Source organism: Rissa tridactyla, chromosome 2 (assembly GCF_028500815.1).
Source record: "Rissa tridactyla isolate bRisTri1 chromosome 2, bRisTri1.patW.cur.20221130, whole genome shotgun sequence".
Classification (NCBI taxonomy): Eukaryota; Metazoa; Chordata; class Aves; order Charadriiformes; family Laridae; genus Rissa; species Rissa tridactyla.
Window position 1 is genome coordinate 44000899 of NC_071467.1, and position 144179 is coordinate 44145077.

Consider the following 144179-nt stretch of genomic DNA (forward strand, 5'->3'; position numbering starts at 1 on the left):
AAGAGTCCTGGCTATAAAGGTTTGAAACGAAACAGAGCCTCTGCAGTCCTTGCTGAACAAGGTGTTCACTTTTTAATAACTAAAAAAAAAGTATCTTCATTAATTTTTTGTGTTCTTTTTCCTTTTGGAGAAACTCACAAGGCCTCAAATATGTCTTAATGATGGGATTTGGTAGGGAGACGCTATGAATAAGCGTAAGTTGTAAATGCACACTCTTATGAAATGTGTACCTACCCATCAAAAATGGAATAATGACTTTTGTTCATCCTTCCAGTTGCCACTGCTGTATTTAAAGTCCATTTTAAAAGTGTAGAGTTTTTTTGGCACAAGCAACAGCACAGTCTGTGACTGTTCTTTGAGCTTTCCAAGTGTGGGATGGGTGTTGAATCATTCATCAAGACTATCATAAATACAGCTTTCACTGAGCATTGTAAAACTTGCCCATGCAAAAGCTGTCCAAAGCTCACAGCAGATCTCTTAAAAAGTCATGGCACCATCAACATGTGTAGTAATCAGATTTTACAAGTAATAGTAATTAATAGTAATAGTAATAGTAATTTTAGGTGGAAAGCAGCATGAAGGATTCTCTCACAACACGTGGTATGACCTAAATTTGCATATATGCATGAGGAAAGAGGGAGAGGCAGTAAATACAGGAATTTCATTTTAAGGCAAAAAAGAAATTGAAACCTCAGAGCAGTTTCAGGCTCTAACAATAAGATCCTTTACAGGACAGGACAGCAGCAGGTTAAGCTGCAAAAGATGAAGAGCCTGCTTTACAAATGAATGGGATGATAGAGATGCTATGCAAATTCCTTCCAGTTAAGTGGAATCTTAATAGTGTTGGGAATTTCTTTGCAATTTTATTGCACTATTGCAAGCCTGTGTTTTCAAAAACACTCAGTTTTATCTTTCAAAAAGTCTCTAGGGATAAAATTGATCCCAGTTTCTCTAACATAGCAAGCCATTTTATTCCTACCAATATTAAAATCACTAAAACCATGCCATGGGGAAATCTCTTGCAGTCAGGGGCATTACAGGAAAAGTTCTCAAGGGTACCCAAACGTACAGTTGTGCCTTCAACTGTTTTCTCAGGTACATTTGAGAGTCCTGGGTAAAGCTCCTGCTTGAAATGTAGTTATGATGCTGGCAACTGTATTGAACCTGTGCTACAGTTGGACTCTAGTGTTTCTAATATATTAAAAAATGCCTTACGCTTAACCTTCCTGGGCATAATTTTTTTGTATTCCTCTTTGTAGCTGTCAACTTTATTCGCATTTCATTATTGTCAATTTGAATTTCTTGCATATATTTCTCATTTGCTATGTATTGGAGGGATGGAGAGTTTTGTTTTCTCACAGTTTTCACTTCAGCTTATCAAGAACAGAATTTAAATTAGAAGAGCTTTCTTTCTTTAGCACATTTTTGAATATTTAAAAATAATTTGCCTTTATCATTCACATTTATATACTCGTATTTTCCTCCTCTTCAGTTTTGTGTATGTCCACTTCCATGGTAAAGGTTTTTTTCCTTTTTTAAATTGTATTCACCTCGAGTTGAGTCTTATCTTTCTAAATTTAAAATTAATCATCTTCTTTGTTTTTTACTGACCATATTGGAAGCCAGTTTTCAGCCTCCAGATTCAGCAGCAATATGTCAACATTTGGGCACTGGAGTAATTATCTAACAACAAGTGGTTATTAATTTTGTCATGAATATATGCAGGAAAATGCAATATAAATAATTTGTTAGAAATGCAAAATATATTGAAGAAGGAGAACTAAAGGTTCAACCCACCTGTCTACAAATGTTAATAAAATTGCTAATCTGCTGCTTGCTCAGAAAACAAAAATCAGAGCTGATTGCAGTCATTTTCATCCCCACAGTTTTCAGTGACAGAAAAAAATTACAGGGAAGCAAAGCCTACAACAATCCAAATTTGGCTTAGTACATATAATTAAATACTCAGTTGTTGAGTACACTCAATTAAACAGTATGGTATGAGGCTCATCTAATTCCCTTGTTCCAACACACCGACACCCACCATTGAAGTTAATGGGTTTTATTTTATTTTACAGAGCTATTCCAGCTAAGCTAAATTAGCAGGAACATTTTAATCAAAGCTTGCAGAGGGTAGTCCCTTGCCAGTCTCGGGGGGATTACAGCTTGGTGCACACAGAGGGTGTGTTTGGTTAAAGACATCTATGCACTGATATATGGTCATCTCATCCCGTGAAGACAGACAGATTGGCTAAGCTGTATTATTTGATCATAGCTCTAACAAGCTAAAATTAATGTCAACATCACCTTTCTTGCTTTTGTGCAGTCTGCAAAATGAAATTACAACCTGAGTATTTAGAAAACCATGTGGGTTATTGACCTTTGGAAAATTATGGAGTGAGCACTGGTAAAACAAAGCTTGAAATCGTGGCAGCTTCTTGCCTTGCTGTAGTTCCTCCAGTGGAGAAGTGTAAGTTAGTTCTCAATGAGTTGGACTTGTTGTATATTATGAAACATTTGATGTTTACTTTATGGTAATCTTTAGGAACAAGTTACCTTGATAAAACATCTAATTGTAATGTTCACTTGTTCAGTAGGAGTGTTCTTGTGTGACCTATTATATTTTTCAGTATCACTTCTCATCGAAGATAAACTAGAAAAGATACAAGAGCATTTCTTACTGAAAATAAAATTGACTTAAGTGAGCTTAAGCTGAGGTCCTAAGTCATTAACCAACTAGCACTATATACCTAACAGTATGTAAGTCTGGTTTGCTCCTCCAAATTAGAATTAGTTTGCTATGTATTCCTAGTCTTCTTCAAAAATAGCACAGCCGTTTGGAAATGTGATTGCATTAACCATATTAAATGGATGTATTTTTACACTAACAACAGACAGAAAACAATTTTTTACTTTCATGCATAATACCTGAGATATGATATCAAGAAGACAGAGCCTGGGTCTTCATAATGGAGCAGTAGGAGTACAAGAGACCACGGGCACAACTGGAAACAAGAGAGGTGCTGACTGGATATGGGGAAATAATTTTTCCCCATGATGACACTGTCAGTCTCTTATGTGGATCTGGTAACGCATATCCTGTTCAGCTCTACCACGTGGAATAAGAACGCATACTCATCACCTTACATATGTTTATACACATATAATCAGGATAGATAAAAATTGCTGTAGTCCTTTGGAGAGTCTCAGGTCTTCCTCAAGAACTCTTTGAGAATAAGAATCAAGAGTTAGTCTGATTTTTTTTAATCTTGTAGAATGTTTTAATTATTTGTCCTTAAATTTGTTTTCCCCATAAATATTATTTTTCTTGTGTTTTAAAAGACTTCTGATAATGGATATTTTCAGTAATTGAAACATTTTTTTAAGTAAAATGAAATCCTGTGTTCTATACTGCACGCCTACAGTAAAATGAATTGTGTTACAGTTGAAGAATAATTCTCCGGATGAAAACAAGCCACTAACATAAAAATGCCTTTATTTTGAACTATTGTCTGAAAAAAATTATTTCATGCTGTTGATCACATTTCACATTCACTGCTATCTTTGTTCACTGTAAAAAGGTATGCTTGGTGTATTTTCAGTAACATCTTCTTTGTAAGAAAGCATTTCTTTTGGGTGAGATTAGGTGCTCTGAGAAAATAGGCAGCAAAATGTATTCTGCCCAGGGAATATTAACAGTGTCTTCCTCTTTCCTTGACCTGTCTCTTGATTCCTGCATAAACTGAAAGCATCGAGGGCCAGAAGCCGTCAGTTTGTTCCTTGTGTGGCTCTGGGTGCTCAGCCTGGACTCGATCCATGACAGACACTACTTGTTCCTACAGGTGGCAAATAATCCTTAAAAAGAAAAAAGCTGCTTTAGCAGATGGTTCTGATGCCACATGAGCAGAAGTCTTTCCTGACCTTGCAGCAGGCCGGTATGCTGCAGAGCTAATAACAGCAAATTGCACTGTGCAGGTGGAGTGTCACTGTCAAAGAGGAGTTGTCAAAGGCTGTCATCCTTACACACACCCCCTTACACACACACTGAAAAGTGCTCGTACTGGCTCTGGCTGGGATGAAGTTGACTTTGTTCATAGCAGCCCATAAGGTGCTGTGTTGTGGATTTGTGGCTAGAAAAGTGTTGAAAACGCACTAATATTTTGGCTGTTGCTGAGCAGTGCTTGCACAGCATCAAGGCACTCTCTTTTTCCTGCTCTGACGCCCAGTGAGCAAGGTTGGGGGCGAGCAAAAAGCTGGGAGGGGACACTGCCAGGACAGCTGACCCCAGCTGGCCAAAGGGATAGTCTGTAGCATATATAGTGATGCTCAGCAACAAAAATTGAGGCAGAGGAAAGAGGGGGTGGGGATTTGGGACTGTTGCTCAGATACTCGCTGGGCCTCTGTCTGCTTGAGGGAGTGAGTACCTTCGCATGAGTTGTTTTTTTCTTTTTCCTTCACTAATTAAGCTGTCTTCATCTGAACCCAGGAGTTTTCTTGCTTTTTCTCTTCCTATTCTCTCCCCTGTCCTGCTGGGGGAGACAGGGTGTGAGCAAGAATCTGTGGGGTGCTTGGCTGCTGGCTGGGGTCAACCCACGACGTCTTTTTAAGTACTTTTTAATACTGTCAGAAGATATTGCCAGACTCCAGAATAGATCTCTAAAGCAGGGTTTTAGGTGAAAAAGGAGTTAGCATTTAAATGTTAAGAAAATTGCTTAGCTTAGCAAAGTTCAGGAATTTTGAATGTATGACTTCTGACTTTTCATTAACTAATCAGATAAGAAAGCAACAATTACTAACCATGGCAGAGTTAGGTTATAATTGGATTAACTTTTAAGAAACAGATTCTGAAAGAAAATTACTTAGCGCTAGTTACCATCATGGATCTAACCACCCATTTTTCAATGACAAGATGGGTTTCTTTGACTTTGCCTTCTCTAATATAATGAATAGTATCGTACGTGTTTTCTTTCTTTCTATAGTGCAAAGCAGAACAAAATATTTTGCCCTACAAAACAAGACATGCTTCATGTCTGATACAGTGCCCGAGGACAGGATGAGGCAACAATCAATAAACCGTACATCCTAGCCACGGTGTGATTTTGAGGCAGCCCCCTTAAGTATCGTAAGGTGTTCTCTGTGAGATACACATTTTTCTCTGCCTTTGTACTGCTTTAGAACTTGCACTCAGGTCTGTAGGGCAAAAGGGATATTGAAAATTGGATAATCTGTGGGCTAATGCATGGGGGGAAAGTGTGAGTAATACCTTCAGTCCTTTCCTTTACCACTGTACTCTTCTGTAAGAGGAACTGAACCTTAACTCGATGCTTACCAGAAATGTTAAGAGAACTTATGCAAAACAAAATATTTGGTGCAGGTGTCTGCCATGTGATATCACACAGTTTCTACTACCATAGATAGCTATGAAGAAAACTAATGTATGCTGATTAATTTTTCATTTTCTAACATCATTCTCCAAACACCAGTTTTGGCACCTCAAGCAAGTAGTAACAGCCATTAGCCTGTCTGGGAGCACATTTGGCTTTGACAGGACTGTTGGATGCCAAAGTAGAGAATATGTTTTGTCCCCTGTGATATCTGGGTCTTTGCTTTGCTCTTTGCCAGACGCTAAAAGGGAAAATGCTTAAAATGTTGGATGATTTTTGGATTGAATGCAACACGATGTTTCTTTCTTCTATAATTTATAAGCGCAGTAGTTTAAAAACAAAAACACCCTAGTGATGCTTTAGATAGCTAAAGCAGATGGAAGAGACTATGTGTGAACATTTTATTTATGCATTTTGAAAGGCATTAAAAAAACCCTAATGTGTTGCTCTATACTAATCTTCTAACAAGAGGAGAGAGAATTTCACTTCTCGATTATAAGATCTCTGCTAATTTCTTCTCTTAATAGTCTCTTCTCTTCCTTAATAATAGCGATAAAGTTTCATTTGAAAAAAAAATTAATGGGAAAAGAAGTAGTTCAATGGAATTTCTCTGAAGAAATTACATGAATGTTGCATTGTATTGACTCAAAATGTGCTTTGAATTTATATTTTATCAATAATAATCAATACGTCCAGGTCAACTGCTGTTGTATTTCATGAAAACTGTTCATTCAAACTTTTGGTCTTCCAAGAAAGGAACTTATATCAGCTTGCCAAGTACCTAACGCAGCTCCTCAGTGTACCATGGTGTTTCCTTCTGGTTGAGCTAGGGGAGGCTTTGATATGGAATGAAAGTAAAGGTAATTAATTTTGGATATTTATATGGAATGGGATTTCTTTTTTTCAGGCACCTACAAACCCAGTCACTGTCTCTCCTCTGCATTTCTCCCTGGTCACATTGTGAGAGGGTAAATAATTTGATCAAGTTGCACAGATGGATCCCAAGTGATGAAAAATACTGGTGGATAAAATTAGCAGACTGGAAACATTGTAACTAGATTCCCAAGTACAAGAATTGGAGCTGTGTTTGAATCCAGGAATTCCCATGCCTTGCACATTCCAGATGCCAAATTGTGCTCTAAGCTCCAAGTACAGTTACCAGCATGTTTCTTTCAACAAAAGGCTAAGCTGCTTCCAGCCCTGGTCCTTGCTCCTGTCCTACTGTCTCATTTATATAATGTGATCGACTGGAAGGGGAAGTTCATGGCTGAAAATTAAACCAGCACTGAAAGAAGTCTATTTTTAACTCCGCTGTTTCTTGTCTATCACACAGCTCCACAAACAATTGTAGTGGTGCAACTCAAGCAATGACATGGAACAGTATCCGCTGTAACTGTTCAAAGAAACCTAAGTATAAACAAATGATTTTCCTTTGCTGTGTTGAGCTGGGTACAAGTGCTTGGAAGTCTGCTTTCCCTTTCAGAAATAATCCTTATGAGAGCTGTGAACTGTCAATTAATTTTAATGAAACACCAACTCTGAAATCTTAATATGTTAAAGTTCATACTGCACATTGCTTCATCACTTTTCATCCTAGCAGAAGCTGTCAGCTAACACGATCCTCTCACGATCCTTCATTTCCACTCCAAGCATTTTGAAACCAAATGCGCATAAAAAGTTCAACAAAATTACCAAGGAATTCTCAGGCCCCTGTTCCCTCACTCTACTTCTTCCCATGTATGTAACTGTTTGAACAAACTAAAATACAAAAAATGCCTTATATAGTATAATGGGTAAAATGGATGCTAATGTTGGCTCAATGCTGGCTTCTCTCCCAAGCATATTTTTGTGCAAATGTTATGGTTGAGTAGATATTGTCCCATCTTGCCTTTCCAGAAATATGTACTAAACTTATGAGTAATTCTGAATAGTATGGGGTTTGCCTTGCTTAAAAGCATAGTTTTCCTTTGGTTTAGTTTCCTCAGCTTTTCTGCAAGTTCCATTGTTCTTGCTGTTTGATATCATTATTGAATTGTCTTGAAGACTACCTATTTCAAAATAGCAGCAAGCTCCTGGCACCAAGTGAAAGATCAATGAAGCAGCTAAGATGGTTTCTTTCTGCTCACGCTAACTTGCAGCTCTAAGGTCTTCTCAAGCCTGCATAAAACACCCACCGGACATATTCACCAGACACTGACAAAATGTGAATGCCTCACTAATATCACATAGTATAACTTATTGTTATGAATACATGTTTCTTATTTAAAAATGTAAAAGCTGCTACTCGTAGAAACCCTTAAGTACTTCCACTTTGAAAATTAGTTCCAATTGGAAATGGAGAAGGTTCTCTTTCCAGTAGTCTTTTGTAACTCAAAAAATTCATTCAACTGACTTTCTGCTCTAAAATTTAAATTTAGGTAAATAGTCGGTTTTAGAACTATTAAATCAAATGTATATAGGAGTAGGACCAGAGACTTTTAATTAGTTTTGATTGAGGAATTCATTTTGCTGGAAAGAGGTCTGGTTTGCTCATACAGAACAGAAGTAACCACAAATCTCTTCAGTGATGATTTGCAAAAGTACTGCATATTCATGCTCTAGCCATAGACGTATAGACTAACTCTCCTCTGCTTATTCCACACTTGTTCCTCCTTCTATCTGTGCTCCTTTCTGCAAGCTGTATGTATGTTACTACAGTATATTCTCCTTATTTCTCAAAAATTCTCCCCCATTCAAAGTGTTTCTTTAAAAAACAGAACAGGTTTGAAAATGCTTTTCCAGCACATTTCTTTAATGCTGGAATTTGGAGGAGTTTTCAGTTTTGTTTAGTATTAATATCTTTAAACAAATACATTTAGGAGGTTAAAACAAGAAGCTATCAAAATTATTTTAAATATTATTTAGTTAAAAACAATGGAGAAAGGTTTTTTTAAAAATAATTTTCCCCTTTAATAGTTTTTCTTTGTCTGCTTAAACTATTTCCCAAAACTATATACATGGGAAGACAAAATCTTTTTAGACATCTATTTCTCAGCTGTTCCCTACTTTGACATTTCTAAACCAATTTGAGCATGACTTTCCATACCAACAAGTTATTTTCCACTGAGGTGGCTTCATACACCTTTATAGTGGTAGGGTGAATTTCTGGAGGGGAGGAAAAACATGCTTCTAAATGGATTTGGTACTCCGGGATGAAAAATGAAGATAGCCAGTTGTCACATTTACAGTTCAACTTTTTCATTTCTCATGATATGGCTGGTTTTGAACTTGCTGGCTGGCTTTAAGTGCTTCCATGCAGGCAGCAATTTGGGAACAGTTAGCTATGGGATTTAGGGGGCCTATTTGCCTGATACCACTTTCATAGGAGGGATTCCATGCACCAGTTGCTTTAGCACCAAAACTAATGCTGTCTCTTCCCCATAACTTTAGGTCTTTCAGTAATTCAAGCAATTTTTTCAACTTTTACACATTTTTCCCTATAGCTTGCCAAGTCAAGACTTTGGCTCTAATCAGTGAATGTGTCATTTCTTCACACACCACGTTACGTGTTTTGGTTTTCCATTACTGTGCTTTCATCTCCTGCAGGAAAGCAGCTTGCTTTTTTTTTTTTTTTTGCTGGCACTGTTCCAAGGTGCTGCTGTTTGAATGAAACGTTATTCAGGTTAACAACCGCTCACCGTTGCTATACCAACCCAGCTGAAGGTGTAGCCTCATTGCTGAGCAGCTGGCTTGGTACAAGTAGAGGTTTTACAAGACAAGCTACAGCTCTTGAAGTCTGCATTAACACATTTGCTGAACTATGAAGCAAGCGGTTAGAAATGTGTTCAGCTCTGACTCTAAAACTGTAATTTCTCATTTTAATAGCACAATTTCTAGCCTCATGAAAAATAAGCTGTAATCTAGCAAACAAAATGCAAGCGTTCTGTAACCAAGCTCCTTACTTTCATTGATTTTCATGACCTGTCAAGACATAGAGATTAAAATTAGAGTATTTTTATACATAATTTAGAGAAAAGTCTGATTTGCTCTTGCAAAATTCTCTGCTCTTCCATCACCCAGGAAATTATTTGATAAACTGTCAGTACAAGAATGAGATACTATTTCCGAATCTCAATTATAACTGATTTTTTTAAATGCAATATTTTTTTATTATCTTAGTTCTTAATCAAATATTGGACTCTATTACTTGTATGTAATAAAGGATGTGGACTTCCCAATAAAAGTGTTATTCTTTGACGCAATTCATGTCATATGTGCTTAGACATTTTTGTAATTTAGTTTTTTAGATCATTCAGAGTAGTAGCTCTCAAAACTCTTGTCATCACAGACACAAACGTAACAATTAAAGCCTTCCTCTGAGAACACGCAAAGGCTGGAGATCAAGTCTTTTTCTTAATTTGTCCACTTGTTACCAATCATACATTTTTGAGCAGGTCTGCCTAGAAGCCATTTCCCAGCATATACTGAGCAAGCAGAAGATCAGAAGTAGCCAGTAGGGCTTTACCAAGTCAGTTGGCCAACCTTCTTCCCTTCATGATGAAGTGATGGATTCTGTGAACAAGGGACAAAACGTTCAACTTTGTTTACCTTGACTTTAGCCAGGCCTTCAACACCATCTGCCACAGCATCTTTACAGACAAACTGGAGGAAGAGGGTTTGGATAGGTGTACGTCAAGGCCAGTAGAAAATTGATGGGACTTACAGGCTCAAAGTGGAGTCCACAGTTTGCAGCCTGACTGTGGCTAGTGCCAAGCACTGTTCCCAGGAGTTGATTCTGGAGCAGATATTGTTAAATTTCTCCATTTATGTCCTGAATGATGGGATACATACAGTGCACCCTCAGGAAGCTTGCAGGTGGCACCGAATTGGAAAAAGTAGTCAATATGCTGGCAGAAATGGCTGCCTGTCAGAGGGGCTTTGACAGGCATGAAGAACAGGTTTCACAGAAGAAATCTCAGGAATTTTAGCAAAGATAAAGGGGAAGTCCCAGGTAACAGCAGAAACTGGGCTCTGGCTGACTGGGGAGCAGCTCTACAGAAAATAGCCTGGGATGCTGGTAGACAACAAGTTAGGTGCTGCACTAGCAAGAGTGTATCAAGAAGTCAAGGAAAGTGATTATTCCTTTCTAGTCAGCATTTCTGAGAGTTAAGTCTGACCTACAAAAAAGAAACTGAGAAACTGGAGGAAGTCCAGCAGAAAGGCTCTAAGATATTTAAGCTATGCTGTAGCATAGCACATGAGGAGAGGCTAAAGAAGGTGGCTTACTTCAACCTGGAGAAGAGAAGACTAAAGGTGAGGGAGCATAACTATAGTCTTCAGCTAACTAAGCGCAGGCTATAGAAGATTGACTCCAGCTTCTCTATGAAGTGTATAGCATGACAGGCAACAAGCACAAGCTGCATCAGGGGAAATTCTAACAGCTATAAGGAAAACAAAAAGTAAAATGAGAGTGGTTAAGCACTGGAACATGTTGCTCAAAGATGATGTAAAATCTCCGTCCTTGCGGATATCCAAAAGTTAACTGGGCAAGGCCCTGAGCAACCTTAACTAACATGGAAGTTGGCCCTGCAAGTTAGGCAGAAATTTAATGGGAAATAAATCATAAGAGAAAACTGGATTAAGTGATTTTAGATTTTCCTATTTACCAAGAATATTCAGTTCAGTTGTGATACTAGTTCAGTATTCTTATACTATTGAAACCCTTATTGTTTTCTTTCCAAGGATATGCTAAATACATACATTCAACTGCCATGACATCATCTGTGGGAAAAGGAAAATATTGTGATTACTTAGGAACTCATCAATACCTTTCCTTTAACAGTCCTGAGAACCGAAGCAGGTAATGCGGTCTCAGATAGCTCCAGCGTTCTTATAAATGCACAGATCCTTTTCAGACCCAGGTGGAGGGTTACGTTGGGAATGCCTCGTCTCGATTTTGAGATTATCAGTGTTCAAGGACTCCACAAAACTGTTTTCCTTTCATAATTTTTTTTAACGTACATGCTTTTAAGTATTTTTTTCAAATTTAAGTTGGCTTTGATAGACAGAGTACATAGGCCCAGGATACACGACCCAGTAGGCATGCGGTAGGCATCAAGGTGCCGGCTTTGGGCTGGTATTGATAAGAGCTGTGGTCTGAAAACAACACTGATGAATTCTTTAGACCATGAATAATAAATATTGTCATGGTTATTAATTCACGCATAGAAAATAAACATAGATGCCCTTAATCATACTGACTGGAATTATCTCAAGATCAAGACGTTTATTTTAGATAGGCTTTGGTCATTTAGTGTGTTTGTTTTGACTGAATGTTAAATTAGAACTAATAATTCCTCATTGTTAACTGTGAGTCATGACGATTTCTGGAGTGTTTGCAGATAAGAGTTTACCGTTACAGATTATAAGAAGTGATTCAATTTAAAAATACATACCACACAACCCACTGCTAGATATACTTGCAGGAATGCAGAGAAAATTGTTTCTGAAACTACCACTGTGTTTTATAATTACATTGAAATGTTCAGTGTTCTCTTTCCAATGCAACATTTTCATCTAGATGTTCACCTCAGACTGTTTCTTCCATTGCAATCAGAACTAACTTCAATAAAATACCATAGTATCAACACGCTCATAATGCATAGTCTTTCTTCTTCCAATAAAAACCACTAATTTTATGGTAAGCTTTTATTCTTTGAGGTCTGTATTAGTTCGTAGGAGAAAAAAAAAGTCCATCCTGCCATCAAAAGTACACATATATATATATCTTCATGGCTTGCAAAATGTGCTATAATTATCTTGTTTCTGTTAAGATCAATGGAATGTTTTAGACTTCTGAAAAAGGCTGCTAACATTTTCTTCAGTAACTGGATGAAAAAAATAGGCAATATGGGTTATTTGATTTAGACTGTACATTCAGATGGGCAAAGACTGGTAAAACAAGAGAAGCAAAACAGAAAGCTGTTTCTGCTTAATCTAAATATCTACAACATTATCATTGATGAGTTATCAAAGTTTGAATTATATGTCATATTGGGTAAATTAGCAAGAAAAAACCAACAGTTTAGGCCAATTTCTTCAAAATAGTTCTCAGTTTCAGTTCTCAGCTGTAACAATTGTGGAACATCACAAATGTCTAATAGAAAAACATATGCAGCTAATAAAAATAATATGAATAGACGAAACCAAGAACAAATATTTTGACTTTGCACAAAATTTGCTTTTTTTGGATTCCATATGCATTAAAAACTTTCAGTTCCCTTTTCATGGAAATGGTGGAGGGAGAAGAGTCTGGAGAGAAACACCCACAATGATTTCCAACACTCAAAATGAATGAACAAATGCTCCTTTCCCCAGTCATTTCTTCAATAGTAATGGCTGTAGCAGTTTTATAAATTAGACTGAAAATCTCTCTGAAAATGCATGTTTGAGAAAATAAAGCCATTGGAGACAGTGTCACTTTGCCATTCATCAGAGGTCAGAAAGCTCTTGCTATTTAACCACAAAACTGTAGAAGTGAAAGGCTGTATGTCCGTGCAATAGCAAGTTTTCTGTTCTGTCATCAGGAGATTACTAATGCTTTAAAAAGTTTGGATAAAAACCAGTTTTGAGCTAAGCATTATTTTATACATTATCTAGAAAACATTTCTTGCTCTGTATCTAACTTGCTCCTACACCTACAACAGCATTATGTCAGGAATGTCTTCACTTTAATCTTTACTAAAGGACGACACAAACCAGCTGGACTGTATTTTCATTTCCCAGGGAATTTTTTGTGGCCCAAAGCTTGACTCTTAAACAGTTTCAGGTTTTTCTCTTTAAGTCTACAACATAAAACTGATGTTGAAAAGCAACATTTTGAGCAAAAGGCAATTAATCCCAAGCAAAAACCCCTGACAACTTATTTGCTATCCAGCCAGTGATTGTAGCTGTACGTAGCCCTGGAACAACAGCCTTTCAGCCTCAGCTACCCTTGCTGCCATGAGAGCAGGCTTAGATGCTTCACCGTTACATGCACCAGTAACAGGTTCATTCTCCAGGCTGAGACCTTTCATTTAAAACTGAGTGCTACACTGAGAAGAGTTGTTTTCTTCTAGGCTCATAGGAAGGCAATTGGGGAATGAGGATTGACAAACTGCTTCAAGAAAATATTTGTTTACTATGGATATGCAATATCAGTTCTTTTCCTAAAGCAGTGTGGAGGAAATGCACTTTTTGTTACAGCCCATATTTTGGGACTGATTTTTTCTCAAACTACCTTCCCGTTGCTTGTAGGTGCTGAGGTCCAGCTGACAGTGACACAGGGATGAACCTTCTCCTAAACAGGTGCAAATCCTCTGTGTAATCTCCACTCCCTTCCATGGCTTGCTGCAAGGTTACCTCTGAATACAGCCAGACCTCTGACACTCCCTGGGACGGCTTCTGTAAGGACTCCTCACAGACTCGTAAAATAGCTTGTGGCTTGGAAAGGTATCCCTGTATTCATTAAGTTTCACTTCCTTTTCAGAGACAGAAATGTGGGGGAACGCTCATTTGGTTTAACAGATTTCGTTCTACCCTAAAGCTTCTTTGACTGAAAATAATCAGCCCTCTCTTCAGTTTTTCTTCTAGCTGCATTTATAAATCAGCATTTTTATCAGAGTTTACTATTACGTACCTGAGTGTGACAGTAATGAAGCAATTCATCCATCACTTTGGGATTATTTGTTGTGCTACAGCAGGAACTTCTTGTCAGACATGAAGAGCTCTTTGTACTATCACGACAACTCATACTGCTCTTTTGTACTCAATATACTACTCCACTATCCTGAAATCAATTAAATCATGTGGTATGTCAAAAAAAGGCATGCTTTCTTTTGTATGTTCTTGAGTTGGAATTATTGAAGAAATCTAAGGTAATTCTGCTGTTTGTCATTGGCTCTAGACCATGTTTCATAAAAATCTCAGTATTGTTGGAGTATATCTTCGGTGTAAACCTATCACTTTTTAATAAGACAGGAAACAGTATTTCCAGCTTCCCCTTCACAAACTAAATCCATCACCTGCCTCTCAGAGAAAGTGTTCTGGTATGGGACCTGGAAAAGCTTTTTTGATCAAACCTCTGGAGTAGGTTCTTTTTCAGTGTCAACTATATGTTTGTAACAAAGATTGTTAACTAAGACTGTGCTTTCCAAACTTATCGTCTCCAGTCACCAGAAGGCATAATGATTTTTAAATTAAAATTCTGGCAGGCTGTCTCATCTATCTAAAATACAGTGTCCTGGGACCCATTCCTATAGATCTATATAGTTTCTCAATTTTTATTGTGAACACCATATTTCTTTTATAACTGCCCTATAATTTTTTTCCTTTGAAACACAAATATGTTGCTAGTTTGTTGGCTCTGCTGTACTTTTAACTACCGACAATCTCTATTTTGCTCCTTCAAGAGATGCTCATTAAAAAGAGCACTTCTACTCATTTATTATTACACTCGATTTATTGTTGATTGCATGAACAGCAATGGCTTAAGGCAAGAATAATTCAGACAAATGCTTTTTCAGACTTCAGAGCTTTGCTGAATGTGAATTCATAGATAAAATACCTGTTTTAATCTAGTTTTCAAAGCCCTTAATGAGGAGACTGCCAGTGATGCAAAATTTTGTTTTCTTTCTTACATACACAATGGAACAGGTTTTTTAGACCTGAAGATCTAGAGATAAAGAATTCAAAAGCAGATCTTTTACCAGAGTATATTTTACATTTATCCAGCTCTGTTAGGTCTGGCTGTGAGCTGAAGGCAGGAAAAGAGAAATTGGAAATGACTGGAGAGTAACTTTAAAGGGAACTAATATAGACTTTCAACATTGAAGATTCCAGACACTGGATCATTTCACAGAGATGGACATCTAGTTTTAAAATAACCATGAGGCAAAGCACAGTCTCACTTTACTCAGAAGCTGTGATTTTCAGAAATACCCATAAGCAAAAATCTCTGGTCTTATAAAGACATGGTAATGAGGAATAAAAATAATGATTCTTTAATATGCATATAGATAGTTGTTTCTGTTATCAACCTCTTCTCTCAAGTCTAATATGAAATGGGAGTATGGGTCCCGTCATTCTAGTGCAATGAACCCATTATCATTCTGTTGTGCGTGTTTTGCTTTTAGCTGTGTCAGAAACCCAGAAATCCCATCAATCTTTGAATTAAACACCACATAACTTTCTGAGAAAAGAAAGAAAATTGGGGCATCAACATTCTAAATATTAAAACTAGAAGAAAATGAAGCCATACTGACAAAATCAACAATATTCCCTTGCACATGCAAAATATCTAACTCTAGGAATAATGTTAGTAGTGTATCAATGATCATTATGTAACCTTAATGGAATCTGTGTTTCCAGTTATGCTCTACTTCAAAATCCTGTTTGCAATTACTATCTTCCACTGTCATCTAGTGTCCAAAAAACTTCCTGCAAGTGTTTGGTGATTACACAGAGGAATTAAATACTGTTTTTTCCCAACTTCATTTAAAAACTTTTAATCAGAAACTAATTCCTGAAGTTTGAATATTCAAGGTTTCTTCTGTCTATGTAGTTACTCAGCCTCAAAAAAGTCTGTGCAGCTGAACATGCATGTTCAGAAAGGAATTATGAAATGGAGAGGAAATACAAATCTTTAAAAAACAGTACAATTAAAGAAGATGGTGGCAGGAACAATTGTGGGTCCAGTTGCGTCAGGGCTTTAAGGGAGTTGTGGGCTAGAAGAAAGCACAGTCAAAATATCTCCGTACAACTAAACGGAAGAAGTAAGTAAATAGATCTAGTGAAGAAAAACATTAGGACATATTGCTAAAAAAACCCTCAAATATACAAAACCAAATAAAACTCTAAATTGACAAAACAAGAACATGCATTACATATATTTCATACCTTCCTAAGAATTGTCCCTCTTTTGTACATAAAGTAACAAGAAAGCGAACAAGACAGGTTTGAGTCATGCTCTCTAGGACACTTGGAAGGTATTTCAGTGGACACACTGTTTCAGCTTGCATAGTGAAGAACAGAGCCATATTCATAGCTTTAAGCCTTATTCTTCATAAACACCCATGCTTATAATATTGATTAGCAATATTGCACTGAGAATATCTGATCACCTTTTCAAGGAACTATTTGTTAAGTTTTCAAAGTGAAACTGTTGCTTCCAACTTGCCACAGCCACATGATCAAATTCAGTTTTCATTTGACAACATTCAAATACTGCACAAGATATTCTGAGAAAAGAGTGGACTATGATTACATATGCAAAAGGAAATAGGATTAAAAAGAAATGTCAATAACCAGGGATGATGTATTTAGCCCTGCTGAAATTAGCCTTAAGGAACCAACCACGGCACTGGACTCAAAATGACAAACTTAACACAGGGCATTAATATCTCTTCTTCAATGTAGGGTTGGTGCCAAATGTATATTATCCGTTTACTTCGTAAAATGTTATTCCGAGGGTAAAAGGTGGTATAGTGATGCTAAATAAGCCCAAATGACATAAGGGCAATTTATTAACATAAAACATATTAATAAAAGGGTGATTTGAAAAAAAAAGCAAACATGTAAAAAGTTGCCTTCGCAAAAAAACCCCAAACAACAAAAACCATACTGTTTGTTTAGGTTGATAGGTAATTCAAATATAGAAACAATCTTATTTCCACCCTCTGATGACCTGTGAAAGATATGAAGGTTTTACAAGAAAATTTCAGTCTTTACAAATCAGATTCATGCCACCTTAGACTGCAAAAAAATTGATCAGAATATTACAATTATTCTTTGAATAATAATAATAATTAAAAAAAGGTAAATCTTGCACTGATTTAGAGGTTTAAAAAGAACAGACCCATATTCATCTGCTATCCTTGCAACATGGTGGCAATATTCTTACAAGATCAGGTTAAATAATCTTGGTGTCCATACAATTTACAAGAAAAAAAAAAAAACCCTCATGAGAACTTTGTTTTAAAATATTTATTTGGCAGTTATTGCAAGAGTAAAATAAACTTGGTATTCTTATTTAAGGTAGATACTGAATTTAAAAGGGTAGAGGGAATAAAAGTTTGAAGCTGTTTAACAGGACTTTTCTTGACTTTTATGTTTTCTTCCTGTATTTACTACATATATAAATAACCAATCACGTTTAACAGTTTTTAGTGACCAAAAACATAAATCCATGGACATCCATAAATCCATGGGCCCTGACAAGATGCACCCGCAAGTGCTGAGAGAGCTGGCAGATGTTATTGCTTGGCCACTCTCCATCATCTTTGAAAGGTCATGGAGAACAGGAGAGGTGCCTGAGAACTGGAGAAAGGCCAATATCACTCCAGTCTTCAAAAAGGGCAAGAAGGAGGACCCAGGGAACTAAAGACCAGTTAGTCTCACCTCCGTCCCCGGGAAGGTAATGGAGCAACTCGTTCTGGATGTCATATCCAAGCACGTTCAGGAGGAGGAAGTTATTGGAAGTGGTCAACATGGATTTACCAAGGGTAAATCATGCTTGACCAATCTCATAGCCTTCTATGATGTTATAACTGGTTGGCTGGATGAGGGCAGAGCAGCAGATGTCATCTACCTTGACTTCAGCAAGGCTTTTGACACTCTCTCTCATAACATCCTCCTTAGGAAACTGAGGAAGTGTGGACTAGACGAGGGGACAGTGAGGTGGATTGAGAGCTGGCTGTGTGACAGGACTCAAAGGGTTGTGATTAACAGAGCAGGGTTGAGTTGGAGGCCCGTAACTAGTAGTGTCCCCCAGGGGTCAACACTTGGACCAGTATTGTTTAACATATTCATCAATGACCTGGATGAGGGGACAGAGTGTATCCTCAGCAAGTTTGCTGATGATACCAAACTGGGTGGGGTGGCTGACACCCCAGAGGGCTGTGCTGCCATCCAGCGTAACCTAGACAGGCTGGAGAGCTGGGCAGAGAAGAACCTAATGAGGTTCAACAAGGACAAGTGTAGGGTCCTGCACCTGGGGAGGAAGAATGTCAGGCACCAATATAGGTTAGGGGTGGACCTGCTGGAAAGCAGTTCTGAAGAAAAGGATCTGGGGATCTTGGTAGACAGTAAATTATCCATGAGCAAGCAATGTGCCCTTGTCACCAAGAAGGCCAACAGAATTCTGGGCTGCACAGGGAAGAGTGTGGCCAGCAGGTCAAGGGACGTCATTCTCCCCCTCTACTCTGTACTGGTGAGGCCACAACTGGAATACTGTGTCCAGTTCTGGGCTCCCCAGTTCAAGAGAGACGGGGAACTACTGGAGAGAGTCCAGTGTAGGGCAACAAAGATGACTGAGGGATTGGAGCATCTCCCTTACGAGGAAAGGCTGAGAGAGCTGGGACTCTTTAGCCTGGAGAAGAAAACGCTGAGGGGAGACCTTATTAATGTTTACAAGTATCTAAAAGGTGGGTTTAAGGAGGATGGAGCCAGACTCTTTTCAGTGGTTCCCAGTAACAGGACAAGGGGTAACGGGCACAACCTGGAACATAGGAAGTTCCGATCAAATATGAGAAAAAACTTCTTTACAGTGAGTGTGACAGAGCACTGGAACAGGCTGCCCAGGGAGGTTGTGGAGTCCCCTTCTCTGGAGATTTTCAAGACTCGCCTGGATGCAGTCCTGAGTGATGTGCTCTAGGCAATCCTGCTTTAGCAGGGGAGTTGGACCAGATGATCTCTAGAGGTCCCTTCCAACTCTGAAATTCCGTGATTCCGTGATTCTGTGAAAAGAAAGAATACACTGTCATCCTCTTTCAATTGATGGGTTACAGTAATGAGTGATGAAGCCTTGATTATAGAATTCTAGTTAGTGTTAGAATAAAATGAACAGGAAGTAACATTTAAGTCCCAGTATGTCCTCAGAGAGGTTCATATGGCAAATGCAAAGTCATTTAGAACCTAATGAAAACTGTGCTTTATTTATTTTCCTGTCTATTGCCTCACCTAGTAACTAACAAAACTTCAGTAGCTTGGGGTTCTGAAAGTATTTCAGTCATTTTCTGTAAAGAAAACAATTTATTCTGTAAATTTGAATTATAATTTCCTTGCATTAAGGTGTGCTGAAAGAAAATCTAACAGTAAGTTTGGAATTCAGTATACTATACCACAGATGACTATCCCACCTAAAAACTTTCTTTAAGAAAACAAAAATTTTGTCTGAGTAAGAAATTTTTTGTTATGGTTATCTTTGATTTTTGAATAGACTAATTTTCAATTGGCAGTCTCGAAACCCATTAAGCAATTCCAATAATATAAATCCTTTGTGAAATGAAGTTTATGTATCTAGTGAAATATTTAAGTATCAGTACTTAAACATTTGACCTTGAACTTTCTACTTACTCTTAGAGTAAAAGAGCACCTAAAAAAATTTAAAAACCCTATTTCCTAAAAAAAAATCTAAAGAGAAATCCAAAATGTAAGGGTGAAAACTTATGAAACCATAGATCAAGAGAGATTTGGATCCCAGACATACTTCACACCGTGTATGATCAAAGAAGGAAAAAAAAGTAATTCCTATCATTTAACTCTCAGATCTCCAACACTTGCTGTCAGACAGATTTAAAATGTAAAGAGTAGCAATGACCTCTAGTGTTGCCTTTTAAGTACTGCAGCAATAAACCACAGCATCTATAAAACAGCCAGGCAATTCTAGACTGTATTATTCAATTATATGGTGCAACACAGAAGAAGCTCTTTTAAAGAACAAAAAATGCTTTGTCTATTAACTAAAGATAACAGCAGCAGAAATACTCTCCCATTTTCCTTAAAAGCTAGTGAAAACTTGTGGAATGCTGCTTGGATTGATAGTGTCTGCTAATGGCAATAGTCCCAGGGGGGAACTTTCTTTACGCTTCTTTGCACCTGGTTCAAGAACAAGGATTAAGTAGCAGATGAGATGCCACTCGAGCTGGCTCATATGCCCAGGACAGGTAGAACAGAGGGAGCAGGAGAAAGTGAACTAAATCCCAACAAGAAGAGCAAATGAAAGGCTCTTTCAAAAAGAGCCTGTTCAAAAACAAAACAAAAAATTGTTGCATATGCATCCTTTTAACCATTTGTGGAGAAAGGACAGAGCAGTGTAATTTCCTAAGACAACCTTCATGCAAGGATAAGGCCATTACTGCTCCCTACACAAGGAAATGTCCCTGTTGCATATTAGCTTCATCAGGCACAAGTGTGAACAGAACAAGCCTAGATGCATAGATGTGGTTTAAAAAAGACAATTCTAGGACCTAAATCAATTGCCCATGTAGGCTTGAGAGGAAACACAATACTTCTACTTGAAATACAAATACATGCACACTACAGACATGCCAAGAACCCTTGGCCCAACTCTTACAGCTCAGACACTGCTTTTAGATTTTCCATGAAACTACTTGAGGAGTGGGATCAATTTATTTCTACTAAATACATATATAAAAAAAAAAAGTCTACAGCTTCAGCAAAATATGAAAAATTGTCTTTAGGGGCAAATCACCACAGCAGGATGGTTAAAAAGATCATACAAAATCTGCTGTGAAACCGCAGCACAGCTTATCAGAGGATTCAGAAATACTTCAAAACTACAGTTGAACAGAAATCATAAAATAATGTTACAAGGTTTTTCCAGGGCTTGCTCTGATCACCAAGCACCAGAGTGTAACATTTCCGTGCCTAATGCCACTTTAGGATCTGAAAACCCTACTTTCCCTTGCTCCTCACTTTTTTTTCTTAGCATTTCTTCCTCTTTTTCATTCTAACAATGTTAAGCACACCACTGAGCTATTCCTTACATCTGTAAGAGCTTTCATGTGCTATTTAGCTCTTTGATTTTTTTTAATTGCCTCCATTTTATTGCTACTTATTGTGTCAATGTGTATATGTTTTTTTCAGAGTACACCTGTGCAATCCTCTAGCCAATCTTTATCTGTAATTTGAGATGATTTTTATCATAGACTTTCAGAAATGTAACCCTGTAATTAGACAGAAAGGCACCATAAAACCTCTCATCAAAGGTTTGACTCTGCTAGCCCTAGACTGGTTGCAGCGCTGTCAGTGCCCGTAGCTGCAGCAACACAGGGCTCAGGCTGGGTTTGCTGATTGTGAATTTCCCCTTTGCTGGTTTTGCAGCCTTGGCTGAGCCATATGATGTTTCAGCTGGGCTGGCACTGATAAAAGAGACATTTGCGTAAAGCAAGTTCCTCCCCACTTCTACAATCTGAAATCCCATATAACGCATTAGCACGGTGTGTCGATTCTAAGATTAGCTGTCTGCAGTAAAATCACAAAACACCCTGATTCACACTAGAATGTACCTCAGAAAATATTAAGCAGCACAATGATCTTAGGGGTGTGTGGAAAACAAAGGGGTTTTGAGATGGTAGTCTGGAGTATTTCTGAATTAAAGATAATTGCAGGAAATACCTGAATTTCTGTGTTTCTCTGGAGAGCACAACACAAAAGTAAGCTTAAGTAGGCTCAGATTTTAAGAAGCATTTGGCACAGATATTTTGGGGTTCTCTTTTTCTGCATCCTAAGCAAACTCCGAAGTTGAGTTAGTGCTTAGGGAAATAGTAAACAAAATTCTTTACGACAGTTTCTCTGGCTCTGTCTTTCAAAAATAATCTCTTATAAGTAAACTGGAAAAAAACAATTCCTCCTGCAAATAAATCTAGATTAACTAATTCTTCAACTGGGATTTGTGACTGTTTAGTGACCACCAATATTTTTTTTCTCACATTCGGAACAGGTATATTTTGTTCAGATCAGGGGACATATCTAAACTTGGCAATTCCTTTTGCCTAATTTTCCAGACGTAAAGGTAATAAGTAAAATTGATCTGAAAAGAAACATACAAAGAAAAAAGTGGATGAAAATTAAGTATTGTTTCAAAGGATTTGATAAGCAGACAAAAAGTCCCAACTCTGCAATCTAGAGAGCTATTGCTAAGAGCCTGTCCAGATTCTCCCCTCACATAAAAGACATAGTTTGAAATTAAACAGAAGCAAACACCAAACTAATCATTACTATATAACACACTAGAGGAAAAGAGAAATAGATGTGAGCAATATGAACTGCAAGCTATGAAACATGAAACACTGAAAAGCTAAAGTCCATAGCCAGTCAAGGCAAGGGTCAGTTGCTCCTCTGTTCCTGAAGTCCTAGAACTACCACTGAGCCTAGAACAAGATGCTGAAAATGTTAATGACATGAAAATTGTCTACTGCTAACTAAGAAAGTTACCAGAAACTCACACAATTTAAGTGAGTAAGTCCAGGTAACCTGGGGTTGTACACTGTGGTCCACTAAAGTTAATTTTAATAAAAATGTGAAAATTAGGGAAACTTCTGAAGACTAATGTTAGGGCAATGTCCAAAAAGCGCAAATAGATAAAACTGCTTGATTGATAGTTTGATGTGATGCCCATATCACACTTTTTCTTTATGATGCCAATAGTTGCTCAGAAAGGTTCTGTGAAAATGGATCCAAACCAGTAAATTGTAATTGACTAGGATTACAAATCGGAGCAAACAACATACGTGCTGCTTACTGACGTTAATTTCTTCATGGTTAAATCACAAGCACTGCAAAACCTCAAGCAGAAATCTGATTTTGCACCTATTGTGTAAAAAATGAAGAAAAGCAAACCCCCAAACCAGTCTTCCAGGAAAAAATTCTCTCCCCAGTTGTGTGTGTAGGGGGGGGCGGGGGAGAGGGAGCATTACAGTTTTGACGTATTTTTCTTTCTTTCCTGTGCTGAAAACAGTACGCAGGTATTGATGGCTATTACCTCTAGCTTGCTTATTTCAGTAGAAGAGAGTAATTTGTCACTAGTAGAGATATGTACATGTTAGTTTCCATTTTGGTGTCCTTCATCCATTGGACTATAAATACACTAAATGCAATCATTTCAAAAATGCATTTCAGAAAGACAGTCATTTAAGAGCTTTGGCTATTCTTAACTTCAAAATAGCCCACCACAATCTCCATCACTTTAAACAATTCCCGGTCTACACTGATTTGAACAATCTATACATGCTTTTAAAATGCATAGGGAACAGAAATGATGCAATCAAAGCAGAAGTCATCTGAGTTACTGTATCGGAAAGCTCAAGTGCAGAGCAAATTCCAAAGCTGCAAAGCGCTGAAAGAGGATTCTACCAGCACCCACGCCTGATCTCATCAATGAATATAAAAAAGCTCCTAAGAATGAGTAATGAATGCAAGTGCACTCAGAATAGTCAGATTTCTTTTTTTTTTTTAAAAAAAAAGGATTTAAAACCTAATTTAAATTAGTCTACTCCTACAGTATCTTTTAAAATAATGTAACTAGGTACTTAGGAATGTTTAATAGTTGTAGTCTCTACTGGAGATGCAAAGAATCATCATTTCAGTTTACTTAGTTCACGATTTCAGTTTATTCAGTTAATTGAGGTCAATGACTAATTCTTTGAATCAAGATTCTGGGAGCTGGAAAAAAGTGATGGTTTTGTTTCCTTTCCATTCACTAATAAAAATGAAACAAAAAGGGCTGGATGCTATAAGTTACTAGAACAAAGGACAAAAAGTTAATTCAATATGCTAATAGATGATATTTTAATTTAACAAAGCACAAAGTGGATTTTACATATTTAGTTTAAGGCTCTTTGTAGTTGATTTAAATACAATTAATAAAATATATTAAATGAAGAGTTTCTGCATCTTGAATTTCCAGTTTATGTTGATAGAAAGCTCGGGGAGGAAAGGGGAATTCATATGCTTATTTAAAAAGGCAATTAGTCCTTATTCACCAAATGGAACAAAAATGTCTAAATTAGCGACTTAGATTAAATGTAATCATACTTTTCTTGCCTTTAAAAAAATAGACTGCACATTAAAATCTAAATATAGAAGGAGTGGACATAGTCTAGAACATCTGAGTCTGTCTCAGTGGAGTGCCCGATGAAGTACATTTCCAGGCCAGCTGCTGTGATGTTGGCTGGCTTGTGGCCTGGGGTTTCAGCTGGAGACACCCAAAATCCCTATTCCCAGAACAATACTGCCATTTGCATCTGGCTTCCCATACTGTTCCAGGGGCTATAGCAAGAGGCAAAATTCACTTCTGGGACTAAGGGAGGAGCTAAAGCCTCACAGGTGTGTCTGCACCCCTTGGTTTATAAATTCTGTCTTTACGGTTACCAAACAAGGAGAGTGACTGATGCAAATCATGAAAGAATCAGAATATGTTATCTGCGAACAGAAAGACCACTAGATATTTAGAATGTTATTTTGCAAATGGGGACAGTATTTCCTGTGCCATAACTGCAAAAAGAAAAATAAATCAGGTTTCTAGCAATGTAGGCCTAATTAATTGCTGGTATAACTTCTTCAAGTGAAATAACTGCTTATGCAATTAATTTTATTGTTAGCAGGAATTAGACTTAACATTTAAGCTGTGAACCTATAGGTGAACACAACTGTAATGCTTTAATATAAAAACCCAAAGCTGCTATACAGTAAAAAATGGGAACTCTGTTCTCAGTAACATTGAATATTCAGTAATGCTAATACAGCAATACCGTTCCATAAATGTAATACTGCTGCTGTTCCATGTAGCCTTCAGTGTATTACTTGTTTGGCCTGCTTGCATTCTGTATCATGTGTGTTGCATAGAGGTGGCTGTGTGGGTACATTACACGATTAGGGTCTCTTATATCAAAATGTGCAGTATGGGATTTTTATAGCATTATTCAGGCTGCCTGGTTTCCCGTGAAAGCTTCTGTTCTTAACCATTTCTGACGGTATGTCCATTCTGACTATGTTATCTGAGGTTTAAATGTCCTTTGCGTATTTCTGCCCAGGACCAAGAACTGATCTCATGACCTAGATGTTAAATTGAAGCTAACTATCCCCTTCCTGCAAGAAGCTCGGGCAATAAACAAGAAAAATTGCTTACGAATTCAAAACCTGTATAGTCAGAATTACTGAAACATATTGGGAAGCCACACAATGTTAAAATCACTGGTTAGGAATGACCCATAAAGGGGTCAGAGGGAGTGGCATGCTTTCAAAAATGGCATCAGCTGCTCCTGAGTCATTGACCATTCAAAAACAAATTACTGAGAGCTTATGGACAAGTCAGTGCTCTGGAAAAGAAGCAAAAGATGAGATAGTACTTGGTGTCTGCTATGGACTGCCAGGCTACACTTAAAGGATAACTGAAGTTCTTGAAGTATCTCCCTGCAACACGCAGAGAACTTGTGTGGTTGGAGACTAGTGTTTACTTTGTATATTCCAGTTCAGAACAATAACATACACTTTGTGCTTTAAAAAGTTACTATTTTTTTAAAGTGATTAAAATGTTTAGTTGTAGGAAAATTAATTAAATTGAAAATGAATTCTTGTTCAAGATGACTTTACAAGATGCCACAAAGCCTCAAAGGAGAAGGAACGTGGGCTTAAAATATCAGTCCGGCTTAGCAGGGAACAGAATGCAGCTGTTTCCAATATTAAAAAAAAAAAAAACCAAACAAAAAAACCCAAGACAAAAATGAAGGGAAGTTGATGAAGATTGCAACTGCAAGGGAAGCAGAAGTACACAGGGCAAATTTATGGCAAGCAGAGCTAAAGAAAATAGGAAGATGTGGTTTTTCAAGTACATTTAGAACTAAATAAATACTAACAGTATTGGTCCATTACTGGCACGGCAGATTACAATCACACAGGAAGACTGATACGCTACTTCTCTGTTTCATGCTGAAATAATTTTTCTGACCTGATGTTATAAGTTTAAGAAGGGTGCTTGATGGAGTTTTAGAGATGAACTATGGAAATAAACTCTTAAGAGCAGAATTCAGGAGGCTTAGTTTATTTGGTGCCATGGAGAGAACTAAGAGGTATTAAGGAACCACATGTGAACAAAAATCCCCAGAGAGAAACATATAACAAATTAAATGGCTGACAGTGAAGCTGCCCAGTTGAGGTAACAGTATGATGCTAATTAGCCACTGTAATCCTTGAAAGTTTAGATTCACACTTGATATCTTTCCAAAAACACACTGTAAATCAATCAGCAGTTTTCACACTCTTGTCCCATTTGTTTTTGGAAGGAAGTGGAGTGTTCAGACTAACTCCCATCTCCTACTTTTCTCTTAATTTTTCTTTTGAAATTGAATGAACTCAGTAATTTTTTTTGTTTTGTTTGGGTTTTTTCTCTGAAACATGTCTCAAAAACCATTCTTGACTTCAAGAAATCTGCCACCCCCGAAGTTTGTAGTAGCCAAACAACCATGCTTCCAATTTTTTTATATGCATAATTCTGGTTTACAATTGGAATTTTTAATTGTAAATCACATTTACAGTATCCTGTTTACTACACAAAATCTACTGAGAAGTGTATATTTAAATTAAAAGAAGCAGACTCATTACAGTAAGCCAAAAGGGGTCATGCATACACCAGCTAAGGCAGAATGGACTACCATATTCAGGTATTAGGTTGGATATAATTTCACAATAATTTGGGGAACAAACACTCATAACAGATAAATCAATTTTTAGATTGACTACAAGAAAGTGATGGTAATGTCTAAGAGAAATGGGTTTACCTATTTATTTCATATTGGGTTCTGTATCTACACTGTGTTTTAACTTTGCATATAAATCTGCTTCCAGTCATGGCAGCTGTCACAGCCCCGGAAGCACTAACATGCTCTGCCACCCCTCCTGCCCCTCTGAGGGCCCTGGCTGCCCCTCTCGAGGCCAGGTCCAACATGACGTGGCCATGGGACCTGGTCAGACTGCTATCAGAGCGCTGTGTAAGGGCTGCTTCCCCTTTGCTCAGGAGCTGCACTCAAGCTTCAGCCCTTGGCCTTGGCCCTTTCTTGAGCTAGGTTGCAGCTGTGACCCCACTGATCCTGCTGCACTGTGCTGGTTCTACCCCAGACCTGCCTTCTCACCATGGACTTGTCCGTCAGTCACTGAACTGGTGGCTGAACCAGGTTTTTGTCACCAGACCTCACTCCAGTGCTGTGGGACTGTGCCACTCGTCCATGACAGTGCCCCTTCCTGCCTTGCTGCCAACCTTGGCTCCCAGGTTGCCTTCCCTTGCAGAGCAGACTGTTCTTTTTGCTCCCTGACTACAGCTGCATAAACATGTAGTTTGAAAGAGACACATTCTTTGGTACACTAAATTTAGCACCCAAAATTAAAAGCACACAGTGAAAAACTCCTTCAATCTTCTTGTGTCTATTTTACAGAATGTGGAAAAAAAAATACAAGTGAATCCTAAACAGTATGTTGAAAGAAGAATAACCTACATTTGTTACAGCATTTTGAAAATGTGAAGAATTATCAGCAACCATGATGTAATACTTTCTTTTCATGTATCCTGGAGCAAAATAACCTTCATAAAATACTGCTTTTTCAGGACACAAGTGCTAGATATAATGTTAAACTTTTGTTTTTGTTCAGACAGGCTCATGAAAAAACCCTGTAATTAGTTGCTTGGCATGAAGTGGCTCTGGATCACTTTGAGAGGAAGCAACATAATGAAATGTTACACGAACAAGCCAGACCAACCTGCTCTTCTAGCAGCGCTTTGCCTACTCCCCAGTTCCTGCTTCGGTCCTGCCTGAGCTGCCTCTCAAATCAAGTTGTCCCATACATGCTGTAAAAAAAGTGAACAGTGCTTAAGTGCCTGGAGCCTCATTTTATGCAATTGCTGACAGCTTGAGTGGCAGAGATGCTTTGCCAGAAAACTGCAAACCCTGTTGGTACTGCAGCTTCGGTGTCTGAATAGCTGCTGCTTCCCTTGCTGGTCTCTCAGCTCCTCAAACTGCAAGAGGTCACTCTCAGCAGTATCTCCTCAAGACAAGTTTAATGAGGCTCACTGGTGCTTCAGGCTTACTAAACATCAGTTATTTTTTACCTCTGGTTTACCTACCTGTTTATAGCATGTATGGCACTCGTTTTGTGAAGTTCTAGCTGGATCTCATTCCCTTCACACCAAAGATTAGTCCTTCATTATGTTCAAAGAATTTATGATGGAGAAGACCATTTTAGGAGATGCAAAAAGCAGTTGTTGACATCTGTGGAACTAAAACAACCCTTTACTTTGACATAATCGGTGTTATATTACATGAATCTGCCTTGACTTGCTTTGTTAGAAATTTGTATTCTATTTCCCATTACATTATGTCTGTTCATCGGAGTACTGATGTCTTCTCAGCTCCATTCACTGTTGTAGTCTGAAACATCAAAGATGTCTTTCAGAACATGGGTAATTAGGACATGTCTCTTAACAAGTTGCAAAATTGAAGAGCACTTGTTTAGCAGGTGCCACAAGGTGGCAACTGGGGTAGTGAAGCCGAGTTTCATTCCAAAAGGCTATGGCAGTGGCTTTTTCCAAGAATAACTGTCTGGACAGGCCATGACCACTCAACATGGTCTTTAACATGACAGAGAGGCAGGAACCTTTTCAACTTTGCAGAGGCTTGGTCCAACTTGTGAGAAGTGGTAGACTTACAGGCTGATGAACTGGAGGTAAAAAATAAAATTAGGTGAAGGGCTGCACATATGAGGTTTAAACAGGCCTAAGAAGAAACTTTAGATGAGGGGAAGAAAATGTAATGAACCTAGCTATTTTACTGAATGCATCTGTCCTGCAGGCTGAAAATATGATGCTTGCGCTCTTTTGGATTCCTCTTTTGATGTGCTTGCTTGCTTGCTTCATATTCTGGCCACAACATTGTGCTTGGAATTTCTTATATTCCATCACTAGCTGCCTATAATGTATATTATGGAAGAAGAAGAGGTCATGTTAGGCAGCAGAGAAGGTACAACCTAGCCATATGCCTTGCTCAAGGGATCTTTGCTGGAGGATGTCCCTAACTCCAGCATCGTGACTGAGTTCCAAGCGAAGCATGCTGTTTCCTCACACCCCTCTCCAATTTGCTCTTCTCCAATGTGTCCTCATCTCAAAGAAAAGTTCTGTGGGCTCAGCCTCTAAAGAAGCCTGTAATAAAAGAGAAACCTGAAAGTGATGTATGAGGTTCATTTTCATATTTTCAGGACAGAAGTAAGAGGCCGATTCCCACCCTACAGCCTCCTTTGTCTCAAAAGCTCCGTGTGCCCCCACAAGGGCCCGTCCTTCCCGGCGGCCCTGGCGGGGCAGCAGCGAGCGGAGCCCGGCCTGGGCGGTAAGCACACCCGGCGCCGCCCTCCCCTGCCGGGGGAGTGATGGATTTCACGCCGGTTAAAGGCAGAGGAGGGCTGCGGCTGCTGCCCGCCTCCTTGCCCGTACTGGGGTAAGGCCTGGGCGGTCCTGCGGCCCCAGGCGAGGGAGGCCTCGGCGCGGGCACCCGCACGGGCCGGTTAACGGCCGCTAGTCACGAACGGCGCTTCAACGGTCCCCGGGGTCTCCCGGGGTGAGCGCGAGGGCACGACTTCCGCCTCCCCCGGGCCCGCGCGCCGCCGCCGCTTCCGCCCGGCCGTTCCTCCTCCGAGCCGCCCTCTCCCGGCATGCACCCCCGCCGGAAGCGGCTGACGACAATAACAAACATCGGCGGCGGCGGCTGCGCCAGGACTACCCGGCCCCGCGTCTCCCCAGCCCCCCACTCCAGCCCGCCCCGCCGGCCCCGCGTCGCCTTCCCCGTCCGGCAGCCAGCCTGCCCACCCGCCGCCTCTCCCCGTCCCCGTACCGGTGACCGCTGAGGCGGTGCGTGCCCCTGCCAAGCCGCCGGGCCCGGCCGTGCGCGGGGGACGGGGGGGGGAACACGACGCGCCGCCACCGGCCGCAAGATGCGCGGCGCTGCCGCGGGACCCTCGGGTGAGTGGCGCCGGTTGAGTCCCCCTCCGCCTCTCCGCTCCCCGTCTCGGCCCCTCTCAACCGCGGGGAGGGCGGGGACCCTGTTACCGGGAGGGTGGCCTTGGCGAGGGGCGGCGGTCCCGGCTGCGGGCGCGGGGCTGCACCCGTTCGACAAAGAGTTGGGAGGGGGCGGAGGGGTGGAGGGTGTCGTGGAGGACCGTGATGTCGCCGTTGGCTGCGGTCCCGGAGTGTCGGGGTGACCCCGCGCAGCCGGGGCGGGGGGGCAGAGCCGGGCGGGCCGGGGCGATCCCTCCCTGCCCAGGGCTCCGCTGCCAGGGCGAGGGAGTCGCGGTGAAGTTACTACGAGGAATGACTCAGCCTAGCTGCGCCTCCGCGCTGGCCGGTGGCAGCGGCCGGACCAGCGCCGTGCAGGAGCCTTCTTGTGTTTACAGACGTCCTTCTGCCGTTCCTTCGGTTGTTTACATGTTTTTGCTCCCGAGGAAGCATGTGTCGTGTGCCCAGTTTTCCCATCGGTTTCTGGTTGGTGCTTTCGTGTAGGCTGTCGGGCTGTTCACTTGGTCGGTGCTGCTGTTTCCTTCTCAGTGCCCCCCCAAAGTTCTGTTTGACAGCGATCCAGAGGTAGAAATGCTAATAGGAACACTGGGAAAACTAAATGAACTGATCTTTGTTTATGTTTCTTACTTAACTTCATCTAGAGATGGGGAAAAAAATAGTCACGTCAACCTGAGATACTCGGAACCAACCCAGAAATTTTTAATTTAGTCCTCTTATAGCCACGGCTTTTTTAATTCTGTCATTTGTTTTTTTGTCTGAAGTAATTAAGTGGTATGTTCTGTCCATGAGCCATTCCTCATGGTTTGCATTTAAAGCTTTCGCCTTTATTTCCTTATGGGAGAGAATGAGGTGGTGGAGTATTTTTTTTCTGCCACTCATGTAAATGTGCGCTAGAAGTAGTTAACACCATTGGTGTTATGGAAGACCGTACACTTCTGAAGATTTTTGGTTGACTGCATGGTAAAAGATACTTCGGTGGTGCTGCAGAAATAATGGGGGTGGAAGAACATGCTTCTTACAGTTGGAAGTTCATACAGCTGGCAAGTATTGTGATGACTACTAGACACTATAAATACTTCATAACAATAAGGAAGACTTGTGTGCTATTGTGGTATATTTAAGCTGTGAAATTTAAAAATGTTTAATATCTAGTACCTTGGGAAGTTTTTAGAAGATGAGGCCTGTGACTTTACTGTTACCTAATGTTTTAACATAAACTTTAGTGCCAAGAAACAAATATTAACCTGAAGGAAATTAGACGTTTAAAAATCATGAAGACTGTTTAAATGGAAGTGTGCAGAGGATATATTTGTATTATTCTAAATGCTGTCTGGAACTCAAAATGGTTTTATTTTATTATGTTGGGAGCAGTAAAGAAAACAACATACTGAAGAACGTGAGGTAAGGGACTTCAGCTTGCCAGTTATAGAGCTGGAAATATGATATCTTTAGGGATAATGGATTGGTGTAAGATAGACCTAATTGTACTGTGGAAGTGTGTTGCTGTTGTATACTTTGTATAAGTAGCAGTATATTTTGTGGATTTAAAAGAACCAAACAAAAAGCAAACCTGTTTTATGCTGTATTGTTTTGGTCTAGCCTTGTGCTCAGCACAGATGTGGAGTTGTAGTCTCTGAGATCATATTTGAGGGGCTGGCTCTCTCCCCATGTCATGTTACCATATTTATAATTAGAAGTGTATGCAGCAGACTTGCGCTGTGACTGGAGAAGAGGGCAAGGGTTATTTTGAGGTCTTCTATGGTGTCTGTTTAAAACATTGTTTGTCCCTTGCATGTTGTCTGAACACAGCTAAGGTTACATAGTCTTGCAAAAATTAAGTTGAAAAGCATAATTTCTAAACTATCGGCACATTTCTTAGAGTTTCAGTTATTCTGGTTAAGTAGGGGGTGAGTGTATGTGGGCGGGTAGGGTTAGCACGTGTTGATTTGTTCCTTTTGATAAGAGAGTGGCAGTTACAGTAGGATTGTTTCAAAGAATTTTTCTGTATGTTGTCCTGTAGCGTAGCATGTTATCAGTGTGTTCTTAAGTCTCTGGTTTTAAGCTACCAGTTAGTTTCTGTAGAAGGCTGGCTCAGTGTGGTGCGAGGGTTTTGAGACTTTTATTACAGAGACTGGGTTCATTCGCATATTGTGGTTAAAGTGAAGTGAGTCAAAATGAAAAACTACAGCGTGCATACCTGCTTGTCACAGGAGCTGCTTCAGAGTCACTTGGACAGTGTCCAAGCAGTCATACGTCTCCTTCTGCATGTGCATATTGCTCAAGAAAGTTGCACTCCTGATTTTGGACCACAGCTCAATGACATTATATGAGGAGTTTCTGAAGAAGGGCGGGGGGAGGAGAAAGTTTTTAATACCCTGCTAATTAGGTAGGGTATTAAACTTTATATAGGTAGGGTCCTACTTTCAAGGACCCTACTAATAATGAGCATTCTGATGCAAAATTGGCAATTTGTATTATCGAGTGGCAAGCACTTGATTACAAGATGCCAACTTACATAATAATATTGTGTTATACTGCAGGACCCGATTGAATGCACTAATACCAAGCAAGCAAAAAAAAAAATCACTAATATGTAAATTACTAATCTAATTGCTAGAATTAAAAAATGTCTGTTTTGTAGCTGATTTGCCAGAGTAATGATTTCATTGTACAAGTTGAAAGATCCTTACATGAATTTGTTGTTGTAAAAGCATACAGCATGATTAATGTCAATAGAGAAATTGTTAACAATGATTTTTGTGAGCTGATTAAGATTCTGTGGTTATTGTGAAAGTCACTTGTCTATTTATGAGTTAATTCATATTGCAGATCCACTTTTAATTTAATTTTGAGTTCAGTTGAAAGAGAAGTTGGAAGACATTATAGCAATGTGTCAGCTATTTCTATCCCCATTCCTAAGCGGGGTTGGAAGTGGATATACTTTGGTGATGTATTTTCTAATGGGATTTGAGCATAACTAAATTGTTAATAATGCATAAATAAGTCTAAATCTAAATTGTTGGCACTTGTCAATAGAAATATCAAAACAAATTTACTGAAACAAAATTTTCTTTCGGAGATTCAGATGGGGCTGGCTACTGTTTGCTGGTCAGGAGAACCACCCCGGGGTGGCAGGGCACTTCTTGCTGATCTTCTGTCCATATCCAGATGTGTATTTTCCTTTTGTTGTTCAGGTTTGCAGTCCATGGTTCCAGTAGGGTTCTGAGCTCAAACCACCACCTCAAGCAACAGCTAGTGTAGCTCTTTAACATGCTTACAAGATGTTGACGATTTCTTTTGGGAACAGATTTTGAAGGTGGGCCTGCTGTCTTTATCGCATCAAGGTGAAATGATTACAGCATGCTATATACAAATCTCTAGTAGTTTGTGCATCTAGAAAACTATCTGATTTAGAATGTGGTAGCCTGCTTTCTATGTAAAATGACTTAAGTGTTGTATGAATTTTTCTCTGACCTGTATTGGTTATCTGTTGATTGAAAATAAAGTGTAAAACTGCTTTGTTAAATGGTTGGGTTGCAAATGTCCTGTATTGTCTTGCTGTGTAATGCCATAGGTCCAATAAGCAGACTGATGTGCGAATATTTGAGAGCATCTTTGCTTAAGGAATGTTCTAATGGGTCTCTGACTTCAGAACATGGTTTTATTTTCTTGTTATGAAATAGCTCATATTTTCTTACCTCCTAAGACCTATTTTTGCTTTTTCAGGAGAGTAGGAAAGTTTTGGTGGTGGGGAAATTGTGTGTTTAGTATTTCAATTGCCTGTTATTTTAGTTTGGAGGGATTTGGTTAAACTAGCATCTCAATGATATAAACACAATATATCATCATATCTTCATTATTATTCTTGGAGATGTGTTTGAAGGGCCAGTATGCTGTTTTCCATTTGAACAGGTTGAAACTTATGTGCATTTTAGAGGTAGAAAGCAGCATTGAAAAACTAATTAAAGGGAAAGTTTTACTTCTGTCATGGATTCAAAAATCAGGCAACTCTTAGTAAAGCTAAAATATTAATTGTTAAGAATGGCACTTTGCTGAGATCCGATTTCTGTGAACATTTGAGGTAGCTGCTCCCAAATTCCCAAATTTTATTTTGATTTAGTGTTTAGTTTCCCTTTTGTAATTGGCTTATTTGCCACTCTTGTAGGATTGAATATGCTCATGCTACATTCTATAAAATATACTCTTATGTCTATTATGTATATGGCTGCAGCAATTTTTTTCTCTTTATCATTTGAACGGTGGTGTTTTCCTGATATTTCAGGGACTCTAAATGTCAGTGCTTTATCTCAAATATTATTTTGGGTTCTTTGATAACAAGTAGCCGTGCCGGTATGTTAAAAGTGTGGGTATTTGACCCTTATTTAGTGTACTTGTGCCTAGGGTAGACAGTTCACACTGGCAAAATGGTGCTTTTATTTATACAGTTTTCCTTCCATCCTCCAGAGTGTGTATTTTTATTAAATTCAGATGGAGATTCTTATATAAGAATATATTGTGTAACTGGACTAGCAGCTCTCTTCTAATATATTATGCTTATGCTATATTGCAAGTATTCTGCTAGTAAACTCAAGATGACTTATTTATCTATTACAATTAAAAATATTCTTCACAAAGACTTGTGTTGTCTGCTAATCGAAAGAGACTTGATTCAAACCCAGTGAATTCTTCTTTAAACAAAAAAAGAAAATATGACTCAAAATTCTCAGTTCTGTCTGAATGAAAAGAGGGGGTGTAATGTGTAAACTTCACTTTACTTAATATTATGCGAAAGATTCAGAGATAAAATACCTATAAATTTCAAAAAGCCGATTTCATATAACAACAATTTCACATGCATGTTATGGCTGCAAACAGCACAACCAGGGTTCAATAAAGTAGGAATATAGTTGTAGAATCTCAACAGTTGTGGGTTGGTTTTTCTTTTTTTTTTTGTGTTTGTGAGGTTGTGTAGTACTTAAGTTGGTAATATTCCATAAAGAGATTTATTAATGCACTTTGTTAGCTGTTTTAAACCACCAATGTTTATCCCAGAAAGACAAAGAAGGCCAGTTGAAACTAAACAACGTCTTGAGATAAGATAAAATTTAATATTCTTCAAACCCATCCTGCAGTTCTTCTCATTTCTCAATATACTGCTGTTGTATTGATGCTAATAGAGATCTGAAGGTGATTTGTAACTGTGAAACTTGCAAATAGACTAGTAAGCTGGTCTGACAAAAATCTAGATGTCTTTTTTGAATATGTATTCATAGGGAGGAGGGTGTAGGTTATGTTGACTTTGCGTGTCACTGATGGTCTTTTACCTGTCTGTTTCAGATATCACTGAAAAAAAATCTTGATAAATAGGAGGAGGTTCATACGTGACATGTGAATTATAAGGAACGGAAAAATGAGAAATTAGAGAAATTCTGTCTTTGGATCATGGAAGTTCAAATGCTAAACTTAGAAACATCCATATGAATAAGAAAAATTTAAAACTGTTTTGGAAGTTGCTAATCATTTAAACAGTTTACGAAGATGGCGGTGGATTTCTTTATTACTGGAAAACTTTTATGTTATTCTGAAGTATGATTGCTCATGAATATAAATTAATTAAGGAAGAACCTGTGACTTTTATGTAGGCAATCAGACTAAATCACAAGGATCTTTACTTGTCTTACATTTCATTATTGTCCGTCCTTTACTTTCTTCTCTATCCTTAGTGTTTTCATTCCTGTTAAATAAATGCCTTTTAATCAGTCTTACTTTCTGCGCTTTCATCCTTTAAAGTAGGTCTGGCCAAGTTACCTTGTACTATCCACATAAAAGAGAGAAACCACAAACTTGTACCATGATGATGGTGATATGGAGAGGGGAGCACAGGAGAAGTGACCTTATAGTCTGTGTTTTGAGAAACTCTGTCCTCAATTGCATCTGTAGTAATTGCCCATTTTTGAGTTATCTTAACCTGGTCTTTAAAAGGATACTGGCTTTTTTTTTTTTAAAATAGGCTACCATTTCTGAGAAGTTACCTGTTAATAACTGGTGATGGCATGGGCAGTTAGGAGTGTGAATGTTGCCTTCTGGAAATTCTCGTTGTCGTCTTGGATGATGGTGCTGATGTTCAGTACCCCCTGTATTCATCAGCCTCTTCCCAGCCTCAGTTGTAGTGTAACAGTTTGTGGGGCTGCGTAGCGAACTGAATCGTGGAACTAACTTGAGCTAGAGTAACCCCGGGAAGTATGCTGTTTCTAACTTGTTACAGCAAAGTATTCCAGTTTACTCCATAGAAGTATGGAATGTTGCACCACTGAAAGTTGGTGCAGGGAGAGGAGCAGAAGAAGAACTGGCAGAGGAAAGGAATTCATAAGTCTGGTGCTCTTAATATAACCAGTGTTTATGTGATTGTGGTCTTGGTTAACCAAAGAGAGAGTGTTAGTGAAAGAAGCCTTGGTGCCGACTTGTCTGAGTTTGATGTAAGAAATAAAAGAATTTTTGTTGGCTGCTTCTTGCATAATTGTTTGCAAACACTGTAAGATTTTACATGCTAATTATTTTTAAAGAGTATGTCTACAGGGAGAACCTTCCCACCAGTACAGAGTCAGTCAGTAACTTGAATAAAACCACCTGAAGCTCCACATAGCCAACAGCACCATTCTTTGCAAAGTGAATGCATTAATCTGTGTAACCGGAGGGAGACTTTTAGTTTCTAAATGCTTTTGAACTGGCAAAATTATACATTTTTTTAAAAAAGGCAGACAAAACCTTCAGTTAACTTTTTCAAAGAGCAAGTCACAGACAGCTGTGGAAAGACTGTTTCCATCAATTAAAAGGAAAAAAGAAAGGAAGAAAAAGGGTACTTCTACAGGCTGTGGGCTGTTTCCTAGCAATAAAAATGTCGGAAAATCATGGTTTGTTTTCTGACTTGAACCTGTTTAACTGAGGCACAGACGTTTCACTGTCTGTCAGGTAAGAGATGTTGGTTTGTTTTGGTGGTGTTTTTTTCTTTTTTTTCTTTTTTTTTTTTTACTGTTGGAGGAGAAAAACTTTTGTCTGATCCATTATATGGATTGTGTTTTGGCAGCTCCTTGAGTTAGTGAAAAGAGCAGTGTAAGTAGATGCTACCCTCATATCTGAAGCCTTATGATTACATACATACAGAATCATGACACAATACCTAATAATGTTTATGAGGCACAAAGTTGCCTCATAAACATGTTTGAAACTATTGCTTTCCTAGAATTCATAATATAAGTTGTGCCTGAACTTGTAAGAAGCTGCATTGTTTGGGGCCATACCAATTTCAAAGCTACTCTTTCATGTGCAGTGTTTTTTTACCTGCCCAGATACAGTTGCTTTTGATCTCCTGCTTTTCCACCGTTGATGTTGTTGAGAATCTGTGAAAGTATTGCTGCACCTACTTTGCTGAATGAGGAGCTTCCATGTAATTCAGAGTTGCAGTAGCAACTATCTGTTGCACTGTTACCTGCAGTATAGCCTCACTGGCCTGCAGTAAGAGAAAAACAACCTTTATTAGCAGCATGCAGATGATGTTCATACAGAGTTGCAGTAGCAACTCTGAATATGGTGGTCAGATGTAACTCTGAAGTTGGTATTGTGTAAAATGATTCATCTTAGAGGAAAATAAAAAAGCATCCTGTGAATTACCGTGTACTGAATTACTGCGTTTTGAAATTCCTGTAGTGAATTGGGAAGTAGAGGCTTAGCCATGTTTCCTGGTTGCTCTGCAGAAATGCAGGTTTGTTCCTGTGCTGAGTGGCAAAGACTTGCTTTACTGACCAGCAGCTGAGTTTGAGAGCTACTAACACCACAGTGACTGTTGGAGATGCTGTAATTAAGTAACCGCCTCTGTGCCTGATGCACATCTCAACAGGGTATAAATAGAGCAACAGGGTATAAATAAGACATGGCACCTTACAGATGTCAGGGATCTTTAAGACTACAGTGTGGCTTAAACATGAGGTTTGTGGGCTTTGATATAAGGTGGTAATGGGAGATAGTAGGATCTCCACCTGGAGTAACATGTATCTCAGTGATTAGATGTGGTCTTCTGGTTAAATTTATTTTGGAGGAGTGGGGGATGAAATTATTCTCTGCAACTGGGTCAGGATTTTATTCATCACAGTTTAGGATTTTATTTTTTTTTAAAAAATTTTACTCTAAGTTTTTCTAAGTGTCTTTCAAAGCATGTTCTCTTTCAATACTCCAGATAAGGGTATCCATTTGCATTGCGTTTTAGAAACTAAGCCATTTCTGTCGCTAAAAGCATTAGTAGAGAATGTGTGCCCTCATAATGAGGTCATTCTGTCTGTTGTTCTAGTGGTGGTAGTAGTCTTCTGCAAAATTAACGTATTTCTGGTTAGATGCATTGGTTGCAGTATTGAAGAAAGCTCCTTGAAGTCTGCTTTTTAGAGATGATCTTAAACCTAACATGAAGGAAAGTGTGTGTTTCCTTATAGTCAGCTTCAGTCTCTATGTTCATTTTCCTTTCATTTATGTGCTATAAAATCCTTCGCTTATGAGGTGAGGTATACAAGTTGGAGCAAGAAAGCATTTTTTGAGAAGGCCACCTGAAAAAAACCCCCACAAAGAAGTAGCGGTAGAAGACGGGTTTGTTGAAAACAAAATGAATTGGAAGGAACGCTCTGTGCTAGTCTTGTACCTTTGTCTATTATAGTTACCTAAGTCAATGTGGGACAGGAAATCCTGTTGTAAAAGGAGAGGAGAGAAAGGTGAAATCACAGGAATTGCAGCATCTCAAAGGCAAACCTTAAGATTTCCTGTATGGAAATGAAGTGGAGCTTAATAAGATGTTAATGTGCCCTGAAGTTGGCTATCTATCTCCAGAGGAGATGGTATATTCTCCTTGAGGGGAGATGTTCTCCAGATAAGATATTCAGTGAATGAGGAGTAGCGTGTGACAGACTTGTCAGCCTTTGCCCCAGATGAATTGACCTTTTGACAGGCAGGAATTGTGCAGTGATCTCCTGTGAGATGCCTGACCCTTTTAATCAGGGGTAACATTTATGACTCATACTGGAGGCGCTATCTGTTACCTGCAGTATAGCCTCAGCTGGCCTGCAGTAAGAGAAGAAAAACAACCTTTATTAGCAGCATGCAGATGATGTTCCTACAGAGCTGTGTGAATGTCTAATAATTAGCAATGTGGAATTGCAGGCTTCTGAGTGAACAGTGAGAGTCTCGCCCTGCCTATGTAGTTAAGCTAGTTTTGTCTATCTCCTTTCAGAGTTGAGCCCATTCAACCCTGGAGATATACATAGGAGGTGAAAGAGTTTGGGTCTCTTGGTTCTCTATGACCTGGGAGATGAAGCATGGATAAGGATGGCACTTACTGTACAGATGTGAAGCAGTACTTCCCCAGGCACAAACAGCAAGGTACCTTATGCTGCTGGTGTGTTGCTTTTGTAGAAGGTGGAATTTTAAACCACTGGGTTTAAAGGAAAGCCATGACTTTGGCATAGTTCAGTTTGAATACCACAGGGTTAAAGAAAAATGTATTAATTAATAACTTCATTTGCTTAAGTTTGGTTTGTAATCCAGTTTATAAAGGAGGCATGGGAAATGAGGTGTCAAAAGCATGTGCCTGAACTTAAATATTGAGACATCGTAGAGGAAACTTAATGACTTTAAAGTGAAGCTGATGATCCCCCTTTAAACCCAAACAGCATAAATGTTGATTTCTGTCTTTGTCCTACCCTGAATGCCATATTCCAGTGCTTTGAGTTTGTGAAGTTGGAAAGAATTGTACTGTGAAACAATGGAACAGTCAGAATTGGATAGTGGAGCCAGGCAACCAGAAATGGTTGGTTAATGTAGCCGTAGGATTATTTGTGGAATGTTGTGAAACTCATGACGCCTGTACTGTAATTACAAAAAGGTAAGGTCTGTAAACAAACATTCATTTAGTTTTACAGATGTAACAATAAGCATGTTCTGAATGAAATAAGATACATTTCAAAACTTTTAAACAATATGCATTGAAAGTATTGATCAACACAGACTTCAAAAGTTCTCGGTTGTTGAAGAGTTTCGGTTGGATAGGAAAAACTTACAATACTTTCATGAAGTGAAGCAGATGTAGTAATTGCATTGCAATGTAAACACATTGCAGAGCAGTGAAATAAATGTTATAACCAGCGTATATTCGTGGCTGGTTTTGGTATTTTGTTAGCTGGTGTGACAAAATACACATCTTCTGAATTAATTCTGGAAGCTTTTCCTACTTTGTCCTATTTTTACTTCTTTTTTTGTCATCATTCTTTTTCTTATATGTACGATCTTCTGTCTTCTCTGTCAGCTGCTACAGAAATTTCCTTTTCAAATTTTCAGCTATTTTTTTAATGATGTTACTGATAAGTCATGGATGTTGATCATAGAAGCTTCCATTCCGTAATTTGAAGGATCTAGTTTATATGATAGCATGGATCTAATGCTGTGGGTCACACAGTTCAAACAAGTAGTCTGTGTGGATTAGTCATTTTGGCTGTGTCTTCAGTAGTTTTCAAATTTTGTAATTGTTCAACCTCTGAATTAATATAATTTCAGCAATGTAACACTAAAAAGCTTGAAACTCGTAACACTGTGTAACAGTGTAGTGCCAAAAAAGCCTGAAATTGTCTTGATGGCTGGTTGAGGTAAAACCAACAGAAGAATAATAAAATGGTATGCATTTATGGATACATTCTGTTGAAGCTTGGTAGTCCCTGACTTTCACTCCAAGTTTATGTTAAAAGCTTGTGTTACTGCTGAATCATAATGTTCGTGAATATTGGGAACAAACTTAAAGGCTAATTTGTGATATGTAGTTGACCTTGCTTGTAACAGTCTGCTGTAACCTGACCTTTGAAGGAAAAGAGACTTAGGCAACTGTGACTAGTTTTTGCACATCTCCCTCTTTAATCGTGGACTTTGTTGGCCAGACTCAGCCAGATGTTGTTTGACGATGCAAGACTAGGGAGTGCTTTCAAAATTCAGTTTCTTCCAGTGTTGTGAAACCAGGCAGCTGGAGAGAGGTACCGCACATAGTTCCTGCCAAAGGGAGGGCTGCAGCCTGCCTTTATTGGGCACCAGTGAAACTGCAGGAGAGCTTGGTCTTAAAGGCATGTATTCTCTGAAACCTCGCTTTACACAATTCCTCTGTTCCTAGAAGTACCGACTGAAATTTGTGGCAGCCTTGGGATTGGGTAAATTCTACCCTTTTTTTTCTTTAAAGAGTAACCTAATGCAAATTTGCTCTGCCTGTGTGAGTGTAGTTCTGTTCCCACAGAATTGTTTGTTGAAATGTTGGGTGGAAGAAACAACACTTGTTTTTTTTTTTTGACTTCTTAATGGTTGCAAAGGAATTAATAGAGATTATAGTGTTGTGATCCTACTTTGTGGCAGCAATGTTTCAGTAGTTTCTTGTTATTCATGTTAAAGTGCATTACTTTGATCTAAAGCAAGTATTCATAAATTTATTTTGTTCAAGTACAACTACTGTCTGCCGATAGCTAAACTGGAAGAGGACAGTTCAGTTACTGGTTTTCCAATGGTAGTACTTAAACACATTACTTTTTTCCCTTTTAGCTTCTGACAAGGTGATGTGTGTGCAATTGACATAGGAGGAAAGAGGGAGTGGACAGGAGGGAGGAAGATAATAGCTGAAATAACAGCATAGCAAAGTGCTATCTGTTCTATGCACATAAAATACATGTAATAGTTGTGTAACTTTTCCCTTTATCATAAGGTTTTAAAATTTAGGATGAAGTTGTTTTGATTTACCATTAGTAGTGTGAGTTGTATAAAATGATTTATACATTCTAATGGTTTTCAGGCTTCAGCAAACCTATTTTTAGTAATGGATTATCACCCTTTATAGTGCCTGATCATCTTCTCAGAAAGCTTGCTAGGGCATTAACATGATAGAAATACTGTTTGTTTGTGGTTTGGAGTTTGATTGTGCATTTGCCTGACTTCCCTGAGCCCAACTGCTCATCACCACCTTCCTTGCCAAGGGCTCCTTCTCCTTTGGCACTGCTACTTCACTGACAACAGTTGAAATGAAGTAGGGGAGTCTAAAGAGACCACCTGTGCTTATCTGGCTCATTTTGGCTGTTGTAGTTTAAACAGCAATTCTGGGAGAGGAAGCCCCTGGCTGGGATGCCAGTGACAAGCAGCTGGGAATGGTAACATCTTCAGTTTATTTAAAAAAAAAGAAAAAAAAAAACCACCCAAAGAAAACCAAAAAACCAAGAAAACCCACACTTAACAAATGTTTTGAAAGTAGGTGAATGGCTTAACAAGCAAGGTTACCTTGTTTCAGGTAGGGAAGGTGGTGCGGATTCCTGAAGGAATCTGTTGGATGCAGCTGCAGGATACGTCTGTTCATTCAACAGCAGTAGAACGTGTGCCTTGTTACACTGGATTTCCTTAGATAAATTGCATTTTGTTATGAGTTTCTGTATTTCTCTTAGCATCATCATACCAGAATTCTGTGCCAGTTCTGAAAAGTACTTTCAGTTAATTGAAATACAAGCAGTTCTTTTTAATGAACTAAATTTGCCTCCTTGTAAGTACTGAAGAATATCACTTATTTTAAACCAAATTTACAGGCAAAAATATTCAGGTAAGTAGCAGTTTTGAGCAGACTTGTAACTGGATAACATTGTTAGTTGAAAAAAAATAAATAATACCACCTAATTATTCTTTTTGGCGTTGACATACACTGATTTCTGGGTTAGATGTAATGAAGGCCGTAAAATTCTGACACTTTAATAATACCTGTAATTGCATTCCGTTTCTTTTCTTTGCAGATCTTCTCTGGCTTTGAACAGCCATGCTACTCTGTTGCCAAAAATCAAGTAAAGCGAATGTGCACATTTATTCTCCTCTTGAATTTGAAGAAGGTAGTAGTTTCGTATAGTGCCTGAAGGTAATTCTTTCTTTGCTTGAAGTTAAAAAATGCTTGTATGGCAGATGCTGTCGTAAATATTTTTGATCTTGATAATGTTTTTTCTTTCTATGTTTTAAATAGTTAGCTTTAGTGTTAAGGTATGGAGAGGGAATTGTTTGATTAAAATTTTACTTCATGTTACATGAGGTTTCTGGACAAGTTGTCTCTTAAATATCATTTCAGCTTGGAAAGTAATGTTTATATGAAAACTAGATGCTATATAAGCTTTTTACTCTGCTTAGGTGGAGAAGAGCTTTTTTGTTGGCTGCTTCATGGTGCTTGCTTTAAGTACTTTATTATTTAACACTTGTTTCTAATTCTACTTGGACTACAGTTGCATATATGCCCTTTGTGAAAAAAGGTCTCTGTCCGCACGAGACTGATTAATTCTGAAATCTAGGCCAAAGAATCTAGTAATGAATTATTGCTAGCTTGTTCTTGGTGTTTAGCAGGTTTTGGCTAATTACTTTGTTTATATAGTATATTCTTTTTCCAATATAAATCAGAACTGGTGCAACTGAGTACAGTAGAGTTCAAGTATAAGGACAGCAAAACTCAATTCAGATCAAATTATTCAACTGGGACTTCTTTATTTGCTGTGGTTCTGTTTATGAAGCCTTGTTGTGAAAATACATGTTTTAACTGGTTTATGTACTATAACTAATGCTTGAAAAATGTGTGGAAAGCCATGCTTTTGAAAGAAAACTCTTTTGACTTTCTGGAATTATTCTGGTAAAACCACTTCCCTCCCTTCTCCCCCCCCGCCCTGCATTTTAATGGTGGTTTTGTTTTTTTTTTCCTCTGTGGTTTGTCAGTTTCTCCTCTGTGTAGGCAAAGAGGTAAATGTAAATTCAGACTTATTTTTGAATAATACAATTAGCTGTGTAGATCTTGTGTGTGTCCTGTTCATATTTCGGGGAAAGAGGGACTTCCTATATTTCCTGTGAAGCAATTTAATCCAAAAAGTAATTTTTATAGTGATATAAGAATATTGTTGAGTGGCTAAAACTTTTACAGCTTACCTTTTCATAACTCCGTCCCATAAAAAAAAAATGTCAGGTCATTAGCGACTGCAGTGCTACTTGTACTTCTGCAGCAGCTTTGTTAGTGTGGAGTAAATTACTCATAAACTTCTGAGCTCCTATGGGGAAGAAGAGAAAAAGACTCAGAAGTACGGAGTATTTCAGCGATAAAATCTCCGATTAAATCTCAGCCTTTTACAAAGCAGTTCAATGGTTTTCATCTTTTACGTACGCTGGAAAAACATGTGTTTATAGTCACTCATCCAGATGCTTGTAAAGCACAGGTCTGAAAATGCATCCAGTTTGTTGGACTGCACTTTCTTGATTACTCCGTATTTGCTATTAGTTACGAAGAAATTAGCTACAGATTTAGCTAGTGCTGAAAACGGAGGAAAATATTTTTTAAAACTATTATTTAATTATGAAGAGATACAAAAGAGAATTACATAATCTTAGCTATTTTTTATTTTTATTTTTTGCTAATGCTTCTGTATGTCTGAGTGAAAAAACTATGGATGGGGTAGTAGTGAGCAGATAGACTTTGTAGCTGTAAGTTGAGGAATTGATACTTACGGCATTGTAAAATCTAGAAAAGATGTCTGGAAATAGCTGTATCTGGGGCTTTAAAAATTCATAATTGAGAAAAGCCAGGTGATGATCTGAGATGGTGGCCTCTGCAACTGAAAGTTGTCTTGTCTTTTCTTTTAAATTCTCCTCAGTGTATATTCTCGTGTTCTTCTAACCATGTGCATGTGTAGAGGTCTACCTTTCCCATGTTTCAGGTCAGAGGAGAATCTGTACGTTTAGTAATGGATAAGGAACTGTGTAATGTGAAAGCTGAGGTATTCACCCACTATATATCTAAAAGTACTTTTTCAAAGGCATGTACTTATCTTTTGTAACTTGTATGTGAAACTAACACTTGATTTTTTTTTTTTTTTCAGTTTCTAAATGATTTTAGCTGTGGAAGTTATAAACTTCAGAAACCTAAACAAATCATCATGAAGCTATATGTGTTTCTGGTCAACACTGGAACTACCCTTACCTTTGACACAGAACTTGCTGTACAAAAGTAAGAAAGTAAATTAATGGCATATTGTTTGTATTTTAAATTTTTAAAAGATGAGTGTATATACTTTTTCTATACTGAGTCCTGGAGTGATGATACCTAGTTGTTTTTCAGTATGCCCATGTAGTTATCTTCTAGGTTTTTGTGTATTTGAGTGAATTTTGGCATTTTTTTTGGATTAGTGTTTTCAGTGCCTTGCAGGTGGTTGTGCATGTTTGAGGTTCCATGAAAGAGTGGAGAGGTTGTTTATTTTATGGGGCAGTGACACGGGATGAGCTGCTCTTAGCTGAATCTGGTGTTACGTTTGGTGTTTTTTGGAAAAACTGTCAGAATGACTTCTGATTTTCTGTGATCTTTTATTAGATGGTGTTTTTATTTAGAATTCATCTGTAAAAGGTTTATTTTTTACTGACTGGCATCACAGAAGAAATTCTACGGATTGCTCTTTTTCCTGTCAGTATATACTCATCCTGAAGAAAATGTGTGCTTTATAATATTTTTAGATAAGATACTAAAGAACTGGCATGTAGGTTTTTGTCTCATTTTCAGGGTGGGTAAAAGTTGGTTCTGTCCTATGTTGTAAGGCTCTAAAATGTTTTACAGCAATTTATATGTAAAATGTGAACTTTTGAATGACCAACTGCCTGAAATAAGAGAAGTGTTACGGAATCGCAATTAAGTCCCAGCAACTTTACTATTTGTATTTTTTTCACTGCACATTAAAGGCATCTTGCAAATGTAAAGATGCATTTAGAGAGGTGTAGGTATACTGGGTGTATTGTACCCTTTTCCGTTGTTCTCGTATGGAACTCTGATCTAATAAGTAAATTGTGTATAATACCACAGTAGCCCATACACCTTGGAGCTAGCAAGAGCCGAGCTTACATGCTGTCTTCATATTTTATCAGTGATGAGTAAGTTGCAAGTAATTGTGCTTGAAAAAATTCTACCATGGATTTTGTGCTCAAATCCATTGTTTTCTTTCTCCTGAATTCCTGTTTGTAATTTTCATGACTCAACAAGTGAGTTTGGATTTTGAAACTTGTTTGGGGTGGAAGGGCCCTAAGACTGTCTATACTGATTGTTTTTGTGTGCACTTCTGCAAAGCCCACTGACATTCAGGGTATTATTGAGTATGAAATAGTGTTTAATCTCAGCCATTCTGGATCTACTGGGTCATTTGCAGGTGTGTCAGCACCCCTGTATGCTGTCTGGTGTATTGAGACATTCTGTTCCTAAATCATGGTGAGTGAGATACAGCATCTGACCTGGCACCTAATAGTCCGATATGGGCTGACTTTTTGCTCAGTTGGATAGTTCTTTGAGAAAGACTCCTTCCCATGACTTAACCGCACAAAATCCAAGACTCTTCAGTTGAACAGTTTAACTTCTTATCTTTGTATCTGTATATATAGACTTACTTTCTATCAAGACCGACTCTCTTAGGTTCTTTGCCTATCTCCTTGTAGGTGGACAGGCCAAGCTGTCTTCCCAAAGACCACAGAGGTGGCACGTGAATGTTTTCTGTAACGCAGCTAGCGAGTACAAGCTTGTGCTCATGAAATGTTTGTAGTGAATTCATGATGTCATATTGAATCATGGTTATTTTAGATAACTGATCTTTATTTTTGAAGTACCATATAGCCAGTAACATAGTTATGCTTCCTGACAGTTATGTCAAAACCATTGATACTCTGAACCTTTTAAATACCTTTGCACAGGTACTACCCCAGTGTGTTAATTTGTGTCACTTACTGTGTCATATTAGTAAATTCTTGTTTAGTTTGGTGTTTGCCTATGCCTTCAAGACCAAGTCTAGAACTGTCTAAAATAAGCAGTAAAGTGAAGGAGTCATCATCCAGAATGTAAGGTATGAGCATGGTGAATGAAAACAGGAATGGTTTATTGATCTACTGTTTCCACATTGAAAGTGTCTGTAATGTTTATAGGAATTTGTTGCATCTGTATGGATTGTTTAATTCCCTGTTATTGTTAAATGCTATACTGCACTTCATGTACAGTAAATCAGTTAGAATTGATTAGGTGAAATTGTTCTTAGGTTATGCATAATGAAGTGTTAATACTATTGTTGTCATCTTCTAGGGTTTCTGTAAGTCAGCTGTTTGTTTTTAAAGTATATATTCGAAGAACATAATATAACTTTTACAGTTATTATCCTAAGTGCTTGATGTGACTTATCCAGAATTTCAGCATGCTATCAGATCATCTTGGAAAAAGATTGCTGATGACTTGCCAGTAATGCAGAGGGTGTCATCTTTTAGCTGATAGCTTATTAGCTGGACATCCAGAATGCAACATGTTACAGCACTTAAAAAACGTAGAAATATGTCATTGTGCAGAACAGAAAGTAATAGCTCTTTTAAAAAAAAGTTCTGCTTTGATACAGACATGTCATCTGTCTCTGTTACAGGAATATGTAAAATTAGAGACACAAATATGCTGGTAGTGTCATCTTCTCTTCCCTTTTTTTTTCCAGCGTGGCTGATCTGAAACATGCAATTCAAACAAAATATAAGATTGCCATTCAGCACCAAGTACTGGTTGTCAATGGAGGAGAGTGTATGGCACCAGACAGAAGAGTGTGTAGTTACAGTGCTGGAACAGTAAGTGCATATGGCATTCTTTGTCTAAACTGTCATTTATAAAGGAAGAAAAAGACGTTTTACGAAGGGGTGTTTAAGTATTTTTCTGTAGTGTGCTACTTGCTGGATTTCTTTGCTTTGAGAAACAGACGTTTATGTATTCAGCTTACACATGTAGATTTTAACATATTCTTAAGATATGTTACCCACATGATGAAATAATTGGTGATTGAATAGTATGTTACTGTTACTCAGTGTTTGGTTTCATCTTCTTTTTGAGTGTAGGATACCAACCCAATTTTTTTATTCAACAAAGAAATGATTTTGTGTGAACGTCCACCAGCTATCCCCAAAACCACGTTTTCAGCAGAGAATGAGATGGAATTGAAAGTAGAAGAATCTCTCATGATGCCTGCAGTGTTTCATACGGTAGCATCACGGACACAACTTGCTGTGGTAAGTAAATTCTTAATGTACTTGCACAACAAAGGAAAATAACCTTTTTGTATGTCAGAGGGGAAGCCTGGTACAAATTATGAAATAGTTTGTTCAAAGGACAGTAAGAACGGCATATTAGTGATGATGTATTCTTCAGATCTTTTGTCTTGAAGCCAAGGTAGGTATTGAAATGCGCTTGTTTCTTCAGCATGTTCAAAGCTTCTTTCAAAAGGATATTGTAGTACAGCTTTATGGATGCATATGTTTACAGCATTTGCAAAATAAAAACAATCTGGTTGCTTGCCTTAGTGCTTTGCCTTATTTTCTATGTCTTCAGTCTGCTTCAACCTGAAAACAGAAAAGTTCGTTACTTTGAAAATGTTGTTAACCCAAGTAGAAAATTAGCAGTATAATTTTCAAAAGCACCTTGCCAAGCTTCTGTTTCATCTTCTATGTCTAAAAAAACTGGTGAGGTGTTCATAAAACTAAGTTTCCTTTTCCTAAAATTCCAGTCTTTTATTATTGAGTGTTGGCTTTTACTTGCATAAAAAGCAAATTTGTCAGAATTCCAATTTGATTGCTTCTGTATTATTTTGACAGGGCGAACTAGTTCCCTGCAACATAGTCAGTAGGGTATCAAGTGTGCGTGCAGGAGAAACGGCTGCCATGTTCAGGAGAGTGACACACTGCCTTCTGTAGCTGGACTGATTGCTTTTCTTCATGTTAGGAAATACTGCCTTCATTTTTCCTTTTCAAATTTTACATTTAAATGCATTAAATATTTTTCATGTTTCTAAAGGTTATTTTAACTTCCAACAGCGGTGAGTGGGGGAATGGTTATGTTTAGCACTTAGAACAAAATGAATAGGAATGTTTTTAGCATGTTGTCTTGGTAATAAAGTTTCTTAGTTTCAGTGACAACTTTAATGCCGTCCAAAAGAATATTTAGCAATTGAAGTTGCTGGGGTTTAATACTGTACAGCTGAATCCAGAGAAAAGTGCTAAGTCTTCCATGTAGTACGAAGTTTTTGGTTTTCCCCTTTGGCCTCCTGACCTGCCAGGAGGGGGAAAGTTATCATGGATAATCTGATCTTGACGTACTGTCTGATTTAAGGCAAGGATTGAGTCCAGTAGACTCTCTTCCTCTTTCCACCACCTGTTGACAGTTAGTGCTGACTTAGTAAATAGGGCCTTGAGTTATTAAGGATCTGTGAATTATCTGACTGTCATATGGAGAAGAGTTGATATCGATGTGAATTCAGCTTGGAGTGGGAGGTTTTCATTTGTGCTCCTTGAAGAGCGTGAGGATTCTCGTTGTAGCAGCTGAAATGGAAAGTGCTTTGAAATCATGTTTTGTGAGGTGTTACGAGGATCTTACAGAAGTCAGCAAGACTGATACCTGTTAAATGCTTAACATTGATTTGATATGAAAGGGGGAGAGGGGTTGTAGTAATTACTGTGGTCTTCATGTTTGTGCTTTACTTAGGGTAATGGAAGTGAAAGGTGATGGTACCCAGTCTCACATTTCTCACTGCTGATATCTTCTTTCTTCATCCCATCCCTGATTTTGTGGTCTTGAAGAGTCTTAATTTTGATTTTGGTCTGGTGAAGTTAGTATACACTGATAGAACAGATTTAATTCCTCTGGAGTAAGGTTTTCATATTCCAGGAGTTTTATAAAAAATTCTGCTACTTAGACTTAAAAAGGATTGTTAGTGCTACCTTCTCTTCCCCCTTGATTCTGAAGGGTGTATTAATATGCAGAGCATGCAAGTTTATTGCAGTGTTTCTGCTTTTAAATTAATTCAGATCTTTACTGGCTCATTCTGGTAGCAAGCCTTCTGTAAGGGAAGCCCATATTTCAGAAATACTCTTAAAAGTGTCTGCATGGAGTACAGCTTTTATTGGCCAACTGGAGCTATAATATTTAGCTAGAGACTGAAAAGTTTATCTAGAGAGAATCATTCTGAGCTGGTCTGCCATTCTTGATGGCACCTATTAATATTATTATGGGATAGGGGAGGAATTTAGTATTTAAAGGTATTTAGAAATGGATTTAAATAGAGTTGAGGTTTTATTTTTAGCTTGTAGATTTATCTTTAAAATGATTATTCTGTTTCCCACTTCTTCTAGTCCTTCCCTGCTTGTAGAAGGACTACAATGGTAATAGAATCTTTGTGAAAAACTTACAAATTTATTTAAAGACTAGATAGGTATAATATTCTTAAATCTGATACACCTTTATACCCACAGTTAATTTCATCCAAGATTTTAAATCTTTCAAAACCATAGGCTCTGTGTTAGGCTGTGAAAATTCATTGGATGCTTCTTTGGGAGGTCAGGGGAATAACAGAACCATCATACATGGTGGAAGATTAGTAAATAGTCTGTCATGATTTTAGATGTATCAAGGTGTGAAAACTGTATAAAAGAGTGTAGCAGTCTTGTACTAAAGCAGTTTTTCATGGTGCCTGCTTGAAACATATTGAGCAGTAATTGAGAAGAGACTGAGGGAGAAGTGGGAATGTGGTTAGAACATTAATCTTCTTCAAGGTTCACCGTAAGCCTCTTGGCTGGGAGGAATAGGGAACATGAGATATTAATCCTTCTCGAAATTGATTAAGATCTGGGGAGAGCTAGAAAGGCTTTGAACCTCTGTAATTGTGAGACTGATGCATACAAAGCCACACTGAGAGTACTGTACGAGAGACTTCCTGTAAAAGTGGCATGAAAAATCTGCCTTACAGTGATCCAAGTTTTGTCTTTTTATTAATTTTAGAGAGTATGATTTTTTTAAATCAGACCTGATATGAAATTGTAAACAGCTTACGAAATAGTAAAAAATTGCTTAGAAGATGGCTGCTAACTTACTGTTCAGGAGCTCTTGGTTATCTCTTATGCTTCATGCCCTACATCTACTTCAGCAACAGACAAACTCACCATGTGTATTATCAATATTTCAGGGCGTGAGGACTTCTATTTCTGTCTTTCCTCCCTCGTTTTAAGCCTGCTTGAAAACTGTTTAGTTTATTCAAGTTTGTCGGGACCTGTGACTTGAACTGGTGCCAAGACCTACTTGGCAACTATGCTGTAGAACTGTATGAAAGGTGTTTTTTTCACCTTACCTTACCTTAGAGCCTTATTTGTACTGTGGAGAAAGGTGGACAGATATTTCTGTTTCACTTTTTCTGATCCATACTTTGTATACGCTGGTATATAGCCTTTAACTTTTTTTTTCGCAGTAACAAGTAGTTCTAGATTCTCCTTTAACAAGTATTTTTATTAATCTATGCCTTTATTTCCTCTCCGTTGTTTTTTGTCTGTCTAAAAGTGACCATTATTGATTGAAATTCTGCTTTTGCTTTCTGCATTTTTTGCATAATTTTTAGATATCCTTAGTTACTACTCAGATATAACCAAAAGTCATCTTTTAGTTCACAGTGGAGGCCCTGACATTCTTATAGCCTTTTGTCCGTAAGTGTATAAGGTATAAGTATACATAAAAGCAGCCTTTTTTTTTTTCCACAATCAAAACTAATTTCACTAACTTATATGTAGCCTTTTTTAGATTTTAATACCTCCTAACCAAAAATCATTCCTGTAGGAAACTTAGTGCTTCCTGTTTGGTTTTCTGTGGTACTGTGATTATTATATCAAGATACCTCAATTTCTTCTTTCTTTCATGATTTTAACATCTCTAGGTTTTCTTAAGTTCTTGTTGATTACTCAAGATCTTGTTATGTAGAATTCATGGCATAAATATTTGGTAGCTTTAAAGAAGCTATGTCTGTTACCTTAACTTGTTCTTTTACCAGTTAAACTGAAATTCTTGCCATAGTTTTTGTCATATGCAGCACAATGTCTTTGTTTTATAAACTTTTGTTACCAGATCCTGTTTGGTCAGTGTTTGTTGCAGCTGCTCTCTGGCTTTTAAATCTCAGTTAAAGCAACTTTCTTTTTTCATTTTATGTCTTAGTATCCTGCTTTCCCTTTGACTAAAATCTTACCTTTGAGATATCTGTGCCTAAAGGGTTACAGCTTGCCTTTTTACAACTAGCCTGGTTTCCCACCTCTCTTTCTGTTCAGCAGTTTTGGCCTTGAGCTGCAGTATCTGGACAATGAGGTGCACAGTGTTCGCAAAAAGTTATGTACGCACCAGCTTAGGAGAAGACAAGCTGTTCTCTACATAGCGGATTGTGCAATAAACTATGTTTTGTTATTCTTATGGTCTTTTTAACACTACTGCTTAAAATAATTTCTGGTAGTTTAGCCTTTAGGAAAGGATTATTATTTTTTTTTTCAAGTGATCTAACTGAAGTTCCCATGTTATTTGTCCCAGAAGGAGGTTATTGGAAACTTGGACTTTTTGTTAGTGGATGTGTTTCACATTTCATGTGGTACTGTTGCTGTCATTATCAAACTGTCAATTCCGGTCAGTTTTTCTTTAAGAAATAGGAATGAGGATGAGAAACTTGTGTAGTCATTTCGTTTGGTTGCCAAAACCATGGCTGCAGTTGTAGTACCTAGATCATTCTTGGTTTAGTTCCAAATGCTTCACAATACTTAAGCCAAGAAGTATAGTCATGCTTCCTGAAAGCTGCGTATCTGCTGTTTAGAGAAATGCTCTTTCACTTCTACTAGAAAGCTTTTTTTGACACCCTCCAGAACAGAGTTACTTTAAAATTTTAATGTTCTTTAAGGTGTTGTAATGTTTGTAGCAATTGTGTAGCTAAATTAATGCTACTCATTCTTTTTGGCTAAATTACTAGTCTAATCGGCAGACAGATTTCTAGCTGCTCCAGAGAAGTCCAGACTTCTTTGTAACTCAGATTAACAACCAATCTCTTAATCTTTTAAAGTAATTGAGCTGTGTGGGGTTAAAATGGAGTAGGCTTTGGTTTACCCTAAGGTATACTAAAAGATATAATATGTGTGTTGGTTGGCCTTTGTAACCAGAACTGTTAGATCAAGCTTTTAGAAAAATCACCAGGAGAAAAAGACTCGGGTGGCTTGGAATCAAGCTAGTAGAAATTATCACTTACCTTGTACCATGCTTTGATTCACTGGCTGTGGTGGCTTGTCAGCTTCTCAGTATTTTTTTGGTAGTAAATTCTGTCACTTGACTTCTCCCAGCCTCCTTTTAATATTAGAGCAAAGAGCTAGTGAAAGCAGTACTGAAGAAAAAGCCACTTATCTATGACTTACAAAATAACTTATTTTGTATTATGCTGATGAAATAGATACTTTCTGAGTGTGTAATAAGCTGTGAACTATGTGCACAAATGTCCAAAGGATGCAGTCACCAAAAATGACCAATACTAAAGGAGAATGGAATAACCAGCTGTCTAATGGAAGGAGAGAAATTGCCATGAAATACCAGTCTCCCTCACAGTGAAGTTAACTGTTCCAATTACAGGTTTTAAAAGCTGGAACCTTGAAGTGGTTAATCCAGTAGCTTTACTGATGTTTTAGTTGGAGGTGTATGAATTAGAGATAATGATCTTGGTTATTAATTTTGGTACGCAAGATAATGGTTACCTTCTGTATAAGTATTTATCTGCTGTTACAGTGTATGGACGTGTGTAATTTCACTTTCAAGGATCTTTTTTGTTGGCTTGAGGTGTTTGGTTTTTAGGGTGACTGAAACCTAGAAGGAGTCCTTTTTGCAGGATTTCAGACTCGTGGCAATAGAGGACTTTGATGACTTGTTTCCTTTTACCACAGGGTTGTAGAGAATGGAAAGAACCCTGCATTTCCTGAGAACTTTTGTTCTTTAGAGGTAAGTCCAAAGACCACTTAAGACAAACAGACCTTCCCCGGATTTTTTTCATTCAGATCAGCAGAATTAACGACAGTGGGATACAAAGACAAAGTCTTGAAATTGATGGGAAATATTTTACCAGTTAATTTTTGTTTTAGATAAAATATACTTTGCTCCTACCGATTTTGGTTGAAACATACTAAATGGAAGTAGTTATAATCAGAATCACCTAAATTTAAGTTAAGATGTTTGAAGGAAGTAATTCAAGTAAACATTCTGTTAAAGCACCCAGCCAAAGATAAAAATCTTTCTGGTGGGCCTGTGAATTTCTTGACAAATTAGGAAGTGAAGAGGCTTTTATTTACTCTTCAGTATAACAGCAAGTTGAGATTAGCTTGTGTTTGTCTAGTCATGTACTGGTAGTGGTGCTTCTTGAGGTCTACGTTCCAGTGGTACAGTGAAGCTGTCAATGTTCTAGCTATGCTGGTATAGCCAAATAAGGTGGACATAGCTCTACAAGGCAACTGAAGTTAATTTTTATGCTCTGTGAACCATTGGGTGTCTGCCAATTACCCTTGAGTGTGTCTGTGAAAAATCAATGACAAAAGCAAGCCTGTTGTTATGCAGGCTTTGTTTTCTATGCTGGAGCTGGCAACTTTACTGAGAAGTGTTAAAACATGTTTGGATCGCAGGCTTTTATTTATATTTGTGACATAATTCAGTTTTTAGCAGAGAACTGCTTAATTCTTTTCTGCATATAGACATACTGGTTATGTGTACTGGATTGGTCTTGATCCTTCTAAAACAGCCTGAGGAGGTCTCCCCAGAAATGTTGTCTATGGAAATGGTAGGAAGAACAAGCTAAATGACTTGAAGATGTATTTCAGTAGTGACGGAATGATAAGAAACAAACATCTGTGTAGTTTTTAATTTCTTAACTACTTATAAGCTACATAGATGCTCTAAAGGAAGCAAAAAGCTTGACCACTTCATTTCCTTACTGCAGACCCTCACGTTTTGAAAGCAGGGTTGTAGCATTGACTGAAATAGTGTTTACTTCTTAACCCCTCCATGCAGCATTAAAAAAAATAAAACAATGCTTTAACGCAGTGCTCTTATACCCTGCATTGGTGTCTGCTTAGTATGGTCTAAGACTGAAACAGTTCTGATAGCTGGACAAATAGTTACTCCATGTGGTTTGAACTTTATTAAAACCATCTACTACCCTGAATTCAGAGTAATATTCCTTACTATTTGAATGTAATGAGCTTGTTTCATGATATTGCCTAAGGAACCAGCATCAAAAGCGGTAGTGGGGTCCTACAGACTCTCATTGTGTTTGGGTTCATCCATACAGATGGAATTCTACTGCTTGCCCCTCACCACCTGGAGGGAATTTTTTCAGTATTTGGGATACACATGTAAAAATAACTTCGGGAGGATGATAATATGGAATGCCATTGTAATAACTTGCATATGTGCCGTGAAACAGTCATGTCTCTGTTTAGCCATACAACTTGAGTTGTAGTGTATTAGCTTGCAGGTAACTTTGAAAATATGTTATTTGAAAGAAACTTAGCTATATTTTCAGGCTAATGAATTTTGAGCTCATTGAGCTTTAAATAGCTCAGAACAAATCTTTTGTCTCTCAGTACTGTATTTATGATTCCTTTCATAAGGGGACTTTTTTGTTTTAATGTCCACATCTGCATATACAACGAGGAGCTGCAGCTGATCGGACAATGAATACCTGGTTGAATACTTAGATGGCATTGGGGTATTTTTAGTTTTATGTAACAGTTCCTTTGGGTATGTCTCTATTATATGACAGATCCTGACGCTTACTAGAATGCCCTTCTGTTAGGTGGTTTCTAAAAAATAAAGAAACATGAATTTACCTCTCTGGGAAATACTGTTGTTTACTCTTACTTTTATAGGAGTCAGACTTCTGGGATACAAGCTTCTGGTTTGGTTAAATTTGTGTAAATTGACACAGGTCAGACTTGTAGACACAGTGTCAGTGCTGGTCATCAGTAGTGTAACAAATGGTCTCAACTGTAATGACTTTTTTTTTTGCTACTAAAATTTGGTAACTTGTGACCTCTGTTTTGTGTTCGAAAGTGTGTTGCTGAGGACATAACCTTGTTAAAACTAAAATCTTAAATCGACAATACTTAGTTTCTCAAGGGAGCATCAAGAATGACATATAATAAAGCTTCATAGGACGAGACAAACTTGTAGCTTTTGACTTCCATTGTGAACACAATAAATAGATCTAGCTAAAAAAGCAAACACTGCCCACTAGTTAAGAGTATGTCTCAGAGTGGAAAGTGTGGTCATATCAAGCCTAATGTGTACATTTCCTTATTACATGTGAGTTGTGCCATGCTAAGTGAGTTTGTCCAAAGGAAAATAGAACTAACAGAAGCTTCTACCCAGGGCTTTTAAAAAGCATTTTTATTTGAAGGTGGGAGAAGTCCAGTTTTTCCTTTCCCAGTGAACTGTGATACTCACTTGAAGGAACTGCATAAAGAGACTTTATGATCCGTTTTTGATTTTATAGATGGGTTATATTGTTGTAGTCTTCAAATAATGCGTGGTTCTGCATATGCTCTCACTTCTGGAATTATTGCCCATAGTTTTGAGGAAGGTTGGCTTTAGGAAGAGAATAGTGTTGAAAGTGAAACGCTTGTGTGCATTCCCAGGACATCTATTAGAACACGATGGGGACACGTAGTTACTTTTTCAGCTTCATATTTCTGGTGTATTTTATAGTATACCTTAGGGTGAAACAGACTGTTCTTAATATGATAATTGAGGAAGCAGTGGCTCTGCTTTTTTTATATGTGCTGTGGAATTTGCCTTTGTGTAATTTGTATACAAAGTGAATTTAAGAAAATAAGAAAAATTGTTCAAGTTGTCAGTATTGCATTAGTCGGCTTATGTGAATTCAAGTTGTATAGATGAGCTGGAGATAGTCTGAAGAAGATAACTTGCAAGTTTTGGCACTATCTGGGTGCTGTCCCAGTTGTGTTAACGGTTGATTTTGACTTGGGAAGCGAGACCTTATGCAGCAAATAAAATAACTGTTCTTTTCAAAGTGGAAATCCTTCTTCTCATGTGCACAGAAAATGAGCAAAGTTCAGAAAAGAAAATGACAAATAGCATCTTTACTATAAAGTTTAGTAATTTGTACTAGCTTTTGATTTCCTTTGAGTTGCTTGTATAAGTATGTTTATATATTAATTGTTCCTCTGCTGATAGCTTAAGATAACAATGATTTGAAGGATAGCGGAATTTTTGTCATGCTGCTTCAGACAAGGCTTGGACTTTGAAGGAAAAAAAAAAAAAAGGAGGTGGGGGGATGTTCATAACTTTCAGGTTTTGTCAGTTTTAATGCTGAAACGTTTCAATAAAATTCTCTGCAGTTTTGTTGTTTATTTCAGGAAGATAAGTTTTGCTGGGCTAAATTTTTTTTGTGTGTGTGTATGCATACGTGCTGCTAAACGTGTGTTCAGCAGCAAATGCATTCTGAAATATACTGGTGTGCTGCATTTTTAACGCTGCTGTATAACTTGCTTGTCCATGCGTGGTTTTCTCACGTGTACTAGAGCCAGAGTTATGTGTTCAGTCCTAGTTTAACAGTATGCTCAACCTGCAAAAAGTAAAGATTTTATTTCTTGGAGGGTGGGTATATATTAGAACCCAACATACAAGTAAGCTCAGGAGAGTATTTTCCATGTAGTATGTTATTGACGAAGTATTGAGCTGAAAGATTCATTGTATGACTTTTGTTTTACTTTCTTATTCTGGTATTTGAGTAGTAGGCACTTTGAGGTGGACAGTCTGTCTTCTTAAACTGGTAAACTTAAAGTAGTTACTTTTCTACTAGGAGTTACAACTTTTGAATTTAATATAATAGGCATTGCTGTTAGTGCACTTTTAGTATGATAAAGTACTTGCCATATGTAGATCTCTGATTTAACTCTGACAAGTTGGGTGGTAATTAAATTCTCACTTTCTTATGCCAGTAAAATGCCTCGGTCGTCCAGTTCTTTAATGGAAAAGCTTCCATGTTGGTTTGCATATACCAAGTTTCAGGGTGTGTTTTAGAGTTTTCTGGACACTGTATGCTGCTGCTCATCACATTGCATCTAGTTTATTAATCCATGGAAGACTTCAGTTAACTATCTACCCTGCTGTTTTCCTCATGCGTCTCTTCTTCCATCTGATGCACCTGTGCTTCTGCGGACTGATCCTGCAGTTCATTGTCTTGTTCTGGGCTTCTGCTTGGCTCATCAATAATTTTCTCCTTAATGGACTTTGTTTGCCAGCTCCTTCTACCACATTAGTACAGGCATTATTATTTATGCATGTGTGCACTGAATATTCTCGATTAGAAGCATTTAATTAATTTTATAAGGTTTTTTGGAACTGCAACTTTCACCTGCCTGTTTTGAAGATATTTCCCAGTAAATAGTCTATACATTTTTTTCGTCATCTAATTAACATTTTTAATTAAGAATAGAGGAAGCTTTGTTATTTTTGGTTGAGGTTTTAAGGTGCACAACTCTTTAGCTACCTAAATCTAACACTTTATGTTAACATTTTCTAAAAGTCTCACTTTACTGTGGTAACTATATAAAACATTAATAACCTGAAATGATTCGCATTTTTTGTTGGATGTTTTTTTCGCAGGAAATGTATGAGGTTGCCAAGAAACTTTGCTCCTTTTGTGAAGGTCTTGTACATGATGAACATCTTCAGCATCAAGGCTGGGCTGCCATAATGGCCAACTTGGAAGATTGTACATACTCTTACCAAAAGCTACTTTTCAAGTTTGAAAATGTATATTCAAGCTATTTGCAGTCCATAGATGATATCAAGTTGAAACTTACACAGTAGGTTTGCTATTAAACTTCAGCCTCAGTCTCCGAAGTTACTATATTTTAAACTTATTTTTTGAGTGCTGTGTGTCTGGTGCTAGTTCTAATTAATCAAGCATGTGTGTGTTTGTTTGATTATGTGTCACTTCCTGTTCTATACTATTTATTTTTTTGACTGACACTTTTTCCTTGTATACATCGGCACACAGAAATTATATGGAATTATATGGAAGACGCATTTGTTAATGAACAGCTGTTTAAGAGCTGAAGTCCTTCCAAATGTGCAGAAATAGCTAGATAGTAAATTTAGATATTAATCAACATTTTAAAATGCATATTTGCACTTCTGAATTAATTGCTTTTTAATACACTTGAGCTGATATTAAGAATTACGATCTATGTTAAAAGTATGAAGTCATAACGCAATCTTTCTGTGTATATGTATACCTTTGAGAGTGTGTGTGTATATATGTGTGTATATACATATGTATCTGTGACATCTTTCTGAACAACATAGTATTATGATGGTGATGAATATGGTGATATATTATAGTATATCTGCTATAAAGCTGCAAGAGCTTTGCCTAACAGAAGGTATTAAAGAAATAAAGCATAAATATGTTTTAACTGGGAAAAAAAAAGTTGAACTTCGTAGCTTTTACCAAATATATAGACAGTTTATCAAACTGTCCTTTTTTTTATTGCATTATAAACGTAAGCTTACTTGGAAGTTTGGAAGAGTTCATATTCAGCAGTGGAGGAGAGCAAAAATTATAACTACTTTAGCTGTCCTCCCACGATGTTGATACTGACACAGTATTTTGAAAGGGTAGTTACCAGATTAATTTTGAAATCGGCTTCAATTCTAAAATAAATAGTACTTTATATTACGCGTGGTTTATATCTCAGTTTTTATGTCATGTTGGCTTCTAGATACTGATGTGTTTTTCTTTTTACCTTTTTCAAAAAAAAAGCTTGGGTTCTGCTGTTTCTATCATGGCCAAGATACCGCTGCTGGAGTGCCTAACGAGACATAGTTACAGAGAGTGTTTAGGAAGACTGGATTCTTCAGCTGAGCATGGAGGGGCAGAAAGTGAAGAAACTGAGGATGGGAAATTGGTTTCTTCTGATATATCTAAAGTGAACAGTAAATCAATGTTAGCCTCATTTTGCAAGTCAGTTGAACATTCAGCTTTGGAAGGCACAGATTCTGAAAATGTAAAAGGTGATAAGGAATCTGGTGAAAATGCTACTGTCCAGGACAATGAAACATCAGTAGAATTGAAAGATGATGATCAGCCTTCCTTCAACGTGTCTTTGTTAGACTGGATAAATGTTCAAGATAGACCTAATGACGTTGAATCGCTGGTCAGAAAATGTTTTGATTCTATGAGCCGGGTAAGTTACTGATTTTTTTTTTTTTTTTTAAATCAAATTATTTTGCGTTGAATATTGGTGTTTAGTTTGCGGACAACAGTGCTTTTGAAGTGACTCAACTTTTTGTAATTCGTTGTTTCTCACGTAACTTTCTGCATGGAGACCCAAGCAGAAGCTGGGGTGGGGTGGGCAGTGGGGGTGTGGGAAGTAATTTGAGTTCTTGAGCGTTAAGAATTTGATCTGTAGGAAAATGTATAATTTCACAATGTATGCTTGTTATCTGGATTGTTTCTCAAATAGCCATTCATTTTGGAAAGCCAATAGCTTCTTGTACTGTACGAGTAAAGTGACTTGACTTCTATTATTTCTTTGCCTTTTTCATAGAAATTATTCTAGTAATGAAAGTAAAGCTTTTCCTGGACCAAAGTTAACGTTCTTTGTGTTGAAAATACTGAAGCCTTTGTTAAAACATAGGACAAATTAATGTGGTTAATTGCGAGAAATTTACATACTCTATACATGCATTCTTTATTAGCTGGTACAGATGCACTTGGAAGAGCCCACCATGTCCATTTGCATTTCTGCTGGTAGTAGAATAAAACATTGCTCACTTTCTTTATTTTCCAAATGATTATTTTAACCAGTGAGCATTATAACCTTTTAAAAACCTGTTGCCTAGAGGTTTCCTTCTTTCTTTGCTTTCATTTCAATTTTCTTACATTGTCTAGCCTTGTTTGCATATGTACAATTTTATACTACTACAGCTCAATATATGTTGAACAAATAAAACAGTTTCTGTTCTCTTTGACACTTTATTTCCTCCTTAAGGTAGGACTGGAAGACTGTCTCAGTTATATCTAAATCCCATCTGTTGTAGGGATCATTATGATGCAGTCAGTTCTGTACATTGTTTTTTCAATTCTGTTTTAAAAGTAGTTGGAGAATTTGACTTAATATTAACGGCTGCTTAAAATTTTCAGCTGTCTTAAATAATAATACAGAAAAGGCTAAAAGGAAGATTGGACTTTACAAGTTTTTTTTCCTTTAGCCAAAAAAATAGTCAGTTTTGTGTGTGAAAGACTTCCTAATTGCAGAAGTCTGAGACAGTTATCTGTCCTGTTTGTTCAGTAATGCTACAAAGTGCTTTCTTTCTACTAGCCTAAAACAAGAGTAACAAAACCCAGTAGTTTGGTTGTGAGCGAATAAATTCGCTTTGTACATAACCTTAAAAGGGTGCAAATGTAATGTCTCATAAAGATCAATGTTTTAAGAGACAGATATTAAACAGTTGCTTCCAAATAAATTCTTCCAAATAAATTATAGTGATGCTAAAGATACAAAAAGGAAAACAATAACCACTTTAGTTATATACTTACTGTGCCTGTGTTGATGACCTTGTAGTCGTATCTGACATACATCGCATGTTGCAGAGAGGCTATCTTGTAGTTGTGTGCTTTTCTGTCCTTGCCTTATCTAAGACTAGTTAGAAATCCTTTGTTACAACGACTGTAATTGTTTTGTAACTTAAGCTGGTTTGTGTAGGGGAAAAAAATGTGATTGCTCCTGCAAAAATGAAGTTTCTTTTTATTTTCTTGGCATAAGCAGAATTGGCAGTAGGGAAAACACTTTAGTCAGACTATTCTGGCCACTACCAGAACTGTAATTGGTCAACGTTGAACTACTTTAGTTCACAAAAATCCCCAAAGCTTTGAAGTGATGTGATAGCTCCTAGTTTTCCTTAGGAAAACATTAATTTACCCTGTTTTGATAGCAGCACAAAGAAAGGATTGAATCTTTACCTACTATTGATTTAGGATTAATTTCAAATCAGAATTGGCCTCTAGCTGAAAAGGAGAAGAAAATACTAAAAAAATATTTGCAATATGATTGTTTTTTTTAATATTTACTTGAGATGAACCTTTATCATAGCAAGCTAGAATAAAATGGCACTAACTTTTTTTTATGGCTTTTCCCGCATTCCCCCCATGCTCTCTCCTTCTTGGAAATATGAACCATAAAAATGGTTTGTGATTGCAATTCTTGTTTGAAACTCTGAATTCGGGTTTTCATGAGAGTTTAAAGCCATCAGAATATGAGCTTTATACCTTTGATGTCGGTGGCCTTGGCAGAACTGGTGTGTCACACAGAGCGCTGCTAGGTATCTTGTTCTCCTAGCCTCTAGGTGTTTATAGAAAATGACACTTCCAATTGCAGAAACCTAGGCTGCAGCAAAAGCAGTGGGTAAGTAGGAGCTAACCAGACATTTCTGTTAAGTGCTATCATAGCCACTTAAAAGTCTCTTCCTTTTCCAGCCTTTAAGATGAGGATAGCAATATTATCTACCAGTGAAAATAAAGCTGAGTGCTACAGATGCAATTAGGTCAAAGATGGGATAAAAAGTATTGATGGAGGAAATAAATTATAGGGTGAAATGAGAGGAACAGGCTTTTTTTTTTTTTTGTAAGGAGAGATAAAAAACAATTAGTTTCTGAAGGTAAAAAGGAAAAAAAAAAAAACCACACCATATTGTTCTTCAGTATTTTGTCTGTCAAGAAACTGTTCAGGATGCCACAGTGGAGTAATCCTGAATAGGATGGCAATGAAGGTGATCCTATAAAAGCAGTCTGGCTTAATCCCAGAGACTATTTTTGGTTCTTGAAGATGGACAACTCATTTGAGAAAGACCAAGATTCATAAGACCATAACATACTAAAACCTGACCTTTGTAATTTTCAGAAAACTGTAATGTATTTTGTGACGCTAATAATAACATCAATTATTTATTCTGAAAAGTTCTGGGCTAATTACCAGTTTTTAGTACTTCCCCTTATCGTCTTGTTTGTTTGTTTTGGTTTTTTGTTTGAAGAGAATGAAAGACCTATTCTTTGTAGTTGCTCCTTAATTTGTAATGCTTTTCCTCTTCAGGTTCCTCTCTATATACCCCAGAAGGGTGTTTCCAGAATGAAAAAGTGCTGTGTATGAAAGCTTTTATACAGTTAAATATATAGATTGAGGGGAACATAGTACTTTTATTTATGCTAATATTGATTCATATAAGTGGTGGCTTTTCTATGGGTTAATTTGTGTGCTTTGTGATGTGAGTGGCATTAACCCTGCACATTGATGAAAGAAGCCCATGTTGTGATAGCTGGTGGGACCTTGCAGGATAGGATCCTTTCCACTAGGTTCCGATATTACAGATGGCACACTATAACCATTTTGGATAATTTTTTTTTCATATTCTGCTAACACCTAATGACTCTTAGATTATTTTCCTAATCAATTTATTCCAGGTTTAGACTAAACTCTGTCCTATGTAAGCTACTGCAATTACCGATGTTGTTTTTAGAACTAAGGAAATAGACTAATATATTTCACTGCTCTTATAGTGAAACTTGCAAGAGTCACCCTTAATATCTGTGCAGCATTGGTAGCCTCTTAAGGTTTCAAACACTACTTTTTTCTGAGTAATGGCCTGTGAAGGCATATGATGAAATAATTTAAAAAATGGCTTTTTTATTAGGAAAAACATTATTAAAACTTTATTAAAAAAAAAAGTATTACAAATGTATTATTTTTCTGTAGCTTGTTTTCCAGTTACTTAGAACTGATTTGGTTGTCTGAGGAATCAATTAAAACATTAATTTAGTGGGAAAAGGCTAATGGGTCTTGCAGCTTTCTCCCACTACCCTCCCTACTGCGCTTTGCATTGAGTCACATTCAGCACTTGTTTTGATTGTAGCTCTGTGGACTCTGTTCCAGTGTAGACTGTGTCCATTACCTTTAAACTGCTTCTTCCCCCCCAGCCCTGCCTTGTCCCCTCAACTAACATCCCTTCCCCTTGTAAGGATCCTGATTTGTATGATGGTCTGGTTGGAATGCTTCAAAGAAATTCATGCTGTGATATAAAATCCACAGGCTTATTACCTCAGAATTCTGAAACAGATGACAGATGTAGGCACACATTAGATTAAAAAATAGAAGAAAATACTAAGGTTATAAAAACTCATGTAGCTAGCTCATGTCACCTTTCGGTATGTCAACTGCTAATAATTTTTTTTTTTCCAGCTTGATCCAAGGATCATCCAACCCTTTCTGGCAGAATGTCGACAAACTATCGCCAAACTAGATAATCAGAACATGAAGGCTATTAAAGGCCTTGAGGATAGACTCTATGCATTGGACCAGATGATAGCAAGCTGCAGCAGACTGGTGAATGAACAAAAAGAACTTGCTCAGGTAATACACGTTTGTGTGTGTAGCATTGGAAGATGGTAGATTTTTGATATGTGTATGCTGTTAAAGATTACAACAAAACAATTGCATGTCTTAATGGAAGATAGTTTTCAACGTATCACACTGGAAATGCCCCGAAAGGTGCTATATTCATAATAATTTCTCATTTAAATATTGGTAGTTTTACATCTTGTGGTCATGTTTCCAGCTCATAACTCCAACTACACATTTATTTAAATACTTTCTTTAAAACATCAAAATAATTGAAAATGCAACAGTGGGTGGAGGACAGCACCAGAACTTAAATATAGGGCTTATATTTATGTCGCTTCATCTATATTGCAGAAAAAGACACTCTACAAAATAAAAATGTCTTACTTAAATTATCCTAGGCTTAATGCACTAGGAACATGCAGAGCTGTAGTTCACTGCAACTTTGGCAACTGCATAGTAAGCTGTATATTTTTATAGCCATAGTATTTCTGTCAATGTGCTCTTGGTTGTAATTTGGAAACATATATTTAATTCCAATTCAGCTAATCAGCATTCTCATCAAAGCACTGGTGTAAAATTGCTGGCTTCTGAGATACATCAGTATATGGTATTGTTTCTGGAATAGAATACATTTAGTTTATTTTTATTTTAGAAATTAGATTTCTTCTGAATGAGTAAGAATCACTTAAAATATGGTAAATTTAAAAACTTTGAAAATACTTTTAAAGGTGTTTCTTGTTATGTTAAGGTATATCTTGTTACATGTAGTGAATGGTTTAAAAACAGGTTGTGCTGTGTTAGTGTAACATTTTGCACGTTAGTGTAGAAAGCTGCTAATAAAAATAGGATCCGATGAAGTTGTCTAATAGCTATAAACTTTGTAGATACTTATTTTTAAAGCTTATTTGAAAATTGATGTTTTTAATGAGCATCCTTGACTTAAGGAAAAGAAAACATCTGACTTAAACATTATCTTAGTATCTGTTTGTACATATCTCTGTCAAATCTAAATTGCACCTGGCTTACAGCTACATTTAAGAGCAGACAACTTTTTGCCAACTGTAGAACATCTATAGACGAGTATTTATGTATTTTTAAAGGTAGTGCTTGCAACCTGTGTAATAACTGTTAATATTTGGTGTTACCTTAAAAAAACCACAGATAACTTCCTTTTATGTCACACCTTTCAGCAGTGAACTATTTCTGTTCATAAAGAAGTAAGTGGATGTACTTTATTGAACAAGACAAGGAACATCTCAACAGTAATTCCATTGGCAGCGTGTGTATAGGAAGCTGTAGGCTTACTTTCCTCAGGCCAGAAAAAGCTGACACGCTATCCAGAATTTGAGTTGACTTTCCAGTCTCAGTTTCATTACAAGAACACAAAGCAAACTTATCCCATGGAACAAAATCATCTGCTGCTAGAAGCTTAGTTCTTCATTGCTTAGTTAATTGTCTTGTTCCGTAAGAGTTCTTTTGTTTCCAGTGGGCCTTTTCAGTGAACTGACCATTAGAGAGCCTTTTGAAAATGAAATGAAAAAAAACTATTGTGAATAATTGATCTCCAGACCCTAACATATAATAAGGAAAGCTACTTTGTTAAATTCAAAAACTATTTTTCTCTGTGGAAGCTGGAATTTGTGACATAAGCATATAGAATTGCAGTCAGTAGGTGGCATTAGGTAATAAGAGTATGCCTCTAGAAAATTGGGAGCCTCTTAATCTGTCATTGTGATTCTGCCCGATAGCTTATCCTTTCCAACATTTTGTTTGTTTTGTTTTTCTCTAATTTGCACTATTGGTAGTGTAGCTTTTCAAAACATTCTGTTACACTAAAATGCATTTCCATCAATTGGGTTCATAGAAGCGTTAGTCTTCTGTTAGCTCCGTCAGAGTGGAAAAAAAAAAAAAAATGGTTTGCAGATGGCCGCCATGATTCTCGGCTTGTTATTTTTCACTTGAAGCTGTTGGGGAAAGGACTTTGACCTAAAAAAGGAAGAGTTACACTTATTGTTATATTCTGTACTTTTATTTCCCTCCTGCTTCTTGATACAGTTAGATTTACAGGTTTATAGTGATTCAGGGTCATCTCAGCTGCTTATTACATCAGACTGCCACACTTCCTTGCTGATTGCTTGAACTTTGGTCTAAAATGTTTTTGAATATCCTTTATTTTTGATTCTTTGATTTAGAAATAGGCATAGGGAAATATCTATAAAGGCATTATCCTGTCTATTTCAGGACCCTTCTTAGTTTGACTGTGATGCTCATGTAATGAATCCTGTCATATGATCAGGGCTAGAAAAGCAAGAACTTGTGAGAACAATTGATTATTTAGATCTTGGATTTTTCAACAATTTATTGGGGTTCCATCCCCTCCTTTTTTTTTTTTTTTTTGACAGTTTACTGTAGTTTTTCTAGTATGCTGGTATTCTTTTTTCTGATTTGCGTACTAGGGTAATTTTAGTTTAAACTTTATTTAAAATGTATCCACAGATACTGAAATGGCAAAAGATTCTCAAATTTATGAAAAGCCCTTTGGAACTGAGAGTAAAGCTGGAATGGATTTTCTAGCTCAGTGCATGCAGTTTTGTGTAACTTCAGGCTCCATGCCATGTGATTCATTTAAAAAGCTTACTGAGCTGCTATTTAAAGGCAATTATTTTCTTGACTTTTCTATTCTTGTTGCAAAATTGTATAGAATCTGATTGTCCTAATGTTTATAAACATCAGTTAATCTCAGATCTGAAAGTATTCTTCACTACTTCAAATCTCTCATGCCTGTACTGCCTTTGATTTGGTGCTTAGCAATTCCCTAATGCTTATCGCAGCATATTTTTCAATGTCTTTGTCTTCCTTGACCAAACAACCCAAGTTCTTTTGATGGGGCTGTCTTCTTCATCTCGGTAAGATTCAGTTCTTCCCACCTTTTCTAGTTTCCATTCACTTGGATGAATGGAAATTGATAATGAATTGGATAATGCAGACAGTTAAAGTGTTTGCAGCCTGCTTTTGTTTCACAGAGGGTGCTCGCTCATTCAGTACATAACTTACTCAGAGTTCAGTAAATGGTTGACCCTTCAGTGTTCTCTTGCATCTTCAGCGTGCATCTTCTTCCTTTTCTTTTAATTACACTTAATATACTTGTTTGATACTTTCTTTGATTTCTGTGGTGTTCTCACTAGGATAGAAATATTTCTTGCAGGCTTTGCAAATATGTTTTATAGCATATTATGACAAGATTGCCTTACATTCAATATCAAGTCAGCAATGACAGTGGTTTTATTTTTCAGCAGTTTTGTATAACTCTCTATGGTTTATGGTTCTCATCAATCTCAGCTTCAGAAAGAAACACTTAAAACTATTGTCTGGTTTTGAATTCTTTGTTAAGAAAACAAAGGCTTAATAAACAAGTTTGTGGAACTGTAATCAGCCATCTAAGACTTGTTTATCTAAGGCCGTCCATCTTCCCTGTTCTATCCCCCACCCTTCCAGGGGTTGCCTGTTACCATCCACAACAGATAATTCTTTGTTGTGCCCAGTTCCTACATATAAATAAGATGTCTAGCTGTGATCTTGGCTCTCAAGAAGAATTAGTTTCATGTATGAATTTCTTCATGCAAAAAATATTTTCTTTAACCCACAGTAGCACTGAATGTGCTCTAAGTTGATGTGAAGTCTTGCATATGCCAGAAGTTAACAAGCTGGTTGTTTTCAGAAATTAGAATGATGGTTGATCCTCTGCATCCTAGTAGCTACTTTTCTGCTGCCTTAGCTCTTGCGATCTTTCACTGGTGTTGGTTAATCGTGTATAGTTCTTAGACGGTTGTGTTGGTAACCGTTTGAAAGAGAAATATCAGATGAAATTTATTCGGTCTGGCTTATAGAATGAAAAGAAAGCAACTTTGACACTTGTCTACGTAGCATTCTGTTATACTCCTGAATGGTTACAGTGAGTTTATTAAAATGCTTGCATTCTTACAGAGAAGATAGATCACTTCCCTGCTTTTTGATTGTCACAAATCTTGTTTAACAAATGTGTCTCTTCCTCTAGGGATTTTTGGCTAATCAGAAGAGAGCTGAGAACTTGAAAGATCCTTCTGTGCTGCCTGATTTGTGTTTGAGTCATGCAAATCAGCTGATGATTATGTTAACTAATCACAGAAAACTGTTAGATATTAAACAGAAATGTACCACTGCCAAACAGGAGCTTGCAAATAATCTACAAGTCAGATTGAAGTAAGTTACAACTCTTCAACTTTATATTGCTTTCATTTGCAATAACGCTGTTTAAAGAAGGTGTGTCATAAGAAAATCTTTGGTACTGCATAAAGCTTTTCTTAATGGGAGAGAAAATGAAAGTTGGATTACTTCAGTATCTATATGAAGTTATTTTTAAGTGTGAAACAAAATACTATTTCAAGAGAAACTTTTCTTAGAGTTTAAACAGTCTTCATATCAATAAAACAGTATCCAAGAACCTACAATCCCCGCTTCTCTCATCAACCTCAGAAGCCAACAGTATCTTATTTAAAATTCGACTGGCAATTATATTGATATTTTCAAAGGATTAAGCATAAGTGAAACACTCTTCAGTAGCTTGTGATCACATCAAAGGAGAAAAAAATGGCAATAGTTTGTTTTACTTGTAGTTCACGAAAAATAATTATATCTAGTCATAGCCAGTAAAAATGGTGATTTTTCATGTAAGCATCATTAATGTATAATGTGGAAGGCAGTAAGTAGTCTGTATTGCTCAATGGGGACTGCACTTTAATAATTAAACTTTAGATAACTTGTCAAGATAAAGAGGAAAAGTATACAGAGTTTAATAATTTTTAGAAGGAAAAAAAAGTTGTTTATGCTAGCAGCAAATAATTAGGCAACATTGTGACTCTGTTAGACTTGCATACTGGATTCTGTGATATCCATCAAGAAGATCCATTTTTTTCTTCTTGAAGGGATTGCAGTTTGTATAGAAGAGGCAGATGCAAGGTGCGGGAAGAAGCAGCAGTGTACTAGTGACAAAGGTCCTGTTGTGTTGGTAAAATAAATTACTGCTAGGTAAATCGAAATTTGAATTTGTTGCCTATGCATCTGCTCTTAACCCAATGAAAAGATTACATTTTTCCACTATTTTTCATTGTAGCAGGTATTTAGGGATAGTAAGTAGAACCTAGATTGACATAAATATCACTTTTATTTCCTATATATTAAAGTATTTGTGTAGTATACACTTAATTCATGAGTTATTAGAGGAAAAGGCTTACATCCCTTTATGAAGGAATAAACTAGTGAGGTGTGGAGAGTGAATGAAAAGAGGATAGATCTGAAGAGAAGAACAAAGCATAGATGTTTAAAAAAACAAAAAATTAAAACCCATCAACAACTTGCCCCCGCTTCCCCCCACTCCCCCAAAAAACCCAACCACGAAACAGACATACAAAAACCCCCACTGTATTTTGTGTCAAACCAAACGTTCTTCTAGCTACTCTTCAGTAGCAGTTACTAGCAAATGACCGTAGTGGGAATCTAATAATGAGGAAAGAACATAAACTTAACTATATCTAAATATTCTTAGAGAAGAATATTCTTATCTGCTCTAGAAGCAGCTCTTCTGTTTAATTGCTGATGGAGAGGTTTTTCCTTGAACTAGTCCAGCTTCTTCTTGAATCCACAAACTTCTATTTTTTGCAAATTCTGCAACTTAACTGTATGTTGTGTGGAAAATGTACTTCCTTTTGTGTTTTGAACTGGCCACTTGTTGGCTTCATATAATGCCTTCTTTTTATTTCTTACTACTGAATACGATGAGAAAGTCAACAGAGTGGGTCTTGTAGTTTCCTTGTTAATATATGTTCCTAGTCACTTAATATTGACTTGTTTGTATTTGTTGTTTCATTTTCACTTCACTTCTGTCAAGAAAAAAAACAAATTTTTTTTTTATTACTTGTGGGATATACCTCCACCTTTTGCCTTCTGTGATTGCAAAGTTGCTGTAATGTTTCCTCTCCCCATCACCAGATGATCGCCTTTTCATTAGTTATCCTGTGACTTAGTTATGTTGGTGGCTGTGCTTGAAATTAATGTATTGATTGTATCAATAAGATAATTGAAGGTGTGGTTACGAGGTGTGAGAATTTGTATGTCACAGGGGCTGTTATCTGTAGTACGTGAGTAGATGGTGTGAGCTTCCCAAACAGTGTTTTGATCTTATTTCTTTGACAGTATCCCTACTCTTAATATTTCTTGCTAATGCTTTTCAATAAGTATTTTTAAGATTTATAAACAAAAAGTAGTCCCTTCTTTGCTCTGGATGTTTTTTTAATTCTTCTGGAGAAAGGTATGTTATCATTCCTCTTAAGGTTAGGTGTGCTAAGAGCATTACTTGTTAAAAAAAAAAAAATTAACTGAAATGATGGCAAGTGTTCATTTTTTGAGCACTAATGTGAATATCTTACTGTGAGAAATTAACAGGGAACTGCAAGGTGACTACTGGATTCTGAATTGCTTGGTACTTCCAGATAACCTGTTGTTGTTCCACGTACAATGATGTCAATGTTCAGTTCATCCAGACATGTTGCTAATCTTAGTGAAATTTAAATGCAGAAAAGATGACGAAGTTGTTATCTTCTAAAGTGTAACCTACTTTTGTAGGTGGTGTTGTTTTGTAATGCTTCATGCTGACCAAGATGGAGAGAAACTACAAGCATTGCTTCGTCTTGTAACAGAGCTCCTAGAAAGGGTCAAGGTTGTAGAGGCTCTCAGTACTGTTCCTCAAATGTACTGTCTAGCTGTTGTTGAGGTTGTGAGAAGAAAAATGTTCATAAAACACTACAGGGAGGTAAGTAAGTAAGTAAAACTTCGAGACCAAACCTTTGTGTCAATGTATAAATTAACAACTAACTACATATTTTTCCCTTCCACAGTGGGCGGGTGCTTTGATAAAAGATGGGAAACACCTGTATGAAGCTGAAAAGGCAAAAAGGGAATCTTTTGGTAAACTGTTCAGTAAGTACTTTCTCTTCTGTGAGATCAGAATTATGGTTAAGTGACACTTGTCTTTGTAGTTAAAATACTTTTGTTACGTTGCAACTTTAATACCTTATAAGTTTTCTTTTTTAGACTTAAATAGAAAATGCATGCAGTGTGGCAGATGGTCATATTATGAACAAATTTTTTTCTAGTAATCAAATTAATTGTTTCATATAGATTATCCAAAATACTGTGAAAGTTGTAATTTGTTTAGTACTTGTAAAAGACTTCTAATTATTAAATTTGAATGTGGTTTCTGTTTGAATGTTGTGCATGAGCTTTTTCTGTTCTTTTAAATCACACTTTTAAAACCAGTACTGAATATTCGGGTAAGGCTATAACTTCCTCTGTACAACTTTAAAAAACAAACAAACAACCAATAATGAAGACCCATGTCTAAAGACTTTGACCAAAAGTTAAAAAAAAATAATTAAAATTGAAGTTGATGGTAAAAGAAATCTGATTATTTTTTCTCATTTTCTGCAAAGTTTGCAACTTAAGTTCTGAATGAACTGCTAAAATAAGAAAGTTGAGTGAAAGTTTATCAAAATTTTGGAACAGAAATTAGCAAGATTACAATGAAAATTTGAAAAAGGAGTTGAGGCCTTTGCAGGGGTAAACATTAAGCAAAAAAGCTTCAATGAAGTGAGTAGTTCTACTTAGTGGGTTTTGCATGAAGTTCTGTCACTTGCAGTTTTGATGTTGTCAAGAAATGGCATAGTTAGTAATAATTTCAAATTTAATTCAGCTGTTAAAACTGCAGTAGCTTAACCGTTTTCTCTTGAGACATTGTTTGTATGTTGTGTTTCTTTCTTTTAAATAACTGTTTCTTCTTTGTCCAGGGAAGTCTTTTCTAAGGAATCGTTTGTTTAGAGGACTTGATTCCTGGCCTCCATCCTTTTGTGTATGTACTCAATATATTTTTGGGTTTTATTTAAAACTTATGCTTAATTCATTCAAGGTCAGGTTGCCTGACAGGCAGATCAGTGCCTGTCAGGTTGTTCTGGCACAGATGAAAAAGCTGGGGGATAGTTTTCTTTGCTATTTCAAGTGACCTGTATTAACATTGGTTCATAACTTGCAGTGTAGTGGGAGAGGAAATGTCAACTCAGTACTCATTTTTAACAAGGGGTCTGTGGTATTGAACAAAAAATTGCTATTAATGATCAGAAAAAAGGAGCCATGGGGATAATTTCATCATCTAATTATCTCCTCTGAATAGCAGAGAGATAAAGTTAATCGGATGGTAAAAGGAAGTAAAAGGTTTTTGTGTTTTTCTATAATCACTGGATGAGTAGAAAAGCATTTTTTGTCTCTTTATTGGCTGTTAACGTGAAGGGGTGAAAAAGTATACCTGTAATCAAGCATTGATGGTTAACTTAGATTTCATAAAGCTTGGTCAGTTCAAATAAGATAATTCTCCTTGATTCTAATGTTGCCATCTCACTTTGCCTTGTTTAACCTTTTCAGCTTCTCCTTTGCAGCTTTTTTTATAGGATACTTGGGAAAATAAAAATGCCACTCACTTCACTGTTTTGAATACTGAACAGAATTAATATTTGACTGTATGTTTAGCAGCACAGTAAAGAAAGCTTCAGTATCATCTCTTATCCCTTAACTTTTTAAACACAACCTTAACGTTTATGAAGCTTAGTAATAGGAAGGAAGTTGGTCTAGATGATCGTTGAGGTTCCTTCCAACTGAAATACTCTATTCTACTGTTGCCTGAGTATGGGTAGATCAATGACTATAAATGTAAATTACTATTTTTAGGGATGTGAGGCCAGGCATGGTTCCTTTAAAAAAAAAAAATAGACTTTTTTTTGTGAGAGAAATTTAACACCAACTTTTCTGTGTTATTAGTTAAGTTCTTTTTTAATCCTTCTTTAGTTATCTTGATATTATTTACCTTAACAACGTGTAAATTAATTTCTTCTTCATACAGACACGAAAACCTCGCAGATTTGACAGTGAGCTTCCAGATATCTCATTAAGTGACTTGCAGTTTTTGCAGTCTTTTTGTCCGTCAGAAGTACAGCCACTACTCAGGTAAAGCACCTTTTTAAACTGTATGTTATGAAAATAGCTGCCCCCCCTCCGCTCCCTCCCGAGATCGTTTTTCATAAGGAATGGGCAAGATATTTTTTGAACTGATGTCATTCTTAAGCTGTAGTCTTCACTGACTTAATGGAGATACATATTATCTACATGCTTCACGTACTGAAGCTGGGATGATTTGAACACATGTATTCTGTATTGAGATGTCAAGGATGTTGGATGTTCCTCTGAGCTGCCTCAGAGCTAAAAACCAAAAAAAAACCAGTTGTCAGTTTTAAACTGAAATTCATAACTTTGTTTTGTTGGATCAGAATTAGATTGTTTTTTTTTATTTGCTCTTTGTTAAGTGGTATTCTGGAGGAAATAAAATAAATTTCTTTAGCCCAGCATGAGATCATAGAGATCTCCTGTATTCAATTACTGCCTTTTCTTTGACAGACTTATTTTAAGAAAAGGTATATTCTCTAAGTGCCTCTGCTGTCTATGAAAGTCCATCATTTTGAGCAAAGCTTTATTTCTGTGTTTCTTATCTCCCAACAATGAGGCAGACATGGAAATTTAGACAGGAAAGCTCCTGTTTTGTCTCACAGGCAACTCGACAGGATTAGTTTCTTACCTAGAATTTGGAGATGTCTTTCTGGAAAAGTAGACTGTTAGAGTGAGCTTTCAAACTTATCTGTCTTAAACCTGTAGCAAGCAGAGAAATGCCAACCAAGATAATGGGCAAGAAATAGGCAGTAGCAAGTTCTGTGTAGGTTCTGTCTAGGGAGAGATCTGTCTGTCAGTATGACCATAATCAGATGCTGCATGTATCCATCATCCTTCTCTTGGAAGAGATCTGCAGTTAGAGATTTGATGATATTCCTTTTGTTTTTTTCTGGCCCCAAGGCCACAATCCCACAAAGGAGGATGAGGTAAATCCAAGAGGAGGATGCTCATCTGTCAGGTTCACCAAAAGTATCAGCCTGATACCTGTTATTGGTGCACAGTGCAGGAGGCGAATTCACTGCATTTTTCACCTCTATTTTGTACTGACATTTTTTTTGATTCAGAATTCCCAGCCATCCTTACAGTATTGCTTTTGGAATTAAAAGTAAGTATAGTGAGCTTAGTCTGCTTGACACTGGATTTGCCCTAGATCATGATGCAGCTGATGTACCCTTTTAATTTCTCTTGTTATGCTCTTGGGCTTGCTCCTCAGTGTTTCTGCAAGAAAAAACCGCAAACTATAGTATCGTATTGCTGACGTTTGCCTGAATTCTGGGTTTGTGAGAATTTTATGACCCTCCTGGAAAGTTTGGACTGAGTTCAGGAAGAATTTTTGCCTTGCTATTCTCAGAAAACTAGTCGCTAACTGAGCTGTTTTAGTTGGTCTGAATTGTAGTGACATAGGTTTCCACTTGATGGCAATAGAGGTGGGATTATGCCACATTTCTCCTGATTGCTGGGCTCAGGATTACATTTGATGGAAATATTAATGATAGTGGTGGACTTGCAACTCGAGTGGGTGACTCTTTGCACACCTTGGTAGACACTGAGCTTCAGAAGAAACTTTAGAGCAAAAAAAATCTAAAATCCAAAGAGCAAGTAATAGGCAAACTGAGACCCAGTACAAAGTCCTCTTCTGTCAGCACTGAACCCCTAAGCTGCATAATTAAAACGATGCTTCTATTTACTTACAGTGCTTCAGTCTTCTGAAATTATATGTTTGAACAATTACTGAAATCTTAATTCTACAAAAAGACACTAGATAGCACTTGCTCTATACATAGAAAAGAGAATGCAAAATGCTTTCATTGTCTTGTTAGTCTCAGTGAACTCCTGTTTCATGATTTCAGTGGAGCTATTCCTGAACAATTAAAAATTCTGGATATACGGACTCTCAAGAAAAACTAAATAAATCTTGCTTTTCCAGAGGCTTAGAAAACTTGCAATCGAACGCTTATCTTGCAACACTTGCAATGCGATCGTGACACATTAATCAGTCTTTTAATTTAGGTTATCTATCATTACAATGAAATAGTAGAGAATTAATAGCTACTTCAAAGGAAGAGCTGGGTTGGAGAGAATCCAACTGGAGAGAGTAGAGTCATTTGCAAACACAAGTGCTTCAATTACAGATCTAATCACTATAAATTCTTTTCTGTTACTGTTACTTTAGATACTACTGGTAAACGTTTTCCACAGAAGGAAAGAGTCTGACATATTACTTCCCCATCATTGTGCTTATCACTATCTACTCCTTAAAAGCTCTCAAGTTCTTAATTTAAAACACAAATACCAGGTGCTCTTAGGGGATTTTCCATGTAAAATGGATTAAATGAAGAAAGTACAAACCTTACACAGAGGGAAGCTTAGTCTTGTGGGAATATACACATAATAACTTAATATATTTCAATATTAGATTAACAATGCGGAAAAAAAATTTTAATCCTATGTTGTTTTTAAGGGTTCCCATACTTTGTGACTTTGAACCTCTTCACCAGCATGTACGTGCTCTACATAACCTGGTAAAGGCAGCACAGAGTTTGGATGAAATGTCACAAACCATTACAGACCTGCTGAATGAACAAAAGGTATTTTTGTTTTTCTTTACCAAGGAAAGAGAATATTCTGTTCAAGAGAGCAGAGTATTTTCATAATACTGTTTTATCAGCCACGTCAGATAGAAACTGTCGTTCCAGATGTAAAGATTAGTTTGTTTCATAACTGCATAATAATAGTTTCCTTTCTAACTGCATACTAGTAAATATTCTGAGAATTTTGAGCTCTTCAGTGAGTAAAGTGAGTCTATCTAGGGTATAGTCAGGTGTTATTGGATGTCATCTTAACATTTAACAGACACTTATATTCCACAGAAATTGTAGAAGTAGAATTATTCTGTTAATATTTCTGTTTTTCTGACAATTTCTCAAGCTTCTGTGTGCAGAATGTGTGCATTTTGCCTTTGTCACTTTAGTTTGTATTTAATGAAATTGTTACTTCTCTAGATTTTAGCATTGCTGCAAAAAGTCCTTTTGCCAGAAACAGTTAAGGAGAATTTAGGGCCTTGGCTGGTTGTTCCCGGTAGCCTGAATATTGATGTGTCACCTTCTCCCTTGTTGCAGTCCTGCTTTTGGGGAAGGGAAAAATATGTGCAGTCGTCGTCTTCACGTATAGAAGGAACAGATGGCAAAAAGATCTCTTCCTAGTTTTGCTCTGCCTGTCAAGCAGATTCTTTCCCCTAAAAACTCTGCTTGTGCCAGTTACTTTTTATCATTTCTGTGCATTCAGCCACTAACTTTCTTAATACACCAAACAGGGTCCTTTTAGCTTCTGACTGTAGCCTGTCCCAGTGAAACTCTGGGTGAATTTAGCAATGCTTAAAGCTTTATATGAAGCTGACTGGTTCAAATTTGGTTTCTTTAGCAGGTTGGGTTTCTTTTTTATGTGGGATTCCATGTTGTTCTCTGCATTGTAAGTGTTTGTATGCACTTTGCTGACTAGAAGAAGGTTTTTAGCAAATTCCTGTTTAAACCAGGTGACAAAGTCCTCTATCTTCTTGTTCCTCTGGGACTCGGACAAGAGATTTACTGGCAGTCTTTCATATACGTAAAATATGAGATCTGGGCTGCTCTTTGTTCTGTAATATAGAAAAAGCGTGTCATGTATCATGTCTGAGCTCTTTTCTTTCTTTAGATGGTTTTTATATGAACAACCATTAAGAACAAGAGTGTTAGGGCCTGACAGCTTTATTAGCCAATGGAATGGCTAGGAGTGGTGTAAATTTTGTGAAATTTGGGAGTTTTCTGAACATGCTGTTCAACAGACCATGCTCTGAAATATAGACATCCACCCTCAACTTGAAGCATCCTAAAATTTTTCTCAAAAGAAACCAGGATAGTGACAGGTGTTCTAATGAATTAATTTTTTGCTAAGGCTTGCAGTGTCAGAAGAGTGTGAAATAAATCAAAGGAGCAACTTTTAATTAAATATAATAACAGTAGAAAAAGAAACAGCAAAGCTGCCTTACTTGTTCAAGTCTTCATGGCTTGCCCTTTTTGGATCAGACTTGCTTATCTGAGAAACTTTTATCAGTGTCTGGCTTCACAAAAAAGATGTTTGCCAGATCAGGGGAAGCTGTTTTTTCCACTCTTCTCTTATGCTGTGCTTTGACCAGTTTGGATTCTTGTGTGACTCAGAAACGTCAAGTGCTTAGACAGATTCGGATAATTGTCTCTTTCCTTAGAGTAAATTGCATTGCACAGTCAGAGCTGGGCCATTCATGATGTCATCTTGAAAACACCCATCTCTGTGTGTAATTTCAGTGATTCATTTGAACTCTTTTTTTTTTTTTTTGGAATTGAAGCAAATAATCTGCCAGAGATATTTTTCTTTCTGAATGACAGCGCTCTTGTTGTTACTTGATGAAAGATACTAGGCCTTTCTCTGAGTTGCATTGTTCCGCAGATGATCTAGAAGTGTTTTTTAAATTATAGTCCTTTTGCCTGTGTTCTTTTTTTGTGTGAAATTACTGAAATAATTTGTAAATGTTCCTTTCTTATCCTTAGTATTGCTGGGAATTTACAGTACGTAATTAGAAGGATGAATAAACATTTAATAGTAGTCCTGAAGATACCTGTAGCTTCATGCCCCTACACACTCTGTTGGTGAACTGTGAGATATATTTTGCCCGAGTTGGCAATGTCTGTGCAGGTGTTAAGTGTTGCCCAGATAGCAGAATGTTGCTCTTGTACTCTCCCGAGGAGAGACATTCAACACCGACCTCCCTTTCCATACAAGTGGCAGCAGAAGCCTGGTTCTTTTAAGTTAGACTGGGATAGTTTCTCTAGCTTGTTGGGAGTGCAGCAGTTTATCTCTGTCTGGGTTGGGGACAAGTTCATCCTACTGCATCAGCCACAACAGCTGCTGTTTTGATAGTTACTTTAGGCAGGAGTGAAAAGCTGTGGCTGCAGACAAGTGAGCAAAGAGCAAGTCAGAGAGGAGATCCAACACCTTATTGGGTATATTAGTAGCATGTCTTAAGTATCCCCATAGCTCTTATTATTTCAGCTTTCAAGTTCCTGGAACATTAATGATAATGTGCTTCTCTGATAACCTATTTTATTTTTTTTAGTATTATATCAGAGTAGTTAAAGAACGTTGTTGTGGATTTTTAATTTGTTTACTACTTTTTAAATCTGAAATGTTTTCCTTTTTAAAGCTTTGTGCTTATTCTTTGTAATTTAATGGTCTCACACCAAAGATTGCTGTGCCCTCTCACTTCCATAATCCAGACAAAGTTTAAGCAGATCAGTGATTGGGTTAAAGATGTCCAGGAGAAAGTTAAGGTGCCTGTAGGAGTCAGGTAAGATGATTAAGGTGTCTTCTGCACGGTTAGTAGGTGATTAACATATGTGATCCTTTGGTATTAAAAGTTTCTCTTGTAAGAGATTTGGCTTTTCAAATCAGATGGTGAATCTACCATTTGTTCTAGTTGAGTTTGGAATTCAAACACTGTTTGTAATCTTTCCCTGACTATGTCAATCATAGTAACATAACTAGAACAAGGCACGTAATCCAGCAACACCTGAGAACTTAACTCTGCTTCTCTGTCTGTGCTTTCTATTTTTTTCTTGTTTGCTCTTCATTCCTTTTCCTTTGTCACCACAGGAATTACAGTATATGATATACGCATACATTGTTGCCTGTAGATTGTAAATAGACCAGATGGCAGGCACCAGCTTCTCAGGGAAATAGGCATCTGTAAATGAAGTCTTCCGTATAGTTTCAGCTACTCAAAATATGAGGTTTAATTCTTCATTAGGCAGAAATCTGGTACTCTAACTAGAGAGCCAGCTCACAGCAGCCTCTGCAAAGACATGGAATTTGTTACAGCCCCAGGTCATGAAGAAATCAAGCTCAGTAGAGTGTTACTCCACACAGTGACCGTTATATTTTTGTGTGTGTGTGTTATTCTTCATGCTGTGCCCTTACTCTTTACCTTCTAGGATGATTCTGCAGGGGTGACAAAAGTAAATACCTTTCCTTTGCATGTGGCTTTCTGTAGGGCCTTCTAATATTCAAAGTGTTTGAAGTCTTCTTTTAGCATGTGCTTACTGATTTCTATGATGCTAGCTGTTATTACTGTTAAGTTCTGGTTTATCAGTGTTAAATGTTTGTCACTTAAAACATATGCTTTGAATCTGGGCATGTGTCAGTGTATACAGTATCCTTCAACATTTGTTTTTCTAAATTTTCTCAGATAAACAACAAACTGAAATTAAACCCAAGGGAAAACCTGGACTAATAGTACCTTTAACAAAAGCAGCATTTCCCTTCAAGTTTTTTTGTCTCCTGTCCTGTATTCATTTTTATAAAGACAATAGTCTGTATATAATGAACATAAGGATTTTTACAGTGGGTTTTCATCATTGGATTATATAATCATATGATTATATGATTTACTTAGACGCAAAGGCTAATAGAGGTGAGGTGTAAATACAGTTTTGCTAAATAGATGAGTGTCAGAGCTGGAAATAGATTCTTCTTAACTCTTAGTTCAGAATTCAGTTAGTCACAATTTATCTCCATTAAGAGAACATTTACATGGTACAGAGAGGAGTAGGGTCCCTTTTTGGATAGCAGCCATTTGTAAAAGATTGAGAAAACACAAATCAGCTATTTATACATCAGCAGTCCCAGCAGTCCGATACCTGTCACTTCTGTCTGGGTTTTTTTTTGAGTTTTGTTAATGACCATTTATTGCCCAGCTCCACTAACTGTCACCAGTCAAGTAGCTGAGTTCAATGGATAGCAAAAATTTCTTCAGTAAAAACTAAAGTACTAAAGAACAACAGACACATGATTTAATGCATGGAGACAGTGCTGGGTGGTTCGGAAGAGGCACATAAGCAGGATCATCAGGATTATCAGCTGGAGGCAGTGTTGGCTTTTTGGAGAAGAGCACCATTCTGAAAGATCTCCAGCATTTTGAGACTGAACATCTTATAGGAATCTCTTACTACAAATATTCCCATGAGGCTTTAAGAACAGTTTCTTTTCAAGATGGTCACATTCCTCAGATGAATAAGATCAAACAAGTCCTTCAAGGATGAGGGATGGGAAAGCAAGGTAATGGTTGAGCTATGGTGTTACAGGCAATGCAACTGAGATCTTTCAGAATGCTGATCCATTCAAAAAACTCAACATCTCTTCCAGATCCTGATGATTCTGCTCATGCCTCTTTATCCTATGTGTCACAGATACTCTCCTTATGTATTTTGACCATGTATTTCACTGTAATTTTCTTAGGAAACATTGCTTTGCTATCCATCTTATTAGAAACTTGTTCAGGAATGCATCCTTGGTGGATACTGAGGCTGTACATTGCTTTTTGGCTTCCACTGGGATGTGTTCTCCACTTGCTGAAGCTTCAGGTTTATATTTTTGTTCTAAGAATCTACAGATGATATTATTGTTGGCATTAGGGCTTTTATATTCCCTGTTGTATTTAATAGGTAATAGTATAAGATACTACAGGTTGACCATTTCTTCCTAGTTCTGGTAGATGTGAAGATCGTAAAGGACAAGGACTTTAATACACATCTCATTTAATCTGTGAAACAAAGCTTGCAAGCTATTAAATAGTAAAGATAACTGAAGTGTAATCTTGTAAATACATCATACTTTGAGCTAAATTGAGTTTTAGTGGCATACAACAAGTTTGAAAATCACAGGACACAGGCTGTTTGCACGATCTCTAAGGCCTTGCTGAAGTTGATTATTTTTTAAAGCCTTTCAAAATGGTGCTTTACTGAATTTCAGGTGCATAGAAATAAGTGCATGTAACTTAGCCTGCAGTTAAAACTATTATAGCTATGATTAATCAAACTTCACCTGAATTCACTTAAAGTATATACTCCATGGCAGTATGGAAAAGTATGATGTCTTTGGAATAGCAAAGATTCATTTTCCAAAACTGTGCATGAATTTACAACAGATTATGCACTGGAGCTTGAGATCTTGCTTTATAATTCATATAGTAACGAACAAGAGCTGATGATAATGAGATTTAAACATGTTATCTAATCATAGTTAATTGTAAAATGGATTTGAAGGGAAGTTTTTAGCCTTTTAAGAATAAAAAAACCACTGGAATTGATCAAAATTACTTGGGAACAGTTCCATGAAGGTGGAGAAGCTTCATTTAATCTTTGTATTGGTTTACAAACTGTTACTCATGGATGATTATGCGTGATTATTCTAACCATTAGCTTTTCAGCTGAATATTGAAGGATCTGTTGCTACAGAATCAGATTTGGTGGCATCCAAGGTCTAGAGGCAAAATGACAAAAATTGAGAGTGGTAGGAGCAGTGGGGGGGGGCGGGAGAGGAATTCTACTCAGACTGTGAGGCCTTGCATTCTGAAAAGTCAGGGTGTTGCTTTTAATTAGAATGTGCCCTTTATTACACTGTGCTACACTCTCACAAGCAGAACAATTCTCATGCATGTTTTTGATATGTTATTAGACAAAAATTTTGTTGTAGTAAAGCTTTTTATATGCTGCCTTAGTTTACTATATTAATAGTGAGTGGATTACACTGATCTTTATAAGCAGTATTGGCTGCAATAAAAAATATTTTAGTAACAAAATTATTAGGAAAACTGAAATCAATAGGCTGTTAGAAAACAAAGTAACCAGTATTTCTGACTGGTTACTTCAGACCTTGTATCATCCAAACTTAGGTTTCAGGACTTTCGAATACAATTATATGTGATCTATGTAGGAATTTTGGATAGATGAACATTTAATATTTATGTATTTACAAATGGTGCTTTTTTGAAACTTACTGAAAATCTCTCTGAATTTCTGCAATTCTTACTTTAATTTTAGTCATATGTATTTCGGACTGTTATGAATAACAAGGCTGACTTTTTAACTTTTGTTTTGCCTGGGAATTTTTAATCAATTTAAATTATTAACAGTTTTGCCTCTCACTTTGTTAAATGTTTGTTTCATATTTTATAACTTGTAGGCCTCCAATAGTCAAGCATCGCCACAATCTGCTACCACACCAAGGATGGAAAGTACAACAGCAACCGCAATTGCTACCTCTTCAAGAACTCCTCCATCACTCAGTCTTCAGGGTCCCCTCTGTCCGCCTGTGTGTCCCCCAGCTCCATTAGAAGAGCTGTCTCCAGACAGCATTGATGCTCATACATTTGATTTTGAAACTATCGCCCATCCAAACTTGGAGCAAGCTCTTAAGCAAGGATCATTAGACTTGGATTCATTAGCAGAAAGTCCAGAATCTGACTTTATGTCAGCAGTAAATGAATTTGTAATAGAAGAAAATCCAGTGTCTCCTAATGTAATAAGTGATCCACAAAGTCCAGAAATGATGGTGGAATCTCTTTATTCTTCAGTTATCAATGCAATAGACAGTAGGCGTATGCAAGATACAAATACTTGTGTAAAGGACGTTTCAGTAGAAAATGCATCTCTCAGTGCTTGCATGGAGAAGTGTAAGGTTATTGCCCAAGACTCAAAAGTACACTTAAGAGGTATAAAAGAAGATCTTTGCCACTTTAGAACACTTGTACAAAGAGAACAATGTGACTTTTCTAATTCTTTAAAATGCACTTCATTAGAAATAGTAAATACCATTGAGAAGGTAAAACTTTCACTTGAAAAAACACTAAAAGATAAACATCAAAAAGAATTACAGTCTTTGAAAAGTGAATATGAAACTAAAATAAATAAATTAGTGGAGGATGGTGAAGAAAATAAGAAGAAAATTAAAAAGTTAAAAGGTGACTTATTAGGCCTCGAGGAAGTTCTTCAGAATAAGAATGATGAATTTGCAATGGTGAAAAATGAGAAAGAAGCTGTAGTTTGCCTTCAGAATGAAAAAGACCAGAAACTACTTGAATTGGAATGCCAAATGGAGACACAAAATTGTGAAATTAAGGAACTGAGACAGTCACGTGAGATAGTCCTTGAAGACTTGAAAAAACTTCATGTTGAAAACAATGAAAAACTACAACTTCTGAGGGCAGAACTTGAGAGTTTAGAGCAAAGCCATTTAAAAGAACTGGAAAACAACCTACAGGCCAGGCATTTACAGGAATTTGAGAAGGTGCTAGCTGAGCACAAGGACTGTTTAGATAAATTAAAAAAAGAGAACCAGCATAGACTTGAACAAATGCAGGAATCTCATGCGGTAGTTGTGCAAGAGAAACAACAACAAGTAGAAGAGTTGCAACTCAAGCTTTCAGATCTCTCTGATTTGAGGTGCAAATTAGAAGTTGAACTTGCCCTGAAGGAGGCAGAAACTGATGAAATGAAGCTTCTTTTGGAAGAAAGCAGAAACCAGCAACAAGAGACCTTAAAATCTCAGATTGATAAGGAAACAGAAAGCTTAAAAAGGGAGATAGATAAATTAAACAATAAAATACAAATTAACAATGATGAATATCAAGTGGGCTTATCGGAACTAAGGACTCTGATGACAATTGAGAAAGATCAGTGCATTTCTGAGCTGGTAGACAGATATGAAGAAGAGTCAAACCTGCTTAGAACCGAACTAAATAAAGTAACGCTTCTTCATCAAAAAACTTCTGAGGCCGAAAAAAGACTTTCAGAGCAAATAACAGAGCTACAAAGTAAGTTAGAGTTGGAAGCGAATGCCCTAGAAAAAGAAAAAACAGAAAAATTGTCTCTCTGTGAGCAGCAGGAAAAATATGAAGCTATTATCCATAAGCTTAAGGAAGAGAAAGAACTGTTAGTATCTAACCAAGAACAAGACAGGCAGTTGCTCATTCAGAAGCTCAATTGTGAAAAAGAGGATGCAGTACAAACTGCTTGTAAAGAGTTTGAATTACAGAGGGAAGCTGCTGAAAAAGGGCTTTTGGAAAAAATACAACAACTTGAGATGCAAGTAAATCGGAGGTACTGTAAGAATTAAGTTGCTGTGTTTTCCTAGTATTTTAAAGTAATTAATATGGTATATTTGTGATGTACTATGCAGCAAGTAAAATTTCTATGCATTGTAATAGTATTTATCTGGGTTGGTTTCCATATTCAAGTTTCAAGTTACTTCCATTTTATAGGTACTGATATTCCTGTGTCTGTAGTTAATCTTAAAGATTATAAAATATCTTATACAATATTATTTCCAGACAGCAATGAAAGTTTTGTATTTCAGTCTTGTAGTGTTACATTGAAGGCGTGTTTCCACAATAGCTTGTTGCTTGAAATACCAATTTTGATGGTTTCAGCCTCTCTATCCTTTCTCATACGTTGCTCTGGTATTAGCACTGTGTGAGCATGCAGTGGCTAGTTTTTAGGCTGGTATCTTTCATACATATCTGTATTGGCTAACTATACACTCTTGATGCTAACGGTGGCATGAAAAAGCGTGTGGGAATATCTATGATTGACTGAGAACTGCCCCATGGCTACCTGGACTCCCATTGACTTCAGCTGCCACCATTATGTGTTTCAGGGTCTTCAGTTTGAGCTTTATAATGAAATGCACATGGGCAACATAATTTTAAAGAACATCCTAACATCATTGTTTTTCATTGTCAATTTCTGCAGTGTTTTTCCATTTAAAAAAGAAAAACATATTTTCCCTTCCCATAAATGCCTAGAATTACTCTTTCTGACTTCTCATATCTTACCTACTTACTAGTTCATAATGCCTCTCCGCAGAGTAGATTATGATGTTGTGGAATGGAAATACTAACATTTTTCTGTGTGACTACTGCTTAGAAACAATATGCTATTTTGAAATGCTAGAATTTGTCGTTTATGTTCTTCTAGTGTGACAGAATGCAGCAGATAGATCTTGTTTGTACAATACCTAAATAAAGCATTTTTTCTAGGTACTATGGTATACCAAGTACGTGAAATGGGAAAAGACCAATAAAATGGACAGAATGGGCATAAAAGCCAGAAGAGTAGTATAGAATATGGATACAGACTTAAGTTAGCATTTAACTTTCAAATATCAATGTAATGTAAAAAAGAAAAGGGAAGGAGAGGGGAGGTTATGCAGAGTCTCTGACACACATGCACAATTCACATAGTGCAAGGGAAATCCGAGTATCCACTTCACTTGAATTATCCACTTCAGTCCCATTTCCTCAGGATTTTGATATGCAAACATATCCATCATTAAATGATGTTGTATCAGTGTCTGTGTTTTGTATGTCAGTGCACAAAAAATTATATCAAGATAATATTACATTTTTTTAATTAATATTGTGATTGGGATATGATGAAATTAAGAGCTGCCCTTCTTAATTGAACAAAATATTCTCTTAGTAAAATTAGGAGAAAAAAGATGAACTATGTGTTCTTTTTCTATGTATTAATGCAATGTAGAAGTTCTAAAAACTTGATTCAACAGGAAAAAAAAAGTCAGACTTTTTAAAAATTCACCATCTACACTTAAATTTGAACAACTGAGAACAGCTGTGTGTATTCTTATACAAACTGGATAAAACTGATAGTAATGTATTTCAAAGAAATATCTGCTTCAATCTAAAGAAGTGTTAGTAGTTTGTTATGAGTTCTGCCAAGTAATTTATTTTTCAGTGTGACGTTAAAATATGCATTGCCTTCTAAGGCTGCTCTTTGTGCCTTTAATCTGCTGTTAAGCTTTTTCTCTGGAATAAAGACGTGCTGTGTTTTATCTCTAGAGGGCATATATGTTATGTGAATCTGTCTTAATATTTCAAAGTCACTGTCTAGCTGTTTGGTTTTTTGAGTTCCTAAGACTCCAAGCTGTGTCAGTAATTTGAGTTGACTTGTTATCCTCACTCAGTTGTTGTTTAGCAGTTAACTTGCAATGGTAGAAACCAACTTTTATTTGGCACGTGCCTATATGCTTGTCAGATGGATGCCCTTTTCTGACAGAGCAATGTTACATTGGCCATCTGGAAGTCATGGACGGGGAGATGGAATTGTTAAATTTGACCTGGGCGTTGCACTGGTATCAGGAACTTAGTTTTTGAGCTTACATGAAAACTAACAAAAATACTTAGAAGTGACAAAGGAATGTTTGTGACCCATGCATTACCAACATAGGAAAATTAATGTGGTTTGGTTATAATGTGCCTAAAATTCAAGTCATCATTTGTACATAATCATTGTAACTCTCCTATTCAATCTTTCTACTGTGTGTAGTATGTACTAGCCAAGATTAACTGAAAAACAGAGTTTCTGTAATGACTTTCACTGTTAAATGGTTTGCTGGTTAGTTAAAAGATTTATAAGCTGTAAAGAATGTTAAAATAGCGTAGGAATCCTGACTAGCTTGAAAACTGAATTATGGCTGTGGTGTCTTCCAGCCTTGGTATTGTCTAGCAACTTTTATCAGACCGTCATCAGTAGTGAAACTTCTCTGTAGAGCACGTGATGTTTCTCCCAGCTAGGCTTAATTTAGAAATAAAATGAAACTTAATCCAGCACAGAAATGCTTTCTCAGTGGCAGAAAAAAGATCTGCCTGGGTGTCTCATGACTTGCTTTGCTCTCTGCTTATTTTCCTTATGATTTTTGAGATGTCAAAGGTTGTTTTGCCACTCTGAGAACTTCAGTTGGCTTTCAGAGCTGTTTTATTTACAACTTCTTAGGAGCTTTTTGAGTGCATAGCTATTGCGCAATATTTTGTTTCTTCAGTATATGCCCATGTGGTAGAACAGTGATAGTGTTGCTAAATACATCCTTTGTCATCTCAAAGTAGTACAGTGTTTACTTGCACAGGAATCCCAATCTCTGAAGAAATGTCCTTTTGGTGTCTTGAAAAAAAATAAAAAAAGTTAGGCAGTGTCACTATTGCCATAGTTGTCGAGACCTTTACAGATTAAATGTGTAAATCCAATACCTGAGATAGTGATGAGGTTTAAAAACTAGGAATGTATGTTAGCATCCTTTGCAGAATAACAATAGCCTTTACTTGGGTGTTATTTGCAGTCAGTCAGTAGTCCAGGCAGCCTATCTGAGCTGCTCTTAATGCAGCTAATAGCTTTGGGTTTAGGCTGATGTGTAAACTTGGCATTTAGATAATGCGTAAACTTGGCATTTAGATAATGCGTAAACTTGGCATTTAGATAATGCGTAAACTTGGCATTTAGATAATGCGTAATAATATGAGTGAATTTTTGTTGCTTGTAAAGTAAAGTGCAGACATACCTCCTCTCTACACTTCTCAAACTTGTCCTGTGCTCTGTGTGATAGGGAGAACTGATGTCAAAACAGAGGTAGACACGTATGTGCTGGATTGTGTGGTAAAGCAAACACTGTAGAAATGGCTAGAACTGGTCATTTCATGGATACCCAAACTCCCATCCAGTATGCAGTCATCAGAATTTTAGGGTCCCTGCCTTCTCTGCAATTCAGTTTTCTTTCATAGTCTCTGTGCTTAGCCTTTCTGGTGTCTCTGAGGTTCTGTAGCCCATAGCCTTAAAAGAGCAGCTTTGCATTATGAAGCAAGAAGAATTCTTGTAGCATTTTTAGCATTAGGAGTTGTACTTGTGAGTGTTGGTATCTCAGCACACGATGTTTTGCATTGAGCACAGCCTGCCTAATGTCAGGAGACCATACCTTCAGGCTGCTTGACTAGAGAAAACCATTAACATATTCATGTATAATGGATAGTTAGGTTTGGGGGATTTTCTTTATATTAAATATGATTCTGGTGTAGAGGCATAGTAGAAATCTAAAATAATGCAATTTTTAACAAATGTTGCTCAACAAAGGGATTTCTGTATCCCAGTGTTTTTCAATTACAATTCTTGATAACTCAAGCCAAATGGTAGTTAATGGTTTTATTTTGGTAATGGAAAATAGTTGGCCTACATAACATTGCCTGTTTCAAGAGCCATTTAAAGTCTTCATTGTTCCTGTCTTGATGACTGTCGATGCTTTCCTTTGTTTACGATCATGACTACTGTTCTCCAAATTCTGCAAGCCAGAGCCTGAGTTTCCCATGCTGAATTCCTTGGCATCTGATTTATTGCTGAATTGCTATAATTATGCATTTTGACGTACTAAGAATCTTCAGGGAGCTGATCATCATTGTTCCTCTTTTTAGTGCTTTCCATGCCTTCTGTTATGTTAGAAACATGAAAACAAAAACCTCCCCCCTCAACCAAACTTCAAAATTGGAGGAGCTGGTGTAGTACACTAAAAAACAGAATGCCCAAAAGTAAGAATTTGGTAAGATGCTCATGATTAAAAAGTAGAAATGAAGATTAGTAGTGACTTAATTAGAATATGGTATTTATTAAATATTTCAGAAAAAATGTCTCAAAATGAACTTTTGCCTTCTTCTGTGTTTGCTTATTTCGTGTATTCTGGGACTCTGTGTGTGCTGCAAATTTAAAGCCTAAACATTTTCTTTTAAGTCCTCCTGCTGAATCATCTGCTGAATCAAGCTTGGTTGCTGAACTTCAAGAGAAGCTTCAAGAAGAAAAAATGAAGTTCTTGGAGCAACTTGAAGAACAAGAGAAAAGAAAGAATGAAGAAATGCAGAACATCAGAACATCGCTCACTGCAGAACAGCAGGTAAAACTGATTCTTTTCTATTGCTTTTGCTCCCATGACAACTATGTGTTCTCTTGCTGTTTTGAAGTTATGGACTTTTTTTTTTCTATGTGGCACTTCTGTGTACATTCTAAATTTGCACTATTATCTGGAGTATGCGTTAATGGAATCCAATACTTAAAAAAAAAAAAAAGAAAAGAACCTAAACCAAACAAACGAAAAAAACCAAAAACCACCCTACCTTTAATATTTGTGAACTGGGCAGTACCAATTCAATTTTTGTTATTTTTTTCACTTTTGCTTATGTTGATAAGTTAGTGCTGTAAATTTTTAATCCTTTAATCTATTGAACTCCAGGAAGATACCAGTTAAGTATTGTTAAAGTTAGCACAAAATTTGTGGGCAGCGCAAAATTCATTCTCTGAAATACTAATTGGTTTGAAATGCTACTTAATGGCTTTTAAACGTTATTAGCCTGGGCAGGTGGCATGTAAGATTTAGAACAAATGTTATATTTTACTTAATAAACTTGTTACATACTCCATACCTTGATACAAAATCATATTGCACTGGATTAATAATTATGTATGTATCCACACATTTTTTTCCTTTCAAAACATCTTGAATCTCACAGATTTGTAGATGATCCTTAAGTTCTTAAATTAAATCTCTCTTAGTAACAGCTATTATCTACAGCTTTGTTGCATTTAAACACTAAGAAAGGATTTTCTGTTTTAAGCACCTCTACTTACTTTAGCGGTGGTGGGATCAAATAAGGACAAAGACACAGTGGTAGTGATCAACCAGCTTGGTGTACGATTGCTATGAATCACTTGGTGCAGAGAGCAGAAAATTGCAGACAGTTAGAAAGAAAGGAATATTTTTAATTTTTTGGACTATGGGCATTAATACTGAAGTGAGCCTTACATAGTATATCTAATTGAAACATTTTATACATAACATACGTAATTGTAACATTTCTTTTTTCATCAGAATCTGCCTTAATTAACCCATTTTCCTCACAATTTAATAATTGTCTTCATTCATGCAGCGGAGGGTGAAAGGAAAGGTTCTGATGCATTAACAGGAAATTCCAGTGAAAAATGGAACCTTCTGTGTTTTGGGTTTTTTTTTTAAAGAAAAAAAAGGTGTACTGGTCAGTGCTGAAAGCATAGTAGACTGGCTCACTGAATATTCTGGGTATTGAACTTCACCCTTGATGTGAAATTTATTTATTTTTTTTTTCTTTGTAAAGTTATCTTAGAGGTGTGACTTAAGCTTGTTGTGCTTGATAGTTTTGTTAACGCTGGCACGTACCAAATACTGCTGGGCACCACTATGTAAGATGTGTAGTCCACTAAATAGCTTGCTTTTTAAGAATGAGAGTTGATCATCATAGGTCATGACTGGATCTTAAAATTCACCAAAAAAAGTGAAATTGTGATTTAAGATGTCCTTTTAATAGATGATTTCTGTTAGTGTTTGTCTGTCTCTTCAGCACAACTGCAAGAGGAGAAGGGGTGAGGGCTTAATGGTTAGTAGAAGGATTCAGGGAGCAGATTGGTCAGACTGATACAGAAGGGTGTGCTAGCCTCTTATGTTCAGTTATTCAAGCTAATTAGCCAGAATTCATGTATAACTTCTGCTTTAGTTCTTCACCGAGGCATTAATGCAGGACTTGAAATCTATTTTTAACGCAGATTCCCGTATATTATTCTAGTGTATCAATAATATTTTTCTTTTTTATTGCATGTAACATGTCTTGGTGCAGTGCAGCTTTATCTTAATAACCATTTTAATCCTTAAAGAAACTTTTTTTTAATATAAAACATGCAACTGCGGAATACTAATTGGAATATAAAGTATTATGTTTAAAAAAATAAAACAACTTACAAATTATTTCTTTATTAAATGATGATTTCTTTGTAATTTTACGATGTGTATATTGGGCTTGGTGAACAGGAGGGTAAAAATGAAAAAAAAAAAATTGTTACAGAGAAAAACCTCAAAATAAAACGTTCAGTCAAGTTCTCTCTTCACCAAAGTAATATGTAAGCAAATTTTCTTCCTTGTTTAATTATAGTTTAGGAAACGGAAATGAGCGATATCTTTGGTACTTCTTTATTCTAGTGATGAATTTTGTATTACACTTATACAGTACATTTCTTATTTCAGTAATGCTTCTTTCTGTTTTCAGACCAACTTTAACACTGTTCTGGCAAGAGAGAAAATGAAAAAAGAAAACATAATTAATGATCTTAGTGACAAATTAAAAATGCTAACGCAACAGCAAGAAAAAGATAAGGGTAAGCAATGTTCTAAATAAATCATTCGTCATTTCTAATAGGATAATTCCATTCACTACAGATTGGTTTTGATCCTTAGTGCTGCTGATATTAGACGAATTTTTATTTACTTGTGTCATAGATTTGATTGAAACACTTTCTGAAGATCGAGCTCGCTTACTTGAAGAGAAGAAGAAGCTTGAAGAAGAAGTTAATAAACTGAGGAGTAGTAATTTTTCTCCATCAACCTACTCAGTGGCAGCTTCAGAAGTTTGTGGAGCCTGCGCAGCTGATATTCCCACTGACACAGACAGGCTGGTTTCTGACATTGGAGCTGAAGGGAGACTGGACTCCACGATGGAAACCAGTATGATGGCTGTGCAGTAAGTGTGGGGCATTATAGCAGAAATACATAAGCATGCTCTCGTTCTTTAAGCTTGTGCTGTTGGGTGTTGTGAAGTACAAATGAGCATGTTTAACACTCCTTCTGCTTCGATGTTCTTACTAAAAATATTATTTTAAATGTATGCGTACAATTGGGGTGTCACAGTCCATCAGAAATATGTGTTTTTTAATGACTTAGAAGTATGCAACTTAAAGGTGAAATCTGGCCCTGCAATTGTTAGATGAAAAAATTGGCTTAAGTATATGAAATGTAAGTCAAATGGCAGAAGAACAATCGTAATAGTGGCCTAGGAGGAGTTGGTGGGTGGCTTTATGTTATTGGCATATCTTTTGAACAGTGGCTGGCTCTCATTTGAAAAAACAAATGAAAACTTTATTCTTGTTTGTGTACATGAGGGCTGTGGGGTAGCATAATAACATTCCTCGATAAAGGGGAAGGGGCGATAGCTGTGCTTGGTAGAAATTGGGCTGAATCCTCAGGATTCAAAACAAGTAATGGGACTGAGGTTGATTAAGTGGCCTTGATGGATTGATGTTTTGTATTATTGGAGAGAAGGACAGGTATTCAGCATCCCTTTGTTTGTGTAACCTCTGAATCATCAGTACTGTCAGCTGCGATGCACTGCTGACTTAGTAGAAAGCGTGATGGGACTGGGAAAAAACTTTGCAATAATTTAATTATTGGCATATAATGCCTTGCCTAGTAAGTGTAAAGCTACTAGACTGTGATCTGGTCTCAGTATGTGACTATTAAGTCTTCTGAACTTTTCTTAATTCTGACTGGTTAATTTAATTCTGACTGGTACAAAGCCATCCTCTTGGTTGTTCTCAGGAATCCAGCCTACTGTGGATATACTTTCTGCTTTTTTTCAATACTGACTTCCATGAAAATGTACATCAAGTTCAGAGCCTTGACTCTTGCTCTAAGGTGTTGTTTTTTTTAGTGAATTTTAGTAATTTTGTGAAGGTTTTTGAATAGTAAAGACTGTCTGATGTCTCCCTTCCAAGAGAAGGGGTTGTGATGATGCATGCAAATATCCTTTTTTTTTTTTTTCAATTTTCTTAACAATTTTTGTAAATTTCCTTTAACAAATGTAGAATGTTAGGCTTAAAAAAATCTCTACTAAAATGAGCACGTTCTATTACATGTACTTTCTGACTATAATAAGACAAAATAAATAGTGCATGAAATGGGTGCATTAAAATAGGACTCATTACTACAAGGTAACTCAGCTATTATTGTGCCCAGTTCAATATGATAATCCATTCAGAGTAGATTACTGGGAGAAAATTCAGGAAAGAAGGGTGAAGAAATTTTATCTAGGGCATCACAATTGTGGTTTTGTTTTGGTTTTTTTTTTTTTAAGCCCATATAAAACCTGGGAAAACTAGAAAAGTTAAAAAATCCACAGTATTATTATGTTTCTGCGGTAGGAGCCTAAGAGAAAACTGAAATAGTACGTTTTACTAATTCATGAGAACTGTTCTTCACACTAATGCTTTCTACTTCCTTGTGGTGGAAGATTGCATTTCTTTAATTCTCTTGTACTGGGAATACTCATTTTAAGATCCTTTCCTTCAATGTTTAAGGTGTCTAAGGAAATATGGATTTGAATTGGAAGGCGCTTTTAAATATTAGCAGTCACATGGAATGTTTTATTTTATGCTTTTACACCTGCAGTAGTTTTTTAATACAGCAGTTATGATTGTGTTGTTAGATTTCCCCTCTTCTCCTAATCCTCCCATAGGCTATCTCATTTGTGAAGTTGGTAAATACCGTAGGCTGTGTCATGTTACCCTGAATAAACAGTGAGTCTGCTTTGTTCCAGTAACCTCAGTACAATGAGGTGTTTTGGGAAGACAGATCTCGTCATCTTATTAAAAAAAAAAAAATTCATATGCTCTTATTTCTGAGACTTCTCGGAATACCGTTTATGTCCCAGAACTGTACACTGTAATGCTTGTTGTACTCATTTGCATGAAAAAATGCTTAGAATCCCACACTAATTTCGTTATACCCCTAATAGGATTAAGAGCTTCTTTTTGCTCATTAAGAGCACTTACCTGAAGAAATTGGCTGCATCTTTGAATCACCCACTTGATACAGCTTGCGAGTTTTTACTACACTGTTGAAAGGAAAACATAATAACTGACTGTAAGCTCTTCGTTGCTACCCCTTTACCTAGAATCTTTGTGGAAGATCATTAAGAAATTGCAACCTATGCAGTTTTTCACTTTTGTGCCACTAGCTATTTGAGCGATCTCAGACTTCTGCCTACCTCTCACAGAAGTAATGAACCTGACTGGGAAAACTCACAAGTGGAATGAGATTTTTGCCAGAGATGCAAAAGCAGAGTTTTTAGATTTACTTACGTTCTTTTTAACCAGTGCACATCTCAGCCAATGCTGCCTAACCCAGAACAGTATGTCCAGTGCACTAAATAACTTTGTGGAAGCAAGGGTGAGAACAGTTGTTGCTTACCAAACTAAACTTGCTCTGATAATCAATAAAATACTGAAATGCCCCATCTTTAGAAGGAGAACTGTTTCTTACAGTAATTATTCTAGTCCTGAAATTTCACAGCAGGATTACAAAAGCACTTGAAAATTTAAGCCTGCGAACAAAATATTTTGACACAATATACTAAAAGTCAAGTAATAAATAGGTAGAAATTATTACAGGTTTCTGTTGACTTCTTCATATTACATGAGAGCTAAACAGCCTTTTAACTGAAATGAATTAATGACTAGCATGGCTTCAGTTATAATCTGTTGGTTCTACGTGGCATTTTTCTTGGCTTTATAGCATGTTTTGTCAGACTGGATGAATGGACTATGCATCAAAAAACTTGTCCATTTTCTTTTTCCAACCAAATCAGTTTGGACTACAAAAGATATTGTTTCTTCCCTATTAACCTGCTTTTAAAAATATATTTTAAGTGTATTAGGAATTTCTCGCCATGTTTTTAGGAGATTTCTTATTAGGTTGTTAACATTATCTTATCATGTTCTTATCATTATCATTCTTATCATGCTAGAACATAGGAAGTTCCGTTCAAATACATGGAAAAACTTCTTTACAGTGAGTGTGACAGAGCACTGGAACAGGCTGCCCAGGGAGGTTGTGGAGTCCCCTTCTCTGGAGATTTTCAAGACCCGCCTGGATGCAGCCCTGAGGGATGTGCTTTAGGTGATCCTGCTCTGGCAGGGGAGTTGGACCAGATGATCTCTAGAGGTCCCTTCCAACTCTGAAGATACTGTGATTCTGTGATTCCAGTGCTCAGTTTATCTCCTAGATAAACAGAGACAATTAGCAAGTTCACATTAGTGTCTCTCTACCAGACAGTCCCAGGGCACAGAGCTTTTAAACTACAAAGATTAGGAAAATATGACATTGTAGAGTGGAACCACAGTATCAAGGGTTAACTGCTAAAGCATTTGGAGCTGTATCTTTCATCCTGATGTTTTGAAAGTAATGCAAAATATGCAGAAATGGTCCCATGGAATTTTATAAACTGATCAATGACTGAAAATTCACTGGCTTGTTGCAACAAAGAAGCTCCTTGGGTTTAAAGAAAAAAAAAAAAGGAAAAGGAAAAAAACCAAAAAAACAAACCCCGAAAACCTGCCAGAAATGTCAATGCTGATTCTTAAGGTATCTTTCTGTGCTGTTCCCACTGTGCTAGCAAAAACATGGCTGTCATCGCTTAGTGAAGACGGAGGAGTGGGAAAGATAATTTTTTTTATCATGAAAAAAAACATTAATTTTTAACCTATCCATTTTCTACTTTCTCTTTTAGTGAAAATGTCCATATGTCTGAAGAAAAACAGAGGATAATGTTGCTAGAAAGAGTGAGTAGATTGCTTGTGAGGTTAAGCATTGCAACTAAGTACTTATATGTATGTGTGAAGTTGTGCTGTGGTCAGTCGTATATTCTGATGCAATGTAGTATCTGTAAGGCTTATAAATATAAATCCAGGGAATGGGTTTTTCATTGTACTTGTTTCAGATCAGTATAATTTGTATTAATACTTACTTTGAATTACTTCAACGTTATACTTGGCCTGACTTAAAGTTTGTTTATGCTGTTTATGTAGGCTCCAGTATGAATTGAGTCAGGTGTAGTATTTCTTCTTAAGAGTGACAGGTCATTGTTCTAGAGAATTTCTGTAGAAAAAACAAAACCAAAACCATTTTGATTAGTTTTTTCAAATTAAGGCGTCCAAAGCAGCTGGACAGCAATTAAGATTGATTTACCTGTTTCTCTTGGAAATGGGTAATTTCTCCTCTTAGGCTTCTACTACTTAGATAATTTTTAATTCTACCTGGGGTGCACTGTAAACTTGGCAATGTTGCTTCTGTAAAAAGTGAAATAACACTTGTTATGAATGTGCTTAAAATTGCAGTTTTCTAAGGTTATTGTCGTGTTCCTACAGGCTGGAACTTTAAGTTTATACCTCACCCCCCTTGCTTCTCCTGAATACATACCTTAGATTTTCATTTCTGTTACAACTTTTATTTTGGGCATAGTTTTCCACGTACACTGAGTAATTGAACCTTTGTGATGAAATAAAATTTGTTATTCTTGGTAAAAGGATAGATTAAGCCTTAGTAGGTACACTGCAGTCTCTTATATTCTAGTAATTTTTAACTATCCAGTTGTATCTAACTCCATTCCAGTTCCCTCTTCTTGCCTTTTCAAAGTTGACCTTAAAAAAAAAAAAAAAAGTCTTTAACTTTCAGCTTTCTAGGATCACTTAGACTAAAATCTGTGATCAGTTAGAGAGCGTGAATGTTTTCTGTTGACGGATTGTGGCGCTGTATGATGCAAGTGGCTGGATGTTTGACTAGGACCATTTGTATGCTTTATTATGTCATCTGCTTACAAAGGATTTGTCATGGGTAGAAGCTATAGAATAGTAATACATTAGCCATGGGTAGAACCTATGGAATAGTAATATATTGGATTTCCTTTGCTGTTCTATCAGTGAAATGTTTTTCTGACATAAGGAGAAGGATGAGTATGGAGATAAGCATGGCTTAGCAGTGGGTTTTTGTAGCACTGCGGTAATTGCTAGACTTCAAATTTTTTTTACATGCCTTTGTTCAAAAGATGTTTTGATATTGTTTTAAAACTGAAAGCTGTAGTAAATAGGTACATTGTGTAAGTAGTCTGGCTCTGGTCATATTAAAACTTTTTTAAAATGTTTATACCGTATAAGATAATTGGATAATATTTTCTTTCAGACTTTGCAGTTGAAAGAGGAGGAAAATAAGAGATTAAATCAAAGATTGGTAAGTATTTGTGCAATGCATATTTTAAGTCTATCAAAAAAATAAGAAAAGCTGACAAATGTTCAGTTTGTTAAAATCTAAAAATGTGTTTTATTAACTTCAAAAATGTTTTAGGTGCTAAGGCAAGTGGCAAATAGGTAACTTGATAACCTTTCTTAAACCAAAGCACTCGAATAATAGTCAATGCCAATGGAAGGAAAAAGAATATAGTGACAAGAGTTCCCTTGATTCCCATGCTATGAATCTTTCTCCTTTTATTTATCCACAGTTTATCCTTGCTAGCAGGGCTCAACATTAGGTCTTAAAAAATTACTGTGTATGTGGGAAATAGACATGTCCTTTGATAGTTTATTGTTGCGCTGGCCATGGAGATCTCACTTTCTTTAAGTGACAGGTGATATCTAGGAGTTTGCTAGAAACTGTTATCTGTGTAGTTGCAAATTACATTTCATAGCAAAAATACTTAAGGTTTTCCAGTAGGAGCTGCCACTCTTCTGTCCAGGATAGGATTGAAATTTACTATGTAGTTTACTCTTGCCACATATTTGTGTATGAAATAGATATTTTTTTTTCAAACACTTTTATCCCATGTTAAAACCTGTCCATAGTAACCCGGCTAGTGCAGGGCATAAGAAAGGATTGCAAAACATCTAAAAGCATATTTTGTAAAAGAAGATTTGTTTTTACTTAGAATGCCAATGAAGTGCACAAAAGGTATTTCAGTGTAGTTTTTAAAATAAAACTCAAACACACTGGGCAGTCTCCCAAACCTCTCTGTAGATTTCCTAAATTAAACCCTTGATCTCTTGTCACCTCAGAATAAAATGAAGTTGAAGAAACTGTCGTTATACAAGACAAATACAAAATCATTTTTTGTCATTATGAATAATACCAGGTCACACAAGAGAAATCAGCTGCTCATTGTAGTCTAAAGCAATTCAAAATTAGTTTCTAAAGGGACATAGGAACTTAATATCATTCCAATTTCTTACTTATAAATTGATCATTTCATAGCTAAAATAAACTATTTCTTGTCTCTTCATCCTCCCTTTCTCTCACCCTGCCTTCCCAATACACTTCTAAAACAGAAATATACATCAACATTTAAATACCGGTATTTATTTCTCTCCAGCTACTTCAGATAAGGAACCCAAAAGGGGTTGTGCACAACAAAATAAAATCTCTTGAGGTCACTGTCTTTTGCAGCAAAACTTGTGGGTTACCTCTGCAAGCAATAAAAGATACAAAGGAGCTCCTTTTAATATGAGGAATGTTATTGCAGGATTTCTGTTATTTTATATAAGTTATTGTGAAAGGGACCCTTTGTTATGTTTAAAGGCTATTAGAACTCTTAGTCATAAAATATTCATTACTGAGTTTTAATGGTAGTATTCTTAAGATTCTAATTTGTTTTTCTTAAAGTTAGAAAATAACGAAAAATATAGAAATCAAGCTAGTTTGCATTTTCATTTTAACACTCCAGTTTCATAAAACAGTAATAAAAACTGTGGTCTTAACACCTGAAGAGAACTGTCAAACACTTTAGTGAACAATCTAAGCAGATTATGTGCATTTTGACAGCTTTCAAGTTAGCTGCAACTTTTTCAAGAAAGAAAAGTACAATGGTAATAAGCCAAAATGCAGTCTCTAACAAAAAAAAAAAAACCAAAACAAAAAAAAACAACTGAAGTTGGACTCCATAAATAAAAACTGCTGAAAGTTTCATCAGAAGTTGAGAGCTTTTGGCGTTGTACTGTATTCAGTTTGGACTCATTCTTTGAAGAAATGAAGAAAACAAGCAGTGAATAGGCTTCAAGCTGCTATTGAGACAGGCTGATACTGTTTCTGGGGAAGTGGCAGGGGGAAGACGGACAACGGGAAATGTGCTGTAGGTAACAATATTTGAGTTACAGCTGAAAAATCATGTGCTAAACTTCAAGTATGAGTAATCTAGATTTCAACAGCATGTATAAATGGTCCAGGAAGTAGGAACCTATGGAAAAACTGCAAGGCCTCCAGTCAGAGTTTCTACAGGGCAGTTATGAATTGTCTTCTGTAAGGATGTTACCAAAGGGTAATGAAATGGACACACTTACCTCAGATCAGCTTCTCTGTCTACTTGCCTGTAAGTGGGCTACGTATCCCTTAGTGTAGATACGAAGTAGTGTTACACATTTTCATTTCTTATGATCGCAGTTACTGTAGAAAGTATATGTATGCTTATGTTCATTTTAGATATAGTTATCCTATTGAAGTTGGTTCATGTGCCAGTATTAATTAATTTTAACAGGTTTAAAGGCAAATATTGTGCATATATAGGAGATATGTAGGGTTTCAAACATAATTTTTAATAGAACCTTTGTTTGGTCTTAGTAAATTTGACTCCAGTTTTATTCCAGGGAGTGCCGCTCCATCTATTACAGTAAACTTTAGATTATGTGACAATCCTTAGCAAAGCTTAGAGACCATATTGAATTCGACATCTGTATTTTAGTTGCAAGAAGCATGTTTAACCTCCAGTGTTTTACCTTCAGCCTTTTGGAGAATGCGAGTGGATTCTGTGTTAGAGTGCATAGCTGTATCATAAGTCTTGGTATGCCCAGAACAAATCTTCACTGGCACTGATCTGGAAAGCACTTTTCAGTTTTAAATAATGAGGGAGAAGTCAATTATGTAAGAAATATCATAATCAAAGGTAGCTATATAAAACAAACAAACAAAAAAAAAGCCCTGAGAAACAAAGTCCAACCAAACCTGCTACAGACCAGGATGACAGAAAGGTATGCTGTTTTCTTGAATGGGTATGAGATCGGCAAGAATAGACACTGTTTGAAATCAATAATAAATTATTTCTTTTGTCTTAACCATATTGTTACCCACAATGTACACTTCATCGTAGCTTGCCAGTACTTCACAGCTTTTCTTTTTTTTTTTTTATAGATGTCCCAGAGCATGTCATCAGTATCCTCAAGACATTCTGAAAAAATAGCAATTAGAGAGTAAGTACACGTTAATTATCATATAAACAGATGGATATGCCTTCAATAATAAGTATGTAGTTAAAGAATGTCACGACTCTTATGTTCTTGCTTTGTGGTAAAAAGATACGTAGGTTATCTCTATAGTTTAGCCGTCAGTTATTGAACCATCCCAGTTGAGCATAAATCAAACTTTATATATTTTTTTTGAACAAAAAGGCATTTCTGAATTTTGTATATCAGTGGCTTTATTGAATTCTGTACTTTTCCTTATATGGATAATACTTCGTGGGATTTCTAGAATCCTCCTGGAGTTTTCTTTTAGATTACTTTTTGTTTATCTGTACCCTTGAAATCATGCGAAGAAAAAGTAGAAGGAATCCTGTTTGCCCTGAATATGTGTAGTGCCCCATTATATTTCAAGGGAAGTTCTACCTTCCTGAAGTCTTCAAAAAATTTTTGGCTTACCTTGAGAGAATGAAATGAAATTAACTCAAATATTTTGTTAGATGTTATCAGTCTGTTAGCAGCTGCATGTAGAATTGTTGCTGGAAAAAGAAGTATTAATTCTTGCAAGATATGAAAGCTACAGACAAATGTTCTTAAGTAATTTATCAGTCTGATATTATTTGAGTAATATGAAAAATGCTTTTGGAAAGAAAACCAACACAGATTATTCCTTTAATCTTTTCTGAATTACACCAAATTGCATTTTTATTTTAACAAAGTCGGTATGTGCAGAATCAGCTTTTCCTGTGAGCGTGTTATTCTAGCATATTCTAGCAACTCTTTTGGTAGTCTTTGGTGAGGAAAATGTCATGAAAGAAGAATTCATCTGTCCAGTAGAGATGTCTTTATCTGAGTCTGTATAGTCTGTCATCATACTAAGCCTGAGCAGAAAAGCCTGGAGTATCGTTTATTTAATCTGAAAGCGAGCTTCAAAGAAGATGAGCTAAATTTCTCTCTAGATTTACTTATTTATCTCTGACTGTGTATCTGCGATCTCCTTTTATGAATAAGAGTTTTCCCCTTTCTTTGCCGCTTCCTCCCCATCCTCAGAGTAGTAGTAATATTTATTCTTGGAACGCTCGTATCATCTAATGCTTAATTTGTAGCTATTTTAGACTTCATTTCACTCATGGGTAATTAATATACTTCCAACACGTTTGCCCCGTGAAACAGAAGTTGGAGACAGAAAAGGTTCTCAGAACTCTGTTACTGAAACTTGGCATGAGAACTTTGTGGCTTCGTGTGTTATCCTGATGTCAGGAAGAAACAGAGCTTTTGAAACTTTTTATGTTAAGTCACCGCGATATTTCTTTGCTTCTAACCTTTTGATCAAAGTCAGATGACTACTTCATCCCTTCTTTGTCCTGTGTCCTTAAAATTTTAAGATTGAATAGCTACATAAATGTTTCGCTGTATCTTTCCATGTTCAAATTGACTTAGTTAAAAACATCAAAAGAGTGTTTGTAAACAATGGTACAGTGATCATTAACAGAAGTATTGGTAAATTAAAAATAATATAAAATTGAAATGCTAGTGTTTTGTTAGGTAAAAGCAAAGCTGTCAGGTCTTTTGAAAACAATAATTTGAGCTGATGGATGTAGAAAAAACATTTCAAAAACAGTTTTTTAAAAGGTAGAGTGTTTTTGTTGACTTCAGAAAATGTAAAATATGTATGAGCTGGCATAACAAGTAGAAACACCTGTGCTGCTGTTCAGCTAAGTCTCAGCCTGTGCAGTACTTCGGGAAAAAAACGGTAGTGTAATTAATGTAGCTTTAAACTTCTATAGTTTCTTTTTAGTTAGGTTCCTTGATTGTATTTTTTTTTTTCTAGCTTTCAGGTTGGCGATTTGGTTCTCATCATCTTGGATGAAAGGCATGACAACTATGTATTGTTTACTGTTAGTCCAACCTTGTATTTCTTGCATTCAGAATCTCTTGCTGCACTGGATCTCAAACCAGGTGAGTGTGGTAAGTGTCAGATTACTTCCAATTATTATCTTCTCCTATAAATAACACTCTTAACTTTCTAACACTTAGAGTGATTTTATAAATATGTATGTGGTAAATGAGAAGAGTGTGTAATGTAGATAAGTATCAGCTATCTTTGTAGCTTTTGTTATTTGTTCTGATGCTAAATGTTTTTCATGGCCGAACATTTTAAATCAAGAAATTATGTGGATATTAATATCTTGGAAAAACAGGGGAAAATATCTGTATCTTCAAAGTAAGCTGTTTAAAAACAAACAAACAAAAAAAGCCAAACCAAACACACAAACTCAAAAATCCTGAACCCTGCCCCCTCAAAAAGAAAGAAAAGAGAGAGAAAGAGAAGATGCCAATTTTGTACACACCCAGTGTATGTTAATATGTCTATGGGAAAAGTATTCCCATCAGGCCACTAACCTATTCAGTAACATGAATAATAATGTATAACTGTGTAGGTCTTAGGCATATTTTTATGTGGATTTATGTTTTCAATGTCTCTTTTGATGAGGAAACCAAGTACAAAACTCGAGGTAGTATTTCTGTCAAAACTACATGCTCAGTAGTACTTACTTTTTTTAATAGCTGATTTTATGATGCGCTTTGAAGATTGGATAAGATTTGTTCTCTCTGTAGCTCATCTTCTGCAAAGTGACTGGAATTTATGAACCCAAATAAATGTCTGAAATAACAAAATGTAGACCACAGTATATGGGGATTTGCAAGCCATGTTTTTGCTGATAAAGTTTTTCCACCCGATTTAAATGGTGATTAGCAAGACTTAAAAGTTTTCGGAGAACAGTTTCTGTGTGTTTTGCTTATGTTCATGTTGATAGCATATTTGCTTTTTTCCTCCCTTAATCTTCAGGTTATTTGTTGGCTATTTTTTGGCAGCTGTGTAAACTTAGTTAAATTAATCTATCTTTTTTTAAATGAGGAAAAATAACAATGCTTTGCACTAAACTATGTCCAACACTAGATTTATATAAACGTCTTTAAACTATCACACCTAGTATTTTTTGCAAACCCACCTGTGCTGCCAGCTTTTGTTGCAGAAATGTCTAAGAATGTTTTATGGTAATTCTAATTTATCAGTAAAAGTTTCTATGTCAGAAGAGCATGTCAGAAGCTGTCAACTTACTCTTAATGAGCACACTCATAGATTTCAGTTCTGATGAAAGATGATAGCTCTGAAATAATTGTGTAGTCTCCAGAAGACCACCAAGCTCTAACTGCATTCTGAGACTGCTGAAGAGTATGTCCCATATGTGTGTACAGGAAGAATTCCTATCTTACTTAGAGATGTAATAGATTCTGAACTATGGCATTAGTAATGCCTATGTAACTATGTGATACATGATTTTCTTGCTATTGGTTTACATATATAAGGTTAAAGACATGTCAGTTTATATACAATGAGTACACAATTCACTGACCTTGTCTGTTTTCAAATGGACTTAGCTTGCTCCATTCCTTACTAATTGCTAACCAGTTAGTCTCAAAACTCCACATACAACAAACATGAAAACTTACCATTTGCTTTAGTAACACATTTGTCTAGAGCTCAGTACTTCAGGAAACCATGTCTTGATTCTATTTATGCCTCAGGGAAGTGGGGAGAATGAAACCTGGAACACTAATAGTATTTGTGATAGAATAAAATTGGTGTGGACCTAGATACTGCAAATTACTGTTTCAAGGTCTCCAAAATGTTGCATCTAAATCTGGCCTTTTGTACCAACGTGTACATATCAAGCTAATAATTTTGTATAAAACCACCTGCAGTATTAAGTGACAGGGATTTAGGCTATCTCTGGGGTATCTGCCTACATTAAGAGCACTTAGAATGCTATGACAATCCTGAAATTGGTTGAGGACTGCATGGTTTCTGTGTTGTCCCTTCAGGATATGGAGGTTTTCATCTGCAAATGTAGGCAAAAAAACCCTCCATATTTCTCACTGTCTTTGTTAGATCAATGAAGTCTGTCAGACAAGCAAATTAAAAAATAACTTAAGTTTTTTTATAATTTAAATATTAGTTGTAGAGCATTCAGGCAGGATATGAATACTTTAGACTGATTTTAGGAGTGTGGAGTAGAACAGAATCTGCTCCTCTGTCAATAGCCAGATCAGTCTTGAAGGGTAAGATTAAAATTTCAAACTCTGGTTCTTGAGTGACTCATGTTCTAGTCACTGGATAGAGTATCTCATAAATAGTCATGCTTAGAAAAGCAGTGATTTTAGTGTTATGCAGAGCATATGTGAGCTGTTCCTTCCGTCTGTTTTGATGTTTCTTCATGCCGTGAATAGTGATAGTTAGAAAAGAGCAAAGCAAGTAAAATGGATATAATTTCTTGGGATGCAAGATAAACATGCATTTCCTTACTCTTCAGAAACAGACACAAGCTGAAAGTTTATTTATGCCCACTGTTGCTCTTTTGACATGTCAGTTTATTTTTGAGGTTTTTCACTTTTCTCCTTTCTGAACAGTATGGGGTATTCTGAGGACTGAAACCCAAACTAGCAGACTTGTAGGGCTTTAAAATTATTATTTATGAGTAACTAATTTCCATCACTAATACAGAAAAATAATCGAATGTTAGTAAGGGCAATTATAATAGCTGAGTACAGAAGGCTTTCTAACCTTTGAAGTACTTCAAGAAATTCTCACCTTTAAATCACACCAAAAGGTTAAGCTTAGCTGATGAGAACAATTTTGAATCTTTAAATTAATTTCAGTTTGCATTTGCTTTTGTTTCCTCTGATGTCAACTTTTAAAACAAAATTCAAACTGGAAAATCTACTTTTTTGTTTGAAAACACCAGCGACCTGTCTTGAAATCGGAACTTATTTAATTTTTGTTAATTTATTTTTAAAAGGGTTGGGTGTCTTTAATAAATTCTGCTTTCAAATACTCTTTAACCGCATTAAATGTAATATCCTATTACCTGTAGTTGACTATCTAAAACAATAAATATTTTGTCTCTTTAGCTTCAGGTGCATCTAGGAGACCTTGGGTGCTAGGAAAAGTGATGGAAAAAGAATATTGCCAGGCAAAAAAGGTAAGGAAATAGTAATGGAAAATTACCTGATAAAATGAATAGAAAAGAAAATCAGATTTAATGTTTGTAACAACTGTGAAAAGTACTCTCTTCATAATAAGTGAAATGAAAATTGTCCTAGGTTCTGCTATTCCTGCTCTGTTTTTCAGTCAGTGAATAGCAAGAGAAGGGCAACTAGAAAAAAGCGTTAAGTGAGCAGTGGCTTGGGTAGTTGCGTCCATACTGCCCAGAACCTTGCCAGACTCCAAAGGCCCTCGTAAATGCTGAGGGGTGGGAATCAGTTTCTGCTTAAAAATTAAAAAAAAAAACCGGAGAATAATCCCACATTTCTAATGTAATTTGATTTTTTTTTTTTCTTTCTGTAGGCACAAAACAGATTTAAAGTTCCTTTGGGTACAAAATTCTACAGGGTGAAAGCAGTACCGTGGAACAAGAAAGTATAACACAACAAAGTTTTAGTTCATTCTGTCTCCATTTTTTGACTCGTCCTTCAGTGCTCGTTCATCGCTCCAAATACCAGGCCATCTTTTTATACTGAGGTCATGTGACAAGATACGTCATTGATGTACTGCTTTTACTTTTTAACAGGTCACATTTTAGAAACAAGAAATTCATGAAAAACTCTGGCCCTAACTGTTCCAGTTTTTTTACCCAGATAACTTTAGGAGTGTGGACCAAATGAGTTCATTTTCTCAAAGGGCAACCCCATGAAACATGGTTTGTTAGCCATGTTAATTGCCTGTTAAATATACATTAGCTTGTATTTAGATGTTAAATGTTAGTTACCATTATTACCAGCATACGTCCTTTTGTGAAATCATTATCAAAGTACTTGCACTCTTTAACAGATTCTTTATATGTGTAAAATTCATCAACTATTTAAAGAGGAGTGTTCATTGCATGCAGATAATCATATAATTTTTCTTCAACATGAGTTTGCCTCAGTAGATGAATAAAAATAACTACTGCAACTTGTTTCATTACATGAAAATGCTCTTTAATGTTAAAAAAGAACCTTGTAATTTGATAGACTGATTTTGAAAATCAGTCAAAGTTAGATCTGCAATCTTCAAAAGCACTTTCGATGGATTGATCACACAGATTCTGAAGGGAAGACATCTGTGCCGTTTGTTCAAAGTGAAGCACTTGTTCTTCCCAACGAAACAGAAATCTTGTATTGATCTATTTAGAAAAATCATATTGATGAAATTGTATTTCATGGTTGAGTTTCAGGAAAAAACTCATTGTACATTAACCATTCAAGAGTCATTTAAGTAACAAATTATTGTAATTGTAAAAGACATGTAGAATTTTAAAACAATAAAGATTTGAAACTGTATGTGTTTGAAGTATTTGTGTGCCTTTTAAATACTATCTATAGTATTTATTTCATGTTAGTCTATTGCAGCTTCTCTCTGGTTCCTCCAGCAGTTTCATTACATAGAAATACCTAAATTTTCTACAAGAGGCATTAATATTCGACAACATTCAGGAATTACAAGAATTACCTTGGAATAATAAAAAATAATTTCAGTAGACAGAAATTAATGTTGTCGGCGTATTAAATGGATACATGCCATTTTTCAAAATAGTTATACTGGCTAATAATTTATTTTATTTTTTTAATAACAGTATAAAAAGATGTACTATAAATGTGTAGCCAATGGAAGGTAAAATTCTGGATTCAACTATGAGTTTATGTCTAGGACTTAATCCATAGAGTTATTCAACTGTGATTTATCTTCAGAAGGTGGGGAGAGGAGGAGTAAAAGAGATAAAGAAATGATCACATGAAAATGTCAGTGCTTCTGCCCATATGTTGCAAATAATATTCCTCCAGACTAACCAGTCCACTTGAATACACAGAAACTTCTGTATATGCTTTATTTAAAACTTTGTTCCATAACAATTTTAAGTTCAGATTTTTATGAAATGCATGGGCTTGTAACTGTATCACACCTTTGATGAAATAAATCTAAAACAGTTGATCTCCGGAAAGCAGAATGTCATTTTGTCAAGTTGCATTTGTTAAATTTGATAGTTGATGTACTGACTTTTTTTTTTTTTTTGTAAATTACTTGTCAAAAAAATGTGCCTTGTACTTCAATATATGACCATAGTTGAGTATTCCCCAGTGTCAAATATGTAAATAACATAGATCTATAGTACAGGTTTAAGGCAAAAAAAAAAAATAATCATGATGCAATATTATTTTTTTTATCACTGAATTTTTGACCTTCAAAATGGGAATTCAGTTCTGTCTGCGATTTGGTGCAGTCTTGTTCCTTTAGTCAACTGAGTCGCAAGTGGTTTCAGAAGGTGCACACGTAGCACGATTCATTCCTTCTAATGTGCCAAGTGTTTAGAAGCCTTGATATCTTTTACCCCACTGACAGAACTTTCCCAGCCTCAGATAATCTCCCTGCTGCTGTGAATATTGTTTGTCCTTCAGGAACTAGTTACCTCCCAGAAGCGCCCAGGCTGAGCTAGGAGGCACAGAGTCCTTCCATTTCTGGGAGGACAGTTCTTCTGTGGACATTGCTTCAGTAGCAGCAGTGGATCTACATGGCAATGTAGACCCCAATCTTTTATTGTCTACTTCAGAGATAAGTCCCAAAAATTTTAGTCCACGGAGAAAGGATGTGTTTGTCAAGTTCTTTCAAGTTGGATAAAACATCAGATTTGATGGTAGCCCTACAGGACTCTGCACCTCTAGGCAGCACTCTTTTGGGCATACAAAAATTAAAATCTTTTTCCGGCAACTCTAATCCCACTAAGCACTAAGACCAGTATGTCGTGCTACTCTGTGTGTTTGACAAACACTGAAGTTCATTGCAGGCTCTGGAATGGTGTCCTGAATGCAGAAGTGAGGCTGAGTACACAGCTCTATGCTGAGAATTTTAAAAAAAAAAAAAAAAAAAAAAAAAAAAACCACAAAAAAAATCCTTTCATCTTTGTCTGTAAAAAATCTAAGCTTTCTAGTCTCAGTACGTTGTTGCCCAGATTAAAAAATATATATAGTTAAGCTCGTATGTGGACAGTAGCAATGATGATTTATGATGCTGTGAAGGTTGGCTTGATTTCTAGCTTAAGATAGATAAAGGCGTGAGTGACGTTTATGTAACTTAGAAACACGTGAGCGATACGTGAAAGTGAACTTGTGAAGCACCTAAATAAATTGATTGAAATAAAGTACTGTAATGCAAACCATGAGGGAAGAAAAAGTCCTTCCCTGCTGATATCTGCCACTTAAAAGAATACCAGGATGTATCTGTTATTGTTACATGACATCCTATTTTTAAAATATAAATAACCAGCAATGGGCTTGGGTTTTAGGAATATTTGTCATGTGTTTCATTTTATAATCTTTATGTATATTCAAAGTGGAAATTCTGTCAAACAAACTCCTAACATATTCAGTAATGATTCTGAACAGTCATTGAAAAAAATGCAGTTTACATATTTTTTGTGTGTCACAGCCTTACTAGTTCTTGAAACTATGCTTGTTATGCACCACCTATGTGTTTCATCTTGCTCCATAATAAAACTTGGTATATAGCTATATAATTTGGATGAGGAGCGTATTCAGAGGGAATGGGGGGAAGTTGGAGGATAAATTTGATGATCGGAGATTTCTCTGATTCTTTTGCGCAGCTTCATGTGGGAAACAGTGATTACCAGGAAAGCCTCTTGTGCTACTGCTAATATCTGTTCGTTCCATAAGTCTGGCTTTAGACAAAGGCAACTATATTTTGGAAGTGCAAAAAGGAACATGAATGGCAGAGAAAGTTGCTTGACAGCAAATGTTATCCTGCGGACTTAACACAGAAAGGATGCAATAATTTAAAAGGGATTTTTTTCTCCCCCCAGTCTTCTTGGAAGGCTGTATCCACTTGAATACTCTGAGAAGCGCATGGCTTTTTGCACTGCTCTGCAGTAGGTCTCGAGTCAGGAGCTTGCGCTGTGTAGAACTCAGCCCCGGTTCATTTAAATCTTAAGGTGGTCTATGAGTAGGACCAGTTTACACTTAAGTGTGTGTAAAGAAAGTACTCTTTTCCCTAAATATCGTTGTCATTACATATGTTGCATAGCAGGACTGGAAAATCTGCCCTCCGCTCTGCAAAATTATTCTGTGCCTTTTTGCAGCGCAGATTTTCTCCATGACCTAATCGTGCATTCTTTCTTGGTTTGTGGAGTTTTAGCTAGAAGCCAGATTGGCTGTAAACAGTTACACCAAAAATTGAATACTACGTCGTAATGCGTATTCATTCTGAAAATTTTTTTCATTAATAAATTGCAACGCAGCTAATTATTTCCTAATGCCAAACTGATAATTTTAGAAATGGAGCATTTACCGTAGAAGAACTCAGTTGCCTTTTCAAGCTACATTTGGCTATTAAACTTCAGTGAGCTCAGCGTTGCATTTTAAGGTCACCGATGCCTTTAGATCACTTCATGAGCCATTCTGCAGTCTTAAAGCAGTGATGATAAATGATAAACAGTTACTTCCTTTAACAGTCACTACATTAACACTCACATTAACAGCATCCACATATAAGACAGAGCAGCATGGGAAAATCTAGTCCCCAGACTCCAAATACTGGCTAAGAATTGGGTTCAGTGTTGACACACTCGAAGGGTGTCAGACTGAAAAGGATTGAGGTTGGAAGGCACCTCCCCAGGTCGTCTTGTCCAACCCCTTGCTCAGGCTGAATCGCTGTGACTTTTTTACTGAAGGTGTTGAGGTTACAACTACAACATTTGCCAAATGCAAACGTTCAGTTTAGTCCTGTGTTTTGAAGCCTGACTTGAAACTGATGGTATAATTTGAGTAATATCAATTTTTTCCCCTCGAAAAATTCATTACCTTAGATTAATGATAGCTTTTAATACGCATTCACTATAAAATGCTTTTTTAATTTTAAATGCAAGAAATGTGACAGCTGCCAAATTATTATTTCTGTGGCTCCTCCTGGCAAACACCCCAAATTTTTGCTCTGTGTACTAACTCCATTTCATACTTTCAATAGAATGTTTCAGGCCATGATTTTATGGTATATCACTGCATTGCTGAATACTTGCTCCGTATTTTTGTTGCAGTTCAATGACACTGAGTATGGGTGGTAGCCTTGCTTTTCTTTCCCTAACTTTTGCTTGTTGGACTTTGCCTTTTACCTGTTTGTCATGGGACTTTCTTTAACAGGTGGTTTTCACCATGTATTTTACTTTTTAGACAAAAGTACTGAGCCAGGAGCAGATTATTCATTATTTTTTTTTGTGGTGGGAGGAGTGTTGCTAGTATCTTATCTCCTGAACAAGAGTTTTTACAGTTCACTGAAGGTTGTTAACAGAGAACCTTTGTCATCACACCCATGTAGATTAATAAATCCTATTTCTGCCCCACGTCTCTACATGGGTTCTACCTATTCAAAACACATGGATGGATGCTTGTGTACGCACCTTTAACAAAAGCGGATACTTGCAGCCAAAGCTGCTATGGTTTGGTCCTGTTTACCTGTGCTGGGAGTATTAGATGTCCAGGAGAATTCAGAAAGTAAGTAATGCCTCAGTTTTGTGTGGTTTTGTTTTGTTGTTTTTTTTTTTTAATTTTTTCAGTTTTTGTGAAGGTTAGCTACAGGACTAGGACCGGTGTGTTTGTATAACCAAAGCATTTCTGTTTCGTTAGAGTTTAACATTTATAAGCTTATGCATTCTATAGTCATCGTAGGAAAAATATCAAGAAAGAACCAATAAAATAGTTTGAAGATCCTGGACACTTAAGGAGAAGCGGTCAGTTTTAAGAACCTTTGCACCTCTGAGTCTATTAATTTAAGCAATTGGAATGTTAGCACGTAATGCCTAATGTAATTGTGGTTGTAACTGGGAGACTGCTGAGCTATGGCTCTCACAGGAGGCTGGTCACCATTAATTGACTGACACGTCTCCTGTGAATGGCGGGGTGTATTTTTAGCACAATGATTGAAATAATAAAAAAAGCTTATGATGAATAGTGAAATTAGCAAAGAAGTTCCTGGTAATGTTGTAGAAAACTGGTAATTTTTTAAGTTTCAGAACAGGGCTTTATTTTATGTAACTACTCTATACACAGAAAAAAGGTATTTAGTTTCAACTGAAACCAACCGCCCAAAATCAACTGTCTGCTTTTAAAAAAGGCTGTAAGCAGGAAATAACCTTTCTTGGTATATACTAAGCATTCCTGAATTGGACCGAAATAATTTTTCAGAGGTTGTACCTTTAAAAGTATTTGATCAACAAAACAGTGAAGCAGTAAAACTCCCTCTTTTAATTTTAGACCTTGTAATACTCATTGTATTTATAATCCTTATGTTTGTAGCTGTTACGTGTAAGTGAACTTCTGTAAGCACAAATAATTTGCCAGATATGATGCATGCAGTTAAATATGCTTCTGTTGACTTTCCAACAATATGGTGTAGAGTTTGCAAAAAAATTTCCAAGTTAACAGTAAAGTGCAAACACATATATTGTGTTGTGCTAGATTTGTGGGTGGTCCAGAATACCAGTTCTTTTGAACCTACGTGTGATTGCATTGTGTGTGTATACTGTGATAGCGTATGCTTCAATTTTTGCAATGATTAAGTTTTTAAGCACTGAAAAATTAGGAAATGTCAGCTTATGACTGCTTGTCTAACTTGCCTTTCATATGCATGAGGATGCAGTATTCAATTAGCTAATTAGGTGCTCTTTTCCTGCTCTTTCCCTCTTCCGCATCTGTTCTCATGGTTATACATTAAAACCTTGCCTTGAACATAAGATTACGTTCTCCTTTTTATGATGACCATTTCCGAGCAGGATGCTTGCTATGTGCCTCTTACTCTAAGACATGAGGGTCTCCAGATTATCCCTTATTTTTGGTACCTGAAAACCAGGGTGACCAATACTTGGACTGCTGTTTCAGAGCATAGCAGTTTATGTCTTCAAATACTGTGCTCTCACAATTTGTGCGCTCTTCATTATCGAAGTGAGAAACTGCTATTACAACGTAAAACGGTGCGTGCAAAGGCACATAGCGCCAGAAATAAAAATTGCAGCCTTGCATCCATGCCCTGTTTGACACTTCTGATTCTGCTCTCGGGTACCTCTGGGGGACTGCAGGTTGGTGGTTTGCCAGGGTCAATTCGTAGTCTGTAATCCAGTTTCCTGTATAACACAAGGCAGGCAGTTGTACTGTGCTGCACATAAAATCACATACCCCTTTTAGAATTTATCTGTGAGTAAGACCTAACACACACAATAAATAAAAAAATAATTTTTTACAATGGTCGATTTAAAAAGCTGTCACTTATTTTCAGCTGAGTTTTGTAGGTTTTGATCTCTATTTTTTGGCTTTATATTAGACTTCCATATTGTGTGTATTTGGAAAAAAGGAAGGAAAAATCAATCTCAGTGCTTCTTCATCTGCCAAATTACTTCTTTCTTTCCTAATCTGCAAGTGTCACTTTGAACTTCCAATCTTTCTGCGCTAAGGAACTGTGATATAGTTCCTTAGCAATCATCTTGAGAAATTTTGTTTAACTTATGACTCGATACTGCAGAGGAAACTCAGGATAAGCCGTGATTCTTATATGGTGCCTTCTGACTGCCTTTGAGAACCTTTCTTTTTCTCTCATTTTAGTCTCACTTTACTCTTTCCAGCTCGTTAGTGGGTTCCGAAAGGAGGAACTTACTGTTGACAACTCAAGTCCATAATCGTGTCCATGTATGGTTGAATGAAGCAAACGCATTTATCTCATCGTGTAGATGAATCATATTTTCCTTTGCACGTACGTTAGTTTAACCTATCCACTGGTGACAAAAAGTCGTGTATAAGCTTTTATGCCTTGGTGCTGGAGCTGGTTGGTAAGTCTGTAGTAGAAAGTTCTCTTTTTTTGGAAAATCCCAACTCTTACGAACTTGAAACGTCCCCTAGAAGAACATTTAACATTTAGGAAACTTCTCATTAATAGACATGCCACAGTATAATGTGGCCTGGAGGGAATCATCTGCTGTTAAGGGATGACACGTTGCTGTCTAACTCCTAGGCTGTTGATTAAACAGCTTTCTCCAAGGGGTCCTATATTTCTTTTTTTTCTTTTTTTTTCCTTAATTGCAAGAATTAAGCATCAAAACTGCAACACTCTATTCAACGGAACAGATGTTTAGTAGCCATCAGTGGCACCAGTCTCTCTCCTACCTACAAAGCATTCTTACAACCACATATTTTAATAGATAAATAAGAAACTATGAGAAAGAAAAGAGGTTAAAATGATTTTATTTTCTGTATCCATTAAACAAAGTGTTGGTATTTTAAACTTTTCTATCAACTTATTTTTGTAATGTTATCTTCCTTTACCCATCAGGCAATGACTTAGGGGTTTTGTATTTCTCAGCTGAAATCAATACATTTGTCTTGCATCTTTTGTTTACATTTGTCTTGCATCTTTTGTTTTAAACAACAGGCTATATAGCAGTTTATTCTGCAGAAACATCTTAGGATGTCACTGAATCTCAGCCTAGCTTAGGTAATTCTGCTGTAATTTCACTGGCAATCAAATTTTGAGGCAAAAATCAACATTTTAAAGATGGTATTGTGTAATGGTAATTATTCAAATGAATGCATCTCTCCTTGCTTCCTATGACAGATATAGAAGATGAAATTGTAAACCTATTCAGGTTTTCAATGCATAATTTGATATTTTTTTCCCAACTTTATAGAAGTTTTTGTTCATGCATCCTTGATACTGATAAAGAGAGCCAAAATTATACTAAAAGGTATTTTTTATTGTAAGGAATAGAAATCTGTAAAGTATGTCTTGTACATTTAAGCATAAAGTAATTAAATAAGAAGGAAATCTAATGATAAGGTTGTTCGATCGTTGCCCAGTAGATGTTCTTGGAAACGAGATTTAAAAGATGAGATGAGAAAAATGACAAATCTGCTATGTTGTACTAGTGGCTACATTTCTCTTTTGCTGAACTTTATATGTTGACTGGTGTGAGAAGAATATTCTTAAAAGTTTATGGTTACCGTCTTCACTGGTACTGAGAAATGAATTGGAAACCTTTGAAACAAAAGTGAATTTTTACAGCCTAAAGAAGAGAAAGCCTTGGGTGGGAGCTCATACCCGCATGTGCTGAGTACAGGAACGCTGTTTAATGACCAGCGGGGAGAAATCCATGCTGGTACGAAAAAGGAAAAGAGGGGAAGAAATCCTTTTACTTTCTACTTGTCACAGAATTTACTCCATCATCTATAAACAGTCTTCACCTACTCTTCGTGTTTTCAGTTGCTCCATATTTGTTGGTTTTAACTTGTTTAATTATTTCCCTGGGTTGGTGGGATTTTTATTTTTGCCATGGGGATTTCTGCAGAAGCTGAATCCCTTTGCTACAGGCTGGATGCTATTTTCTCTTATGGCCATACCTTCTCATCTTCAGTAAATACGGTGTCGGCCTCCCTGCGTGCACTGTTTATACTTGTGACCCTCTTGCTGAATTTACAGGTGGGAAATTAATGGCGGCGGCGCTTTGCTGTAGACTAAATGCATTGGCTTCGGGCTGGGTTGTAGCGGTTGTAATGGAAAGCACCAGCAAAATGGTCTCAGCTCTCCGGCTGCTCCGCTCTGGTTTTATAGTGTTTTAGCTTTCTTTGTCAATGGTACCTCGTGCACATTCCAGGGGAGCGACGCACCCGCCGTTTATGGCCAGTTCTGCCGCCTGGGCGACTTGTTTGATGTGTTTTCGCAGCACGTTGTTAGTCAGATGTTGAGGTTGCCTGCTTCATGCTGTAATTATTATCCCACCGCTTGCGTTAGCGTTGTGGAGAATTAAATATTTGCTTCCAACAAAATGCTCTTTCCCACATGATGCTTTAACACTCTGACCTGCTTGCAAAGTCCTGTGTTGTGGGTTCTGGAGTTGGTTTGTTTCTATATTACAAGCCCCGTCCCTGTTGCTGTCAACTCTCGGTGAAGGTGGTGGAGGCAGTTTAAAGGAGCGAAGGAGGGAGTGGATGCTTGAATACGTGCTGAGGAGCAGTAGACCATGCTGAGGCTCTGCCTTTGGCCTGTGACCGTCCTCGTGACGCAGGATCAACGGGGGCAGGTTCTTTAGGATGTTGGTTTGCCTTGTGCCTTTTCTTACATCAAGCCAGGCTGCTGCAGCTGCGTTGACCCCTGGATGTAGGTGTAAGGAAGAGGAGGACAGTGGAGGACTGTGGAGGACTGAAGAAGCCCTGCCAGAAGCCTCCTGTGATTCTTCTTGACATAAACCCCAGGTATTGGTACACAGATGGTCCAGACCATTTTATTACAGGTTTTAGCTCCTTGGCCAGCAGAACAGAAGGTCACTTCTGAAACTGTTCTTCAAGTTTAACGTTTCAGTTGAGTGCTAAGGGTGTCTCTGCAGGATCCAGTGGCGAAGCAGTTCTGCACATGTTGTTCTCAAAGAAACGAACCCCAGGACGCTGTTTGAAGCTTACCCCCTTTTCTACGAAGTGTGATGCTGCAAGAAGTAGTCATTTGCAACATCCCCCCCCCCCCCCCCCAAAAAAATTCAGTCCATTACCCTGCCAGCTCTAACTCTTCCCAATCACAAATATTCAAACCACTTGCAGTTGTGTCATTTATATATATTTAATACACCTCCAGAAAGTACAATCTCCACATTTTTAGCTTCTTACAATAGATGAATGGTTTCCACAGGTCAATGTCTGTCACTGTTGCATAACCTTCTTTGGGTTCTTTCCGAGGGAATATTTTTGTTAAGTCTATGAACACAGTTATTAGATAAATGACGGAGCAATAGTAACACTTCCTTCTCTGCATGCTTAGTTATTCCTTTTTAAACAAGCATATGATTATAACGTGGAAGTTAAAGTAGTTGATTTAGTAGTTATTTTCATTTTAAATCCATTCTAGATGTGAAAAAAAAATAGTAATGAAATTCCAATGCAGGGGAGGACTGTTATTAAATTTTTGAAGGCATAAAATGGATCTTGATGAGTTACTATTTCAAGTGTGTCCCAGGAATCCAGGAGTCTTTTTATAACACAAAATCCGTGGGTTACTTCAACGAACAGGAAAAAAGCAAGCTTATTATTCTCATACAATTTTTTTGACATAGGTAATGTTTAAATCTATTTTTAAAGATACAGAATTAGATGCTTTCTTATTTTAAAAACAGAGCTTAAAAAATTGAGGTTCTCTTTTATTGAACTATATCTAATTATGTGTGCAGGGTAGTTAAAGAGTTATTTTGTGGTTTTAAGACACTCTTCACGTGTGTTTATTTAATGAATAATAAAAGTAGACAATAAATATGGTAACAGCTACAATGGAATTACTGGCTTTCTTCCTTCTGTGTTTCACCCTTTAGAAAAGGTTTGTGACCAAGGCAGCGTGCCTGAACTGTTAGTGCCCTGCTTCTAACGTATGTTTCTATATAGGTTATGTAGCATGAAAACAGCAATCTTTTTTCGTCTTTTCATTAGACCAGCTTCCTCTAGGCCTGCTTTTAAAAGTTGCATGTGTTGAAGACAGACATCAAAAAAGAGTAATTTCCTGCAAGGCATTAGCTTAAGTAGCCCATATCTCCTCTCTTTCCACTAAGTTCTAATTTTGATTTCTGAGGGAAAATATCTCCTGTTTAAAAAATAAAAAAAAAAAAAAAGAAAGAAAGGAAAAATTATAAAGGACTGACCTTACCAGGGACATTATATGGAACTGACCGTACAGACTACATTTAGGCTTTCAAGGAAGGAAACCCCTCAACTTTCAGAGAAATAATGGAGCTTTAGAACAAATCATAAGGAAGAACCACAGCTAATGGATAAAATAACTTACTGGCTATTGGGCTAGTGGATACTTTCTTATGGATAAGTAACAATATTTTACTATACTGTAGTTCCGTTCTTAGTAATAGCAGCTACACATGATTCCACTCATTTCTCTATATAATGTTTTGGTAGATGGAAATGAGGGTCTTGGTTGAGTTGCTTCTCCAGGTCCATGTTTCACGTAGGCTAAGCCTTACAACCTGCAGCTGTTCTGCATCTTATTCCTTTTCTCCCATTTGTGATGTTTTCTACTTGCTCCTTGGCGTGTTTAGCCCTTGCTCTTTTCCTTGTCTCTGATTTCTCATCTTCATTATTTGATACTGTAGGAGAATATTATAGAATTCTTTCCTTGAGTAGATTGCATCATTTCCTACCCCACAGTCCTGAACTGTGAAAGAAGAGGAGGAGCAGAGCAATGCCGGGCAGCTATAGCTCATCTGCTGATAGTTCGCTTTGGTCCTGAAGACTTCAGACTTTTAGTGCCTCTCTGATGGCAATTTTAAGGAGGAAATGGCTGCTTCCATTTCAGGAAGATATTTAAACTATGAAGAGGAAAGAAAAATTTTGTTAACTTCAGGGTAGAAGTGAAAATTGATTATTCATGGTATTAGCTGCTTGAAAAAGCTTCAGTACTTGTAAGAAATATCATAGGGGAAATGACGTTATTCAGGGTTGAGGTGGAAATTAGCAATGTGGTGCAGATTTTAGAATAATCCTGAAAGAAAGTTCATAGCTTATATATTCTCGTAACAGAAATAGCTGTCGACTTGGAAGGGCGAAAGAAATTTTGATTTAATCTTGCCACAGGCAAAAGGATGACTGGGGGAAGACGGCTGGGTGCAGGCTGCTGGGAAGCAGTGGCTGTGACCCCAGGGAAAGCCAACGGGGCTCAGGGGGGACCAGTGACACCCACAGAGCGGTGCCTGCTGAGGTGCGTTTCCACATGGGCAAAAGGGTTACACGCCGGCAATATCAGCCTCCTATGCATCCGTAGCGTGGCTCAGTGCGAGGCGTGCTGCTTTTTGTTTGTGCTGAAGGTTATGGATGCTTTCTGAAGGTTGCCATGTGCTTCACCAAATACCCCGATGATCCTGTTTTTCCCAGTATGGATGGTTTTCTAGCATGGGAAAAGTTTCCCATAATCCTCACTCTTAGTAAGATGCAAATATATGAAGTAGTTAATGAAAGACACCTGATCCTGCATGGGGCTGTATTTCCAGAGCAGAATGACAATCCCTCATGTGTTACATAAAGATATATTAAAAGAATACTTGAAAGTCTCTGACCAGGTCAGAGATTTGAGGAAGCCTTTTCATGGTGCTTTGACTGGAGGAACTGAAGAAACGCTCAAGGCTCTGCTGTATATGCTAAAAATAAAGGCCAAGAGGAGCAGGAGCACCCGAGCTGGTGGCTTGGGGAAGATCAGTTACTCTGATGTTTTGTGTTACATGGCAGGGGAAAAATAGATACTTGCCTTACTTATACTTTTACCCTTAATTTCTTTCTGTACCATTATCCTTGCCTAGGCTTTGCTGTGATGTTACATAGTACAGACACCTACTACAGGGAAACATCCCAGTGGCTTCAGGTGAAGCATATCTGATGTATGTCTAATGTTTGTTGTGAGCCACAATTTGAGCATGAAACTGGGGCCTCTGCAGAGGAGTTCAGGCTTAGATACGTGATTCCAGGTACTTGCTTTCCTCATTCTAAAGCACTGGGTGGGGGGTGGGTTGACGGGGAAGACGATGCCCAAAGCCATCAAGAATCTAGGATCTATATTTTCAAGGTATTTTGCCATTTTCTGATTTGTGTAAAACAAACCTCAGAATAGCCGTGTTAGAAACCTACCTATCTGCAGTTTCTGTAACATTGAAGTGTCAAAACAGACAATGGTTAAAAGTAAAAATAATATTTTTTTTTTTTTAAAGTCTGTGGTTATTTAAAATCCGTGGTTATTTAGGATGCTAGCAGTTGACACTGCAGCAGTAGCATGATGTGTGCAGGGAGAAAGGTGGTTCTTTCTGATAACAGCGTTTATGAATAAGATAATCTCATAAGAAAATTAAGATATCTTCAGAGACAGGCAAATAGAGGTCTAAGTGACTTCAAGACACATGAGAAAGTGAAATAAAAATGCCAGATCTTCCATCCTGATGGAGGAAAGCAGCTCTCTTGCTTTGAGGCACAGTGATGCCAAATGAAATTAATGTAATGCCTCCTGAGTGCAGAGCAGTGCTATGTAAAGGGAGACTTGCAAGTCCAGCCTACAGCAAAACATCACCTATAAACCGAATTTAGTGGACTGGTCCTAACTATTCAGAGTTTGGAACGTTTTTTTGCCAATTTTTAGGAGGGGTAGTTTTACTCTTTTTCTTTTTTCTTTTTTTCTGTGATAGGAATTCATAATTTTACGCCACTAAGTTTCTTGACTGGCAGGAGAAAGGGGTAGAGATTTTTCTGCTAGACAAAGTGGTGGCAACTAGATGGGTATCAGTGAGGAAAGCAGATATTTTTTTTGTACTTTGAATTCCTGAATGTCACAGCCACAACACGGGAAATTCCCAGGAAGTTATGAAACTAATAAAAAACCTGCTGTTGCTTTGAAATGTTTTTTCAAAATTAGTAAAAAGTCATCTGTGACAGGAAATATCAGCCAAAAGACAACTGATGAAATTGCCTTTGATTTTTTTCATTATTCATGAGAATCCTTATCTTTAGCAAGAATGGTTTCTATTAGTGTCTTGCTGAGATGAACCCTTGGCTCCTTTAACATCTGCAATGCCATGGACAAGGTAGTCCATTAACTGCTCTGGAGTGTTCTGCAAGAGTTCAAGCAGTCCTAGATATTAAACACACCACGGGAGATTTTGCAGGATCATGCAGTGGCCAGCTTCGTCAGAAAAATGTTGTTAGAGCCTTTCTCCAACATCTTTAAACTAATAAAAGGGACCAACAACCATCTACAAAGAAATACATGCGCCAAAATAAAAATACATTTCATGAGAAAGGCTGCCATCTGGGATTTTATTAAAGATATATATTTATTTAAAGGTATTTTTTAATCATGTATAAGCTAAAGCTCTCAATATCTGTTCTATCTAATTTAATGTTTGGGTTTTTTCAACACTGATAAAAGAAATCTAATCTCACTTAAAATACTTTTTCACAGATTTATGCCAAATGTGTCCTTAAAAATGATTCTATACTTCTGACGCCTGAGGAAAGTACAGGTATTGAAAAGAGGGAAGAGGGGGGGAAGCTGATGCTAATTTATGTTGGGAAAACTAAAATAGTCATGTTATAAACCTCTTGACATTGTGCTGTGAGACTAAGCAAATGCACGTTCATTATAATGAGCTTAAATAGCTAGGTAACTATTTTTGGAATTGGGCCTTTAGAGTGGTCTTCCACTACAAGCTAATTAGATGAAGTGCCTTAACAAAAAAAAAACATCCATTGAGCTGTCAACTTTACTTACAAGTATGTTCTTAGAGTAATGTTCATGGTGAGAAAGTGTGTCAGTTATGGATAAATACGAATTTCTTTTAAGTAATCCAACAGAGGTCCTTATATTAAAAAGTAAACAATTAGTTTTTGTTTAGACTGATCTATTTCTACAATGCTGAGGAAAGGATTTAGAATAACTGCATTTTCAGCCAACGTGAGCAATTCTTCTGTCTGCCGGAAGAGCTCGGGATGACTTCTCTTGCTGCTATTCTATTGAGTGTTTTCATATGGTTTGTTTGGATGTTAGGATTTTTTTTTTGTGTAAATTTTATAGTATTTAAGTCAGAAAGCTGATTAAATCGCTTAGTTTGACCTCAGTTTGGCACGTTATAGGCCATTATATTTCTCTCCATTAGAACTGAACTGAACTCAACCTGCCTAAATAAAAACAACTTCACACAAGCCTGTCTTCCACAGTGACACTAGGTCTTGGTGTTAAGACTCCTACTAATTCCTAGCTGTTTGTTACAGTAATTAATCTAACTTTCCAAAAATATGAACAAAAACATGTGTCTGACTGCTAAATTTAATGCATGTGGCTCAGTTTCCAGGTTGTGTTCTTGTTTTTCTGGTCTCTGGACCAGGGCACATTAGACAGGGCCCACAGGGTATGTTGCACGCAAAAATGCTTGAGTGACCCTGTGTTTGCTGGGCTATGGGACGCAGAAAAGCATCGTCCCCTCCTGAAGATACTAGCATCTTCTTCTTCTTCTTGACTGACTGCATAGATTGATCTCTAGAAGTCTAAGAGTTTTGGGTTTGTTTCTTTTTTTCCCTGCTCATGGCAGGGGGGCAAGTCTAAGGTGCATTCACAAAAATCTACCAACCACACTGACTGCTCTAAGCGGATAGCCTCCGAGGGCAAAGACTCCACATCTCTCAGGAGGGAGCATGTGGTCCAGTTCCTGTGTGTGTTGTGTGTATCTGTGCACATCCACCAACTAACAAAAAAGAAACACAAGGTTTCTTAGGTGTCATGGGGTTTTGGAGAATGCATATTCCAGGTCTGATAAACCCCCTCCTATTGAGCGACACAGAAGAAGAATGACTTCTTTGCCTGAGCAGCAGCAAGCCTTTGAAAAAGTTAAATGGGAGATAGTTTGTGCAGTAGCACTTGGGCCAGTCCGGGCAGAACAAGATGTGAAAAAAATGCTTTAGACCTCAGCCAGGGATAACGGCCGCAACCTGGAGCCTCTGGCAGAAAGTACCTGGAGAGACTCGAAGTTAACCTCTAGGGTTTTGGAGCTGGAGATGTAGGGGATCTGAAGCCCATTACACTCCAACTGAAAAATAAATATTTGCAGCATATGAAGGAATTCGAGACACTTCAGAAGTAGTTAGTACTGAAGCACAGCTCATTTTGACACCTGGATTGCCTGTGCTCAGCTGGATGTTCAAACAAAGGGTCGCCCCTATGCATCATGCAACTGATGCTACATGGAGTAAGTGGGTGACACTGATAACACAACAGGCTGGAAAGGGAAACCCCGACTGCCCAGGAATTCTGGCCAGAGGGTTGAAACTTTGGAGTGCCACCAGAGGAGGTGAGTCATGCTGAAGAGGTCCCTTTGTATAATAAATTACCAGAAAATGAAAAGCAATACGCCCTGTTTACAGATCCCAGTGTATTGTAGGAAAACGTCAAAAGTAGAAGGCTGCTGTGTGGAGTCCTGTACAAGAAATTGCAGAAACTGTTGAAGGACAGGGTGAATTGAGTCAGTTTGCATAAATGAAAGCCAACCAGCTGGCTTTAGATATTGCTCAATGAGAAAAATGGCCAGTACTCTACCTCTATACGGACTCATGGATGGTGGCAAATGCTCTGTGGGGGTGGCTACAGCCATGGAAGCAGACCAACTGGCAACACAGAGGTAAACCCATCTGGGCCCCTGAATTATGGCAGGATATTGCTGCTTGGGTAAAGAACTTGGTTGTAAAAGTACTTTATGTATATACTCACATACCCAAGAGCTGGGCCAATGAAGAACATCGAAACAATGACCAGGTGGATCATGCTGCTAAGACTGGAGTGACTGAGGTGGATCTGGACTGGGAACACAAGGGTGAGCTATTTATAGCTCGATGGGTCCATGACAAGAACCTAGGTTCTACTGACTAATCTTGCTTCCACATTCCACGCTGGCGTCTCATTTGCAGTGAAGATGTGATGAGTGTATCTCCACTAAGTGAGTAGGCTGACTGCTACTGGGTGAAAGCTGCAGAGACCAAAGCCGAGGCTGGTTTTTGGAGAATAAGGCTCTGGGTTGCTTGGAAGAGAGAAGAATATAATGTTTAAAATCATATAAAAAGCAGTTCATGCAGTTTCTCAAGGCCTTAACAAGGGGGGAAACACAAGAGCAATCAAAACAATCAAGGCAGTAACAGTTAATGGTATCACTACTTAGCCTATACTTCTAGCATTCATGTAGACATAATGGGTTTAACACATCTTCAAAGGCATTCGTTGCTGTTGGCTCAGTAAACTAAGAACTGATTATGGTTTCCTCTTTCCAGACTCATTCAAAACAGCATTTAACAGTCTCTTCAGGCTGGCCTTCTTGAAACATAACAGGCATGTTGGGTTTGTTGTTTGGTTTTTTTTTCTTCAACTTGATTTGAAGCCACTTCTAGCCTTTTGATCTTTCTCTCATCTGGATTTGTTAAATAAAATTATTACCTAAACATTTAGATGGTATGGTAATATCAAGGTTTATTCAAACACAAACGATGTCTGACAGCTGCTCCTGGAGGCAGAGGGCCCTTGATAGCCGATGAACGGCAAGGCTTCCCACACCTTAGGACATGTACCTGAGCAGGACATGATGCCGATGCTGGGAACGAGCATTTAAGTGGGAAGTACTGTAGTCTTTCTCTGTGAGCATCTCTTCAGCTGCTGCAGCTGCCAGATGTGGAGAGACCTGCAAGCAGGTTACATCTCCCACAACACTCACGCTGTGGGAGGTGGAAAACATCCAGCGTACTCTGAAGGGTTCTCAGGAGTCATGAAAGATGATAAACGTGCTTTAAAAAATAAAAAAAAAAAAAGCCTCTCAGATATTAATCCAGCCAGAGAATTTGTCACTGGGGTAGCAACAGCCCTATTTAGTGAGGTATAAACTTCCCTTTTTCCTAAACATCCCAGGAGTTATGGAATTTGCAGCTTAAGCAGCTGAGAGGATAGGAGCACAGCTGAAGTATTTGAGGAACTGCATTACATAGACAAGTAGGGTCATAACTTATTAAAACATTTGCAAAACACATTCCAGTGAGACAAAGTTAAGCAGCTAGAGCATCTTCCCACGTAAGAAAGGCATCGGGGAGCAGAGTGGGTAATCATGGAAATCGCATTCCTCAGATGGCTGAACTCACTTTTGATAACTCTAAACTCCCTATCATTGGCTTGTAGGGAAAATTCAATTGGTATTACAGCATTAAGTGATGCCGGAGCTTACGTAAGAATTTTTTCCTTCCTACGTCCCACTGTATTTCTAAGCTGTACGTGATTGTAGGCTGTCTTGCAAGCATATGTTTGGGTCAGAAATACAGTAGCATGCAATACACATTTTCCTGAAAATCTTACGTATAAATAGTACAGGTGGGAAAGATGAACTCAGTTGTCCTCCAGTTCAATGGCAGTTTGAAAACTGGTCTGGCTGTGCTAGTGGGATGAGGTAACATTGGCAATGGTAAGCAGGAATACAGCCAGGGATGTCAAGGCTGCTTCTCTGTGCCCCATCCAACATGCAATTAGTGCAGCTGCATGGTAATGACTCTTCCCATCCCTGTTAGCTGTTTCATTTTGAAGGGGCAGAGCCCTGGATGGCATGTCCTCTAAAGAAGAGGAATACTAGGTGGGAAGTTTTTCCCCCATCACTTCCTAGGAAAACTGTGCAGCTCCATGCAGTGAAGGTGCTTACCGTGCTCCTTTAATGGCAACTGTAACACTAATAGTGATGCACAAATGTGTCCTGTTGATGAAGATGAAAATGAGAAGTTCTCTCTGCAATAGATAAAAGGCAGAAAAGGTACAAGAGTTTCTCAGAGGTCTCTTGTGAGCTGGAACCATGAAATCCCATCAGAAAGCTGTGGGAACTGTTCTGAGGGCAGTAAGTTTGTGTGCAGGAGAGGCTTTGTTTTATTTGTCTTGTGTCACAAAGTTGTTCAGGTATTAACTAATAATCATCATAATACACAGGATGTGTCAATACCCTAATACTCTTCACTATCAACCGTTTAACAATGTGCAGAAAACCAACAGACATGTGAATTGGAGAATTCAAGTGTATCATCTCTGGAAAACTTCTTTGAACAATGCTTGCACACAATAATGAGTGAAATCTGCAGATAACTCGATGAATACTGCAACTGAAAGTGACCAATAAAGCGGAGATCCTAGTTGTCATTGGGCAGTTCCTTAACAAGACACGCAGATTTAGGATTAGTTATTCTTAAATCAGCAAGGGTGAGCGCTGATAAACGTCACTTGCTGTTGTATTAAGTGTAAAAAATTTATTGTTTTTCTGGCTCTAAGGCTAAACGCTATTAGCCCAAATGAGCTATCAAGGTGATATGGTAAAGGCCCTGTTGAATATTTATATGGAATTAAATTAAATACGCATGTGCCACTTGCTCTACAAAGAGCACAAGGGAAAATATGACTAATACATAAGGGCAAAGATTAGTTTACTTGTTGGTTCATGATCATGATATAGGTGGAATTTCCTTCCATAAAAACAGCATGACAAAGAGTTCATGAATATTTTCGTCAGTAGCTAATGTTTCCATTCCTGGAGGAGTGCTCTAAGCCCACAAACAAGGAAGGCTGCTGCATTAAGATTCAAGAGAATGTCATCATAAAATGTAAACTGTCTGTGGGAAACTTTCAGCTTTGATAGTTCTATCGCATTAGACACAAGTGCATCACAGCTGTGAAGCGCATCATAGCACAGACGTGACCCATATTTATAAAAATTTTTGGCAAATACAGCATTTTGTTGTATTAGAAATCTGTGCTGTAACAGCGCAGGTCCAGGCTCCACTGAGAGTTTGTAAGTGGAGGGCAGTATTGTGTCTCCATTTTGTTGTTATTTTCAGGTGAAAGGTGCAGCTTTTCCACTGCTACAAGAGTAAAGGCATATTTTCAGAGGATGGCATAATGAATTTTAGGCATTCACTGTCTGGCGTTTAAGTTTGTTCATAAACGTAATAGATTAAATTAAAGTTTAGTAAGTAACACGTAGGTGCAGCATATATACATTTTAAATACAGCTATGTCATAGAAATTATTGGCTTTATTTAATAGCTTAAAAACAATTCTCTCCTAGAATAATGATAGTACTCATAAGTGAATATGAATTAGTTAAATACAATCTGACTTTGAGGTCTTGTGCAAACAGTTCATGAGCTGAGCTGATTTGAAATAGCAATACCAAGTATTTGGAGTTACATTACTTTATGCCAAAATGAAATCTGTGTGCCATTTTGGTTAGTCTTGTGTACCTTTCTCAGCCTTTTTCTCCTTTTTTCTCGAAACTGGGAGGCATAGGCAAATGCAATGGGAAGAAATATTACCCAAATATGGGTAATAAAAAAGCAGTGCTGCAGCAGATCTGCAAAAACTAACACATAGGAGAAAGTAGCCCTAAATAGTAAATGAAGGAGAACAGTGAGGCTAAAGTTGTGACAATATTCTTAAAAGTGGATACTTAGCAGAATGAGTTAGACATGTCATAGGTGAGGGAAATCAGGAAAGGCTGCTGCTTGCAGCCTTCAAAATGTGATAAATAGAAAATCAGTATGTTTCTATAAAGGGAAAAAATCCACAACCATCTAGAAATATTTTTATTTTCAGTTGAGTGCTGTGACACCTTTTCCACAGAAGGAGCACAGAAATTCAGGAAGTTCTTATTATAGCTGTTGAACAAAAACGAATGGTCAAACACTTAGCTTTTTCCAAGCACGTGCAAGTTCTGGTGGCAAACAGCAAAGCTCGAAGAAAATGAGATAATTAAATTATGGGATCACAGACATTTACTTCTAAGGAAGTCTTAAAGAGCATTTTACTGCATTTCTGCTGTTTATATCATTGTAGTGTCTCTACTTAAGAGACAGCTGGCCTATGTCTGTAGACCAGGTAATAAAATCTTCTGTTTAACATGCAGTGTGGTCCAAAGAAGCAGACAGGACGTATCTGGAGTGGGATAGTGAGCAATGTCTTTCCATGCCTGAAAGAAAACTGGGGAAAGCAAGGAGTCCCTAGGGGCTGCGTGCCTTCCTGATGCTCTGAGCTTAGGGTGCATGTGGAGGCTGCGTTACAGAGTGAATCCGCGGTACCAGGTATGTATGTGCTGTGCAGAGTGTTGATGCATGGGCAGTCAGGCTCCTGATGCCCACTGACATTGTGCCTATTTGCCCAGGATTCCCAGACATCCAGTGTCCTACACTACTGGATATCGGGAAATGCAAGCTGGTGGTCACTACAAGAAATACTTCATGTCTCCAAGTAACAAATTTCTCAGTATTTTGCCCTCAATAACGTATATGAAGTACCAGTGAGGGAATACTCACATTAAGAGCAGTTTTTCTGTAGAAATTGTGGGCAGTTCCACGTGATATTGTGTGAATCATCAAGGCTACAGGAAGAAACAAAGGCTCCAGTGTTTCTGGGGGGAAACCAGGAGGAAGTGGGAAATAGTAATGGGATGTTTGTCGTAGGAGGAAGATATGTTAAAGGGAAGATTCACCCACAAAGCAGCGAGTGGAATGGTATGCTAGGAACTTCTCCGTCAACACAGAACTCAGGAAATTTAATGTTATGGAAAGATACCACAAAGGCAGGGGCAATCTGTCTGTCCTTCCAGTACCCCTTAGAAGAGAGCAAACTTTGGCTTGTTCAGGGGGTGGCCAGGTGAAAATCTACTGAGAAGCTGCCATGGGGCCCAGGAAAGCAGTTTATTTTTGAAGAAAATGCCCTGAAGGCTCAGGAGTAAATCATCCCATTTTACAGGAAGCCAGGTAATTCTGGAAAAAGGCCTACTTGGCTAAACAAGGAGGTTTTTTATGAACTAAAATGCAAAAAGGAGCACGTAAAAAGGGGAAATGACAACAGGCTGCAGAGGTGTAGTATAAAAGCATTGCTTGGACATGTAGATATGATATTGGGAAGGCCAAAGCCCAGCTGGAACTGAGAGTAGCAAGAGGCATAACAGCAGCATTTTACACGTTTCTTCACAGAGAAGTTCAGAGAAAATGTGGGCTTTGGGTGAATGGTGGGAGACAACTGAGGGAGGGATGACACAGAGAAGGCTGAAGTACTCAACACTTCTTCCTCCCCCTCCAGTCTTCACATGAAAACCAAACCCATGATGGTTTGGAAAGAAGAGGGAGAGCCATTACTGAGAGTAACAGGTGAGAGACTATGGCAGGTGGATGGGAAAGGTAAGTGGAGGATGAGGCGAGCTTTAGTCTTCCTTGCCCCTGTTCCTGAAAACATTGTGGACCATGTGATTTGTGGATGATACTGAATTAGGATGGACTTTGAGAAAACTGAAAACCAACAAACTAATAAGTCTCAGCAGGGACTTATGAGTTGTAACTCCATGCATCAGCACAGTCCATGGAGCAACCAGCTAAAAAGCTCTGATAAAAAAGGACCAGGTTTTACAGCAGAAACCAGGCTAATATGTGTCAATAGTGGTCTCTCATGACTAGTAGGGCAAACCCCATGCTGGGCTACCTTGGATGAAGCACGGCCAGCAGAAAGGTTTTATTCTGTCTGCTTGACAGTACTGAGGCTGCTGTAGTGTGTCCTCTTCTGGGTCCCCTGATTCGAGAGGGATGTTGGACTGAAAGAAGGTCTTGCAGAGAGCTACCAAGATAGTCAGAAGTACCTGACTTGTGGGGAGAGGATAAGGGTGTTAAGGGACTATGGCAGAGAGGGGTTGTTAATGGCAGCATACTGCTACTGAAGAGCAGGCTAAGGGGGTACTTGATGGCAGCCTCAGACTACTTAAAGGGGAGTTACAAGTAGAGTAAAGCCCCACTTTTTTGGCCAGTGAAAGATGGTAAAGCATGGGACAAATCACAACTTGGGAAGTTCAGAGTGGCCTTTCTTGGCTAGAAGGCTGGTGCAGCACTGGAATAGGTTGCCAAAAATATCTGAGATTGGCACTCTTGGAGGCTTCCAGGACTCTGCTGGACAAAGCCATGGATGACCTGCTCTAGTGCTGGAGATGGTCCTCCCACTCAATCAGAGGGCTGGACTAGATGGTGTCCAGAGGTGGTTTCCAACCAGCACTTCTATGATCTTATGAATTTGAGGATTTATGTGTTTGTCTCAGGTTGGAGATATTTTGTTGCTAAATGGTGTTGTATATTAGTGAGCAACAAGGTTCAGAACCAGAACACAAAAGAATTAATACAATTAGTATGCATTAATACATCATATATTAATACCTTCTTCAAGATAAAATAATTGTAGTGGATTTAATAACATACAATTAATGATGACTTGAGGGGTAGAGCCTTCATTTTTTTATATGTGAGAAATATGCTCCTTTTGCACTCTTGAGCAGCAAGAATGATGTAGGTCCATTGCAGTTTGGCCTGCTTTGTAAACACTGAGCACGTGCACTGGAAATACCCTTTACTTACAGAATCTATACTGTTGAAGCATCTACTGAGAAAAAGCAGAAACTATCTCTAAATGCTTTTTCTGCACTTCCTAGCCTAAACATAGACTGTTGTCTTCGTTGAGCAACAACATCTGTTACTCTGGAAAAAACATGTGCAAAGTATATTAGCAGTTGGGATATATCAAAAAAGTAAAGATAAGTCTTCGGCAGCTCCAGAGACAGCAAGAAAATTTGAGGAGAAGGCAGATGCAATATGTGCTTGTGAACAGGGCATGCAAAAGACGAAAAAAGATATCGTGTGAATTGTTTAATTTGGAACGGTAAAGAAAAGCTCCAGGAAGAAAAGTGCAATATTGTGAGGACCCGGTTATACTTTTGTTTTCTTTAAACACATTCCTTATTTATAACAGAATTGATGACTTAGGAGTTTCCCAGGAATCCTTTCATAGTTCTGGATGCTGATTTACATTGAATCTCATGGGTTTGCTATCAAGGGGATGTTTGATTAGTTGAACAATAGCTGGGTATAATTCTTGGCCACGTTATAACAATTCACAAGATGAAAGTCTGGCTCCAGGAGATCAAGTAGGAGTTTTTTATTTGATATCAGGACTTTGCCTGTTTTTTCATTTTTTTCACAGCTTGATCAGAGTAGAGGAAAAAAGAAAAAAGTGCTGGCATGCTGACTGTTTTGTAGTGGCATTACAACTGAGAATTCCCAGTCCTTGTAATCTTGTGATTATTATTTTTTAAAGCCTTGAACCATGGAATTTAGTGCTTTATGCATATGAGTAAATTTGGAAAAGTAGCTTGAATAAATGTTCTAATTTCAAAGGCAAATAGATTGAAAATTAATTACTTTTTAAAAATTCTTATGTTTTTAAGCCTATGAAGTGATGCTTTGGGATCTGGCCTGTAGTACTGGAATGCTTGGAATAGTCCTGGATCTATCCAGGTTTCTAAAACCCTGATATACTTCAAAACAACCTTCTTGACTCTGCAGAAGTTAGCTAGATGTCTTTGCCCTTTCCATCCAAGTCCATCATGAAAAAAGCAGAATGGAGAAACAATGGTTAAATAGAAAAGTATAGTTCGGACAAAACATCTGAACTTGTAAAAAGTTTTGCTCAGTTCTGTGTTTTCCCTGAATGTTTGCAGTGTTCAAAATTATGGAAATTGGGAGATATTTTGATAGTGTTTCTTCCTTAGGGAGGAGGATTCATTTCCTGACCCTTACATGAGGCACTGTGTCTTTGGGTGTCTTTGACAGCATTTTAGTCTCAAGGTTTCAAGCTAAGACAAACGCAGGCAACAGTTGTTTTGCTTCTGGGCACCTTGAAGGGGGTTAGCAGAAAAGCTAAAAGTAGAACTGAGTGGGCATATAGGAAATACCATCCTGGATTAGGTCCAAAACCCACCTAATCCCATACCATGTCTCCAGCAATGATTAGTGTCATATACTTCAGACAAAAACGGGATTACGTGGCCTTTGCTCATCCACAGACATTTGAAGGCTTATTCTGAGTTGTAATCATTTGAAATTGGCTTAAATCCTGAAGGCTGTAGTTTAACATCTCTTGCACTGAATCAATTTTAATGAATTATGATACTGTGGATGTTCCTGTCATCCACAGAAATGACCACTCTCTCCTCTTTGCAAAGAAAACTTTGCAGAATTCTTGACCTTCACAGCTTTTCATGGCAGTATGTTATCCACACTTTAATTGCACTTGGGGTGAAAACAGCTTTGGAAGTTTAATTTGTTCCTGTGTTAACAGGGAAGGAACACAGAAATTTCTTGTCTACATCCTCTGGAGCACTGGCTATTTCCATGATAGTTATTTTGTATGCTTTTATCACAGTACCAAGTTTTCATCTCCTTTTCAGGCTATTTTTTGCAATCTCACTTCATATGATCGAGGTTTATTTTCATGTTTGATTATTCTCAGTGCATCTCTTAGAATTCCTATGTTTGGCCGTGTCTCTGGCCCTAATATTCAGAACTGCCTGTGGCGGGAGGAATGTGTTGAGAAAAGCTGCAGATAGATAGTAAACTCGGGGAAACTTCAAAGGCAGTGTAAGGGCTTCTTTGTTAATTGAGGTTAAGAGCAGCAAAGAAAGAGTGTGGGAGAGTGTGAGGCAATTTCATCGTTAACAAAAGCAGAGAGAAGAGCTCAGAGACAGAATGTCTCAGGTGCTGGAAGGGAGAGCAAGCAGGAAAGTTTGCAGGCCCCTCATCTGGGATGTAATACTGAAATGTCTGAGAAAAAACTATGCTGAAGTAAATTTTCATATACTTTCCTCCTCCTGTAACTGTTTCCAATTTTGCAATAAAAAAATTACCACCTAGTTTTCCAAGAGCCGATAAACACTATAAATAGTGTAATGTTTTACACTGTCAACATAGTGTTAGATGACTGCAGGTCACCTGTTACAGAAAAAAACTATTATAAAACTACTGCATGAACTTTACTGCCATAGTTTTTAAGTACGGTATTGAGAGGATGCAATCATCTTCCACTGATTTGGAGGCATCCAAATTAGGAAATGGTAAATGGCATCTTCGTTATGAAGAACAGTGGTGTTTCGGGGAGCGCTTGCACATTGGTCTGTATCAAGTTTATCTATGTTGACTAAGCTGTATAAAAGAGTTTTTATTACCTACTTGAAAACACAAACAGCAGCTACCTAAAGCCATGAAGGGATCATGACTGGACTAAGTGGAGCAATCTTGTCTTACTGGGCCTCGTAAGCAGTAAAGGTCTTGGACTGCTACAGCTGCTGCGGGATTATGAATTGCTGGCTAGAGATACAGGATTTGTAAATTCAGAGTAATATCCCTGGTTCTGGATATCCTACAGCGTATCTGCACTGTCGATTTGGCAGTGATTTTAGTGTTGTTTCAGCTGATGCCATAGGTATATCAAGACCTTTTTGCTTTGAAACCCGGACAGCCTGAATCTCCATGTAAAACAGAAGCGTATATAGGCGGGTGTCCATTTTAGTTGTGCCTAGTCTGACTATTTTTATGTGAGGATGCAATTTAATGTATCCTGGAGTTTGGGATTTGAGAGGTCTCTTGTGCCAGTTGGCAATTCTGCCTTCCGTCCTCACCCGCCATGGTTTATCGATGAATCACAAGCTATCTGGTGGCTGATAAGTTACTGGTCAGCGCTTAAAACTTCGCTCCAATGCAGCCAGCTCCATGTATGTGTCACTGCACAGCCACAGGCTATTTGTTAAACGATTAATTTTGCATTTGAGTGTATCAAAACCCGTATTTTCCAAAGCAGTGTTAAAATCAACAGTGGTTACAGATTCCCGGTCTAACCCGTAACCCTACTGCAACCATGTATTAATCAATGATTTTGCTATCGTTTTGCCTCAGTGAATTAACTCTGAAATTTTTTACTGGTATTCAGACACTCGTCATGGTGGCCAGGTCTGAGAGGAGTCCCAGGGCCGGGGGAGAGAAGTTCAGAGGCAAAATTCACGGTACCAAGCACTCCTTTGGATTACTGAAGAGGAAAGCAGACCTGGGAAATGGAGAACTGAAAAAAATTGAGAGGTGGATGAGTCTGTATTTCCTAGGGAGAGGCTGCAGGATGAGAGACAAGGGTCAGGTGCAACAGCAGCAAGAGGCCCCTGGAGCTGGTATGACACCAGGCAAGCCGTGCTGCCTGCGGTGCTCCCTGCGATGATGCCAAGGCAAAGACTGAGTGAGGTACCAGCTGGGATGGGCAGATAATCCTGTTGCTCCGCTCCAGCACAACCACACGCGCTCCTGCACCACCCCAGGATGTGATACCCATTTCCAACCACAGTTAAGCCTGTACGGCTGATTTTTGTATAATTGCAGCTAAAGGGCCAGGTATATGCCTGGTAGTGTTTCTGCCTCTTTCAAAGGTTCACACATGGGTACCTGGGGTATCTGAAATTGGTTTTTAGAACACGTCATATTGTTTTGAATCATTTCTTTACTCTTTCACAGTAGGAGAAGGCTATTCTCAGCAATCCATTTGCTGTGTCTGAAACACTAGTCATGCCTGTCAGATGAGGGTACCAGCCAGGTGGGTGGCTTCTTAGTGCCCAGTTGTGTGACACTGTGAGGTACCTGTGGGTGGGAGCAGCCTGTCCCGCTGTTTTTCTTGATAGAAAAAATGGGGCAACCCAGGCAGCAAGTGTAAAGCAAAAGATAGTATGGTATTTTTACACAAAGCATAACAAAATTGTGTTGCTTACTGCAGTAAGATATATCTGTACATGAAGGTGCCAACATAACTGCTGGCTCAGGAATTCTCTAAACCTTGGGGTACTGGAAACTGGGCACAGTTCAAAGTCCACGCTCAAATTCCTTCCCTTCGCTTTTGTTGCTGACCATCATGAGAACTGGCTGGGACAGAGCACATGAGCTAAGGAACTGCGTCTGGACCATGGGGCCATTCTCACTTTCTTAGCTTGAGGAGGTGGAGGTTTGCAGGAGTTTAATTATTTGTCACAGAACTGTTCAAGAATTATTATTGATTACTCCAATTTTTCCCAAGTGTTCCACCAGCTAAGTGCCTGTGGTCCTGTAAAAAGTAAGCTAAAACGAACAAACCAACCAAGCAAGCAACACCCCCTCAAAACACCCTCCAAACCTGCACTTTCAACAGTACGTTAAATAGCTTCTAGCTTCTGTTGCAGTGACGCTATGGACACAAAAGCAACTGCTCATTGGACAGTATCAGATTCAACAGTGTTTTCAAAGTGTGAAAGCATCTGAGAATAAGAGGTGAAAACTGGGCACCGAAAGTATGCAATTTTTCTAAGGTACCCAATCCCATGCCACACTTTATCTGTAAACAATTCAGTACCAAGAATTTTAAAGAGGAACCTTTTTTCTCCCTTTAATTAAAAAAAAAGAAGGAAAAAAAAGTGTAATTGTTTAAACAGTAAATTAAAATAAAGTGTGGGGTTTCTTTTCTGTGATCTGTCGCTTTTATGGCATTTTTCAGATGACTGTGAAAATTACTGCATCCATATGCTCATCAAATGTGTTTTACTTCAGAGTCAATCCTGGGGCAGCTACAGCAATGGCCCGTCAGTGGAGTATCCAGGACTTTGAGACAAATGTGGGTTTGACTCTGTAAGGCTCCAGGCAGCAAAGAGATGGGCTCAGTTTATGTCTCAGTGAAACCAGTGTAAGCCAAAGGTTCTCAGATCATCAGCCGAGAAAGCCTTAAAGTTCCCATTGCACATGACCGTTTCCCCTAAATCTTCAAAGAAAGAGAATAGATCTCGACTTTTTTTTTTTTACATAAAAGCCTAAAGGCTTTTGGGCTCACATTAGAGAAGACTAGTATTATATTGAAAGAAGGAACATATATTAAGCAGAATTTTTTCTTAAGGTAGGACTTTGAGTTATAGAAAAGCTTTGTGATCTTTCTTGTTCGTCTCAGTCATACTGATTCTTCAACCAACAGAGATGGCTTCTGATGCATGGTAAATAGAACGTTAAAATTGTTGGATGATATATGCTGGCATACCAATCCACCAGTTAGAAGTGCTGGAATTATTCTTTACACACACAAAAATATAAGAAAGCCCTTTATTTTTCGGTTGTGATTTTTTTTTAATATAATTTTTATTGTGATATCTGTGAATATTTGTTTCTGCATGTTAGATCATGTGGGCAGATTTTCAGCCCTTGGGCATTTGCAGACTGTTACTCCACGGAGGGCTTCCCAGCGCAGGAGCAACTGCTGAGGGGGCATAAACTCAGACAGATGTTGCAGCATGAAGGCAAGACCAGCAACTCCGCTTGGCTTTCCTCTTGCAAACACTGGTAGCATCTTACTGTCCACAAAGTTGTTACAATTTAGTTATGTTCAGAGGAACCGGGCTTCATTTCCATCTGCTTACCTTGGGAATGCAAAGAGAACTAAGATCCAACATGACAAAAGGCCGAAGCATGTAGCAGGGAACAAAGTAGCCTAAGGTGGCCCTACTGATGACAGGGGTGAAACCAGGGAGTACTTGTTCAGCCGAGGGCAAGTCTTCAAGTTGCCTCAGTCAGCCTGGTCCATGTGCACTGTTTCTCCCCACTTGCTATCAAATGGAGCAGCCATTTGCTCTACTGGCCCATTACTAGGAGGGGCCACAGGCTCCCTCATACAGTCCTACTAGGAATTGCTCTGCACAATGCCTGCCTCTGTGCACCCCCCCAAAAAAAATAAAAAAAGAAAGAAAAAATTATGTTCAGAAGGACCAAATGCAAGGCAGTGAACACTGGTTGGTTTTGCTCTGTTGAGGGTCGGCAACTGCCCCGTGAATCCAGACTTGCTGCAGGAAGCGCTGGGATGGGGAGAGGAACACTGCAAAAACCAGGACCAGGCAAAGGCTCATACCCAGCAGCCCAGCATGAACTCGAAGCTCAGGCTGACAGGATGGCAGCAGTCAAACTGAGAATGAGCTGTGGATGAGGGCTACTGGGTAACTTCGGAGTTAACCTTAATTACAAAAGAAGATAATTGAGTTGGATGGGGAAGCTTCAGTCCTTACAGTAAAGTGTATTCAGAACTTTTTGAAGAGAAACACCAAGACATATCCCAAGAAGATTTATGCATCCTTTTCCCCATTCCTGCAAGCTTACCTCTGTGGTGGGTGCAGTCTGACCAGTGGTGCTTGCAAATGGGACCTGCTACTAATATAGGACTCAGACCATAGTGAAATTTCTTTTGACGTTTGCATGTGACACAGGTAACTTCACTCATTGAGATGAATTCATTGCATTTGAGTGGAATTTATCCTTGCCTTAATTAAAATCTTCATGCCTTGTTTTTCAGTTGGACCTGCACAGGACAAGCGAACAAACAGGCTGGAAGAAGGAGGAGAAAACCAGTCTGTAACCACTGCGGAGAGGGCTCGCTGGATCATACCACTAATATTGATTTTAAAATGTTGCTACTTTCTTTAAATAGTTGTGTAAAATTGTATTTTTGCACAGTCAAGTCTTCTTTTGTCTTAGTTGTTCAAGTTACAGGATATAATCTGTTGCTTCTGACATTCAACAATGAAGTTCAACCAGACCAAGTGTGGGGTCCTGCACCTGGGTCACGGCAATCCCAAGCACAAATACAGGCTGTGTGGAGAATGGATTAAGAGAAGCCCTGAGGAGAAGGACTTGGGGGTGTTGGTGAATGAGAAACTCAACATTACTCAGCAATGTGTGCTCACAGCCCGGAAAGCCAACCGCATCCTGGGCTGCATCAAAAGAAGCATGGCCAGCAGGTCAAGGGAGGGGATTCTACTCCACCTGGAGTACTGCGTGCAGCTCTGGAGCCTCCAACATCAGAAGGACATGGACCTGTTGGAGTGAGTCCAGAGGAGGGCCACAAAGATGGTAAGTGGGCTGGAGCACCTCTCCTTTGAAGACAGGCTAAGAGAGTTGGGGGTGTTAAGCCTGGAGAAGAGAAGGCTCCAAGGAGACCTTATAGCGGCCTTCCAGTATCTACAGGAAAACTGGGGAAGGACTCTTTATCGGGGAGTATAGTGATAGGATGAGGGATAATGGTTTTAAACCGAAGGAGGGTAGTTTTAGGTTAGATATTAGGAAAAAGTTCTTTACTGTGAGGGTGGTGAGACACTGGAACAGGTTGCCCAGAGAAGGTGTCAATGCCCCATCCCTGGACGTGTTCAAGGCCAGGCTGGATGGGGCTTTGGGCAACCTGGTCTAGTGGGAGGTGTCCCTGCAAGGGGGCTGGAACTAGATGATCTTTAAGGTCCCTTCCAACCCAAAGCAACTACTGAAACACTGGCAACCCTGTTAAGATGTAGGTCTTTGTTAGTGACCTTCTGGTTTCTCTGCAGATTCTACCAAAATTACTTTTGGACCACACAGGGCTTATGAGGAAAAGGCATTTGAATAGGCTTTTCTAATTTTTCCCAGTGGGTGTATTTCTATGTAGATTGTGGATCAGTTTTTGCAAATAAAATAAATTGAGAAATCAATATGTGCCAGAGAATATTAAAATCTAAAGGACTAAGTAATATCTGTAAGAATACTCAAATTTTTATACAGTGTTCCCTGTATTATAAAACTAAACCTTATGGTAACTCAAAAAAAACACAAGCTCAGAACAATTATGTCTTTTAAATTGCCTCCAACCTATAACACAGGGCAAACCATTCCCTCTGAGTGAGCCCAAATTTTTAGAAAAAAACAACACAAACGAAAGTAACGATTGTTTGTGTAATTGTGTAATTGTTTGAGATCTTAAATACAGCCTATACTGCTGTTTGATTAAGTGTTTAATATCCTTCCTTAGCTGGTTGCCTGTTTACTTGCTGTGATACAGCATTTTCTGTGGGACTGTTCAAGCTCCTCCATAAATGCAGTGCAGATACGATGCTTAAGCCTCATGATTTACGAAGGGACCAGCACAACAGCAAGTAGACAACCTCTAATTATTACCTTCTGGGCACTGCAAATGGTGTTTCAGAAGCTTGTGGGTTTGTTGCTCACCTTTAAATAGTGATTTAAGTCTTCTTTATATTTACACAAAGGCTAGAATTAAACCTCTGTTAGTTCTGATTGAAATGTTTTTCAGCTGTAGTAGTAGCAGACAGATCAGGTTAAAATTCAGCTACATATTCTTAATTGAATAAAACTCACTTTGCTTGTTTCACTAGATTTTTTTTCTTAGTGCTGTTGAAAACAACCCCCTCCTAACCACCTTAAACTGTTCTTCTAGGGGAATTCAAATATTTATTGACACTGGGAAACAGAATTGTTACAATTACCTTGGGTGGGTGGTGGTGGTGGAATTCTTCAGAAATGTTGGTTTTTCTTTAGTTCAAGTGAAAAAAAATTCAAACAGGAATTTACGATTAACAGAAAAAAAAAAGTAAAATGTGAATGATTAAAGGGAGATTAGTAGAAGTGATTCCAGCTGAACTCTGTGTACTTGCTCTTGATTGAAAAGACATCCTTTCCCAGGCAATCCTTCAGTATTTTGGTTCTTTTCTCTCTCCTATAAATCATAATATACTCAGTAATTTCGTGCCATAGTCTTGGTTGCTATAAGCTTCTGAGTTCTCTGACTGTTAACTGAAGCAATTACGCACTTTAGATTAATGGCTGAACTGACTAAATTGACCTGTAAAAAATAAGTGTTTCTTTTCACGTGGGAAGCATTCAATTATTCATAATAAGGGTGTTCTTAAAGCTGTGTTTCTTTGAAGATCATCTTTATCCTAATTGTTAGAATAAATAAAGTAGTAAGAGAACAGAAATATACAAAAACCTGCATTTTTTGCAATAGGAAAAAAACGTCCCTTTCCACATACTGAAAATGAAAAAAAAAAACAACAGAGGGCATTTTAATTGCTGTCCCTAACGTTATTTGGCTTGGTGCTGCAGAAACCTACTTACTGTATGTAAGTGGAATCTTGTTTTAAAACTACTGTTCAAATATTCTTTGACAAGCAAAGAATTTTCGGTGAAACCTCTGTTTTGGCCTTTTTATCAAGAAATTACATTTTATGCACACCATTTTTAATTTAACTTTTGGTCACCTTTTTAAAGAGTATGTTGGATGATGACGTCAGTTTGGAAATAAGAGACTGTAAAATTTCCCACTTGGGGTATATAATACACAGATCAGAGATATTTGGAGGTAGCATTCTGCCTTAATTTCCAAAATGGTAATTATTACCTGACCTGACTGCTATACAATCCACAAGAAATAACTTACAGGCTGATGACCTTTTGTGTTAGCTATTGTAGATAAGTCTGGGTGTAGCCAAATATTGCCCAAGTTTCCTGCTAACCCACATGTGATTTAGTAAATAATTCCGTGTCTTAGGTAAGGAAATCATCTCTCCTCTGGCACTCCCATTACCGGAGACCTCTGTGAGCACCAGTGATCCAGGGAATGAGGTTGTCGTCCTCCGGCCCAGTAAACGGGAACCCACAGTAACGGGTACATGACTGAAACATTTCCCGTCTTAGCGGTTCCCAGCTCCGGTAGGGAGCGGTGATACAGACTGGTTGGGGGTTTTACCAACCCCTTAGTGAAACTGGGTGCTGCAGGCTCAGGCAGTTCAAGAAAAATGGGTGTATGTCTGGCAGCTTCCATGGAGAGCCTGCAGAAGGGAAGAGATGAGCGATGATTTCTTCCCCTTTGCCCCATCACCCCTCTCCCAGACAGCGAGGGCAATTAGCGGAAGTGTACTAGCATGAACACATCAGCTGTAACAAATGCTTTGAAATTACATGCTGACAGTCACAGTAGCTAAACAGCGGTGGCCTAGACCTTTCAGAGCTTTGCCTTCATCAATCAAGGCCAACAGAAATGCGAGAGTATGGGTCTGTGAAACACCGTCCAGCAAGTGAACAGCCGGTTTCTTCTGGGAGGAACGCCACCAGCAAATGAGAGGTATTATAAACAAAACTGGGTTTATGTGTTTGACATCAGTGCTAATACTCTGGAAAAAAAAGTTTTTATTTAATTTTAGTTGCTTATGTTATTTGATTCTCTCTGGAGCGTTTAGCTGATATCTGTATGTTGCTGACAAAACAAACTGAATTTATGTTGCTGGGATCATCACAATGAGTCATTAAAATAATTAAAATGAGTCAATGAAATGAGTCATTGAGTAAGAGAGAGTTACACCTGCAACAAGCTCCTGTCCCTATGTTATGCAGTTGAATTTTTGAGTAGGGGCTGAAAACTTCTGGCTGTCACGTTGACGTGTTTCTTAACAGCTCATACTGCAATCTGAGTTGTAATATTTAGTACTGCTGAATGAGTCTTTGTAATTGAATTAACTTGTTAGTCACAGAAAACAGAATCTGCCACATGGAAAGGGAACATTGTGGCTTGAAAAGAAGTGTTCCTTTGAAAAAGTTTTCATAAGCATATCTTTTGGCAGAAATTATTATCGTGATATCAGGGTTAGCCTTCAAAACTAGAATATATTATGGAGATATAGCCTGCATTCCAGATTTGAGTTTGTTTACACCTTCGTTCTTGCACTGGTAAAGTTTTCATTTATGTGAATTAAAATGGTTTGATTTTGGAGGGCAAGGAAATTATGTTTCCCTGTGTAAATTAAGCACTCGAGCATTACATATCCATATAACGCCTGCCATACCTGTTTACCCCTATTATAGTTGTTACCTTTATGATTTAAAGAAAAAATACAAGTAGTATCCTTATTCTTTATGTATTGGGTATTATTTGCCAAATACTGAAGATAGGGAATATTTCAGAATTTCTAGTGATTGAAGATACTTCACTCATTTTGAGGAGAAATTTGGTGAGTGTATCATTGGTTTTATTCTGACTGTACGATGAAATAGTTAAAGCCCAAAATTTTCAGATTTGGGTACCTAAATACTGACTTCAATTCTTTCTCTCTTTCCAGATTTGTTGAGCGTTTTGCTTGATTTCAGGTACCTAAACATAACTTTTGTTGTGCACCTTCACAAACACATCTATGAAAACTTTGGCCTTAGGTATTGGTATCAGGTTTTGAGCAGGTTAGACTGAAATAGAAAAATTTGACTTGTTTTGATCACCCTTTTTTATGGTTGTAGTAGTGTCTTTCCAACTTTCCCCAGTTAGTACTCTGTGGTACGAACAAGCTTGTATATAACATTGTAAGCTTGTAATAACATTGGCATGTTATTAATCTTTATTCCATTTTTATCATATGTATTTTTTTCCCTTTCATTTCTGGACTAATGTTTCAGGTTGTCAGGGCAAATAAGCAACATGCTAAAGATGAAGATGCCGGTTGCAACAGGTACCTGTACAGATAGTATCAAAGGGCCAGGGGACATCGGTGTCTTAGCTACTTACAGCATGGGTACTGTAATACCCAGGGTTTTCACATGCTTGGTCCAGGACTGGGCTGAGCGCTTGGCTGCAGGTGGGGGATGTGGGTCTTAGGGGACCCTGGGAGAAATGGCCCCTGCACCCCCTTCCCAGGCACACTGTCTAACTGCAAGGCAATACATGGAAGACAAACAGCCTCTTTGGAAGGAAAAGAGGTTATAAACTGTGTTTTAAAGACACAAAATCACGGTAGTGTGCGCTGAGCATGCTGCTATGCTGACTGTCTCACAGCCCTTGAAGAACAAGACAAGCAAAAGCTAGGTTCTGCTTCCCAGCAGGTCTTAGGAAGATGGTGGCACCCACCAGTGCTTCATCTCAGGAAATAGATGAAGAAGCCTGGTGGATCATTCTTTTTAAAGAGTTTGGGCTGTTTCATAAGCACTGTAAGATGATGGAGGATGAAAGTCACACCTCTCTCCTGCCTCCTCAGTGCTTTTTCCTGAGTAGGCTTAAGAAGTTCACTGAGGAATTAAAGGGTTTTAGCCTTTCTTACAGGTTATCCAGTAGAAATTTATACCATGCAAAAAAATGCCTTTTGTAGACAGATTACACAAATTTGTTCCATGAGTCTAGTTCATAACCTGTCAGCTCACAGAAAGGTACCAATGGGAACTGCCTTTTCTTCTGTGATAAGCTTCTATTTTAAAAGTGATTTATTTACAGTTCCCAGACAGAAAATCAGAGCAAAACAGCAGTAAAATTTATTATTGTGATCATAACACTTTTCTCTGTGGACTTCTGAGTACTTAGTAAGTAAAAGAGAGAAAATCCATCTTCTGTGGGTAGTACATCATCTACACAGCGACGGCAATCTTTCATTTCACTTAGACTTGCATGAACAGGGAGATGCAATTTCTATGGGAAAACCTCAATCCCTTTCCTCTTATAGTGACAGACATCTCATTTGGAGCTTTCTAGAGAGCGAGCTGTGCTTTTAGTCTGTTTTTTTCAGCATACGGAAGAATGGGGGTTTGGTCACTAAGTAATGACTCTTTTTCTTCATATCTCTCTGCTACCCAAGTGCATTGTTTGTAGATGGACATGTACTCAAAGAGTCGTGCTTGGGACTGACATCTAATACAGTTTAGACAGAAGAGGGAAGGAGAAGGAAGTAGATTTTGAGACACCCAGTTTTCATATGAGTTTTTTCACTATGCTAGAGTCAGATTTGCTAAACTAAGGCAAAGCAACAATAAGAAGAGCCCCAGATCTGTGAAAATGCTGATACTCTTACAGTAAAATTAACTTTTTTTCCATCTGCTGGTGTCAGAATGGTTCAAGAAAATACAACCCCCAAAAAAGAATGCCTCCAGCTGAGTTCACTGCCCTGTTTTATCTTTGCTTTCAAATTAAATAACACATGATGAAAATCAAGAGTAGTTTTCTTCCTGTTCCTTTCTCAGTTTGAATGTTTCAAAAATCTTAAGGGAAATTCTCCAAGGACTCTAATAGGCAATTTCAGTAATGCAGCAATGTTATAAATTCTTGGCTTTTCTGTAAGGTGGACTATGATTTAAGAGACAGATTTTTTTTATTGGCCTTAGTCTTCTATTAAGGAGTTTCTGCCTTCCTGGAAAAATGCTTATTTCTATCATTGATTGATGTCCTCAGTGAACCACAGTTTAAAACCCGGTTCAAGGGTTAGGTAATTCTTAGTGATATGATTTAATATTTCCAGACAATAACTTTTGCCTTTAAAATATAAAATAACAATATATTTCAGGAGATGGTACAGGCCATGTTATTGTACCAGCCATCCCCAGAGCCAAGCCTGGAGCAATGGTCAGGACAATTCTCCTGCAGGAGAAAACAGTAAAAAGGCAGAAAGCTGCTCCTGGGCTCCTGCTATGCTATTGACCCTCAGAAAACAAATAACCAGCACAGTCACTACTCTTCTCCAAAGATAGGTGTTACTCAAGGGAAGTGAAGGTTTGATGAAGATTTGGTAATAGTCTTCAATTATGTTAAAGCTAGACATGGAAAAATAAGCACACTCACCCTGGTTTACGTGGGCCTAGGAATAATGTGTTTAAGTTATAATAAGTGACAATAAATTATACGGGAAGAAAACTTTCTTATAGCATTGAAGTAGTTTGCTTATAGAGATGGGAGAGTCTCTTTACACCGTAGGCTCTCCAGAATAGACTGGACAAGCACCTGTTAAAAATGCCAGTGGTGTGAGAAGGATGACAGACTAGATGTTTTGTGATAATTGCTTCCAGCTCTACTTTCCTACAAGAAGAGGGAGCTTGAGAACTTCAAACAGGAAAAGTAACACTGATCTCCTCTAAAAGCAGGCAGTGGAGAGAACGCTTCTCATGGTGCCAACACTCAACCATCAACCCACATATAAGGCAAGTAAGAGAACAGCAATATGACCTGTAATGGAAGGATGAAGGGGAAAGCAGTGCTATTTCTCTGTTGTGCCTGCAAGGCATAAGATCACTCTGCTTTCATCCTTGCTAATGGAAGAGGAAGCATTTACTAGCTGCAGGCTACCTCCAGAGGAGACACTGACACAATTCCCTCGCACAGAGCGTGATTCCTGCAGGTACCAGGCTCTGAGAGCTCAGCTATTGCTTTGGGCTTTCAGAAGTTACTGCTTAGCCTGAGCCTGCAAGAGCTGCACTTACACAAAGTCTCTCAGCTGACGATCTCAGGGTGCTACTCAAGCAATTCCTCTCCATTTTGCAGATAAAGAAAATGGGTCACAGAGTAGCTGAGTGGCAGTTCAAGATCACACAAAAGCAGTCAGATACGCAGAGCTCCCTGTCAACCTTAGATAAAACATAGGATTTTGCTTAGTAGTTCTTAGCTGAATGAAACATGAAACATCATTCCTACTGCCAAATGGACAGGCACTGTATTCCCACGAGATCCTCAAAGAAAAACTTTGTGACTCCTTCAAGTTCGAGCATTCCTCAGATAGGTGGATTAATTTCAGTCCCGATAAACTCAGAACTGTAAAAAGAGCTCTAGTAACCTTCCAGAAAGAGATGCTCTGTCTCGACCACAAGACATGCTAGAGCATATGGCTA

General features: G+C 37.6%; 1 protein-coding gene across 4 annotated transcripts; it reads left to right on the plus strand.

The window, feature by feature from the left end:
• The first annotated feature begins 29905 nt into the window (after nt 1–29905).
• Nucleotides 29906–108913, plus strand: RB1CC1 (RB1 inducible coiled-coil 1). 4 transcript variants are annotated; one of them, XM_054189822.1, is made up of 24 exons: nt 29906–30198; nt 43086–43204; nt 45192–45319; nt 47814–47940; nt 48205–48375; nt 58817–59019; nt 59979–60402; nt 64450–64620; nt 68666–68850; nt 71269–71455; nt 71541–71622; nt 72489–72550; nt 73592–73695; nt 76154–76280; nt 82723–84638; nt 89103–89262; nt 91439–91547; nt 91669–91909; nt 95732–95783; nt 97180–97227; nt 100168–100226; nt 102046–102182; nt 105189–105259; nt 105625–108911. In XM_054189822.1, exons 3-24 carry the CDS (start codon nt 45249–45251, stop codon nt 105700–105702), a joined length of 4785 nt encoding a protein of 1594 aa, XP_054045797.1. In that variant the 5' UTR covers nt 29906–30198; nt 43086–43204; nt 45192–45248; the 3' UTR covers nt 105703–108911. The 4 variants fall into 4 exon arrangements, with proteins under 4 accessions (XP_054045797.1, XP_054045799.1, XP_054045798.1 ...); XM_054189824.1 differs by having other exon boundaries at nt 29907–30198; nt 102046–102173; XM_054189823.1 differs by lacking the exon at nt 29906–30198 and adding an exon at nt 38537–39669.
• The last annotated feature ends 35266 nt before the right edge of the window (nt 108914–144179 follow it).

Coding starts and splice junctions, on each gene's coding strand:
- RB1CC1 (XM_054189822.1), top strand. CDS start 45,249: ATGAAGCTATATGTGTTTCTGGTCAACACTGGAACTACCCTTACCTTT. Junction 59,020..59,978: donor ATCAAGTTGAAACTTACACA/GTAGGTTTGCTA, acceptor TCAAAAAAAAAG/CTTGGGTTCTGCTGTTTCTA. Junction 91,910..95,731: donor ACCAGTATGATGGCTGTGCA/GTAAGTGTGGGG, acceptor TTTCTCTTTTAG/TGAAAATGTCCATATGTCTG.